Genomic DNA, 142,646 nt, shown 5'->3' with positions numbered 1-142,646 from the left:
CTGCTGCCTGACCCTGTCCTGTGCCTTGACCATGAGCTGGGGCTGCCTGCAGGGTGAGGTCCGAGAGGGGAGCTCCCGGGGCCCAGAGGAAGAGTGGGGACAGCCGAGACGAGCCCCTGTGGGCCTGGGGGAGGCTCGGGCCTGCCCGGTGGAGCTGGCGGTCTGGGGAGGGTGACTGGTGAGGACACAGAGCTTTGCAGCCCTGAGACTAGGCTGTGCAGCCCTCCCTGTTGGGCGCTTGGTCAAGATGGCATTTGGGCTGTCTCCCCCCCGCCCCCGGGATGAGAAGGGAGCAGAGCAGCTCAGGGTGGCTAAAAAAACCCAGGGGAGGCTGGACGGCCTCTTCCCTATCAACCTGCCCTGAGACCTGGGACCAGGTCTGCCACGGCCTCCTGAGTGTGCACATACCATGTGCCTTCCTCGGAGCCACTGTGACGCGGGTGCAGTGGTGCCCATTCTCCTGATGGGAAGACTGAGGCTCCAGAGGGGACGCGGCTTGGCCACACTGCAGCTGCGTTCTGTGGTAATGGAGGATCTGGTCTCAGCCCTGGGAGCTCTGGAGACCTGGCTCCTTCCTGGCTTGCACTGTCTCACCCTGCCGTGGAGGGCTGCGTGGTCGGTCTGGGCTCTCTTCCTCCCTCCCTGCTCCGCCACAGCCTCCCCCTACCCGTCTCCAACCCCCAGCAGCAGCAAGGGGACAAGCCTGGTGACACAGCTCCGATGTCTGCGAGGGTGTGGGGAGGAAGCAGCGTTTTCCCTCCACCCTCCTGCCTCTGCTTTCAGGGGTCGGGGAAGGGCCTGAGGCCTGGAGCCCCGGCGAGGGCGGGCGCGCAGATGGACCCGCGTTCAAGCAGAACTGGGGCAAGGCCAGGGGTAGAACGGGTTCCACCTGGGAAAGTATCGAATTCTAGTCCCAGAGCCGAGTGAGGCTGGCTGGGCCGGGCTGGGTGCTAAGGTGGGGGGTGTGTGGGAGGGAGGGGAACCCCCAGAAAAGCTTGTGGGGAGGCCTGGGGCAGGACCCACGGGGATTCTGGTAAGGAGGCACGTGTGCCAGGCCATGGGGAGGGAGCCCACCGACCGGAGCCCACTCGTCCTCCTGCCTCCTTGTGTGGAACGGCCCCCTCGTCCGCTCCCACAGCCCGTGTCACTTTGCCCGAGGGAGGAGTTCAGCCCAGAAGTTCTGGAGAATCAAGCCCACCTGTCCAGTGCAGAAGCTGACCTCGGCCCCGATTCGTTGCCCTTCAGACGGGACACCAGAGTCTGGGCGTATTTCCCCCGGCGGCCACCCTCCATGGGCTCCCACTCTGCCCTGACCTCCCCACCCCTCCTGCTGCCCCGGGATCCCCGCCCACCAAAATCACGTGTGCTCCTTTGTGTTCCTGCCAGGCCAGGGTCCACCTGGGGAATCCTCAGCGAGCCTGCGGGTTATTTGGCAAATGGTGGGGGAAACATTTAGAAAGGTAGCCAGGGCCCAGGTCGGGAGGCCCTGGGGGATGCTTGAAGGAGCTGGAGTGTTTCCTAGAGAAGTCAGGAGTCACGGAAAGGTTTGGATTTTAAAATATCACTCTGCTTGTTCACTGGGGCCGGGACAGACAAGGGAGCCCGTTGCTGAGCAGGGGGGATGGGTGAGAGGCTGGGGTGGCAGAGAGAGGAGTCCGGGTTTCTGCCCGGTGCCTGGGGGCTTGGTGGTGGTGGCAAACAGCCCTCCCAGGCTCCCTGGCAGCAGGGGTGGCCACTCCAAGGAGACAGGTCTGTCTGGGGAGATGCAAGAGGACGTTTACTGGAAACCTCTGGGGATGGTTTTGTCCTCCCTGCTAAGGGAAGGTATGTGAAGAGGAATGCCCTCCCTGGACCTCCTCCTGCTTCCTGACTTTGGACATTGTTCGAGAGGTTGGAGCAAGGGCAGCCATTTTGCAACAATGAGGTCCACGTGACACGAAATCATCAGGGGTCGCCTGGGGACTGTCGAACCACACCCGGCAACCAGTCACGGTAGACCCCTCGTTATGCCAGAAAAACGAGCCCCCTCTTTGGTTAAGTCACCATTCACTGTGCCTTCTATTACTTGCAGCCAAAGGCATTCCTAAATAGTACAGGATTTCATGCCAAGAGTGGAGCTGGAAATGATTTTCCAGCCCCTGACCAGCAGAGTCCACTGGGACAGCAGGAAGTAGGGATGTGGCCGTGTTGGAAATGCTGGCTCTGAGGTCCTGAGGGTCCTCCAGGAGGACACGCCAGTGCAGAGCCGAGGAGGGTGGCCCCTGGGAATGGCTGTGGGTCCCCATGGCTAAGGCCTTGGGAATGGGTGGCATTGTTCAGGGAGGGTGGGCAGGGGGAGGCTGGCAGGTGCCCAGAGAGCTCCGGGGAGGACCAGCCCTCGTGGGGCAGGTGGAAAAGGCTCAGGTTGTCCACGGTGATGGGGAAGCACAGTAATGAGGACAGGAATCAGTCCTCCACTGCCGGAGCAGCTGTTGGGCGTGAGTGACTGGGATTTACACGAATGGTCCCATTTACTCATCCTCACCCCACCTGCTGAGCTCAGTACTATTACTGTGCCTGTTCTACAGGTGAAAACACCAGGGCTCCGAAAAAGGGCCACGGGGAGTCAGTGCACTAAGAGAAGTCCCCAGGGGCACCCGGAGGGCCTCAGGAAGGAGGTGGTGCCACCGCAGTGGCTGCCGGGACTGGGCGGGAGTTTGCAGATCTGATGGGCTGGGCAGGAAGGGAGGCGCACAGGCTCTGGGAACAGCGCGAACAAGGGAAAGGATGGGACCCGGCTGACTCGCATGGCATGGAGACGTGGCAAATCAGGTGGGAGAGACGAGCCAGGGCCGCGGACGCCAGCCTGCGGAGTTTGGTGTTTTTTGGAGGAACCTGGAGGGAGGACGGCGTGACCGGGGCCGGCTCGACCTGAGGGCAGTGAGCACGGAGGATGCGGCTGCCCAGGAGGGGCTGGTGCAGCCACGCCCCCTTCCCAGATGTCTCTCTAGGCAGGCGGGGCAAGACCACAGTCAGAGCCCTTGGCCCGTGGCCACCGAAAACAACGTGTCCTCATTGTCATTGAGAAACTGCAGTTGGGTCTTTGGTCCGAGCCATTTCAGGACAGCAGGCTGCTGGCAGCCCAGGCGGGGTGGCCTGGGACCCCCCGCTGCCTGGCCCAGGCCAAGCCCCCATGGCTGTGGGCCCGAGCCTGGTTCTGGGGCGGTCGGGGGAGGCTCATGGGCCGGCGGGGCCAGGAGGGGTGAATCTGGACAGTGAGGCTACTCCCGTGAGCCCTGGTTGTTTAGTTGGCTGGGAGAAGGTGGGAGTGGGCTTCCTGGGGTGGCCCCAGGATAAGGGGCACGGGGAAGAAGGAGCCCCGGGTATGGATAATGCCAGGACTGGCGACGGACCCTTTCTTCAGTGGCTGGTGGAGCAGAAGCAGGGAGGCCTCCAGCCATGAAGTGGGGTGCCTGGGTCAGGGAGGGGGGCATGGGCTGGTCAGCAGGGTTCAAGCTCCCCCCCGCCCCCTGACCAGCCTACAGGCTGAGATTTTGGGCAAGTCCTCTCCCACCCATCCCTCATCTGTAAAATGGGTGCAGTGAGTCCTGTCCCGGGGCGGGGAGTGGTGCTGGGAGAATTAAACAAGAGATTCCTTCAAAGTCCTGGGCCTGTGGATTTCGCAAACAATTAAAATTTCAAAAAATCAACTTTAGTTCCTGTCATAGGGTGCCCGCTTGAGATCTGCCAAGTAAGAACACTGAAAACAGAAACAGAACAGCGGCTACTGTCTACTGTTACCGTCATCCCGCACGGGAAGCGGGATTTGGACACAGAAAGGGTTGGAGGCCAGGAAAGGGTGTCTCCGTCAGTAGACGCCGGCCGCTGGGTGCAGTGAGCTCTGGCCCGTCCGGAGTGCCGGCTCTGGCAGCCGGAGCAAACGTTCCCTCCTGGGCCCGGGGCTTAGTGGTGTTCTCCCAGGGGCTGGGGCTGGGTGCCCACCCCGTGTCCTCGCCTGGTGCTCCCAGCTCAGCGCTGGAGAACTTACATTTTCCAGACGGTGCGCTCTGACAGTGGGGCACCTCCCTCCGTGGGCTGAATCCCAGCTACTACCCCAGACTTGCCCGCTTGCCTCCTCTCCAGGCTCTCCCAATGCACTTGGCAAACAGGGCTCCCTTTGGGGGCAGATTCTGTCCACGTGGGGTGCCTAGTGATGCCTCGGTGTGCTGGGGCCTGGATAACCCCCCAAGGATGGGGCACCGAGGCTCAGAGAGCCAAAGGCCCTTGTCTGGGACCCCTGAAGCTGTGTGTGACATGGCCGGGGCCTCCACACCGTCGGCCAGGCCGGGATCCTGAGGCATATGAAGGGAACTCAGGGTTTAGGGTTTTTTCCCCAGAAGGATCAAAGCTGCAGACAGGGATGGGGCATCAGTCCTTTGCTTCATTCCAAGGTCATGGCCGGCAGGGTCTCCTGCAGGGAGGGAACGTGGACACCAGCCAGGCCTGAGTCTGAGCTTCACCGCCGCGGTCCCCAGCTCTGTGACTCGGCATAGGCCGCCCCCCTCCAAGCCTGTGGCACACCACTCGGGAGGAGCAGGAAGCCGGGGTCCCCTGGGAGCAACCTCTTTGGAGAGCCTCACTAGTGGCAGGAATGAAACTGGCCAGGAGCTGCCCAGCTCACCAACCCTGGGCAGTGACTTCACACCTCGATGACTTGGAGGGAGGAAATCCAGCCACTGGGAGCAGTGGGGCTGGACCGGGGTCCAGGGGTACCAGGAGACCCACCTTTGTGGCTGGTGTCATCTTGTATAGGCTAGGCTGGCATTCTGGGTCAGGGAAGTGACCAGGGTTTCAGCTGGAGGATGGGCAGGGGGCATGTGACCTTGGCTCCCAGGGGGCCTGGCTAGGGCCCCCCAGCTGATCATATGCATGCCTTCCCCAAATGTACAGGCATTTCCCCAGGGCCCTAGAGCAGGGCATCCTGGCCTGGACCAGCCGCTTGCAGATCCTAGACCCTGGCTGTGTACCCCAGAGAGGTCTGCTGCTTGAGGGCTTGTGAGCACAGATGGGGAAACCGAGGCATTCTGGATTCCTCGTACTCCCTGAGTGCCTTGTCTGGGTGCTGAGGACCCAGAGGTACATATGCCACAGCTCAGGCCCCCAGGGCTCCTGCTCTTGGAGCGAGACACAGACCCCAGACTCACAGTGTCCTTGAACGCTTGTCCGGGGGATGGGCAACCTGTTTCGGCCCCTACTCGTGGGTGCGGGTGTGCTGGATACCCAGAGGAGAGGCTCTCACGCAGCAGGCATGGGGGAGGAAGGCAGGGGTCAGCTCAGGAGGGAAAAGGCACAGACAGAGGCTGGAGTCCACTCACCCTTCGTTTCCCGAGCATCTGCTCCAGCCGATGGCTGCCAGCATGGGCTCCAGGGCTGGGGAGCTGAGAACTCCCCGGCAGGGTGTCCGCCGCAGCCTCGAGGCCCCAACAGGGGCAGAGGGGTTGGCTGGGCCCTGCTTTGGGGCCCGGTGCCGTGTTCCGTGGGGGTCACTCAGACACTGATGGGCAGGGAGTGGGCTTGGGATCACCCGTGGGAGGGAAGGTAGGACGCTGAGCTGGGAGGATGGTGATGCTTCTCACTGGCTGGTCCTGTGGCACAAGGAGCCGAAGTGCGGCATCGGCAGTAGCTTGGAATTCTGTGAAAATCTTACTTTGTCCCCTGGGGACAGCTCTGGTGGAGCCCTGAACTGCAGGGCCAGGAAGCATAGAGTCCCCAGATCTGTCGCTGGGAGCAACAGTAAACGTGGCCCCTCCCACTCCCCCCCTTCGTTCTGGGACCTGCATGTTCTACCCACTGGGGACACAAAACGATATAAAAGTCCTTGACTGAGTGTGTGCTGCATGGCGAGGACCGCGCCCCATCCTTGCAAGGCGCCGGCCTGAGTATCTGCTTCAACTCTGCCCCCGACAGGCCGTCCCATCCCTCTGTCCGGCCTCTGAGCGCCGCGATCGGCAGCATGAATGGCCGAGCCTACCGCCCTGGGCGCATTCCAGCACCGTCCTTTCTGCGAAGTGGTTCCTTGCTCTGACGTCACATCACGTGGAATCCCGTCGGTGGACTGACTACTCTGCCGGCTCTCCAATGCCGGTGCTCATGGAGCCCCGGGGCACGAAAAGGTATTCGTCTATTCCCGTCAAAATTCATCACCGCCTCTTCCAGGAGGGAAAATGTCCCGTGAAGCTGACTTGCTTCCAGGAGGCTGATGGCTTCCTGTAGGAATGCTTCCATCCTGGGGACTCCCCCTGGATCCTTCTGGTGGGCAGTGGGGGCGTTCAGCAATGGCGTTGGCTAGACCAGCCGTGGAAGGCGGGGCCCACCGGCCGGGCCACCTTCCCCTCTGCTGTCCCAGCTGTGACGTGCCCACGCCCCCACACCACTGATGCAGCAGGCCCGGGAGTTGTCAAAGGGCTTGTTTCTCCCCCTCTGGACGGAAGGGCCCTGGTGTGTTTGTGCGGTTTCATTTGCTTGGTGTTTTGCGGACCGATGTCTTGCTCTGGGGGCTGTCCCTCCAGGAATGCGATGGAGACTTGCGGCCAGAAGGGGACAGAGAAGAGAGAGAGGAGGGAGCCCGGGTTCAGGACCAGCAATGTGTCATCGTTCACTGTAGGTCACTACAGACTGTATTGGATCTTCTTTTCCTACAGGGCTGAGGAGAGCAATGGCTCTGTACCAAGTCCCCGAGGCCGTGTTCAACGAAGACCGTATTTGGCACAGTGCTCGCAACCGGGCCGACGACCTTGCTGAGCTAGTTCTGACCCACTGCCACCGTCCACGAGCCATCACCAGACTCTCCTGGGGGCAGACAGGGGAACCGAATGGCGCTACATCGGGGACCGCTGCTCCCACATCCTTGAGGCCTTTAAAGGTGGTTCACGTGTAACATTGTCCCGTGTGCGCTACTGGTTTTGGTTTACTTTCTTTGGCCCTGTGGGGCTTATACCAAGTACCAAATCAGTCTATTTGAATTATTCATCGAAGAACCAGGGAAATAACCACTGGACCATAGGGGAGGCCCACAGACCCGGGAGCCACACTTGGGTCTGGATGCCACTTACAACCCGGCCCCCATCGGCATCATCCCCCACCGGAGTCATTCAGTCCTTAGCATGTCCACGCGAATCGTGTGTCCAGCCTCCCGCACGACAGGGGATTCCCCTTTTCCCACGCAAGGACACTCCATCGATACCTTGCACTCCTCTGGGGACAAACGGGTGTCGTGACTTCTACTCTTACGGTGGCCCAAGGTCCTTCTTCCTGGAGGCTGGTTCCCCTTCTGTCAATGGATTCCTGGTGTGACACTGTTCCAGATTGGAAACCAAGCAAGGAATCATGGCTTTTCACTGGGGCAGGGCCTTCAGCATCCCGATCTCTCATTCTGGATTTTGTTTGCTTGTACAGGTGGAAATTTACCCTTAGAGGCTCTCCGGCTCACGCCCCCTGCGTTCCAGCAGCGAGATCGGCCGTTTCCAGAGCCCACTGGCTGCCACTCGGATTCCGATGCTCATTCCAGTAATTGTCCCCATCTGGCTTCCGATGGTTACTCACTGCCACCACGTCTCTGTGGTTTCAGGGCCTTGTGACCCTCTCTGGCATCAGTGACCCTGGTTCTGAAGCATCGCCTCCTACCATCAGCCCCGGCTTACGGACAACAGCCACCACGGAACTTCTCGACGGCGCTGGTGCGTTCCTTATTGCTTTGGTCAATGGCTAATCATCCAGGTCCTCCCATGGAGTGTGGTCATCTGGTGGGTGTTCTGGCCGTCCGTGTTCTATCCATCGTATTGCGTCTACACCTCCGGACCTTCGCTCGGTCCTCCCGCCATCTGCACAGTGACTCTGGCATCGCCACCTCCCTTAGCGGAGGCCATCCCTCCCCGCCCCGTGCTGCCGGGTGCTGCCTGGTCGCTGGGTTGGCCCCGTCCCCCATGCTCCTTGCCAGGCCGTGACGGGCTGCCTCCTGTAAATGCACTCCCGGAGGGACAAGCTCTCCCTGATCCAACCTGGTGTTCCACCCACGGGTCTGGGACTTTCAGACCCCAGTCCTGGGCTGGCCAGCTCCTCTGTCCCTTCCTCTTTCTCTCATGACCCTGGGTGCGTTATGTTGTGACCTAGCCTGAGTCATTGGCCTGGAAGGGAGATGGGGTGAATTTCGGGGGGGGGGGGGTGCCTGCTGTCCTGTAGTGAGGTTTCTGACATCTTCAAGGAAGTGGGGTCACTTGCCCTTTGTAGGAGCAAATGGACCACTTTGGCCAGCTTGGAAAGCTTAGGCGACTCCAGGGCTCAAGGCTTTGGGTACCCGGACTCAGAAGTCGCTACGCCATTTGTCAAGGTCTTCGTATTTTCCGGTCACAGCCTTGACCTTGTCAGAGCAGACCCGCCTGGACTGGAGCCTGTGTGTTCCCATCCCTAAGTCCCGGTGTCACGCCCTGTCGAGGGGGCCGTGCGGTTTCCCCACATGCAGGGTCATATCCCCACATGTATCGTGTATTATATCCCCCACACGTAGTGTTGCATTTCCCCCAAGCACTGGCCGAACTTTGCAGCAGCGTGCGGTTCCCTTCCCCCTACACCCGTGTCTCTGCATCTTCCTTGGGGGCCCGAGGTACCACACCCGCCACACGCGTCGGCGCCTGTGAACGTCTGGACCTCGCCATTCTCCAGACTTGACCTCCTGGCAACAGCCCTGGGTCCTTGAAGGCAGCCAGCCGGTGCGCGAGCCCACTCCCAGGTCCCCCTTTCAGATGAGAACCGAGGCTGTTTCCCGGGGCGCAGATGTGGAGGTGGAGGACAGTGCGTGGGGGTGCTCTGCACCAGTGACCGGGGACAGGAAGGACAGGAAGGCCACCAGGCGGAGGGAGCTGTTCTCTCTGGGGGGGCCTCAGAGGAGCTCCAAGGACGTCTGAGGCTGGAATGGCCGTCAGAGCTGTCTCAGGTTGGGGTGCACGGCTTGACCCTGTGTAGCCCCCATGGTGACGGGTTGTTGGATATGGGCCACCCTGGGGCGGGGGCACGGTCCTGGTGAGGGATCTTACTCAACTGAGCCACCTTCCAGAGGGCTGGCAGTAGGAACTGGCACTTGGGGCACGTCCAGAGGCTGGGGAAGACGTTCTCCTTCCCGCGGGGAAGGTGGGGGGCTCTTCATGGCGCTGATTCTTACCGTTCCCAGGGCCCTGTGGCCTCCCACTGGAGCTTCTCCACCAGTCAGCAAGCAAGGGACAGCAAGAGCAAGACAGATCGGGCGACTGCCGGGGGCCGGCTGGAAGGGGGGGTTCTCGCGTTGCATTGGCCAGAACTCAGCACAGTGCTTGGCTTTGGGTTGCCAGGGGGAAGGGAAATGGCTTGACGACAGCCCAGCTGGTCCCTGCCACCCCGCTCCGAGAAACGCAGGGCACGCAAACTTGAGCTCGCCAGCGTGAGGATGAACTGCTCAAGGGTGAGCCAGAGCTGAGGTCACGGGCCTCAAGGTGACCTCAGAACCGGGTCTTCCAGGACACCCTACCAGCCCTCCAGGCCCTTCCCAAGAACCTACCCCCTGCCCTGCTTGAGGGCTTAGGATCCAGAGGGACCTAAGGCCCATCCTTGCCTTCAGTAGGCTTCTAGTTTGGTGGGGAGGTCGCCTTTTGACCAGAGGAAGATCACAGCTGGGACATGGCCAGGTCCCTGCGGGAACCGTCTAAAGGAGAGCAGATTCTTCCCGGGGGGGCAGGGTGCAGGACAGGGAGACACACCAGGATGGGCATTCTGGGGGCTCCTGAGCCCGTGCTCTGCAGGTGGAGGGAACAGCCTAAGCAAAGGCTCAGAGGTAGGGAGATCATGGCAAGTTTGAAGGACTGCGAGGCTGGAGAAGGGACTCGGGGGAAGGGAGAGGGCTGGGAATACACTGCTGTGGATCCAGAAAGGACAGTCCCTGTCCCCCCCACCCCCATCTCCCCGGCTTGCCTCCCTTCATGCTGCCCTATGCCAGGCAGCCACAGAGTGGAAGCCCGGGCTGGGTCATTGCCAGCTTAAAGCCCTCCATAGCTCCCCACTGCTCTCCAGATGAAGTCCATACTCCTTCGTGTGGTGCAGAGGCCCCCTCTGGACTGGCCCCTGAGTGTCCCCCCAATGCACCTCTGCCCTGGGTGCCCATCTGCTCTTGTGCTCACCATTGCACGGGCTCTGTTGTAGCTTTGCTCACGGCCTGCTTCTGCTTCCATCCGGGGTCTTTAAGCCTCTGCTTTCGCCCCTGGGGATGCCCTTCCCCCACTTGTTTTCTGGTTAACTGCCACTTGGTCCTCAGGAGCTGCCTCCTCCAGGAAGCCTTCCCTGACCCCTTCCCTCCTTCAATCTTGCACCCTTTGCACAGCCCCTAGTTATCCCACGTAATTGCTGCTGTCGCCCATCAGGACTGTCTCCTGCTCCGGGTGGAGGCTCTTCTGGCAAGACGGCGGGCTGGGGTGTCCGGCCTGCAGCCCAGGGCTGTGCAGCCTGCAGCCTGAATGAGAGGGAAGCAAGGAGATGCCGCCCTTAAGCTCTGAAAAGACATTTTCCCAAGCAGCTGGTAAGGCCCCACCCGCTCCGGGGGATTTTCCAATCTGCTCCTGAAAGGCCCAGCTTGGAGCGTACTGGGATCATTCTGGGACACGGCAAGGCCCACTTCCCTGGCCCTGGCTATGAGCAGAGCCCATCCGAAGGTCCTTCCTCCTGCTTCTCCCTTTAGTGATCTGCAACAGGTGACGGGAGAGGGGGAGCAGAGACGGGCCTCCCGGAGCCCCTCTCCTTGGCAGCATCAGGCCACCACGGTACAAGACCTCGCCCCAGAATGCTTAGCATCTCTGTGTGGCCTAGAAATGAGTTCTGGCCTCTGTTGTTCGGAACCCGAGGACCTGCAGTGATGGTGGGGCAGGGTGGGGGGGGGGGTGCGGTCACTGCCTCTTAGAGGGCGGGTCCTGGGAGCCCGAGCTCGCCACGGTGCCCTTTTCTGTCTGGAGACCCGGGACCCACGTGCTGGTGGCCCAGGGTGCTCTGGCTTGGCTGCTGACAGCTGAGAGGCTCCCTCTTGTCCAGGAGCTGAAGGGGGGGAAGGCAAGAGAGGGCTGGGGCTGGGAGCAGGCGGGGGCCCAGGCTCGAGGGGACCGGGTCAGCTCTGGACACGGCCAGGCCAACACGAGGCTCATCTCTTGGGATTTCTAGAGGCTGAGCGGAAACTCTCTGCAAAAGGGACTTGTGGTTCCTGCTCCGCTTGGCACCGCCGAGGTCCTGTGGGAGCTGTTCTGCTCTCGGTAATTGGTGACAGGTTTGCTTCCAAAAGTCTGCCCAGAACCCCAAAGTGGGAGCCGGCAGAGGGCCAGCAGGAGCAGAGAATGTTCTTTTCAAACACATTTTTATAGAGGTATGTTTGGGTCTGCTCTTTGGACCCTGTGAGTTTCGAATTTGAAGGAGCCGACACAGGGCTGGGCGGCCCACCTTTGCCCCACAGGCCAAGAGAGGCCCTAGAGGGCAGAGGGACGTCCCGGCTCTGGAGAGCCGGTGTCCCGGGGGCAAATGACCGCAGGCTAATCGCAGACACTCCTTATCTGTGTAGAGAGCTGGCCCCTGGGCAGCCGTGGGCTGGGGCGGAGGGTGGAGGAGGCCGGCAGGACGGGGCACCCTTTGCGGAGGGCTTGGCCGCTGTCGGAAGGGACATGGTGGCCCAGCTCGGTCCCGGCTCTACCCCCACTGAGCTCAGCTGAACTCCCCTCTGCGCCGACGGCCGCCTCCCAGCCCGAGCTCCTGGCTCCCGTGGGACGAGTTGTCAACTTGGCGGAGAAGAGACAGAGGTGAGGCCTGTACTGTCCCCTTTATGTGGTGACAGGGTATGACCTGGGGAGAAAAGTCCCCCAGACAGTGGTTCCCTGAGCTTGTGGCTGCGGGAGACCGACTCCCGACCTCCTCACTGCTGGGGGATGGCACTGAGTCCCTGCCCCACGGGGCTTCGTTTTCCATAGGCTGGGCAGGTCAGACAGGCTGTTTGTTTTTAAAGAATTTATTTACTTATTTGAGAGAGAGAGAGAGAGAGCACGAGCAGGGGGAGGTGGGAGGGAGAAGTAGACTCCCTGCGGAACAGAGAGCCCGACGCGGGGCTCGATCCCAGGACCCTGAGATCATGACCTGAGCTGAGCCACGGAGCCCCCCAGGTACCCCTGGACGGGTTGCTCTTCTGAGCTCTGCCCCGTTCTGAAAAGTCATCACTCTCGCTGCCTCAGTGTCAACCCCCCCCCCCCCCCCGCAGAAGGGCAGGATTTAGGAGGCAGCTCCAGAAAGGAGGAGCGAGGGTTTTTTTGCAGCTCCCGGTAGCTCAGAGAGAACCACATTGAGAAATGGTGAAAAATGGGTGGGATGGTGTGTTTCCCGTCAGTGTGCTGAGCTGTGTACCCAAGATCCTCCCAGGCTGGGCCCGTCCACGGTCGTGAGCATCTTTCCCTGGTGGGGGGGTGGGGGGAGTCATCAGACAGGCCGATGTCCCTGGGGGTGGGGGTGGCCCAGACTGGTGCAGGTGGGCCCCTCCCCTGCTCCTGTTTGACTCCTGGGGTGTAATGTGTTCCAGAGCCTCGCTCCAGTGTGTTTTATGCCTTGCAGGGCCGGGCTGGGGTGAGGCGGGCTGGGCTCAGGCAGCAGGAGGTCCCGCGGGATCTTGCCCGACCGCACCTTCATAAACAGTCCCCGTGAGCATCCATGCCCAGCGCCTCTGGCCGGAGCGCCCACTCTCTGCTAAGGGCTTGGGGTGGATGATCTCGCTCCCTTCTCACGCCCACTCCTGAGTATTGTCACTGGTTTATGGAGGTGGAGCCTGGAGGGCTTTCGTAACTTGCCTGAGGTCACCCTGCCGGTGAGAGGTGAGGTGCCGTAGGCCCCAGACACCTGACACCAGGGACAACCCTGGGGTGCTCCTCCCATCTCCGTGTCAAAAGCAGGGTAGGCGGGTGGGCCCTAGGCTCTTAGAGATGCCCGGACAGACCCCTTCCGTGTATTTGGTGTCATGTGCATTAACAAAAAAGTTAACCCATCAAAGCTGCGACTTCACTGAGAATATTGCCGGGCGGGGGGGGGGGGGGGGGGCGGAAGCAAGTTTTAAAAATCAAGACTATTAAGGATTGCATTTAAGAGTGACGTTTGGTAAAAATCGGTCTGGATCAGAGTTTGGCAAAACAACAGCAACAAGAACGGACCCAGAGATCTGGAGGAACACCGAGCGCTGTGCCGGCCCCTGAGTCCTGCAGCCCAGGCTCTGTGGGCTCCACGGACCTCCCTAACCCCCCACCCCGGGTCCTACTCCCCCCAGCTGCCCACACCCCCTCCATCTCAGGGAAAGCTTCTGCAGAGCAGGACCCCCGCTGGAGCCCCTCTCCCGGATCCTCTGCAGTCTGACAGCCGCTCCGTCCTTGCCCAGCGGCCCCAGCGGCCAACCTGTAAGGGGGTGTGTGGCCGGCCTCGTGGGCAGCGCTGACACGGGTAGCCGCTCCCTCTCAGGCCTCCCGGAGCCGCCCGGCCCGGCTGCCCCTCGCCTCCCTGACTGCTTCTCCCCAGGCTCCTCTGAGGACCCCCTCCCCCACCCAGGCGCCCCTCAGACCCTCATCATGTGAACTCCTGACCCCCTTCTTTGCTGACCTTATGTCCTTTCTGGCATTTACTACTAACGTCAAGCTGGTAAGTTCCCTGCTTATGGCTCCACGCCACCTTCCAAAATCCTGGCCTGCCTGCCGGACCTCTCCCCTTGGACACCTCATAGGTGTCTCAGACTTTGGCCCCTGAGCTGGGACCTGGAGCACCCCCCTGTCTTCTGAGCAGGACTCTGTCACCCCAGCTGCTCAGGGTAAGTGTGGGTGTCCCCTGTCTCCTCTCCAGTGTGCCCTCCCTCCTCTGGGATGTGTCCTGGATCTAGCCACCCTCCTCGCTCTCTCTGCCACCGCCCTGGTCTGAGCCCCATCACCTCCCAGACTTCTGAGGCCAAATCACCTGCTGTAATCTGTGTGAAATTTTTGTGTGATGTTTGAAAGATGGAAAGACGCGAGTGGGATCAGATCACTGCCCTGCTTAGAACCCTCCTTTCCGCTGGCTCCCCACCCCTGGGATAAGAGCCAGGCTTCTCAGCATCTATAAGCCCCCTCTCCCCCACCCTGGGTTGGTCTCCTGATGCAGAACCACAGGGGGAGGCTGGCTCAGCAAACCTGTCTCCAGGTGCTTAACTTAGGGCAGGTGTTCCTCCTCTTCCGCTTCATAAGCCCATGGACGTGGTCTAGGTGCCCACAGCAGGTCCACGGTGTTGGCATCCCAGGCTCCTTCCGTCTTGTGGCTCTGCTGTCCTCACGGGTCCAAGATGGCTGCCTGAGCTCCTACCATCCCAGATGGAGGGGAGAGCACAACCAGGAAGTTGGACACAGTCCTCCTGCTTGTACCAATTGACCAGGCTTCCTTGTGTGGCCCCACCTGGCTGCCAAGGAGGCTGGAAACATTGTTTTTGTCTGGGCTGTGTGTGCCAGGCTACCTCTTGTGTTACTGTGGAAGAGGGGAGAGAGGACTGTGAGGATAGCTGGGACTCCTTCCCAGGAGAGGATGGCTTGCCCCTGATCCGAGGGATGTCCCTGTGCGTCAGTGCCCATGTCTAAAATGGGGTCACCTCTCTGCAGGGTGCTCGTGAGGAGTCAGTGAGATTGTCAACAGCACGTGCGCCGCACGCTGTCAGGGACCTTTCCAGCGAGGCCTCTCTCCTCCCTGCTCTGCTTCTGTCCCCTCCGATGTGGCATCCACAGTTTGGGACTTCAGGGACAGCATTTGAACCGGCACTTCGTAGGGGCCGACAAAGGTGGCCCTGCACGTCTCCCCCACTGCCTCTTGTTTGCCGAGGTTTTGGTTCGCGGGGGGCCTCGGGGGGCCTCGGGAGATGAGGCTGGCAGGGTAGGCACAGTTGGTGCGTGGCAAACCGAACCTGTCAATTCCAGAAGCTTTTGGCACATTGTTGAAGCGACTAGCTGACTTTGAGAAGTGTCTGCGTGTTTTTCCCCAAGTGCAGTTATTTTTGCCGCTGTGAAATGTTCTGAAATCTGACAGTTTTGTTTTGAGTCTTAGCCCGATGTGAAGACAGAAAGGAACACTGCCTCCCAGTTCTGTGGCACCCGCGTCTCAGGGTCCCCTGAGGACACCCCGATCCTGGCAGAGGTGGGCAAGGAGAAGCCAGGCGACCGAGGTCTCCCCAAGGGTGAGCACACAGGGTCAGGCCGGGGAGCCCCCAGGCCCACTCCGAGTAGGAGACCGAGGGCCGACTTGGCCAAAGTGGAAGCACCCACACTGCTGAGCGCCCACGGGGTTCACTCCTCAGACGTCGAAAGGGCACCTACTGTGTGCCAGGCCTTCACACACCAAACATTCACTAGGCACCTTCCACGTGGTGCAGAGACATTGGAGGGCTCTTGGCACGGGGCTGCCCATGTCCTCTTGCCATGCGTGGTGGCAAGGAGGTAGGTCAGGAGGCCACTGAAGGGACAGCGACCCTGGAGAAGGGACAGGGGCCTCAGATGTATCCGTGCTCCTCCATACCCCGCAGCCCAGCCGGGACCCTGCTGGGGTGCAGCCCAGGGTGAGAGGATCTTGGTGCCCCCAGGGGGCTGGACGTCACCAGCCTCTGTACTGCCCCCATGACCTGTCTGCAAAATCCTCCTCTTCCCAAGGTCACAGCTCTCACGGGCTGGGCCAGAGACCTCCCCTCCTCCCACCACAGGAAGTGGACCCCCTCTGGTGACCTTAAGCCACCTGTGTTGTCCCTGCCGTGGATGCCACGTGCTTTAGCCCCTCTCCTGTGGCCTCCACAGGCCCCTCCAGACATGTCTCATGGTCTCCCTCCCGTGCCTCCTGAGCTATGTGGCCTGCCCTCGGGTCTCCTGGGTGGGCCGTGTCCCACCTGCCTTCTGCTCGGAGTCCCGGGACTCGGAGCGCCGGGTCGGAAGGCAGGAGGGGACATCCCCGGAGCTGGCCGAGGGCCGGGCTTGACGTGCATCGCTCCGCCGAACTCTGACAGCCGCGGCAGGCCGCACGGATTGCCGTCCCCACGTCTAGAGACAACTGCACGGAGACACGGATGACCCCCCGAGGACACGTGGTGAGCGCAGCGTCTCCCGGATCCTCCCCTTCCCCCTGCCGAGGCCTGGGGACCCACGGCCGCCTTGTGTGTGACCCTGTGTCCAAGCCCTGCAGTGCGGCCAGGGAGAGACGAGAGAAGAGAGTCGGGTGCTTGGCCGTTCCCCTGGGAAGCCACACATGTGCCTTTGCTCACTCCCCATTAGTGGGAAGTTGGTCGCACAGTCGAAGGTCCGCGTGAAGCGTTCCTGCAGGCCGCAGCTTTGCCCCGGGCTTGAACTTAAAGGACTCCGTGCTCTGAGGGAAAGGAAGGGCAAATGCCCTTGGGGGCCACCAGCTGTCTAGGCCACAGCCCAGCCCTCGGGGCCACGTGATCGCCATGCAAACCCTCCGTCCTGTGCGCTGAGCACACTCAGCCCCTTGCAGAGGACACAGCCCTGAGATCCCCTCCAGGCACTGGGTCCGGCCGCATCCAGGACCCGTGTGGGACGCTCAGCAAGGCTGATAGGAGCCCTCCCGAGCAGGGAGCTGTGAACTACAGATGGAAGGCGCGAGTGGTCTGCCACCCCCTCGGCAGCCCGGGCCATGCAGGAGAAGTCAGACTGCTGTAACATCGTGCCTTCCACCGCGGGGCAGTCACGCGGGCAGGACCACGGCCGCACCCGGCGGGGCCAGCACAGCCATCACCCTGCCTTGGCCAGCCCTCTCGGCACCCCTGCATCTGTCCGCTCTGAACACCTTTTCGGCTGTCCTCCACCGTCCTGGCTCTGTCCTCTGGGAGCGCGCACCTGCCCCCCTGTCCTCCCTAGGCCCCACCCGAAGTAGGCATGTGCTCATCTTCATGTCCACATTCCTGGGGTGACCAGGGATTTCTTTGGGGGTAAGTTTCAAAACACAGCATGATTTTGAAAGCCTGGCTTGTGGTTTATTTGGGAATACAACTCCTTCTAACACTAGTAAATTTCTGGTCTATTGACAACTGGTTACTTCCGTGGTGCAGGAACCCCACCTAAAGATCTTGGGCAGCCCTGGCTTTTTATTCTTATAAGGTTGGTCTCTCCTGTCTCCAGACCTCTGTTCTCAGCCCATCTTGCTCATTCAGGAGCGACTGACTTGCTGTCTGTCGCCTGAATCCCAAGGGGCTTGGGCAGGGAGGTAATACCTTGTTCAGATCGCGGCCCTGAGGCTGGCCCTTGTGTCCTGCTGAGAACTCCTGAAACTGGCCTCTGCTTCCACTGGAGACCGTGGCTTCAAAGCCACCTGCTGACTCTCCCAGATCACTGCCCGAAGGCAGGGAGCAGCAGCCCCCATAAACCTACATTCTGAGTTTTTCAACCCAGTCCTAAAGTCCCGGGGTCATCAGGATGTGGTCTGCCTTCTAAGCATCCATGGGAGTGCTTTTATGAAAGATTTGATGAAGATTTCACCAGTCCAAGAGTCAACAGCTTTCTAGCTCACAAAATCTGTGTCTTGGACCATGAAGGCCAGACTGGGGAGGGTTAGCCCTGGGCGCAGCACCCAGCCCTTCTGTGCTCCCTAATCTATATCAGTGAGGATACTGTTAGGGCTTGCTGCTAGAAGAAGGATCCTTCCCCCGCACCAAGAGTGGCTTAAACATGATGGAAGTTTATTTCTTTCTCACATTATGGTCCAGACGCATGTGGTTCAGGATCATATGGACACAACAGGACGTCAGAAGCCTAGACGCTAGGGCACCTGTTGCTCTGTTGTCCTCAACAAGAAACTCTGACCTCATGGTCTCAGAAGGCTGCAGCAGCTCCCTCTATCCTGTCTGCATTCCGATCAGGGCCAAGCAGAGAAGAGGAAGCAGAGGACATGCTCTGCCCTTTCCTCCGAGGTCCAGGGCTTGGAATGTGCACACATTGATCTGCTCACAGCCAAGGGTGAGGTAGGATCTGAGGCTCGGGACGCCCAGTTGCTCACATGTGTGTGTTTGTGTGTGTGCATGTGTGCGTGTGAGCCGTTGCATTGCCCGGGTCAGTCTGCCCCTTTGTTCAGGGCTCTTTCCTCAGGCAGTTCCATGGGTGAGAGGTGGGTCTGGGGAGAGAAGTGAGATCCTCCGTTCCACCCGTGAACCACCTGCATGCTGAGCTGTGCCCCCACGCCACGGCAGGAACTGCTGACCCCCCTTGCACACTTGTGGCCATTTGCCTCGAGGCCCAGAGGCCCGCTACCTGAGCAGCGATGGGCCACAGTCCTGGCGCGGTCCCTGAGCAACGCCTTCCTGCCCGTCTGGCTCTGATGTGACCTGGTCTATGTATCCCTGCTTCCCACCTGCGACCTGGGGTTGGCACTTCTGTCTGGCTCCTTCTCACGTCGCTTTGGGCCATCAGGCAGGATCGGGAAGTGGGTCTGCTGCGAGTGGGGCTGCGGCAGGCGCAGTGCCCCGGGCTTGGCTGGGTAGAGGCCCTGAGGGGCTGTGCTCCTGTGATGAGGTTAAGGATGGTGAGATGGGGGGAAGGATGACCCCGGCGGACCCAGTGGGATCTCGAGGGTCCTTACAAAAGGGTCAGAGTCAGAGGAGAGGTGACATGACGGGGAAAGCTGAGGTAACGACGCACTTTGCAGACAGAGACAGGTGCGTGAGCGAGGAACGGGACTGCCTCTGGAAGTTGGACATGGCCGGGACATGGATGCCCCAGAGCCCCCAGAAGGAACCAGCCCTGACACTTGGATTTTAGCCCAGTGAGGCCACTTGGACACCTGACTTCCAGCACCAAATGATCATAAATTGGTGTTGTTTTGAGCCCTGAAGTTTATGGTGCTGTGGTCTCCTGGTATCAAAGTGCCAGGAGACTCCCCCGCCGGGGCGGTGGGGGGACTGCAGCCCAGCCTCCGTAGGCTGGAAGCAAACTCGCATGGAAAGTCCCAGAAGCGGAGTGTAGGCTGTTGGCTGGATGGGAAGCAGCCTCTCAGACCAGTCTGCGGGGCCAGGCAGGGGCTGCAGGGTGAGGCTGGCTGGGGCCCTGAGCACCGTGGCCCGGGTCTACACTTGTTTTGGAGCAAGAGACACTCAATGGGGGTGGGGCAGCCAGCGGGCAGGGACCTGGTGGGGCCTCTGGGCCGGGCAATGACTGGGTGTCGGAAGACAACAGGGAGACACAACCTCACATACCCCGAGTGCTTGTGGTCACAGTGTTGTGGAAAAATCTGGAAGCTGATGCTTGACAAGATGTACCATGGGTGCAAGGCGCAGAACCAATCTTGGGTCTGCGAACCCAGGGCTCCAAGCAGCAAGGGGAGACCAGAGGCAAAACCATGCAACTTGGACTGAAGAATGCTTTCAGAGACAGGCTCCGAGTCCCTGGCCGGTGCCCTCTGGTTTTCTTCCTTTGGGGGGCGGGGGGCAGTGGATGGGTCCGAGGTGCAAAACACATTGAAAACCAACCTGGGAACAGCTGCTGCGAATTTAAAATCCCGGATCCGCCAAGATGCACAACGGAAAACATGTGAAAGAGACCATGAAAGAGACACTTCCCAAATCCCGTGTTTTCTGTCTTGAGCGTTCGCCGAAACATGCCCGTTAGCGGGGGTGGGAGGCGGCGGGAGGGGGCCGGGAGCGCGCGGCGAAGGGCTTCTTGGAAGAGGACGTCCGCGCTCTTCTAAGACGCAGCTCTGCGAAGCCATGTGTGGACATGTGCGTCCAACTGCCCCGTGGATGGTCTCAGCCGGCAGGGAAGAGAGAAAAACAGCTTCTGAGTATTGGCAGAATGCGATCTGCAGACGCGGCGCGGACAGCGGCTCCTCCCTCCCTGCTGTTGTCCATGGAGGAAACGCGCATTTGACGCGGGGCCGGTTCTGCAGGCGCGAGGGGCCCCGAAGGACAGCCCCCACCCCCGCTGTCCCCGGCCCGGCCCCGGCCCTCTCCGGGGGCCCCAAGAGCCTCCGAGCTCCACCTCGAGCACCTCCTTTCAGCGCACCCTGCTCTTTCTGAATTTGGGGTCCCGGATCCCCCCTTCTAAGAGAAAGTGCTGAGCGCATGGGGGCGGGGGGAGCTGCAGGCTGGCTTGTGTCCAAGCGGCGGGTGTTGGGGGCGCCGAGGTCCCCAGTGCGGCAGGTGGGATGCGGGGGGGGGGGGGGGGTGGCGGGAAGCCTCAGGACCCGACTCGTCGAACCCCGGAAGGCCTGCTGAGGGCCCCGTGCCCAAGCCCGGGGCTTCGGGGTCGCGGACCGGCCCAGAGGTCAGGGCCGTGCAGGATGTGAGAGTCCGCTTGCTCCCTCTGGAGCGACTGGAAGGGTGAGAGCCTGGTCTCTCCGTGGGCAGAATGCCTAGGGATTAATTAGTTTAATTGGTCCCTGCTTTGGGCCAAATAGTCAGTGTCAAAAGAGAAAAGGAAAAGATACTTTCCCATTTGGGAAGACAAAAGCCGGCCCTGCTAATGGTGGACGGTGGTAATAACAACAGAAGGCCTTTGCTGGAGTTGACTTGAATGGCCTGGGAAGGCAGCTGGACCCTGGCGGGGAACCCCGGCGCATACCAAGCAGAGATGTGGGGCCTTGTGGGAAAGGACAGCCCACCCCGCGGAGCAGGCGGGTCCGGGAATGTGCGCTGGCTGCCGCATCATCCCAGCCTGGGCACGGCCGGCCATCCAGCCTCGTTCTCAGGGCCCTCGGCCCCTGCCCCGCAGGCCCCCAGCCTCATTTGCATAAGGAAACAGCACCCCCCCCCACCTCCCCCGCCAAGCTTGGGCCTTGGCTGCACCAGGCTGGGGCCCTGGCCTCCCATTTGCCTGCATTAATTGTCGTGGGGGCTGGGGAGCCCCGTAGGGAGGTGGACTTGAACCAGGTCCCGGGCTGTGGTTAAGATGCCAGAGGACACGTCCGGTGGGGGGGGGGCGGGGTGTTGGGACAGGGGAGGGCCTGGAGCCCAAAGCCAAAGTTTCAGCCAGCTGTGTGACCTTGGGCCAGTCACTTGGACACCCTGGGCTGGCGGGTCACTCCTCAGCTGTGTAGATGATGCCCACTCGCTGCATTGTTAGGGTGAGGAGGGTGGCAGCTCTGGGTCTCAGCCCCTGGGCCACGTCGGGGGTGAGGACGGTTTGCAGTCCCCGGTGGTGCGGGGACTCGTGTATGAATCCCCTGACACACGGCCAAGGCCTGAGGAGTGGCCCCCCTGTGGGCTTCCCGAATTAAGGAGGATTGACAGCCTAAAGGTCAGAAAAAGCGTTTGGGGAACAAAACCTAGTTACTCCCGAAATCAAACTGGATCTTTTCTGTTTCTATTCTACCAAGTCAAGTTAGAAAATATTTATCTTTGTTGTTTTATAAGCGGTGATCCGGGCCCGATGGAAAGGGGATGTTGGTCCGCAGAGCTCAGAGGGCAAAGGGTGGCCGAAGCCCGGCTTGCAGGCTCCTTGTGCCCAGCTGCCGTGGAGACACAGGGACCTGGAGCGGAGGCTGTGTGTGTGTTTGCTTGGTGCTTTTATTTTGTATTGTGGTAAAATATATTTATAATGACTTTCTAAATAATATTTAAGGGTACGGCTCGGGGTCCCTGAGTACATTCCCATTCTCATGCAACCCTCGCTGCCTTCTGTCCCCAGAACGTTTTCTTCTCCCCAAACTGGAGCTCGGCCCTCGGGAGACATGGACCTCCACCGCCCTCTCCAGCCCCTGGAGTCCCCCTTCCACTCTCTGTATGAATTCGACTTCTCTAGATAGCTTGTGTGCACGCGACCCTACAGTGTCTGTGTTTGTCTGACTGGTCTATCTCACTTAGCATCGTGTCCTCAAGGTCCAGCCATGTAGAAGATGTCAGAGTCCCCTTCCTTTTTAAGGCTAAAGAATAATCCAAGAGGACTTTGGTTTTATTCTGTGGACTGATGACAGTGGGGAATTGAAAGAGAGAAAAAGGTCTGACCCTGACCCAGAAGGGAGTGGCCAGGGCCTCTGCTCGAAGCAAGACAGGGTTCCTCGGGTGGGCCCTGCCAGAGGACTGAGGGAGACTTACCATATCAGGGATGGACTCAGTGCTCCTCTGGCTAGAACTGGGGCCACGAAAGTGGGGTACTGGCCCCGGGTGCAGAAGGTAAGGGACGTTGTTGGTCTCAGGGATCCAGAGAAATCACATTTTACTGTGGTATTATTGAAAACAAAAATAACACAAAAAATCTATGATGAGCAAAATGCCCAAATTTTAAATAAAGCTGAGATCGGTCTTGAGGGTTGTTTCTGTTTTGGCCTCCACTGTGGCTTGTCATAGCACGGATCTCGTCTCTATTCAAATTTTTATTTTTTTTATCATGGAGTTTTTGCCTTGGTGTTGTCTTAAGTTGTGGTGGGATATACATTATACTTGACCATTTTAACCACTTTTAGGTGTATAATTCAGGATACACTGTTGGACAACCAACACCATCCATCCATCCCCGGAACTTTCACATTTGACAAAACAGAAGCTCTGTCCCTATCAAACCCTAAATTCCCCATGGCCATCTCCTTAGCCCCGATGCCCCCGTTTCTACTTTCGACCAACATGGATTTGTGTCCTCCGGGGAACTCCGGTAAGAGGAGTCATACGATCTTTGTTCTCTTGTGACTGCCAATTTCGCTTAGCACAGTGTCCTTCGGGTTCATCCGTGTAATACCGGCTGTCAGAATTCCCTTCCTTTTAATGAGGGATAATACTTCCTGCACGCAGATGCCCCATCTCACGTATCCATTCATCTGCCGATTGAAGTTTGGGCTTGTTTCCACTTAGGGCTACTGTGAATAGTGCTGCTATGAACACTGGTGTGCAAGGTCGTTTTTTCCCCCCTCAATGATTTTGCATATGTACATAGAAGGGGAACTCGTGGGTTACATGGTAATTCTATGGCTAATATTTTGAGGAACCACCACAGTCTTCCACAAGGGCTGTGCCATATTGCATTTCCACCTGCAGTGCGTGAGGGTTCCAGTTTCTCTGCATCGTTGCCAACATTTGTTATTTTCCATTTTTATATGATGTTTTTATTCTTTTGATTCCGATGGGTGTGGAGTGGTATCATAGTGTGACTTCGCTTTGCATTTCGCTGCTGACCAATAACTTGGGGCATCTTTTCATGTGCTGGTGGCCATTTCTGTAACTTCTTTGGAGCAGTGCCTGTTCAAGTCCTTTGCCCATTTTTGAATTGGGCTGCTTATTGTTTTGCGGTTGTGTTGTATTTACGTTACTTTTGACTTTAAACATTGCACTAAATGTGGCTCGTCTTTATCATGGAGTTTTTCATGCCTCCTTCACTTTTGCCTCACAGGTGAGGACCTCCTTTGCTCACCTTAATCCCAGTCCTGTGTCTTTCAGGGAGGAAAATTCCTAGATAAGCCCCTTGGAGGGGAGGGTGACTCTCAACATGGGGGATAGCAGGCAAGGAAGGGAGTGTGGGGTCCTGGCAGGAAAGAGGGGTGAGGCCCGAGGAAGATCTGATGTCCGGTGTCCTCATCGCTGTGACATAGCAGCTCTTCCCTCCTAACCTTCAGTAGAGCCTGAGCTCAGATGTGGGCCTTCCACAGGTGGTTTCTTATGGCAAGGAAGGACAAAGAGCTGAATTCCATATTTGGGCCAACACCCGGGAGAGGTACAGGAACAGCTGCAAATGTGAGACAGAGAATGGGGACACAGAGGTGACCAGGAGAAGTCAAGGGCTCAGCAACGCCAGCATCTCAGGGAGGCACTTGGATATGTGCCAACAGATCTAGCTCTTCTGGGGCGGGAGATCCCAAAGGCAACGCAAATATATCTTTTTACTCGCTGGGCTTTTCCATGCCTGTGTGGCCATGGTGTGTCCCCAGCAGCCAGAGAAGATGGGTCTGCTTGAGAGGCCTCCTCCCCAAGCTAACTGCTCCTCTCTTCCAAAGGACTCACGTTTTTTCCTGCATCCAGGGCAGCGCGTGGTGTATCCGTCACCACAGCTGTGCCCAAAGGCGGTGGCAATGCTGTCTTAATTCTCTAAGTAACTGAGATTCTCACCAGACTCCACCGCATACCACAGGACCATTAACACTCAGCTCTAACCATTTGTTTAGGCTCCCGGACAGCATTCTAAGGAGTGTGGTTACCCAGGTCGCTAATAACACATCGGTTGACCCTTCCACTCAAAGACGGAAAAACACTTTCCAGGAGGCCCAGCCGAAATACCACATCCCAATTTGAGCAGCACTGTAGTCTACAAATCCAACAAGTATGACAAATCCCAAGGAGGATAAATACAAAGAGAACCACACCAAGACACATCATGCTGAATTTTCTGAAACCAGAGTTAGAGAGAAAAATCCCAAAAGCAACCAGAGAAGAATGAGACACACAGAAAGAACCATATAAAAATGTTTTCTTTTTGGAAATAATGCAAGCCAGTAGTCAATGAGGTGACATCTTTAAAATAATGAAAGAAATTGAATCTAGAATTCTACACGCTGCAAAAATATCTTAAAAAATGAAGGCAAAATGAAGAGTTTTAAAGACACAAGCAGACTGATGCTGCAAGAAATGTTAAAAGAAGTTCTTTTTTAAAAAAAATTTATTTGATATATATATATATGTAGAGAGAGAGAGAGAGCGTGTGAGCATGAACATGAGCAGGGGGAGGGGCAGTGAGAGAGGGGGATCAGGCTCCCCACTGAGCAGAGATCCCAATGTGGGGCTCAATCCCAGGATCCTGGGATCATGACCTGAGCCAAAGGCATGCTTAATCAACTGAGTCACCCAGGCACCCCAGAAATTTCTTCAAGTAGAAAGAAAATGACTTCAGGTGGAAAGTTGGATTTACTAAAAATGGTGAAGTATTGGAAATGGAAAAAATGTAAATAAATGTAAAAAAAATTTTTTTTTAAACAAAGCCCACTTTAAGAGTGATTATTTGCAATCATATTTGTGGCACTCTGGTGGTTCATAAATGTTATTTAAAAATTAAAATTTGATTAAATGTACTTAAATTATAGGTGTCATATATATTCATTTCATCCAAATACAAATAGAAACTTGGGGTGCCTGGGTGGTTCAGTCATTAAGCCTCTGCCTTCAGCTCAGGTCATCATCCCAGGGTCTTGGAATCAAGCTCTGTGCTTCGTGCCCTGCTCAGCGGGGAGCCTGCTTCTCCCTCTCCCACTCCCCCTACTTGTGTTCCGTCTCTCGATGTCTCTCTGTCAAATAAATAAATAAAATCTTAAAAACAAAAACAAAAAACCAAATAGAAACTTAATAATAATATTAAACCTTTCTAATTTGTTCCCCAAAGGAAATAATGTTTGATATATATCCTTCTACATATTTCATATATTAAACATAAACATATAACAATATATGGAGTATAAATTGCTATTGTACGTGAAATGCTTCACATTATTCCACCATATGCATAAAATATTTTTTCTCAAATTTTAATTTCCTTAAGAGACACTTGACTGCTTAAAACAAAATATCAGCAAGGTACTGTGGCTCTTATTTCATACTGAAAGGTATAATCTATGACAACCATAGCACAATGAACGGGAGAGATGAGATGGAAGAACGCTGTTGTAAGATACTTGTGTCATGTCTGACATGGTATAACATTTGAAACCAGACTGTGAGAAGTTACGTATGCATATTTTAAATCCCAGAGCAACTCCTAAAAATTGGAATAAAGAGATATAGTTTATTGGATATTACTGGGGAAAATGGAATAAAAGAACCACAATAAATCCCAAAGAAGGCAGAAGAAAGGGAACAAGGAACAAAGAACAGGTGGGACAAATAGAAAAACAGAACTATGTTAGAATTAAAGCCAGTGATGCTAATAATTATATTAAATGTGAAGGTCTAAATAGTCCAATAAAAGGCCGAGGGTGTGACATTGGATAAAAAAGCAAGGCCCAACTCTTTGTTGCCTTTATTTTTGTGTATTTTAAATACACAAAAGCCAATTGTGTGTATATATAGTACACGTATGAATATATATATGAATATATATGTGAATATATATATGAACGAGTATGAATATATATGAATGAATATATATGAATGAATTCATACATATGAATATATATGCACATATATATTAGCAAAGAACAGTTGGTAATCAAAATAAAAACATACTTCACTACAAATGAATCATATAATCAAAAGGCAAAAGGATGGGAGCATACTGAAAAGCCAATGGAGCCCATCTGAAAGAGCTTCCAATGGCCAAAGCTAGAACAATTTGAGTAAGAGAATAAATGATGGTAATAAATGGGAGAAAGGGAACAACACCCCCTTATAGAATTCCAATTAGTAAATGTCAAAGGATTGAGGGAGACAGAAAAACCATCATAGAATTCCACGGAAATAATGGAGGCAAGATACTCAAATGGACATTAAAATTACCAGGCAAAAGTTTAAGAAGAAGCAGAGCATTTGCTTAGTCTCAAAGTGTCTCCCATCCCAAAGCTATTAATGAAAAGAAAAATCGTATAATACCATGCAGGAATCTGGCAGACACCATCTTCCCCAAATGATTATGAATTCCCTGATATAATGCACATCACCCCAGTGGTGTTTTTCTCAGTAATACCTAAACTCAAATAATTATGTGAAAATGTTAGACAAAGCCAGATTGAGGGATAGTTTACAAAACACCTGACCGTTACTCTTCAAAAGTGTCAAGTCATGAAAGACAGGAATACTGAACAACTGTCACAGACTGTAGGAGACTAAGGAGATGTTCCAACGAAACATGATGTGGGATCTTAGAGTCAAAAAGAATCCTAGTGGAAAAACTGGCAAACTCTGAATAAAGTCTACAGTTTAGTTAATAGTATTATACCCATGTTAATTTCCTGGTTTTCATAATTGCACCATGATTTAGGTATTAACATTAAGGGAAGCTGAGTGAAGGTTACATGATAACTCCTTGTACTCTTTTAGCAACTCTTCTGATATTTTAAAATGACCTCAAAATAAAAAGATTAAAAAATAATACCATTTACAATAGTATAAAATATGTGAAATGCCTAGGGATTTATTTCCTGAAATATATACAAGACCTGCATCCTAAAATCTACAAAGCAATACTGAAAGAAATTAAAGATGGCATAAAGAAATAAAGAGATATACCATGTTCATGGATCCAAAGACTTAATACTATTAGATGTTAGTCCTGTCCTCAGTGATCTGTAGATTCAACATAATCCCAATTGTAATTACAACCTGTCTTTTTGTAGAAATTAACAAGGTGATACTAAAACTTGAATGGAAATGCAAAGGACTAGAATAGCCAAAGCAATTTTCAAAAAAGAACAAAATGGGAGGATTCATACTATTGAATTTTAAGACCTATTATAAAGCAATAGTAGGGATTAATATAAGGATAGATATCAGTTCAATGGAACAGAATAAAGAACCCAGAAATGGATCCATGTATAGAGGAACAATTAATTTTTCTTCTTCTTCTTTTTTTTTTTAAAGATTTTATTTATTTATTTGATAGAGGGAGATCACAAGTAGGCAGAGAGGCAGGCAGAGAGAGAGTCGGGGGGAAGCAAGCTCCCTGCTGAGCAGAGAGCCTGGTGCAGGGCTTGATCCCAGGACTCTGATATCATGACCTGCGCTGAAAGCAGAGATTTAACCCACTGAGACACCCAGGTGCCCCGAACAATTGATTTTTTTTAAATAAAATTTTTTAAAAAATAAATATTGTTGCAACAACTGGATATCTGTATGTAAAAACATAAACCTCAACCCCTACCTCACATCAGACACAAAAATTAACTTGAAAGAGAACACAGACCTAAACATAAAGGCCAACACTATGAAACTTCTAGAAAATACAGAAAAAATATTTGTGACCTTGGGGTAGGTGGAGGTTTCCTAATAAGACCCCAATGACCAAAACATAAAAGTAAAACTTGTCAACAAGGGGTAATCAAAATGGATAAAATCTGCATTTCAAAGGCCCTGTTAAAATGAATGGACAAACCACAGCCTGAGAGAACATGGTTGCAATACACGACACCCATATGGTAAAGGACTCTATCAGGAAACATAAGGACATTTTTGCAACTCTATGGTAAGGCAAACAGTGCAACATTGGACAAAACTTTGGACAGCTGCTCCACAGAAGAGAATGTGCAAATGATGAATCCATCAGCTGTCTCCTCTGCCTGGAGTACACCCCCTCATCCCTGTTTCACTAAGTATGCCTTCCATTTCATGAATTCTGTTTTCAGCTACACCTAATTTTTGCTCTTTTACCAAAAATTGACGTTTCAATACTATTAATAAGATTTTCATAGCCAGTTGTTTTGGTTCTTTTTCAAGTTTATTTGGTCTTTCTTGATAGTATTTTGCTAATTGCCCATAGTTTGATTTTTCGATTTCCTTTCTTACAACACTAAGAAAAAAAAGTTTATTTAAGTTTCCTACTCAGTGATTGCATTTATTTGATGAACTTGGGGGTTCTATTTTGGGACTGGGATTGCCTTTTTGATGGCTCTATATTTGTGGAAATCCTATGAGGCCAGATGGAGGGGGATTTCAGTTTCCTTCCTCCAGAAGCTGGATCTTACCAGAAATATCTTTAAATTGATTTTATAGCTTGGGGTTTTCTGGGTCACAAAGATGGTGTAAATCCAACCCCCAAACTCTTGTGAAGTAAGGACTGTGGATATGAATTCTTGGAGGAGATTAGTTTTCTAGATAGAGATGAACAGGTAGAGATGAACAAGTTACCTTGTTATGTTTCTTTCTCCCTTGCTTGCTATCTCTTTTTGCCAGCTGTGTTAGTCAGGGTAGCCTACATTCTGTTTCAGGAGCAAACAGACCCTCTCACTGGTATAACCCAACAAAGGCTTATTTCTTGAAGCTCTTGGAAAGTCTGCAGGGAATCTGAGCATCTCTCCAGGCAACTGTCCACCCTGGATGGAGCCAGTCAGTGGTCCAGGTTTCATCAGTTGCAACACAGCTGTGCCATCTGTGTGTATGGCTTCCACAGGCACCTGGCGGCTGGGGTGGGAGATAGCTCTGCAGAGTCTGGCACTGGCTGTTGATGGCTTTAGTCTAGAAGTGCCTCACATCTCTTCTCAGCATGCTTTGGCCAGAACCAGTCCCAAGAACAGGCTAATTGGAAGGGGTCGGAAACCCATTCGTCTGTGCCTAGAGGAAGGGGAACGTTGAACTGGGGGGCGCTAGAAGTCATCAGTCCTCCAGCAGGTGGAATTCACCTAGATGCCCATTCCGTGCAGCGGGAGCCCTCTGAGCCAGCCTGGCTCATGCCCAAGGCCCTCTCCTGTACCCGAGCACCTTCCCTGCGAGGATGCTGGGACTGCCCGATGCCCTGAGGTTGCTTCGGTGTCAGGATCAGCTCGTCACTCTCCTTTTCCGATCCTCTGGGTTTGGGCCTCCTTTACTTCTGTGAGCTCAGATGCTTATTGCAAATGATGTTCATTGCATTGTTTAAAGTTTATTTATTTATCTGACAGACAGAGATCACAAGTAAGCAGGGAGGCAGGCAGAGAAAGAGGAGGAAGCAGGCTCCCCACTGAGCTGAGAGCCCGATGTGGGTCTCGATCCCAGGACCCCCAAGGCAGAGGCTTTAACCCACTGAGCCACACAAGCACCCCTGTTCATTGCATTTTATGGAGCATTCTTAGGCGTTTCATTTCAGGAGGTAAGTGTTCTTATTATTATCCACACTTTATAGGTGGGGAAACACGCAGAAAGTCTCAGGAACCTGCCCAAGGACACACATCCGTGGTCCTGGAGCCTTCCTTCTCAGCCAGGCCTGTCTGATCCCACAGCTAGCTCCTCCCCTGGCTGTCCTCGGGGCAGAGAGGGTTGGTGTCTGGCAAGGGGACCCGGCACATGGTTCCCAGGGGGAGGCAACCTTTGACCTGGTCTGCAAGGATGGGAGGTCAGGGTGTGAGGGGACCCAGAGACCCATGTTGGCTGCTCCATAAATATTTGCTGAATGAATGAATATGTAAAGAGCCAGCTAGAGGAAAGAGAATGAATAATTGCTGTTGGTAAAGTGTGAGTAAGTTCCTTGCAATGGCTTGTGTTTGACCCACAGTTTTCTACCTGCTCTTGCCCAATTTCCCAAGCTAAACAAATCGGGAAGCACTTGTGGGAATGCCAAGGAGCGAGTCTCCCTTGTGGGCTCAGCCGTGGCAGTTAAGCTAAAAGGACGAGCCTGTCTGAGCTCTCAGCAGCAGCGGCACAGAAGACCTAGCTGGGAGGTCAGCCCTGGCACCCACGCCGAGATGGTCATAGGGGTAGCACGAGTTCCCAGGCTGTCCCGCCAGCTCATCCGGGAGGAGCAAAAGCAAACAGGGAAATTCTGGGTTGAGCCTAGACTTCGGTCAGAGCTCTTCATAAACACCCTCTCTGGCCTGGAAGAAGGATGAGATCCAGAAAGGCCCCCGCCCCCCAGAGGCAACCACCCAGGGAAACCTAGCTTGTCGGCCTCGGCTGGTGTGTGGGGTGCCGCACAGCACTCAGAGCAAGACGGCTCTCCAGTACTTCTAATTTCAGGTAACGAGACAGCTGGCGGAACAAAATCAAGAGGTCTTGATTTTATTGTGGGCAGACTCTAGTTGAGGCTGTCTCGGGAACGCTTAGAAGCTGGAAATGCTGCGGTCCGCTCAGATGACTGGGATGTTTCAGAGAGGCAGCCAGTCCCTATCGATCTCCTCCTGGGGGCCAAGATCGAGTGAGGGCTTTCACACCCATTAACTCGGGCAGTCCTCATAAAAGCCTGCAAAGCAGGCATCATTATCCCTGGTTCTCACGGGACGGATCGAAGATGCGGTGGTTAAGGAAGTCACTCTGGGTCACTGAGCTGCGAAGTGCGGCCTGGGGACCCCGCTTCTCCATTACGTTTGCCAGATACCGTGCAAGCGTGCGTCTCAGCACCATTCTCGGGGGCTCACGAACATCTGTTCGATTTTGCCGACCACAGAAAAATGTTGAAATATTTGTGAGTTTATAAAAAAATTTAATTTTACTTTATTTTAAAGATTTTATTTATTTATTTGACAGACAGAGATCACAAGTAGGCAGAGAGGCAGGCAGAGAGAGAGGAGGAAGCAGGCTCCCTGCGGAGCAGAGAGCCCGATGCGGGACTCGATCCCAGGACCCTGAGATCATGACCTGAGCCGAAGGCAGAGGCTTAACCCACTGAGCCACCCAGGCGCTCCCCCACAAAATTTTAAATGTAGATATTATTATGGTGTGACCGTGATCGTCATGACGCAGCTCCGAGGGTTTGTAACGTGGCCTGGCCCCTCTGGAGGTCAGTTTCTCGGGAGGCGTGCTCTGATGCTTGTTACTATAGGGCTGTGGACGGCTCTGGTGCACCTGATACCAAACACAGCTCTAGCAGAAGGGTGCCCCCTTCCCAGCCCTGCACATGACAGAACATTGCCGTTCTCATTCCTGCCCTGGAGTTGGGGGCGGTTGGGGGGGGTCCCACGCAGGCTCCTAAAGATGGGGACTACCGAGCAGTAACGAATCTGCCTTTCCGCTTCTCACAATTCACAATTCAGTCACATTGTGGCCTTTGTTTTTTTTAAATAAACATTTAATTTTGAAAAATTTTTTAAAAGATTTATTTGAGAGAGAGAGTGTGCGTGTGCAGGAGTGGGGGGAGGGACAGAGAGAGAGAGAATCCTTGAGATGACTGCTCGCTGAACACAGAGCCCAACACGGGGCTCGATACCAGGACCCTGAGATCGGGATCTGAACCGAAATCAAGAGTTGGGCGCTCAACCGACTGAGCCACCTAGGCACCCCAATGTTTAGTTTTAGAATAATTTCATATTTATAGAGAAGTTGCAAAGACAGTACAGAGTTCCCATACACCCTTCACCCAGTTTCCCCCCAGGTCACCGTGGGACGTGTGCCAATACCAAGAAGCTGACATTGGTTCATGACCAACTTGACTCCAGACTTGAAGGAGCTGTGTCCGCAGTCTTCCCACCGGAAGACTCCCACCGGGAGCATCTGAGCTGGAGAACGCACTGACCGGGGTCCTCTTGTCTCCCCATGCTCCTCTGGGCCATGTCACGTTGTCTTGATACCTGCTCTGGGCCAAGTCGAGGGTCCTAGAGGTGAGCGGGGAAAGCTTCGGCCGTGGGCAGCTCGTGGTCCAGGGAGTGAGGTGGATGTGGGCAAAATCTTGCATCATGGTGAGAAGCTCACGGGACGACATGGCCTGACCGGGTGATCCTGGACACAGGCAGCTGTGCCTGGGAAAACCAGGGAAGGCGGGCCTGGAATGCTCTGGAACTGCTTTGAAAGGAGTGGGGCTTGATTGAAAAGCTAGCTTGAATAATAACATCGAGCACTGTATTTTGATGGGATAATTGTTTTATATTTATAAAGATTCTTAATTATCTTCAGCGAATGCATTTAGCTCACTTGGTAATTGAATTAAGGGAAATGTCCTTTCAAGCATTGTGAGTCGTTGCTGTAATAAAAGAAAAAGGATAACTTTAAAGCACTTCCCTGCATGACCTAGAAAAACTCCTTATTACCGAAAGCTGAGTAATTCCACTGGCTCTAATAGGACAGGTATCCTAGAGCGGCCGAATTAAAATGGCAAGAGACAACGGAAATTTCCTTCCTTTGGGGACCCCCAGATGACACCCCTTTAGAGCCGGCCCTCCCCTGCTGGGGCCCCGGACGTGCTGCTCTTCTGTGCCTGGGTCACCATTGCACAGTACTGTGATCATCCCTGGGTCTGTCTCCCACCGCTTTCCCGCCCACGTGGGTGTCTCCAGAGCTCGGGCTGCTCCTTGCCCACTTAGGTATCACAGAAAAGAAGCACATGCGACCCTCCCAAATTGAGTTCTTTCACAGCCATGAAGGTTTCTTCCGAAAGCACCTTCTCCACAGTTTATCTTTGGTGGACATTTTTTTTTTTTTTAGCTTTACTGCAACAACATTAAGGCAACAGGGGCCTTGGCTGGGGGTCCCACCCCATCAGGGAGACCATGCCTTGATGGCCTGAGTCCCTGGGCTTTGCAGGCAGCTCAGCCATGGGAGTTGGAGGCAGGCGGGGCCCCCAGAGAATCCCGGGCAGATTGGCCGTGAACTTGGAAGAAAATCAGTGCTCATCCTGGAGTTGGCTGAATCCTATACTTGTCTTGAGTTGCGTGGCTGGCCTTCTGCTGGTGGGGAGGTCCCGCCTCACCTCGCTGTTGCCTGTCTGTGGAGCAGCCCCTGCCTCTAGTTGGACTTCTTATGGTTACCCACGTGGTGGGGCGGCCGGAATGGGGTGGCTCCCTGGTTCTGTGATGCACGGGTTCAACAAGCAATTACTGAGCGCCCACTATGCCCAGACACTGGGCCGGGCTCTGCTGATATGGCAGGGAGCCAGCCAGACAGGGCACTGAGTGCCCGGAGTCTACAGTCCAGCGTGGGCATTGGCATGGAACGGTAAACGAAAGAAGAAACAGGATAACTACAGACTGATAAGCGTTATCCACCAAGGCAATAAATCGGGGGTGTGAGGGAGGCGCTGGCGGGGCCTGAAGGGGTTGCCTGCCCTCCGGATGCCTGCCACACACCTGAGCCCGCGGGGACCGGGGGAGCCCTGCGCCCACTCCCTTACCAGCCTCTCTCACAGCCGATGGCCACTCCTCGCCACACTCGACTTGTGTCCTCCCTCTTCTGACTCCCCGTCACCTTCTCATGCCAATGCCATCGTGCATGGGAACATCTGTCCTGCTGCCAACTGCCCCATCCTCTCTCACCTCCTAGTTCGGATGCTCCAACAGAGACCCCGCTTGTCCACCTACCACTGACTGTCCCAGGTGGGGCCACTCCGGTGGAATCAGCTGACGTGGATGCAGAGTGAGTGACCTGGGACACAGGTGCTCAGGAGCAGGGGTAGGGGGGAGGCGTGAAGGGCACAGCCGGGGGTCTCCCATAGTGCAGAGAGGCATGGGGCCTGGGATGGAGTCCCGCTCTATCCCATATCACAACTTAACATCTCCGTGTCTCCACCCCACCCATGAACGTGGGCTCGTGCCCCATGGAGGGACGCTGTCCTCTGCTGTGCCCTGCTCTGATCACCCTACGAGGTGTCCTGGGCCCGTCAGAGGCAGGAAACTCGGAGTGATTTTGTAACTTACATAACGATGGACGGCTGTAAGGGCTGCTTTGCTGCCCGCAGTGATGGTTTCAAAGGGCAGCTCTGGGCGGGAGCTCGTTATCCATTTTTATAGAATTCCACATCCTTTCTGAATCTCGGGATTACAAAACAGCCACGGAGAAATCATGCACCCCATTAACAACGAGACTTTTATGTATTTACAATTCAGCTTAAATTTTTACCAAGAGAGGTTTTCAAAATGTAACATGTGTTAGTCACCGCGTGAATTGCGAAACCAAGGGAATATCTCCAAAGTGCCGGCCTTGACAATGTAATCTGGCAAGGCTCGGGGACGAGTGAAAATAACGCTTCTCAGCATCGTGTCTCAAAGGGTAGGAGGGATCTGGAGCCTGCCCCGAGCCCACAGGTAGCAGGTTTGCATGAGCGGGCTGGGGGCTGGGAAGACCAGGGCGGTGGGGGAAGAGGGCGTGTCTGGGGAGTCCGGGGGCCTCGTGTGAGTTCTGCTACTCACTGGCCAGGTGACCTTGGGTGTTTTCCAGACCCTTCTGTGCCGGGAGAGGTGCCCAGGTGGTACCGCAGGGATGGAAAGGTCCCACTCCACCCCACTGGTTCCCAGGTGATGTGAAACCCAGAGGCACCAGTGCCTGTCCCCATGCTGAAATCCCAGGCAGCCCCAAGGGCTGCTCCATGGGGGGCGCGGGATCCGGGAGGCTGGAGGGAGGCGGTGCCCCAGCTGTACGGCTAGCTTGGTTTCTAAACACAACAAGCCTGTGCCTCCCTGCTGAGCCACGAGCCTGCAGGTGGCTTGATGAACACGTGGTTTCTGGATGTGACATGAAAGTTAGCATTTGCGCTCTTTGTCTGGGCTCCCTGGGTTTGTTTTTCCAGCGCTTACAGTCCTGAAATATTCCCGATTGTGTTTGTGTTGAGGCATGACACGTGGAGGCAGGGGGCTGCTCTACCAGGATCTGCTGGGCCCTGCCGGCACCATCCTTCTGCAGGCGCCGCGGCCGGGATCCTGAGCCAGCCGCCTGCACAGGCAGCTGGGGCACCTGCGCCGAGCCTCCCGGCCGCGGGCACCCGTTGATGGTGCCAAGTGCGTCACGCCTTCTACCTGGAACGCTCCTGTCTGTCGGGGACGTCAGCTCTCAGGGGAAGGCACGTGAAGGATTTCTGACCCTCAATGCCCCCAGGGAGTGAAGACTGGGATTATCCCCATCGCACAGACGACGAAACAGAGGCTGGGGAGAGGCTTGCTTGCCCAGGTCACGCAGGCAGTGCAGACACAGCCGGGGTCAGAAGTGGTCACTGGGTCTATTCCGAGCACTCGTCTTCCCTGTGCCCCTGTGCCCCTCTGCCAGTGCTTCAGCACGACCCGGGACTGCCTGGAGTGTCCCGGACAGCGCCTGCGAGGGCCCGGGGTGTGCGCCCCCCTGGGCTCCACCTGGGTCTCCCTTTGGCCTGGATTATACACCACCTAACCAGAACACCCTGCTCCCCGGTGCTGCTTTATGAATGGCTGGCGTCTCGCTTGCCTCTCACGACTGTGACCCCAGGAGGACAGGGGCCCCGTCCCGGCTAGCCACGCAGTCGGCTCTCTGTCTTGCCCGTCGACCCGTGACTTGTTATTCCCTGAGGCCGGGCTCCACGTGTCTGGCCACAGGAGGCCAGGTCTCCCCCTTCCCTGCCCCCCGCCCCCTAGGTCCTCGGCTGGCCAGCATTTCAAATGATATTGTTTCATATTAAATTATTTTAAATTCCACGGACCCTGGTTTCACAATTGAATAATTCGATCTTGTTTACAAATGGAATTTTTACTTTTTGACGGTTTCTAGCTTTGCTGGGCTGGACGGTCAGCGAAAGCGTGTCCTTCCGTGCCCTCCTGTGCACCCCTGCTGCCTGCCCCGGGGGCGACGTGGGGTCTGGGAGCTGTCCTGGGGGCTATGGATGGAGCTGTCCCTTCACTGCATGTGGGGGACAGAATGTGGGGGACTCTCGTCTTCCCCTGGCCTCTCCCAACCTCCGGCTTCCGCCATGAGAAAATCCACAAATAACAGGATTGGAGGGGGCCTTGGATTCCTGTGGTTCCAACACCCCATTTTAGAGGCTAGGAAACTGAGGCGTGAGATGCCGGGCCCTGTGGCTCTCGGGTCCCGGCCCCAGGTCTTCCGATGCCCTCGTCCAGGGGCTGCTCTAAACGTTGCTCTTGCTCCAGCGAGATCCCTGTCAGTGGGCCTGACTGCTCTGGGCTACAGAGACGCAGACGTGAAGAGACAAGAGCTGTGACCTCTGGAGGCTCATCATGTCTGGAGGACGAGGCCATGACTCAGTGGCCACAGGAGGGGGCAAAGGGCCCTGAAGGGCCAGGTGATGGCAGGCGGAGCACAGGGAACGGTGTCTGCAAAGCCACAGACGCGGCGGAGCTTGGAGGTTGTGGCCCAACCCGCAGTCAAGGCAGGTGATTAGAGCCAGCGTGTGACTCTCTCAACCAGTGAGCTAAATTTCAGCCTGCCCCAACAGGTCCCCTTGTTGCCCTGGAGGCTGCCTCCTTACCCAACGGGGCCACCTTCACTGGAAACAGGTTTGCAGCCTCTCTTCTGGAACCTTCTCTAGGCCGGTCACAGTGCAGGAGCAGATGGGCTTCATTGTTTTGTGGTCACTCGAATGGTGACCGGGGTTGGCCCCAGCAGCAGCCCCGCTGGGCTTGGCTCAGAACAGCGTCTGGCTGTTTCCACAAGTCGCCGGCTCTCTGAGGTCACAGCCAAACCTGCTAAGGAGGCCACACAGTGGGTTGTCTCCACAGGCCGCCTGAAGGGGCCCAAGGCGGGCATCCCGGCCAACTCCGGGCCGCAGAGGGCTGCCTCGGGAGAGGCTCAGGGAAAGCGGGCTGATAGCGTCCCAGGCGACTTCCCAGCCCAGGGACTCGCTCTACAGAATATCCCGGGAGCCCAAAGCTGGGCTCGCCTGAAGGGGTGAGCACCTGGCTGCTGGCTGTGGCTCCTGTCCCCCCCCCCCCCCGGGATCCCTGAGATCTCCCTCAGTGCTGGAGACCACTCCCGGTCCCCGTCTCTCTGCCGCATCACTGCGGCCAGTGTGGTCCCCGCATTGCCTTGCAAGGCTGTCCCCGAGGGGGTGACTGGGGCAGATGGGAAATTACCCAGACTGCAGGGATCTCTGGGCTGGCAGGTGGGACGCTGGGTGCCGGGAGTGTGAATCCAGCCACGCTGAAAATGCATACGCAGCATGGGCCGGAGTCGGCGCTTCTGGGAACTGGACTTCCTGGTGGCCTCGGGGCCGGAAACGGGGACGGAGGGTGAGCCCGTGGACCTAAAGGCTCCTGAGTGAGAGGGAGGTGCCCCTGTCCATGCGTGCTGGGACGGACTGATCTCTCGAATAAACACGGCAAGGAAAGCAAGATGCTAAACAAAGTCTGATCCTTTTTAAGGTAAGAAAGGGGGAAAAGACAGATGGGGGCGTTGCTAGGGGCGAATTCGGGGAGTCCTGTCCCCCTGTCGTGAGCTCTCCCCCAGGTGCTTGAGGGCCTGTAACTCACCAGGTCCTTAGAGGACCCAGGAGACGGGTCTATTGGCAGAGGGGTCGACCCCCTCTGCTGATGAGGACACTGAGGTCTGGGGAGGGGAGGGCCCTGCCGGGGGGTGTGGGGGTGCAGGCCGCGAGCCCCCATCTGCTGGGCTGCTGGAGGTCAGGCCTCGGGCCGGGGGCTGTGGGTTTCCACTGTTCACCTTTTCCGTGCCCTCCAGGGCTCCTCTCTGGCTGCAAGTGTGCCTTTATTTTAGAAAACTTCAGGCCTCTGGGTGGGGGGGTGGGGGGGGTGGGGGGTGGGGGGGGCATAACAGCCTTCCATTCCTTGACTGCGTTTTTCTGTATTAAAGAGAGACCCATGGTCATGCCATTTTAAAAACTCACCCCCCAAGAGAATACTGGGACCCTAGGAAGAAAACCGAAGAAACTAGGATTCCAGAAAGTGAACCCTCAGGGGTCTCGTGGGGGGGTGCTCTGGTGCTTGCTTCCAGGTCAGCTGTAGTTCCTGCGGTTTCCAGAACATGGGAGGCAGAAGACCCTGGACAATTTCTGGTCCAAGTCCTCATTACACGGGGACCACGTGAGGCCAGGAGAGGGGCTGCCTTGCTCCTGGTGTCTCCCAGGCCCCTGCAGGGCCTGCCCTGATGCCCTTCCAAAGCTGGAAGGGAGGACACCACTCGTTTCTCCATCATAGCTGCTCCACAACGCAGTCGAAGTGGCCAAGGACCTCTAGTTAGCTCCAGACGGAATCCAAAGACCACCCGGGACCAAACTGCCTCCTGTCGGCCTGGGCCCCCAAAGTCTGCCTCCCTGCTGTGACCCTGTCCCCCATCCCGCACACTCGCGACCTGGCAGTCGCTGTCGTGCCACTCGCGGGGCTGCTGAGAGGGCAACGTTGCCACTGGTGACCGCGGGTCCCTCTGTGACCTGCCGCAGGAAAGCCACTTTGGGTGCTCATGAGGGCCAACTTCCATGGGCGACGGTGGTGGGGCAGGCATCCAGCTCTGCTCTTGTCCGAGGACCCCCAGGCCTCAGTTTCCCCTTCTGTAGAACAATGGGGGTGGCCTAGAGGACCTCAGGCCTTTAAGATGATCTTTTTCCTGGCCTTGCTCCTGCTTCAGGTTGGAGGAAGGACAGACCAATGGGTCTTGGGATCCTGGTCCTATCTCCATGGAGACCCGCTCACCCGATCTCTAGCCAGTCTCCTTGTGGTCACCTGGGAAACGGTGGGCTCCAGCCCCAGGCCTCCTACTGGTTGGTGACCTTGAAACTCGGTAATGGAAGGTCCTCCTAAAGACCAAGGGCCTCATTTTACAGAAAGGAAGTAGACCCTGAAGGGCTGTGAAGGCAGCAGGGTCTGGCCAGCAGCCCCCTAAGACCTGGCTTGCACCCCGTATCCCTCCATCACAAGGCAGACCCCTCACCCCCAGAGGCTGGACTTAGACCAGCAATTCTGCCTCATGCCCACCACAGGCTTCCTTCATTCTTGACGTCTGTCCACTTGCAGAGGTCCTCTTCTCTCCTCCGTGGGCCCCAAACTCCACCCTTATTTCCCGGAACCGGGGCTCGTAGCCGCCGCCATACAAGGGAGGCCGCACATGCAGGGCCTGGGGCGCTAGAGCCCCCAGAGGAGCTTAGATGGCCCTGGAAGTTGTGCATCGTCCGGCGCTTCCTTCCACTGCCACAGTGGGCTGGGCCCGGTGGCGCAGGGTCTAGAGCGTGGACGTGGTCTTGGCCATCTGTGCTTGAGACCTGGTCTCTGGCCTCGCCTGGCGCACATATGTGACCCTCCTGGGGACCGAGTGTGGACAGGGTCTTGTGTGCACACCTGGTACGAGTCAGACATGCCTTCTGTGCAACTCGGTCCCTGCAGGTGGCCAGAGCTGGCAGCGGGCACAGGTGTGGACTGCTAGCATAGAAACTCCCCTCCGGCTGGCTTCAGGGGAAATGACTGGTTCTTGTGATCAAGGAGTCCAGCGTTCAGCGGGACCCCCCGGCTCGCATGATGTCAGGCCCGTGTCCGTTCTTCTGTACTCGGTGTCCGTCCAGCCTCCCGTCCCTGTGCGGTGGGAGGTGGCAAGGTGACTCCAAGGGTCATTCTGCCGTTCGGCAATCTCAGCGCCCCTTCAGAGCCCTGATTTGGTCCACCCCCACCCTGGTGTCCCGAGTGGACAACCATGGTGTGCAGAGGGACGGCGCGGGCCGCTGGGCCGGGCACAGCGCATGTATCCCGCTAGGAGCCCTGCTGGCCCAGCCCGCCCGAACTCTAAGGACCACAGCGGGGAAGGAAAAGCCTGGATTCTGGGGCCAACAGAACCACAGATGTCTACTGCGCGGTGCAAACCAGCACCAGGACAGGGAGGCCACACACAGTGGGGACAGGAAGATGGGCTGGCGGCTTCTCTCTCTGGGGCTCCCCTCTACTCCACGCTCCTGCCCTTTTCCCACAGGCCTTCAGTTTCCCCTTGAACCCTGGCTCTCCTGGCACCATCACTGCCCTGGTTTGACGCGACAGAGACAGGCCGGGCCTGTCGTGGAATCCCCATGCTGTCTTCACACCCAATGGCCCCTCAAGGTATATGGGGCCTTCTTTCTTTAGAGAGCATAGGGGTTGCGTCAGGTTGAATCATGACCTCTCCTCCCCCAAGAAATTCACGTTCATCCGAAACCTCAGAACATGACCTTATTTGGACATCGGGTCTTTGCAGATGTGATCAGTTGAGATCATACAGGCCTTAAACCCATCAATGGGCTCTAAGCCATCACTGGCATGGCGGTTGCCTTGCGAGAAAGAAGCCAAGACAGATCCTCCCCTGAAGACTTCAGAGGAAGTACAGCCGCACAGACGCCCTGGTCTCAGACTCACGGCCTCCAGAAACATGACAGACTGTCTATTGTGTTAAAGCCGCCCAGCTCCCCGTCATTCATTCTGGGAGCACTCGGAGATGAGCACAGGTGTCCAGAATGATCTGGAGCTGGATGGGGCCACAGGCCATGTGTCTGGGCTGCAGGGGTGGTCCTGGGGATGGGGCCCTCAGACCGGGACACCTCGGCATTCAGCATCCATCTCTCCCCGGTGCTGCTGAGACGTCCGCTCCCCTTCTCAAGGATGTGGGACCCTTTATCCCACCGTCTGGAGCCCAGGTTGCCTTCATCATGTCTGTTCCCCAGCCCTGGTCTCATCCTGCCCCTGGAGCACCGGGGCCTCGCTCCACTGTGGGCTGATGGAGGGCCAACAAGCCCCCTGGGGTGGGGCAGAGGCATAGAGGGGGGCCGGGGAAACCTATGATTTACTACACGGAGATGTCACCTGTGCATCGGTGGGATCTCGTGTCCTCAGGCCCGGCGCAGGCCGATTCAGCAACTGTGCTTAGTTCAAATTCTTAAAAGACTCTGATGGCGGGAGCTGGGCTGGAGCCGGAGCTCTGATCTGAGAGCGTGGCCTGGAAGGCTTCCTTGCTTGGTATAGACTGTGCCCCCTGGGCTGGAGGAGGCGTGCGTTCTTCAGACGAGTGTGGTGAGGCAGAAGCACGATGGTGCCCACACACAGCGAATGCTCAGCTCAGACTGGTGTGCCGAGCTTGGTGCCCAGACTGGTGTGTGAATCACACCTTTCGTGACAGTTGGGCCACCGCTCACCATGTTAACAGGCCAGAGCAGAAGCCGAGAGCCCTCCCACCCCCGTCTAACCATACTTATCAACTGGCTGTGTGACCTTGTGCCAGTCCTTTCCCTCTCTGAGTTACTATGGTCATAAGGGGCCTGGCTAGATGCCCTTAGAAGAATTTCCTCCTTTTACGGTTCCGTGACTTTATCAGACTCCGAGTCAGGGGTGCTCTGAACTAAAGTTTGGGGGTGCACTCTCGGTATCTTGCTTGGAGTTGTAGTTTAGCAAGCTCCAGGCAAGGTGACCGGGCTCACAGGACCCCGCTTCCCCTGGGCACCTGCCGCCATCAGGCGTCCTTTTGGTTTGGGGTTTTTGTCCCACTAAGAATATGAATATGACTACACACCAAAGCAAATACTTCGGAGGTTTATGCTGGCGGAAAACCTCAGGGAAAACGTGTTGCTGGAGGCACTGGGGGAAGGGCAGCGACCAAGGTGACAGGTTGGCAGCAAGGGAAAAAAAATACATCCAAAGTCCAGCGGGCGGGGGGACGGAGAGCAAGAGGGCAGCACGAGGTGGGCAGGGCACCTGTGAGGGCCAAGCCGGCCAGCAGGAGGCTAGAAGGGCAGGCTCCCCACTCCTCGGAGGAACCTGCTCACCGCTGCGTGCATCGCCTGTCCGCCTCGCAAGGCCGGCTCTTTCGTCTCGGATGGCCTGGGGCCCGGGGCCTGTGGAGCTCGGAGCATTTTCTAGAATGCTTCGACACACCAGGAAGAGCTGTCCAGCGGACGCGGTGGGCGGATGGCAGCACTCACAGACGCTGAAGGTGAGCCCCACACCTGAGCCGGCCGTTGGTGGGAGGAGGGTCGGGGAGAACAGCAGACGCCCGTGTCTCTGGCACCTGCTTTCCAGGGGAAACAGCCTCCCGGGCCCCAGGGTCAGGACAAGCCTCAGAAGGCATCCGGTGCTGGGCAGCTCACTCCTGGGTGGGGACGGTTCTCCTCATGGGACCACAGGTGTGTGTGCGCGTGTGCACCCGTGTGTCTATGCGTGGGGATGGGGGTGCAGGAGCCTCCCCACATTGTGGTTCAAAGAAGCCTGGAGCGTGAGTCCTGCTAGAGCTGTGGTCGTTCCTCTGGCACTCTGGGGCTCCGCCGGTGCGGGCAGATGGGTGGTGAAGGCCACTAGAAAGCGGTGGCAGGGGTGTCCACTGCTCTGAGTCCCCCACCCCCCCACCCCGGAAAGGCCCGAGAGGAAGGAAAATGGCCAGAACAGCTGGATCGTGCAAGAGCAACTTCAAAGAGATATAAAGCTGTCAGAGGAACAAAACAAGTAAAAGGGAAGATCCTTACAAGGGAAAATGGATCCAGAAGGACAGACGGCAGAAGCCACATGGGGCTGGCTGAGCCACAGAGCCGTCCTGAGTCTGGGTGGCCCTGACCTTGCTGTGGCCCTGAGAGGCGGGCCGGCTGGGGTGTCGGGGGAGGGGCCCTGCAGCCCCGCTGGGCTCGGAGGCAAGGAGTGAAGGTGGGATGTCCTGGGCAGCAGGGCCAGAGAGACCCCATCGTTCCTTCTTCCTTTTCATTTCCTCTGCCACTTGCCTCCTGCTGCAGTTGACCAACTCCTTCCTGCTCCCGTGTCCTGGACCTGGTCCTGGATCTGGCCTCTGGGTGCACAGGTCCCAGAACATTCCTCCAGAGCATTGCTGGCACCTTCCTCCACGGCCACCACCTGCTCCCAGACACGGTCCATCCTGGCTGCCTCCCCTGCCCTGCCCGGCCATCTCCCGCTAGAATGCCGGCTCCTCGGGCAGGGACCTGGGTGTCTGCAGTGGTGCCCACAGGACGCCTCCGTCCATAACTGGGGGACACAGAGGTTCGGCACCCTGCGACGTCCCCCTTCAGCACCATCGGAGACTCATAAAGCCTGAAAAAACTTGGGGGAACCGGCCTTCCCCCAGTTTCCATATTTCCCCAAAATTCTATTGCCTCCTTCAAGAGGGAGTTAGCCGTCTATTTCCTAATGTTTATTTACTGATCATAGGCAGGCTGGAGCAGTTAAAGATAATTCGCCCACCGAAATGCACATGGCAAGTCTGTGTGTGTGTGTGGGTGCGCACGTGTGGGCACATGTGTTCATGCATACTTGCATACATGTGTGCCTGTGTGCAGAGGACACAGGGCAGCCATCCTGGTCCCATGTGCATGACTTCGTCACTGAAGCAGTGCGTGAGCCTGGTGAGGGGGGCGGGACGACTGTGGTTCTGCCTCCAAGGGGCGCACTCAAAGGAAAATGAAGTCAGCCGTCTCAGGGCTGAGAAGGGGAAGGCAGGCCAGGGAAATCTTTCCCCTGTGGCTTGGAGGAGCTCCTTGTCCCTTCCCCAAGGAGCACCACCCCTCCCAGCCCCAGGCCAGGAGCCATCTCCCGTGGGCGGCTGGGGAGAGAGCGTGAAGCAGGAGTCCTCTCTGTCCGGCCCCAGGGAGGACGCCGGGTGTGGACCCAGGGGCTGTGCATTGGGCGGGATGGGACAATATTCCAAGGCCGGGAGAGCTGGCCTAACCCCAGCTTTGCCCTTAGTAATTGCGCGGACCCCTCTGGGCCCCCAGTACTTGGTCTGCAACACGAGGCGAGGAGCAGCCCCGTGTCCCAGGGCGTGCTCCGGGTCGGTTGGGGAGGGTGCTGCAGCTCCCGGCGGACAGCTGGCCGTCCACGGGTGTGCGGTACAGCACCCGGTGTTCCGTCAGGGCAGCAGCGCTTGATCCAGGCTCAGGGGAGGCTGAGCGGGACGGAACCCTGCAGTGGGAACCCAGGAGGAGGTGACCCAGAGGGAAGCCAGGAGCGGAGCGGGCAGGGGGAGAATCCCGCTGGGAGGCAGGCAGCCGGGGGCTGGCATTCTGGGCAGGACCAGAGGTGCAGATGAGAGGCAGAGGAACGACAGGGACAGGTGCTTGGGCACTTGGAGTCCAGCCCTCATTTCACGCCTGATCTCATCTGAACCTCCCTGTGACCCTAGGAGGTGGGCGCTGTCACTCTCACCCCAAGAGAAAGAAACTCAACGGGGGGGAGTGATTTCTCTAGTGGCACAGCTCTAGGAATCCCTGCGAGATGGTCTGACTCCAGGGCTGGTCTAGGGGACGCAAAGCTGGCAGGCGGGGACCGATGGTGCCCCCGGACTGAGTCCCAGGCTCCTGCAGCCCACACAGCCTCAGCTCTGTGGAAACTGAGCTGCAACCCCCAGGGCCACAGGATCGGTTCAGCAGGTGGCCGCCGTCACTGAGAAGACGCGAAACAGGGTAACAAATACTGGGGCTCACGATGCATGGAGGGAGATGTGTTCTTGGGTGAAAACATTCCATTAGACGGGTGTACAAAGGTCACTGCTTATTTTATACGTAGCCATTCTGTGTGCCCTGGCTTGAGACGCACAATGTATTTCTTACCCTGGCCACGGTCAGCCAGCTTTGAAAGCCGCTGCTTTCAGCCTTTCTCTGTTCTGCAGGGGCCTCCGGGCCTTTGTTCTCCGAACAAGAATACCAGTGCCGGGCACAGGACAGGAGCCAGGACGTGCTGGAGGGTTTCCGCTCCGTGCCCCCACGCGCACACCAATGGGGCTGGCTCAGCCAGGTGGCGGCACCGCCGTGTGGGGTCCGAGAGGTCGGGGTGTTGCGATTTGACTGTGATCCCACGGGGTTCCTCACCTGCAGGCCAGGGGTGCTCAGCAGGTCCCCAAAGCGAGGCCCAGGCTGGCCTGTTCTGAGAGGCATAGAACCCCATGCGGTTATGGGGAGCTGGCGGCGTGAGGGCCCTTCCTGTCCCTGAGCCAGTGTTGCTGGCTGAGGAGAGTGTCTTGGGGAGCAGAGGGATGTCGGGGCATGACACTGGGAGGGGCCAAGAAATGCCGGGCGGGGCTGGGAGGCCTGTCAGGGGAAGCTGTCTGAGCTCCCTCCTGCCAGCCACAGGCCCCAGGAGGAAGGCTTTGGGGGTTATCAGATTTGTTTTCCAATCGGGGACTAACTCTGGCTGGAGTGTGGGGCTGCCCCCACCCCCACCTGTTGGGCTTCCTCCAGATGGTCCCGCCCCTACCACAGAGCCCCACAAACGGGGCACAAAGCCTGGGGTTTTCACATGTACCCTCCCTACCTTGCCGGGCATTCTTTTTCCCCTTCCCCTTCCCCTTCCCCCAAGCTCTCACACTGACTTCTTTTGTCTAACATGGCCGTGTCCTTTTTAAGGTCTGCAAGGCCAGAGGCCAGCTGTCTACTTTTCTAAATATCACTGAGCGTTCTGGATGTTCAAAATATGGGAGTTGGCTGTTTTGCCCCTTGGAGAGCGTCAGGGGCCCACTCCCATGGGGAAAGCTGGGAAGATTCTCGGACCAACTTTGCAGGGGCCTCTTCGTGGCAGTGAAGCGTTCGTTCCCCTCCTGGGAATGGGCCTCTGGTTTGGGCAATTCGAGACACCTTGAAACGGTCAGTCGTACCAAACAGGCACAAACCAAACTGGCATCCCAGCAGAGGCCTCGTCCCTCTCCTGCCCTGGCTGGGTTTCCCGTCGGCCGTACGGGTGGACTCAAGTGCTACGAAAGGGACGTTAGTTTTCCCAGGGAAACAGAACCAAACAAAGATGGAAACAAACAAACAAAAAAAACCCCAAACGCTCTCACACACCCCTAAACCCAACTACGTAGTCGGGCCTGAGGTTGGACGCCCTGTCGCCTTTGTGGGATGCAAACAAAGATGTCCCCTAGATGGCCCGCCCTTCAGACTATGGGCTGCCCATGGGACAAAGAAGCCTGGGCCTGGGGGCTTCTCTGATCCTAAGTTTTGCTCCAGACTTTGGTTCCTTTTGGCTTTGTGTGTGAAACAAAGGGGTCCCGGTCATGTCACTGAGCCGGCCAGCACGGAGTGTTTAAAGGAGAGAAAATATTGTAAAATGGAGAGGGTCCTCCAGATGGGACCACAACGGGGCCGGGCAGGTGTGGGTCTGGGTTGCACAGTCCAGGGCCCCTCCCCCACTGCAGGTGCATAGGGGACCTGTCTGGCTCAAGACAACATCACCCGTGTCATAACTGTAAGGGGCCGAGCTGTGTCTGCAGAGGTGTCCCCATGTACCTAGAGCCTCGCTTCACAACAAGCCGTTCTCGTTCAGCGGCATTGCCCCCTCAGAGTGCAGCCAGTTTCCCAGTGTCAACAAAACCGTATGACCCCCTCTCCTGTCCAGTTTAAAGGTTATTCCTAAAAAGCGGCAGCTGACGTATTTCTGATTTTTTTGAGACTCAAAAAATTATTTACCAGGAACACACAAATTGTTTGTTTTACTCTATGCTGCTTGCTCATTGACACGAGATCACTGGAAAAGAGCAAATGGAAGATGAGCTTAAAAAACTGTTTTGTTTCACCTTTTTTTTTTTTTTTTTTTTTTTTTACAGCCATTGGGGTTACTGACATTAGAACATTTGCCGTTTCAAACAAACGCAAGGTCACTCAGTTTGTACAGACTGGTTAAATAGTACCGTTTTGTACAAAACAAAAACAGATATTCCTTTGGTTAAAAAAAATTGATGACTTTTCCTGCGCCACGGTTATGTCAAGTGGAAGACGGTTCTAATTTTATCTGTGTTCAATAGGCAGATTAAAGCAAATCACGAGGCTGATGCTGTTTACAATTCTCTGAGCAGCTGAAGAAAATCACCTTGAATCTAGCATTTTCTGAGCCCACTAAAACAGCCAGGTCCCTCAGACCATCTGGGAAGGAATGAATCCCATCCATGTGTTAGTTTAATATGAAATTGTTTTATTTTGACTCTATTTTCCTTCAGGCTATTAGGGAGGAAAAGAAAAAAAATAGGAGAGCAGGAGAAAGACAGGCTTTGGTTCCTCACCATTTTCTCTGCGGGCTCTCCTTGGTTTCTCGGCTTTGGCTTTTTCAATGCTTTACTTCTTTGGGTTAAAAAAGGTACAAAATGTATATTGTAAGTATAAAAAATGATATATTTTGAACGTGACAAAATTTTAGATCCACAATACACTCTGGCAAAAATATTATTAAAAAATACCGTTTGCTTTCACTCCGCTTAAACTGAAATGTCATTCTTTTTTTCATATTTTCTGATCTGTTCAGTCTGACATTTGTTGGATATGAGAAAGTTCTGTAGACTATTCCAGAAAATACTGGAAAAAAAGTAAACGACCGATATGTAAAATTTCCACGGAAGCACGCCTGCTTGGTTAACGGTAGTTTTCAAGGCTGGGTCGCGCGGGGCTGTCGGAGGGCAGCGCGGCGGGGGCGCCGGCGGCGGCCTTCCCCTCGCTCCGCGCGCAGCCCTGCGCGCCCTCCCGCCGTCCCGGCCCCGCGCGGCCTTGCAGTCGGCCAGCATCTTCCCTCTCTGCGGCGCACCGAGGCCGCGGGGAGAGCCCTGGGGGGCCGGAAGAGGGTGCGCGGCCTGCGGCGTGGGTCCGGCCGCGTCCCACCTGCTCCGCCCGGCCCCGCGCTCCCCGCGCCGCCGCCGCCCGAGCGCACGGCCAGGGCCACCTGGCGGACCGTCCGAGCTCACTCCTCCGCAGGCTTCCATTCGGCTTTTATCTGCCTCCCCCGCCCTAACTGGTTCCAGATTTGCCACTTCGGAGGCGCGGGGACTCAGCGGGGCCGCGCTCTCGGCCGCCCGGGGACTCCAGAGCAATGAGCCCGCGGGGACGCATGCATGGTCGGGCCCCTGGGGGGACAGGGCCACGGGCGGGGAGCGGGCCGTGGGGCCGGGGCTCGGGAGTCTGACTCCGCCGCCACCGCACTGGCCTGGCCTCCGCGCAGGGCGCACCGGAGCTGTCTGTCGCCCCCCCCACCCCCGCCCCGGAGCACAGCCTCCGTCCGCCCGGTCAGGCAGGCTTGGGGAGAGGTCCCAGGGCCTCTGGGCGCCCTCGAAAGCGGGCGCGGCGGGCAGCGCAGTGCACACACCGGCTCCCAGGCCCTGCGCCCCGGCAGCCACGACGCCCAGCCCTCCCGGAAGGGCAAGACCACCCACGCCGCCGCCGACGTGGGAACCCGGTTGTCGTGAGGCCTGGGGCGCGGCGGGTGGGGGGCTCGGCCTGGCCCCCGCAGCACCACCATCTTGAGTCACTGTCCAAAGTGGGGAGAGCCCAAGCCGAACTGCTCCGAGCCTGCCGGGCCCCCAGCGCCCCGCGCCCCCAGGCCTGCCTCTGCGGCTGGGCCCAGCAGGCGCCGGGCACCGGAGGGGGAGGGCCCCAAGGGCCCAGGGCGCTGTTCCAAAGGCCAGAAAATGGAAACTGTGCGAAAAGAATCCCCAAATCCGGCCGGGCCCCAAGCCCACCAGCTTACATAAAGCCCCAGGAGCCCGCCCGCGGCCTCCCCGCCTCGGGGTGAACAATCGGCGGGCGCCTGGCCAGGCTGCCCTGGGACTGGCACCACCACCGGCCCCCTGACCACGGGCCCGGTGTGACCCCAGGGAGGGGGCAGGGGTCTCGGCCTCTTCCCACCATCTGCCCCGAGAAACATTTAACTGGCCTTTAATCACATTAGCAGCCGGCCCCAATTAGGGCCGCAGGAGGGGGAGGCAGGAGGAAACCGCCGCCGTGTCACTCGAGGATAAAGATCCTTTCATGCCCCAGGCCTGGCCGTGGGCAACGCGGCGGGCGCCATCCCCAGCCTTTGATTGCCGGCGCCTGGGCCTCGCCGACGCCGCCATCGCTGCCCCCAGCCCCCAACGTGCCTTCGCCCTCGGGTGACCGCGTGGGCGCGCAGGGCAGCGTCCGAGGCCGGGCCCACGCCCGCGCGCCCACGCCCGCGCGCCCACGCCCGCCGAAGCCTGGCCCCGCGCGGCCAGCGCCTGCGCACGGGAGCGCCCGAGGGGGCGGCGGGGGCTCGCGCAGGGCCCCCGGGACACCAGCGCCCGGGGGCCGGGACCCTGGTAAGGCCGCCGCCCACGGAGCGGTTCGGAGGGAGGGTGACCCACGCCGCGGGCGGCCTGGGCAGGTCACCTGTGCTCTCGTGGGCCCCCATCCCGAGAGGGGCGAGTCAGCCCCGTGGCGGCAACGTCCTCTCGGGCTCGGAGTGAGGCGCGGAGGGCCCTGCAGGCCAAGCCCAGGCCCAGGCCCAGGCTGGGCGCTGCGGTGGTGGGGCTGCCGGGGGTCCTCGGCCGGGCGTCCGACCCCAGGAGCGAGGGGACCGCGGGCCTGGGGCAGCGGGGCCGGCCTGGGCCTCCGGTGCGCCCTGTCGAGGGGTGAGGGGCGAGGGGCGCCGGCGCGCTGTGCTTACCTTGCTCGGGCGCCGGGCCCGCGCTCCCCGCGCCCGGGCGCCCGGAGGGTCGGAGCGGGGCGCGCTCTGGACGGGCCGGGGTCGTGCGAGGACAGCGGCCGCCCGCGCCTCCGGAATGCTGATGCCGCCGGCCGCGACGCCCGGGGGGCCCGCCTGGGACCCCCGCCCCATGGCGGCAGCTGCAGCCCGGAGCCGCGTGACCCCGGCCCCGACCTCCCGCGCTCGGCTGTTTGTCCGCACACAAAGGAGAACACTCATATTTTTCTTTCCCGGGCGCAGACTTCACACCCGCCCCATCTCCCCTCCCCCAAGTCACCCCCCACCCCACACACGCCTGGCTGAGAACCGCTTGCTCTGCGCACACCCCCTTGGTCTGCCCTGTTGAATTCCATAGTTGTATTCGAGGATGTCAGCGCAGCTTAGAAAGTTTCATAGAAAGTCAGAGAGCAATTAGAGAGGCCCTTTTGTTGGAGTTTCGTTGGTGCCATGGAGTCTTAAAGGAGCGCCTGAAGCGCCGAACACAATCCCATTAAGCCGCCCAAACTCCCACAGTCCTCAATGGGGTCTCAATGCTCCGACAGACTTTGGCCGGCTCGCACCGGAGCCCCTGCAAGCCGCACTCCCACCGGGGCGCGCCGGTGTCCCGGCTGCGGGGCGGCCGCTGGAGCGCGAGGCGCTGGCCGCGGGGCCCACGGGGGAGCGCTTTGGTGCACTGACCCAGCACTGCGGGGTCTTGGCGCTTGGGGAGTCCCGTCCGGTGGCTAGAAAGGAGAGCTCGGTTTCAGTCAACTTTTTACCTCCCTCCGCTTTAAAAATCGATGGGCTAAACGTTTGGAAGACGGGTGGGAGGAATCGCACGTTGCTGAGAAAAAGGCCACATATGACCAAAGTTTCAGCTTAATTGAATTTTAGTGCCAAATTATAACTCACTGAGTAACTGCGCTGGGGTGGAGGGCGTGGAGAAGGGAGTGAATGGGGGAAGGCGATTCTAATGGAAATCCGGCCGTCCAGAAACACCGCTGTGCGGGCCACCCTCCTCGAGGAGCGACAATTGCAGCCTAATTCCAAAGGAGTGAGGTTATCAGACTGCGGGCTTTTATGTGGGAAAATGGGATTGGCCCCACTTCGATTTGTGGTTTGGGGTTGATATTCTTGTGCGTTATTTAATGTAGAGGGCAACTCTTCCATAGAGCATGGCTTTCCCTTTGTTGGAGAGTGACTTCTCTTCTTGCCAATAAAAATTAATCTCTTCCTTTAGAAGTCAAAAAGGAAAGAAAGCAGGTGTTTTAAAGGAACAAAGCATTTTCTTTCTTTTTTTTTTTTTTGTAAAAAAAATAAGTAGTTGGTTGTCAAAGCAAAGTGCCAGTTTTAGAACAATTAGGATTTTGCTCCTGGTGTGTATCACAGATGTTCATTTTGTTAGATAGAAGTTCGTCCGTACCTGGTGGTTCCTGGAATGGTTTTAGGAAAGGAAAATAAGTGATCGGCTCATAATTAAAGATTATAATTTTGATGGTAATGAAATGAGCATGGGTTATAGGGGAAGTGGGCCGTGTACAAAATCCATAAGGGAGTAATTAAAAATGCATGTGCAAAATTGAATGTTTATTTTTTGAGTAGTTTGTATTAGTCATCAATGATTTGGAAAATTTTCTCAAATCCGCCCCGCTTTTCTCTCATTTCTTTTCCTTTCTGGCCTTGTGGTTGCCAGTCACTGGGCCTCTGACCTCTTGTTCTGTGCACACACCATACTTGCAGCCAGTCCACACCGTCTGGCAGGAAAGGACAGACAGTGGGCTTCAGGACCTGCAAATCCCAGCCTCAGACACTTCCAGCCTTAGCTTTACAGTCTTCTGCCTTAGCCACATTGGTTTCTTCACTGACTCTTTCTCTCTTGACTCTAGATTTCCCTCCTACCTTCTGCCTCCCTAAAATACCTTGCACCTTCCTCCACCTGTCCGACCACACCTGTCAGACCCCATTGCCTCCTCATCGTCTCTTGGACCCATGTGGGCCTGGCCCTCATCGGGCTCCTGGGGAACCATCTCTACCACCGGGTTCTCACGGAGGGCCTGATGACACCATCTGTCTTTCATTTTTCTCATATTGTAGCTTGGCTTTGGGAATGTTTCTAGTTGAGAAGAAAACAATGAAGACCCCTTGAGAGCAGGTATCACTTTACACATGTCTTGGGGCTCTGTCAGCGGCCAGCGCCCAGAAAGTAGGCCATCCATCTGTCAATCGGGTGTCGATTTATAAATCAGAATCACATTTCAGCAAGCAGAGAGGAGAAAAAAAAAAACAGTGACAAATGCTCCTGTCCACCAAAGGCACCAGGAGAAGCTGACATGTTTCTCCGTCGAATTCACAGGACCTGTCGCTGGACTTTTTCAAACCGACATAAAACGATTTCGATTAAATGGAATCTTAAATTGTTTAAAAAATGTGGATGACTCAGTTGGACTGCAGTAGAAAGTGAGGGGAAAAAAAAAAACCAAAAGCAAATGCAGAAATCCAAACAGTTCAGTCTGCTTTGGATATCCTTGATTTGCCCAAGAAAAGGAGCAGATTCCTGAGAAACAGGCTCAGAAAGTCTCAAAGTGCTGTCACGTCTTGGCGAAGGCCCGTGACCCTGAGGCGTCTGGGGGGTGGACAGGACCCTCTAGCACCTTCTGGAGGGCCACCTCCGATGCTTCCCACTGGCACCCTGGTGGTGGGCCGGCTCTGCAGAGGAGGAAAAAGTTCCACTCTGGTCAGCAGCGCACACTGAAAGTCACAAGACAAAAACAATGGGAACAAATCCACTTGGGAGATTCTTCAGGGAACAAAGAGATTAGCAATTTGTGGTGGAGCAGAAAGAGGTGAGAAGCAGTGCCCTCGGGAATTTGAAGGAGGAAGAGTTAGCATTTCGGTTCCGTGCAAATGTGTTAACAACCCATCCACAAGAAAGGTGTCATTTCTGGCCACTAGATCAAGTTCCCCGAAGCAGATGGATGCGCATTTGGACAAGGGTCCTGCCTCGGCAGGGGCCAGCCCCGGAGTCCTGATCTTCAGTGGAGAACCCGGACTCTGTTGCGGAGGGTCCGATTCTCAGCTCATCCTTGTGAGCACCGGGAGAATCATCTGAAGAAGAAACAGGTGTGTATGCACAACGGACGGTTGCGTCTGGAGGGCTGACCAGGTCAAGATGTGCACAGGGCGTGACTTTCCAACTGTTTTGAAGACCCAAAGAGCTTCCTCCCTGAGGAACAGTGTTAACAAGTGGGTGGTTGGGTGAAGTGCCTCCCATCCCTGAAGTCCTCTGACTTTCTTCTTCTCCTTCTTCTTCTTCTTCTTCTTTTTTTTTTTTTTTAAAGATTTTTTATTTATTTATTTGACACAGAGAGAGAGATCACAAGCAGGCAGAGAGGCAGAGAGAGAGGGGCAGCAGGCTCCCTGCTGAGCAGAGAGCCTGATGCGGGGCTCGATCCCAGGACCCTGGGACCTTGACCTGAGCCGGAGGCAGAGACTTTAACCCACTGAGCCACCCAGGCGCCCCTCCCCAGTTCCTTTAAGCAAAAAAAAAAAGGCATGAGTTCCAAGGTCCTTTACACCCCTCTCCCATCGGTCAGTTTGAATCGTAGGTTGCTCTTCAGTGTTGTTTCAGGAACGCCTACCTATCTTCAGACATGTCAGAAAAAAATGGACTAAGGACCTTGCTTTAGCGTAATAAGAGCTCCCGGTACTGACACCCGAGGCTACTTCCATGTCCTGCCCTAGGTGAGGGCTGGACACAGTGACAGGGACAGCAGTTGACGGCTGATGGCGGCATTTCACCCCTCACCCTGCCGGGAAAGTCTCCCACGCTTAAAAAAGCCGTAAGTGCCTTCATTGGCCTCTGACCTTTTGAATAAAAATAAACTGCTCATGACTAATAGAACCTGAGGTCCTCAGATGTCCTTAAAACGATGACAGTCAGCCCCCAGCACGTGGGTGGATTCCTGCAGGGGCTGGAGGGTTGGGTTTGGTCACCTGCACCGTCCCGTCCAGTGTGACCCGGTGAGTTCGTGGGGCCCGCATTCGGGCTGATAATAAACATCCACCACTCTAAGCGATAGGACCGTTTCCGCGCAGAAATCGCGAGCGTTCCCATTTAAGTGGGAATGTGGTGTCTGTTTCAATTAGCACTTGCTTATTTCCTAGGAAAGGTCGCGAGCTGTTTGTGAGTCTGAGTTTTTTCTACGGCCCCTACAAGCAAATGCAGGGCACAGGGGTGGTGCGCGCTCAGGAAGGATCAGAATGCTTTGGTCAATTGTAGGCTGCGTTGGACACGAGCCTGCGACCTATAGGAAGGCGCTTCTGGAGGTAGTGTCGGTCGCGGGACCTAGGCCCACCACACCGGTGTTCTTTTTTGTACAGACTCTTCAGGGGTCCATCTGGTGCTCAAAGCAGAGCGGCCGGGTTTTAGTAATGCATGCCTTTGGGATTCTGTATTAATGCTTATAGAGGGGGAAGGGGCATTGAGGGCCAATGTCCCCCGTGTCTGACACGACTGGGAGGGCACGGAAGGGAATGGCCAGCAGCTCTTAGGAGACAGCCTGCAAGGGGCCACTGTGGTGTTTATTCTGGAGCTGCCCAAAGTAGCAGGTGTCCCTCAGCACGGTGGCTGAGGCAGTGGGGTTCTGCCTGTCCCCCTCCACGGACCCGACACGCGGAAGGGAGAGGCCCGACCACAGGGAGGTGAACTTCAGCGGCCGGGGAGACCAAGGCCATGCCTGCTCCAAGGGGAACGTCCCTCTGAGGTTCCACTTAACATTTCTCATGCCTGTTCCTCCTCCCCAACTCCCGAGACCTCAGGGTGTTTACACGGCTTATGTGGGAAGGATCGACTTCATTTCGTGGGATTAGATGAAGGGAAGCAGGTGAAAGTATAGGCTGGGGGAAAGAGAGCCAGGGTCGCGGTGGCTTGCAGGGACAGGGACGGTAGATCGGACTCTGTGTAGGGCGCGTTTGCTCAGACACTGCCCTGAAGATGAAGAAATCGTCTCGGCCCCTTCTGACCCAAGGCCCACTGAGGGCCTTGGGGTGGCGGGGACAGGGGTGGGGGAGCGGTGTTGTGTCAAGTGCGTCAGTGCAGGAGTGTTTAGGGGGCAAGGAGGGGCCCAACAAGATGTCCTTGGGAGGCAGAGGCTGAGCTGAGTCTTATGGGGTAAGCTGGCCTTGACGGAGGGAAGAGGACGGCGCTGGGTGAGGAGCAGGAGAGGGTCGTCCAGGGAAAAGCAACAAACAGCCCGAGGAGGGGTGTGGCAGGGACTTCGGGGTGCCCTCTCCATTGTGAGACATCAGCTCTTCATCCCGGTTTCTCCATGACGCATCAGTGGGGCGATCGCTTGCCCAACGGCGTGATCGGTCCCATGCCATGCTGTGTTGCAGCAAGTTCAGCGTCAAGGTCCGTAGACTTGAACAGGCACCTGCGAAAGAGAAGCACCGACGGACAATTTCGTAACGTTCTCTTACGCAGGGATGCTTGAAGGATCTCTGTATTAGTTTTGTCTTTGATTCATGTATTCAGTGAACAGTTACTGGGCATCTCACAGGTGCAAAGCACTGGCCAAGACACCGGGGTACACGGCCTCTGCCCTTGCCGGGCTTACCACCAGCTGGGGAAGACGGTCAGCAAGGGCAGTGTGTCCCCCAGGAGGCTTCTGAGTGCCTGCTGTTTCAGCAGCTCCAAAGAAAAAGAGCCTCCAGCAGACATCACTGGGAACCCTGCTGTGTGCCAGGCATACTGGGAGGTGCCGGGGAGTGCATGAGGTTGTCCCCATTTTCACGGAGTTCAGGGCCTGGTAGGGAAAGATGGTCAAGGTTGTTGGAGTCAGTGGTAGATGTCTCCGGGGGGTGGGGTGCAGGGTGTCCTGCCGGGGGTGGTCGGTGCTATGCCTGGAGGAGGGAAGGCAGCCAAACCGCCGGTCTCTCTGGGGTCCGGTAACCCTTAGTTGGGGTTGGGGAGAGGGTGGGATGGCGGCGGAGGGGGAGCAGTGGACCAGGTGGCTGGGGCCGTGGAGTTCCGTGCTTCTCGATGACAAGAGTCAGGAAGCTCGAAGGCATCCCCTCAAAGATGTTCTACTGAATTCAATGCATATTTTATATGAAATGTTCCCCAACATTAGGTATAATTTGACATCTCTTAAAGAAAAATCTGATTTCCCAAACGTCACCTGGGTAGCTGTTTCCATGTCAGATTAGCTTCCTGTTGAATAAAGATTTCGAGTGTGGAATGCCAAGAACGGGTAGGGACACAGGTCCTTTTCCTGGACACCAGCGACCCTGGCTGCCGATTAGAAATGCAACTGGATTTTCCCCAAAGGCCAGCAGTCAGCCCCTATCCCCTAGACAGTGACGAAGGAAGACTTCCCCACCTGCTGGCCCCATGAGCGGTGTGATGGGCGGGTAGGCCTGGTTGGCTGCTGCTGAAGGTGGGTTTCTGCAAGTTTCCTCTTTTCCCCCCACTTTTGCTCTGGGACTGTGGGTATGATAGGGGCCGAGCAGCCGGTCAGCAAGCTGGGACCCCCGATGGGCCTCATTCTCAGGCCGAGAGAGCTGCCCCACCCCCGAAACCGATTTCTGGGCTGAGCCAAATACATTTTTCTATTCTTTTTAAAATAAAAGAGCAACCAGTTAGAAATTAGTTGTTCAATTCAACTGTTTTTTTTTTCCTCTCTTTTTTTTAACCTTAAATTTTTTTTTTTTTTAATGTGATAGAATTTTTTCCTTCTGGGCAAATTCTTAGGATTTAATTGCACTTAAAACTGTGGAGCCTGTCAGAGTAAATTGCAGATCGTAGAGTCTTCCCCAGCGAAAGCAGTCCTTGTGATCGTCACCGCCCGCAGACTTCTCAGATAAAGTTGTGGGAAGGACAATTTAAGTCTGCAGCGTGGTGAACCACACCTCAAATCAGTATTCAGCACAAAGCTCATCACGCTCAGAGACAAACACCGAAGTCAGCAGCCATGATGTGTGAGGAACCAAGCTGTGATTTTTAAAGCGATTCCAAAATTCTCCTCCTGAAAGGCAAGGAGAGATGTCTACCGCACCGGTTTGAAGTTAATCTGTAATTTTTCTTTTTTTTTAAGAAAAAAGACAAAGCAGTCTTATGGCATCTTAAAAATAGTAAAGCAGAAGCAACATTACCAGCGCCGCATCTGCTCCGGGCTCGGTCGGCTCCTGCTCGTTCCTGGGAGCAAATGGGACCGCCACAGGGCACGCGTCACCACAGCCTCCCTTCGGCCGGGAGGCCAAAGCCCAAGGGTCCTCTCCCTCCCCCGAAATACTCCCTTCCTCCATCTTTCTTTCTGAACATGGAGTTTTAAGACTTTGTTTATTTTTAAGAATTTTTGGTTCCAGAGTTGTTAACACACAGTGTTCCTATGCGTCTTCCGTCCGCAGTGTTTGAGAAGTGAGCTTCTGGTGCGGAACCCAGCGGAGCTTTCTGGAACTCCGACTCTGAGTAGATAAAAGTAGATAAAAGATAAGATCAGAACTCGACTCTGATCTCTGGCGTCAAGGGACGGCCCCTTCCCCCACACTCTTTATTCTTTCTCCCAGGGCCAGCACTCCCGTGGACCCATAGTAAGCCTCAGCCCAACCACTACTGAGTCTATAAAGGATAGGAAGTCATTTATCTATTGTCTGGAATCCTTTTCAAGGAAACTGCACTATGTCTATCAATCACTAAGATATACTTTATCTGTATTTTTTATGTAGGTCCCTATAGATCAGGACGGACTGGGAAGAAAGCTCCTTCTTCAGGGAAAGTTCGCACCTGCTTCCACCCTTCGGCCCTGCGGAGAAGGTGAGTTACATAACAGACGCCGAGCTCTTGGACCCTCTGCTCAGTGAGAGCGGGAGAGGAACAGAGCAGCGGAGGCCAAGGCCTTGGGTCTGGCCTCGGGCTTCAGCTCGGTGCTGTGAGGTGCGGGTCCCTTGTCACGTACACCTGCGTCCCCTCGTCTGCAGCAGATGTGGGCGTGGGTGTCTTCGGCTATCTCCCATAAGGACTCACCTGATAACCCGGGAAGGCCCCCCCGCACCGTGCCTGACGCTCAGCGCAGTGTGCGGTGATGTAATCGGTCTGTAAAGGAGAAGACGGGCTTTTCCAAAAACAAGATCAGAAAAACTAAGGTCTCTGGATCCTGGCATCCTTTTCTCTGATGCCACCTTAACAGCATTAGCCTGTTTCCTGTGAATGCGATTAGGTAGGTTCTCAGTGTCCGAGTCCTGAAGGGACTGAAGCATTCGTCGCTCCCAGACGTTATTAGGTGACTAGCGTGTGTGTGTACGTCTGTATGTGCACTTTGTACACCTTGTAGGCTGTCGGGGCACAGCAGCAGGGCTGTTACGGGCCTCACCTCCCTAGAGCTAACTCGAGCTAGGAATTGACCGTGAACACGGCCCCCGAAATGAGAACACGAGCCTGTGAGTGTGTGGTTCTCTGTTGGGTTGCAGATCGTGGCTACTGCTGAGGGAGAGCTTGGGAAACGGGGGCCTCAGAGGCTCCTTGGCGCCACTGGGGACCTGAGAGGAAGGCTCCTTTCTTCCTCCTCCCGATGAAAAGGAACAGCCAGGGTCCTAGACCTGGCCAGTTCCCTAGGCATACCTGGAAGGCGGGTGCTCAGGCCGGGCTGGTCCCTTGCAGAGGGAGGCATGAGCAAGGTCTGGGGGAAGGGCCCAGAGATGACCTTGTACCTCTCTGGGTCGGCCCAGGGCCTTGGGCAAGCCTCAGAAGCTTCCAGAGCCTCATCTTCTTTCTGTTGTGTGAAGACTCGCTAATGTCACCCAGATTTGCTGCGGGAGCTTGCTCTCCCCAGTCCGGGCGGAGTGTGTGATCAGTTCCACTCGGTGTGGTCAGAGCCCATCCCCAGCTAAGAAAGAGCCAGTTGCTTTCTGGGACAGTTTGCTTTTATAAACGCTGCAGGCAGGAACCGCAGTAGAATGTCTGACGGGAGTCAGTGGTCCCGGGAGCCCATGCAGCTCGTCCAGTCCTGCCTTGCACGGATCTGGTTTCCTTGCATGCTCTTTTCCATGGAGAGCTCTTCCCACCTCGCGGTTCTCCTTGGGTCAGAGAGAAGAGGAGGCCTGCTTAGAGTGTGAATTGTTGTCAGAGACCCTTCTAACCCACGGCAAGAGTGTGGGAAAATGAAATCCAGATGACTCCCTACCCAGTTCAGTCTGAATAACCAAGCTAGATGGTGTCCTAAATGTCAAGGGGCTTTGTTTCCTGAGCCCAGAATGGGCCCAGTGTTAGAGTATCTTATACCTAATAGTTACAAAGTGCGTATACAATATGCAACACTCCTATACTGTTAATTACCCTCAGAGTGTAAAGTTAGGTTCAAAGCTGTCCACCCAAAACCTTCCTGATGACATAGTTAAGGTGGTTTGTAAAAAATATTCAGGATTAGGTCCACGAACATAAACCAGTTTGTACCGAACATTGTTAGCGGGGCACCTGGGTGGCTCAGCCGCCTACGCATCTGCCTTCTGCTCAGGGTCCTGGGGTTGAGCCCCTGCTCGGCAGGGAGCCTGCTTCTCCCTCTCCCACTGCCTGCTGCTCACTCCGCTCATGCTCTCTCTCTCTCTGTCAAACGAATAAGTAAAATCTTTAAAACAAAACAAACAAAAAACCAACATTGTTAGCGATCCGTTGTTTGATCTCCTCCGAGTATAAAGCTGGTTTGTTGTGTGTAGACCAAGTCTCCCTGTGAGTCTTGTTTATAAAAGACAGCGTTCTGGGTCAAAGTTCCGAGTACAGGTCGTATAATGCATTATTATAAAATGCTTCATTGCAATGGTTTATAGATTTCTTCCTCCCGAAGAGAACCTCAGCTCCAGCCCTCTGCGGTGCTGTAAATGTCTTCAGTTACGTTGTCCTGAGGCCAAAGGGATTAAGGAGCAAACATCTTAGTCAACGGCTGCCTGTGCCCGCTGCTGCTCTGTGGGTTTCGCCCGCAGACTCACTTATTCCCACTGTCCGTCCGGCGGGCTGGGTGCTCTTAGCACATCCGTCTCCCCGGGGAGGGAACCGCTGCCTGGGGAGGCGGGATGCCTCACCCCAGATCAGGCCTCAGGAGACTGCAGCTCTGTTTCTCCGCATTAGAGGAGTCTGGGAGTCCTTCCTTTGTGCTCCAGACCACCTAAGGATAAACACCAGTTGGGCGTGGGTTAGAGCCACTGGCCGGATTTCACCAGGGCAGGCTTTCTAACTCGAAATAGACTTGAAATAGACGTCTACAGCAGGCGGTTGCCCCGGATTTAGGGAGCCCCCCCCCCCATCAGACATCAGCCGTGCTCGCTCATCAGAGCATGTCCCCGAACCAAATCTGTCCTTTGAAAATTTAAGAAAGAGCTAATGTTATCAATATGGACTCTACACACAAAGCAGACTGTTAACTAATAGTTCACAGGGCAGAGCTAAAAAGGCAATTGGATTTTATTTAGGATTTCTAAACTTCTGAATTTGAGCCTAGTTGACACGCAACGTTCCCTTAGTTTCCGGCGTCCAGCACAGCGACGGGACGACCGTGTACGTCATGCTGTGCTCACCGCACGCGTAGCTGCCGTACCCATCTGCCTACCGATGGACCCCTGGGCTGCTTCCAGAGTTTGACTACCATAAATGATGCCACAATAAACACAGGGTTGCATATATCTGTTCAAATAGGGTTTTCATTTTCTCTGGATAAATACCCGGTAGTGCAATTACTGGATCGTCTGGTGTTTCTGATTTTGATTTCTTGAGGAAGCTCTGTCCTTTTCCCCACAGTGGCTGTAAACTATGACAAAGAAGGCAGGAACCTACGGTGGGGAGAGGATGAGTGTCTTTAAGAAACGCCTGTCTGCCTCCTTGTGACCTCTGCCATATAAATGGATAAAATCTTTAAAAAGAGAGAGAGACGGTGCTGGGAGAACTGGACAGCTATAAGCAGAAGAATGCGACTGGACTGCTTTCTCACACCACACACCAAAGCAAACTCCAAATGGATTGAAGACCAGTGAGAGACCGGAAACCATGAAATTCATAGAAGAGAGGACAGGCAGTAATCTCTCTGACATGGGCCATAGCCACATTTTTCTAGCTATGTCTATAACAATAAAAAAAATCTTACTACAATTTTAATTTAATTTATTTTTTTAAAAGATTATTTATTTGAGAGAGAAAGTGAGCATAATAGGGGAGAAGGTCAGACAGAGAAGCAGACCCCCTGGGGAACCGGGAGCCCGATGCAGGACTCTATCCCCAGACTCCAGGATCATGACCTGAGCCGAAGGCACTCGTCCAACCAACTGAGCCACCCTGGCGCCCCACAAATTTAATTTAAAAAATCAGTCTGGGTCTCACGCGTGTCTCACGGGCCAGGTGGCGAGGCTTCTTTCAGAAGCTCCTGGGCCGGTCTGGCCGGAGAGGGAGCCACGTGAGGAGAGGACAAAGCATTCTGGGAGGACTCCAAGAGACTTAAAAACATAAACGTGATCTACTAGAGGCATGAAAAGTGAGTGTTTTCAAAAAACAGCCTCTGTTCCTGAAGAATACCAGTCGTTTCAGAGTAACCATGACACACCAGTGAGGGGAGTGCTGGGGAAGGGGAGTGACGCCGTGTGGCTCAGTCAGTGATGACCGCACACTTTCGAAACTGGAATGGCTCCCGAGGCTCCGTTGCACAACCCGGGACCCAGGTAGAGCAGCAGCCGGCTCGGTGAGCAGCGGGGCGCCGCGTCGCTGGCGTTCGCGTCTGTCAGCACATTCGATTTATGGGGTGAGTGAATCACGGACCATCAGATGTCCTTGAAGGGACCCTGCCCCCCTTCCTCTGCACTGGAGAAGCCCAGGAGCCGGGGAGGCCGGAGGGTGGAGACTCAGGGCTGTTCAGAGCCTGGGTCGGTCTCATCAGGGGATCCAACGTGTCTGTGCTCATTTCAAAGCAGAAGAAACACACTTTTAGAGGAAGAAGAGAAACCCAGCTCTAATCCTGCCCACTGGAGCCCATGGCATAACTTCCAGATGGTGATATTCAGATTTTTTTGATATTCCTCCAGCTAGGAATATGAAATACATATGAGAAAAAAAAAAAAAACTTATGCCCTGGAAGAAATGATAAACACATTCTAGCTACTGACAGTCTCTGGTCTGTACTTAACAAAACGATCACCTTGAGGTGAGTGTCACGCGGCCGGCTGGGGGTGATGTTGGAGTACACGCTTCGTCTGGTCACTCGTGGGTCTGTGATTTCATCTGCCTGTTCGCTCAGGGTCCCTGGAGCCCCAGACGAGGTCTGGGCAGGTACAGATGCTCAGAAATATCCATGGCTTCGTGGTCGGGAGGGGTAACGCTAGAGTGGAAGACTTGCATAGAGAAATGCCTTTTGGGCAGTCTTTTAAGATACATCGTTGAGAACTTCATAGTTGCGTTTGCTGGTGCAATCTTCTCGAACCTTTCCCTAGGTTCCTAAATAACTGAGGACAAGTCAGGGAGACCCAGGGAGGGACAAACAAGAGCGAGACAGGACGACGGAGGAATCCGGCAGCACTGAAGACCGCCGGAGCCCAAAAACAGACCGGAAAGTGGGCTTTGCCGAGACCGCAAACGGCATTTGTATTTCAGAACTCATTGTTGACAGTTAATTTTGGGAGGGAAGAAGGATTTTCCTTTACTTCTGTATGCAAGATGGTTCTCCATCACGAACTGTTTTAACAACTCAAGAGTTTGTTTGGCACAAATTGGCTGAAAACTCCAAGGGAAAAAAAAAAAAAAAAGCCAAGTCCTCTTAAGGGTGTCAGCCCCAGACTACATGGAGTCAGTTTGAAATATCTTAGTTTTAAGAAGGTGGCAGAATTACATAATTATTTTCACAACTCATAAGAAATTAAAATACCTCTTCCAAATGTGAAGTTGTGAGATAACACAAGCCACAAATCCTAGACTCGGGGAGTGTGTGCATCTTTTCCTCTCCCACACAGAAACCCACATCAGAATGTCTGGGCTGAGAACACATGGCGGAGCATCCCTCGCGTCCCTTGGAGCGGCACACGGGAGGAGGCCTCGGGAGCGGCTCCCCCAGCATCGACCCCGAGGGGTCGGGGTGGCCGCCACAGGGCAGGTGAGCAGGTGGCCGCCGCCGGGTGCTGGGGACCCCAGAGGCACCTTCTCTGCCACCCGCAGCAAATCTGCACGAGGTGAGGAACCGCCGAGAAGGTCCTAAGACCACGGTGCGGCCAGACAGGAGGAACCTGGGGATTGTGGCAAAGTGGTCACATGAGCCCCAGGCAGCCTGTAGCTCTGGATGGGAGACCCCGCACATTCCTCCTGTCCGTGGCTATCTTGGAAAAGCACAGCATTTCCTTGAAGCAGACTTCTCTGGAAAGCCGGCGAGCATTACCTGGGACAGACCCAAGGGCGTTGCTTTGATGTATAGATCAAGCACCTCGCCCTCCGTCCGTCCGTTTTAAGGGCCTGCCCTGCCTCACACCCTGTAGCAGGCCCTGAGGGTCCCCAAGCTGAGCAGCCGGGTTCCTGCCCACGAAGCATTCATCCCTCGTAGGACAGTCGAGTCGCGTAAACCGGGTCGGGCACGGTGCCTGGTGCCAAGGAGCAGAGGAGAGGAAATGCAGGTAGGGTGGGCACCCTGAGACAGGAGGGGGTGAGCCCGGGGTGGGACTGGGCACGAGCTCGGGGCTCCAGGAAGCATCTTGAGCAGAGATGAGCACATCTGAGCGGGGGGCAGTGATCGAGGGTTCAAGGGCGTGGAGACGGAGGAGACCTGAGAGCCGGGAGGGGGGAGTTTGGGTTCTGTGCTGAGGAGCTGGCTGGCTTCAGGGAGGGACAAGGACCCAGGATGCCTCCCAGGCTACCCTCTGGGAGCCACAGGTGCGTGGCAGCTCAAGGTGGGCCCCCTGCCGGGGAGGGACGGGTGGGTGCTTGGGAGAAAGTTTGCAGACCAGGCGCGTCAAGGCATCGGCACGTGGGTGGGACGTGCGTCTGTGGAGCCCTCTCGGCTGGGCGGGCTGCTGGCCACCGCCAAAGCGGTTTGTTGGAAGCGGAAGCCTCACTGTCTTGGGCCGAGAGGGTCAGGGTGGGAGCACAGATTGTCGAGGACAGAGCTGTGACTGACTCATCTCGGGCCCGCTGAAGTGTGCAGAATTGGGGTCCGATCGATCCATTTTAGCTGGAAACACTTTGCCTCTAGTTCTGGAGCCCGTCATCAGCGGCGCTCGCTCACCGGCCTCACTCAGTGTTTTGTCGAAGGCCATCAGCTCGACCTCAGAAACAGACTTAGGAACGTGACCAGGAAGGAGCAAGGGATGCGCCCCGGGTCTGTCCGGGTTGTGTCTTCTCCCCTTTCCTGGAGGAGTCCTATCTCGGAGTTGCACGCTAGCCGTCTAGGACACTAAATTCAAGAAAGGACTCCCGCTGCGCCCGGCCACGTACCTGCTTCCACGGACACGTGTGGACGGTGTGCGGCTGCCGCCCTTGGGTGACTCTGGGTCTAGTCACTTTGCTTAAGGAGGTGGCCTTTGGACACTTCCTGAAGAAGTGATGCCCTCGGAGCGGTCGGGAGCAGAGAAGCGTCGGCGACACTGTGTTTGGAAGCCCTGTAGGGGACCAGGGGACTAAGCGGAGCCTGTGACGGGACCACCATGGAGAGGAGCCCCAGAGCGCTGGCCCTAGTGCCTCCCAGCCCCGGAGGGCCCGTTCGCCTTGCCAGTGACTGACAGCGAAAGGGTTAAAATAACAAATAAATGACTTTATTTAGACTTGAGCATTTCTGGCATTTTTTCTAGACCCCCCCAGCCCCCCCGCAGTATTTGAAGTGACAGCTTTTGTTTGCTCACACTTGTCTGTCTTTTAAATTTCTCATATCAGCGGTGAAAGCTATTTCTTTTTCCTGTAACATCTTGAGCTTGGTATCCAATGAAGGGAGAAATGGCTCCGGCATTACTTGAAATTATAATATTATACCTAATTTTGGGGGGAAGAAAAATGAGAGTAATTTAGATCTCAAGGCGCTGAAGATTTTTTTTTGCAGACGGGTCATTTGCAACATTGCTGCTGATTAATCAGCCGTAAAAGTGGTTTTCCTGTGGGGGAGGCGCCATCGTTTCTTGGTATTCTGTAGAAACGCTGATTTTGAGGCCCATCCAGGCAAGGGAAGGACGGCGGTCATCCTCCATTTTGAGAGGATGGTCTGGCTTTGATGGAGCTCTGGCTGGGGGCGGGGGGGCAGCAGGCTGGCTTGCAGCGTCTCTCAGCAGGATGATTCGGGATAATTCGTTCTCGTGGCTGATGAGAAATCTTAACTGACATCTCTGGGGGGCTTGGGGGGAAGGGGGAAATCAGCCTCCCGGGCAGGGTAGGGGGGCCGATCCCCGGATCCTTGCATTTTCCAGCGAGGGGGGCGCTGAGGCTTCTGAAACTCTTCTGTGTGTATCATGAAAACACAGCCCGGCCTCTGAGGGAGGACACAGAGGAGCCACAGTCCGTGGGATCCTGTAATGTGGGCTGCAGTGTAAACAGGGGTGCAGTTGAACCGAGAGCGGCTCTGGCAAAGCCTGGGAGTGATTAAGCACCCCCTCCAGCAAGGTAAAGGCCGGGACCCAAGTGTAGGAGTGCAGAAAAGGAGCAAAACCATTGTTGGGGGTTATACGCCCCCCCCCACTTTTAAAATGTAAATAAATAAAGAATTCTGGCAAGACAGAACCCTCTTGGATCTCGTTGCTGACCTAAGGAGAAGAAAACAAAGGATACAGGCATTGTTGGTTGCGTGTTTTAAATTGCTGAGGTCAGAACAAAATTTAGATTATTCTGCTTCAGCAGCGCGCAAGCCACGTTCCTGGGAATTGAGGGTACTTGTTGGGGGAGGGGGAGAAGGGCTCCGGGGCCCACTCAGTCTCAGAAACCTGGCACGAATTTCGCTCCCTGGGAATCATGAGTGCCTCTTAGCCGGGTAGGAGAATGTCATTTTTTTCCTTTGCTTCGCCAGTGCTTGTCCTGGGTGACCATGGAACCCTTCCCAGGGGTCACCTGCTAAGGTCCAAGGGAAGTAGGTGAAAATGAGAAGAAATGAGAAATAAGCGTGGGAGACCCTGTGTACTGCCCCCCATGAAGGGAAGGCCGCCCGTGACCACCCTCTCCGTCCTCTGGGCTCTGCGTCGCTGGAAGTGGGTGCTGTGTGTATGTGTCCAGGTCTAGGGACAGACGGCACACTCTTCCTGTCCCATCTCCGTGTTCGCAAAGCGTCTGGCATGAGGAGGGGATCCCCTTGCTGCCTGTTGAAAGCTTGTCCCGTGGTGGGTCACCGAAGGACCGAGGCCTAAGTAGGACCCGCTGGTGGCAATGACGGTAGGAATAAGAGCTTAAGAAGCAGGGAGGCAGTGGAAATAAAGACACCGGGTCGGCCCAACTCCAGGGCTCCCGGCTTCCTGCATTCCGTTTTCTGGGGTGAGTGGGGCCAGCGGCGGTGGGGGTGGGGGGGACGCGGATACCTTCCCTAGCGTCTTGATCTGTATTTACATTCACGAGAATAAAAGCTTAAAGAGAACTTCTTGTTGTAAAATTCGGGAGAGGAATAATGGGGCAAGCTAAGGCCCAGAGCAGACGCAAATTAAGTTCATGGTGAGGCTGAGTGGGTGCACGGGGTTTTCACAAAGGGCTCCGCACAGGCCCTGGAGGAGAAGCCCTGAGCCCTTGAGTCTGCACTCCCACGAGCGATCAGAACGGGTGACGATCCCCCGAAAGGAGACTTGGGGCTGTCACCAAGAGGGAGGCGCTGGACAGGGTGGGGCCTTGGGGCTGTCACCAAGAGGGAGGCGCTGGACAGGGTGGGGCCCCGCAGCTCAGCGCCGGGGCGGGGGGGGGGGGGGGGGGGGGGGCGTGGCTTGGCTGCCCCGGCCCTGGCTCCCCGACCAGCAGCCCCATTCTTCCTTACGTGATCTTGAACCAGAGATTGGGTTTATTTTTAAATATTTAAAAATACTTGTTTTCAAATTTCATTAACCTTAAAAATTACAGACATAGGACATGTTCAAAATAAAATAAAATTTAAATAAATAAAATAAATAAAAATAAAATAAATAAATAAAATATAAAATATAAATAAATATAAATAAATAAATAAAATAAAATAAAAATTCTAACGTGAGCAAAAGCTCCCCCATCAGTAGGCCACTTGGGGACCGTGCCCACTCGCACGTGTTCTTACAAGCATGGGGCGGGGTACTGAGGGTGTGGACAGCAGTGATGGGGGAGGCGGTGCCTGCAGGAGGTTGAGGACCCCACCTCCAGGAAGGCCTCCAGGGAGCCTCGCCTCCTGCGTTCACACCTTGCCTCAGCGCCCACCCCAGCGAACAGGGCCGACCTGGCTGGCTGGTAGAGTCGCACCGAAATGCAGACGGGTGATTTTCGAGACTGGCTCATAAAAGACGTGGCCGCTTCCAAGGTGTTCTCCCTTTCTGCTGCACGAGAAGCCAGCTGCTATGTTGTGAGGATGCTCAGGCAGCCTTCTAGAAAGGCCCACGTGGTGAGGGACACAGGCCTCCTGTCACCAGCTGGCATCCACCTGCCAACGATACCGACTCTGAGACTACCTGACCCCGGCTGAGACCTCAGATGACGGCTGCCCCGTCCGGCCTCCGGAGGGCAACCCGATGAGAGACCCTCCACCAGAACCACGCAGCCCAGTGCTCCCGACTCCCGACTTCCCGAAGCTCTGAGACAGGAAGGGTGTTGTGTTAAGCTGCTACAGTCCAGGGTGACTTGTTAGGTAGCGACGGGTGTCTAAGGCCAGACGGAGAGGTGGGGAGGCGGACGAGAGGCAGAGGCTGGGCCGGCGCACCGTGTCATGCATGAGGGGAGTTCCTTCCCATACAGTTTTATAGAAACGCATATAAAGAAACTAGGAAGACGAGTCACAGACTCGTAGGAATGTCTGTGTTGTAGTGTGAATTGCCGAGGGACAGATGTCAGTCACGGAGTGACGTGTGCAGAATGATTCCGTGTTGTAGAAAACAAGCAATACATAAGGCCTCGTGTGTTTGTGGAAGCAGGGGCAAGGGCGTGGTGGGTTTCTTCAGGGCTCTGACGTTGAGGGGCGTGGAGGAAGTGATCGTGGCGGCCCTTGGGCTGTCGTTTCACTGGTTCACATACGCTTAAGTTATTCCTGTAATTTGAGTATATGTAAATAATATATAGTTTTTTTTAAGATTTTATTTATTTATCTGACACAGATCACAAGTAGGCAGGCAGAGAGAGAGGGAAAAGCAGGCTCCCTGCTGAGCAGAGAGCCCGATGCGGGGCTCGATCCCAGGACCCTGAGATCATGACCTGACCCGAAGGCAGAGGCTTAACCCACTGAGCCACCCAGGCGCCCCAACATATAGTTTTTTTAAATCAAAAGAAGGAAGTGGGTGAAAATGAGAAGAAATAAGGAGTAAGTGTAACGGCGTACAGAGGCCTTCGGTGCAGGTCCTTGTCCGTGCCGCAGGCCCGCTTGCCGGCCCACGCCGGTGGCCTGGTGAAGCCGAGGGACCTAGCTCAGACTCACGTTTTCAAATGCGTAATTTAAAATATAAAGGCTTACAAAGGAAACCCGTTCTATTGAAATAAAGTTACACCATGTTAAGAGGCAGACTTGCGATGTAGTCATGTGCGTGCCTTTATTTTAAATAAGATCTGGTGGTAAACGTAGCAACTACCGTAATTTCAAAGCGGTGACGAGCGTCGGTGGTGTTTCGAGACGCCTCCAACCCCGCGGATGCAGTCAGAGGACGTCCGCGGTTTCTCTCGATGACAAGGTCGCCAGAACTGTTGACGCTGGGGAGACCTCCGCCTGCCTTCCTAGTGGGAGGGGGTGTACTCCTGTCTGTTAGAGAGCGGCGGACTTGAAGCCGGAACTTCTTCCCACTCACGCTCACAGTCGGCTTGCAGGAGACGGTAGTTGCAAATAGGTCAAAGTGCTGTTGCCTCATCCGGGAGTGGCGGTTGATAAAATGGGAGTTCAGACGTTCCTGGGTAGGAGGGTCATAGGACCGCAGACCCAGAGATGCTAGGTTTGTCACTGGGGTAGGGCCCAGCCTGATGCCCTCGGATGCTGAGCGAGGGGGTGGCCAGCTGGGCCCAGGAGGACCAAGGGCTGCAGCCACTGTTCATAGCCCCCTGGTGCAGCCCAGCACTGGCTCCCCTTTCTTTCCTTCCTTCCTCCTTGCTTGCTTGCTTTCTAGAATCTTGGAAAAGTCAGCACAGTTGAAAAAAAAAGCACGTGGACCTTATTGTTTCATATTAGATAGGACCCGAGTCTCCTACCTCCAGCTCATAACGAAGTAGCTCCTTCCCCCAGTTTTGTTTTGTTTTGTTTTGTTTTTCCCCTAATGTGTTCTTCAGGAACCCACAGAACGAGTGTTTTCCAGATTACGGCTTGGCAGCCTGACCTCCTATAGTAATGATACCAAACACTCTCACAGCTGCCTTCGCTGCTTTCAATTTTTTATTATTTTTTATTTTTCTGCTTTCATTCATGATTCCCATTTTATTCGCTTGCAGCCTTCTTTGGCAGCTGTTCTCTGGAGGTAATACTCTGAGCTACTTTCTGGTCACTGCTGGCTGTCTTGAATTTGTCACCGTTTGCCTATTTCTAAAACTACAGGACTTGTTTGGGAGCCTAAGGACTTGGACAAACACACCAACAAGGGCCCTTCGCGTTGATCCCTTCCCTCCTGGGGCCCCACGAGGGGCCTCACCGTCTGTGAAGGTAAATCACGGAACTTGCCAGGAAGTCTAACAAATTGGAAAGATCCAAAGACCCAGAGCCAAAGGTCAGGGCCTTTCCAGACTGTTAGTCGGATAGTCTCATAACCAGCCAATCGCTTAATCATTCATAAAACATTTATGGAGCACCTCTTACTTGTGAGTGACTTTGCTAAGCGTTACAGGCAGCGTTTTTCAAGCTGTGTGTCATACACATCACTCGGTTAGTGATTACTTTAGGGAGTCGTGACCAACTTTTTTTTTTTTTTTCGGTTTTATTGAAATTCTAGTTAGTTAACATATAGCGTATTAAACGTTTCCGAGGTACAATTTAGTGACTCATCAGTTGCATACAATACCCAGTGCCCATTCTATCACGTGTCCTCCTTAATGCCCGTCACCCAGCTACCCCTCCCCCTCCCCCCAGCAGCCGTGCTTGTTTCCTAGAGTTCAGTGTCTCTTATAGTTTGTCTCCCTCTGTGTTTTTATCTTAGTGACCCACATTTTAAATCTGAAATAGAAAACAGGAGAAGTAAAGGTGGACATTTTTTTCTCGAAATGTACTTCTGAGATGCACGCACACCCACACGTGTGTCTTCTACGTTACAACGTAGAATATACAACAGTATGGCACATTAATGTCTTATTTTGGGTCATTCTCAAAAAATTGGAACGTCCTAGCTGTAGGGGATATTTAGCAAACATTGAAGATTAGAGGGCTCCCGTCCTTGAAGTCATGGTCGAGTGGAGCTATAAACACACGAGCTGTGTCTACATGAAAGCTAAGAGCACAGGCAGCTGCATGACTCTGTTTAATGGGGGCACACCTGCCCTGGGTGTGCCTGAGACCAGCCTCAGAGCTGGTCTTCCCTGGAGGCAAGGGAGGATCTCTCCAATCCCAGGGTTGGGGGTGGGGGGCTTTGGACTGCCTGTAGGGAGGGGCATTATCTCTCAGATGCACGTCTCCTGTGTGGCAGATGGAGGAGACCCTCCAGAGAAGGGGGCAGCCGGGAGCACCCAACACGCACAGCTCGGAAATGGGTCCACTGACCTGGTAAAGGAATCGGGTGGGTCACCAGCAGCGTCCTCTGTAGGGAGCTCAGATTTCCTAACAAAGGGTCCAGCTCTCTGGGAGGATGAAATGAGGCTTTCATTTCCAGTGAAATAAATTTCACTGGAAGATCCAAGGATTTGGAATATATTATTGGGGGAGGGGCGGGGGCAGAAGCGTGCTCCCTACCTCTTCTTAAATGCTTACATGCTGCCAGCTCCCCAACAGGCCGGATGTGAAACCGGGCCACGCGAATGTTACCTTTTATGTGCAGTCTGGCAAGAAAGCCTATTTGTCGTCTGTTGCCCGATAGGATTTTAGACTTAGTTCCTAGAACAGGTTGTGCCCTCGTTCAGCCAAACGAGGAGGCTGTCTCTTGGTACTTTCCGGTGGCGTTGTAGAGGGCTGTCCCTGGGCCTCTGGTTGGCTGCCCCACATCCTTGGCCAGTGGGTGTTGTCAGAACATTGAGGTTACTCTGGCTCATGAACTTACCTTTGTTAAATATTTGCAGGCTCCATGCGTTTGAAGTCGTTTTGCCTCTCTAGGACCTATGGGGAGGCAGCGGCATTCCAGGGAAGGGTTCTCCTAAAAAGGTAATGTGAACAGAGATGACTTTTGGCGTTGGAGAAGCTGGAGAGGAGCGCTCCCAAATGAAAACATCCTGATTCTCTGCAGGCCCAGCCTCTGCCACCCTGGGCAGACCGAAGACACCGAGACTCTGTGCCTCCGGACTTCAATGTCTGTCGGTTTTCACTGTGATTTGTACCCACTCTTGCTGTGTGCAGTGTAACCCATGGTTGTGAGGAAAGCGTATCAGCAAAAGCAAGGCCAGCCTAGGAGAGTCTGAGTCTGGACAGTCTGTCCTCTTGGTGGAGTTCAGAGTCGTGCTGTGCAGAGCTCCTGTCCCAAACTCCCGGGCCAAACTGGTAGATCCCATCACTTGGGTCATGCATTGTGTCCATGGACAAGAGTCTCTGGTGTCCGTGGTGCTGGTGTCTTGCCTTCTCTAATGTGGGGACACCGCCAGCTGAATGTCACGGTCAAGAGTATGTAGTGCCTGGTGTGGCAGAAGTTGTCATTTGTCTCATTACTCACTTGGTCGGTTATCTGATTAATTTTTCAGCCGTCTGATAATGAAGACTGCTTGCAGGAAAATTTACTGCAGGCTATCAGTGCTCTGGTTCATCAATTTCTAGAAAAAAACAAAACAAGGGTAATTACAACGTCCTCATTTTATTTTACTTCTTCACGACTGTGTAAGTCGTGTCTAGCGAGGAACACTGTCCGTCGCAGGCACACACAGTCCTGTTACTTGGCAGCTGGAGAGGAGACCGTTGTCATCAGCCCGCAGAGGGGAAGCTCTCTTGAGTAAAGAGGGGACTTGTCGTCATTTGTTTGCAGGAGAAACCAAGACAGGGCATGTGCTCTTGGAGAGGGGCGAGGGGCGGAATGGACAAAATACTGTTCACAGCGGTGCTTCTCAAGCCGGCCCGACCTGACGTCCCTTTTTATAACATGTATTTTGCAATGCTTTGTGACTGATTACGAAATATGGCTACAAACACCCCATCTGTGTATGTATTCCTTTTGCAGTGGGCTGTGGCCGCGCCTCTCATGGCGAAGCGGGGTCTGTTTTCCACCTCCGTCAACCCGGCCAGCCCTGTGACGAGCTGCGGCCAGCAAACCGCGGCGGAGGGGACGTGCGGGTCCAGAGCCAAGGTCTCGGAAGGCTTTGCCGCTCCTACCTTCTCCCTCTTGGGGGCAGATCACCACGCGAGGAAGCCTCAACTCGGGCCCTGGAGAGGCCACGTGCAGGGCGCCTCGCTGGCGGGCAGCCCTAGCGGGTCACCAGGCCCGTGGCCGTCCGGGGCGGTGTCCCGGGAGGATCAGCCGGGTCAGCCCAAAGGCAGAGCCACTGGGCCGCAGGCCGCGGCTGAGCCCGACCCAGACTGCTGCCCACAGAGCTGGGAGCAAAGGAATAATGACCGCCTGAGGCCCCCACGGTGCGCGGCTTGTGCTGCGGCAGCGCGGCTGCACGACCCTTCCCTGTCTCCGAAATTCGCTCTGCAACGGGTTTCAGGTTACGGAAACGACCGCGTCCGCAAGGGGGAAGCTGCGGCCTTAGCTGTGGTGTAGAAGGGAAGAGGCGGAAAGTCAGGAACCGCGTCGTGCGAGGCCGGAGCCCGAGTGCGCGCAGACCCCGAGGACGGACCGCACCGGGGGTCGCGGGAACGCGCAGGCCTCAGGTGCGCGCTGCGTGGGCGGGGTCGGGGTCGTCGTGGGCGGGGTCGAGTCGTTGTGGGTGGGCGGGGGTCGGGTCGTCGTGGGCGGGGTCGGGGTCGGGAGGGGGTCGTCGTGAGCGGAGTCGGGGGTCGGGGTGGGGGGGGTCATCGTGGGCGGGGGGTCGGGGCCGGCAGGGGGGTCCTCGTGGGCGGGGGTCGGGGTCAGGAGGGGGTCGTCGTGGGTGGGGTCGGGGGTCAGGGGCGGGAGGGGGTCGTCGTGGGCCGGCAGGGGGTCGTGGTGGGCGGAGTCGGGGGTCGGGGTGGGGGGGGGTCATCGTGGGCGGGGGGTCGGGGCTGGCAAGGGGGGGTCCTCGTGGGCGGGGGTCAGGGCCGGCAGGGGGTCGTCATGGGCGGGGTCGGGGGTCGTGGGCGGGGTCGGGGCCGGGAGGCGCCCTCGGAAGTGATGCGCTTTTCTGAAATGGCGACCAGGTCTGGGCTGCGTCCGGAAAACAAAAATACAATATTTCAGCTCAGCTGACGTAGCAGTCCGAGTCCCAGAGACTTAATTTTATGTTAAAACTGTACCCCAACTGCCCTTCCGTGTTTTTGCTTTAATGGAGGCCGATGCTAGACTCCAGATAATCAATCAATCAAAAGCCGAAAGAATTCATCACCAGTGAACCCGCACCATGAGGTCTACAGGGCGTCCTTGGGACAGAAGGACGCGAGGCGGGGGAGAAATACGGACTGTATGCGGGAATGAGGGGCTCTGGAAATGGAACTACGTGGGCAGATGTGTAAGCGATACACATATACACACATAATTTTTATTATATGTTACATATATTCTCATTTATTTAAAATGTATTTATTAACATATTTTTATTATTTTTAATTAATAGGTATTATTTAGATCTCTTTGAAAGACAGGTGAGCGCTTAAAGAAATAAGAATGTAGCATGAGGTTTATAAAGAGTGTGAAAGTGTAAAAGCAAAATGCTTGACCACAGTAGCATAAAAGTCAGTGGGAAACACGAGGCACAGTATTTTAAGGTTTGTATCCTATATGCAGAGTGATAAAATATCTTTTAAAGGCCGACTGTGAGAAAGTAGAAATGTATACTATATATCCCAAAGCCACCCCTGAAATAGCAAAACAAAGACATATTGCTCAGAAGCTAACAAAAAAAGATAAAATAGAATCATAAAAAGTATACCATCAATTCAGAAGAGAAAAAAGAACAGATGGAATGAACAAGAGACAACGAGTTTATAGATTTAAGCGTAACCATACCAATAATCATGTTAAATGTAAATGTAAAATACCCTGATTAAAAGAAATCGCTAGAAGATGAAAAAAGCAATACTCTACGCTGCCTACAAAAATAAAACAAATGCACCTTAACTACAAAAGCACAAAGAGAGGAGAAAAGATTTACTGTGATAATAATAATCAAAAGAAAACCGGAGTGGCCATATTAATTTCAGACAAAGAAGATATCAGAGTAAAGGGATAAAGAAGGTCCTCTTGTAAGACTGTTGAAGTCAATTCAACAAAAGGACGTCTTAACAAGTTATGCACCTAATAAAAGAACTTCACAACCAATAAAGCAAGATTGGATAGACCTGCGAGGAGAAATGGAAAATATCCACAATTATGGTTAGGGATTTTAATACCCCCTCTTCATAATTGATAAGACTTGAACAACTTGACCTAATTGACATTTGTCGAATACTCCATCTCGCAACAGAAGAATGCACGTTCTTCGAATCGGACATGACCTGTTTACCAAAATAGATCATATTCTGGGCCGTAAAACAAGTCTCAATAAATTAAAGAGGTTTTAGATTATATGAAGAGTATTCTCTGACCACAATGGAATCAAATTAGAATTCAACAATGGAAGGATATTGGGACAATCCCCAAATACTTAAAACTTAGGAACATACTGGTAAATAACCCAGGGGTTAAAGAAGAAATCAGAAGAGAGCTTAGTGTTGCGAACTGAATTAAAACTAAAATACTACGCATCAGAATTTGTGGGACCATCCTGGTGGAGAACTCCAGGAGATGAGTTGCATGAAACTCCCATGTTAGAAAACAAAATTGACCTCAAATCAGTGACCTCAGGCTCCATCCTAAGATGCCTGAAGAAGGACAAAGTAAACCTAAATTAAATAGAAGAAAGGGAAAAAAAAAGATCAGAGTAGAAATCCATTAAAAAAAACCAAAACAAACCCAAAGGACAACAGAGAAAATCACTGAATCCAAAAACTGATTCTTTTTTTTTTCTTGCTTTAAAGGTTTTATTTATTTATTTGACAGAGACACACAGCAAGAGAGGGAACACAAGCAGGGGGAGTGGGAGAGGGAGAAGCAGGCTTCCTACCGAGCAGGGATGTGGGGCTCGATCCCAGGACCCTGGGATCATGACCTGAGCCAAAGGCAGACGCTTAATGAACCACCCAAGCGCCCCCCCAAAAGCTGATTCTTTAATAGACCAGTAACACTGACAAACCTCTATACGGACTGAAGAGACGAAAAAAGAGAAGCAACAAACAACCAGCATCAGGAATGAGTGAGATGATATCACTGTGGATTATACGTTATTTAAAACGAAGAAACACTGAAGCGCCTGAGTGGCTCAGTGAAGTGTCTTGCCTTCAGGCCTGGTCATGATCCCAGGGTCCTGGGATCCAGCCCTGAGTTGGAATCTCTGCTCAGCTGGGAGCCTGCTTCTCCCTCTGCCTCTGTCTGCCACTCCCCTTGTTTGTGGCCTTTCTGTCAAATAAGTAAACAAAATCTTTAAAATAAGGGAATACTATGAAACACTTTATGCCAGCAAATTTGCAACTTGATGAACAAACACTTTGAAAGACACCATTGCTCGCTCCTTACAAATGAAGTAACCTAAAGAACCCTGTATCTATCAGAAACATTGAGTTTGTGGTCAAATGACTTTTCACAAAGAAAATGTCAAGCTTAAATGACTCTACTGGTCAGTTCTACCAAACATTTAAAGAGGAAATCATACCAATTTTATACAAACATTAAAAAAAATTAAACGATTGAAAATTTGTTTAAAAGCAAGACAAAGACATTACAAAAAAGAATTCTAGAGCAATGTCCTTTATGACCCTAGATGCAAAAATTTTAAACACGATTTTAGCAAAGCATTCAAATAATACATAAAAAGGATTATGCATCATGATCGTGTATGGTTTATCTCAGGAATGCACTGTTGATTAAATATTGGAAAGTGAATCGATACAATGTATCTTATTAAACAACAACAAAAAAGCCCACATGGTCCTTCAAATAGAGGATCTCCTCTTCTCCCATCAAAAAGCGTTGAACACAATCCAGTATCTGTTTCTAATACATACTACTGACAAACAGGAATTGAAAGGATTTCCACAACGTTTTATACGGTATCTGTAAAAAAAACCTTCAGCTCACATCAAAGCCTGCTTTTCCTCTAAGATCAGGAGGAACAGGACCAGGGCATGTTCTCTCACCACTTTGGTTCTTGTACTGGCAGTTTAGCCAGGACAATCAGGAAAGAAAAAGCAATAAAAGGCAGTTAGTTTGAAAGCAAAGTGAAACTGACCTTATTCCCAAGTGATGAGATTATCTATAATAGAAATCTGATGGAATCGACAACAAAATTGTCAGAACGGCTAAGTTAGCCTAACAAGGTTGTAGGACGCAAAATCAATGAACAAATAGTATTTCTCTATATTAATGAGGAAAAGCCATAAAAGTTTAAAGATATCTTTCATAACAGCATCAAAAGTATGAAATATGTTAAGGGTAAGTTTACCAAATAATGTGTGGGTTCTGAACACTGAAACCTACCGAAGTTGATGATAAAAATCAAGGGAGACCTAAACGCATGGGAAGACATCCTCTGTCTACACATTAGAAGAGTATTCTGGTCACTCGTGAATTCTCCCACATTCGCTGTATGGCTTGAATGCAATCCCAGTTAGAAATCCCAGTCCCAAGGCCCTTTTGTAGTGCTTGACAAATGGATCCTAAAATTCCCTTGGAAATGGAAAGGACTGGGAATAGCCAAAAAAACTTTGAAAAATGAAGATTAGCATTTTAAAATTTCAAGACATCATAAAATAACAGTAATCAAGGCAGTGAGGTACTGGCTTGAAAAATGCACGAGTGGAACAGGACAAAGCTTAGATGTAAATCTACACGTCTGCGAACAGCTACACGGGGGTTCAAGGCAGGTTCGTGGGGAAAGCATAATCTTGCGGACAGTTGGTCTGCAACTGTCCGTGGGGCTTTGACCCAAGCATGTACAGAGCATTAACCCAAGTGGATCCTCGTCCTTATCACAAAACTGAATTTCTAGAACTTGTAGGAGAAAAGAAGAAGAAAACTTTGTTGAGATTGGATTAGATGAAGATTTCTTTGATACAACAATAAAAACATGATCCACAAAAGAAGAGATTGGTAAATCAGACTTGATCAATACTAAAGCCTGCTCTTCAAAAAACATTCCTAGGAGAATGAGCCGGCTGGAAGAAATACTTGCAAATTGTGTATCTGATAAAAGATGTGTCCAGATTATATGAAGAATTTTAAAGGCTCAGCGATAAGAAAATAAGTAATCTAACTAAAAATTCAGCAAACCGTGCGAACAGATGGCAAATAGAGGCATAGGAAGATTCTCAACATCATTAGTCGTTAGGGTACTATAAATGAAAAACAATGAGTGGCCACTACACACCCATTTAAATGGATACATTAAAGAAACTGATCATAGCAAGTGTTGGCAAGAATGAAGGGCATTCAAGACTCTCATCCCCTGCAAGTAGGATGGTAGGATGAGGAAGCCACTTTGCAAAGAAAATGGCCACTCTGTTCCACCCTAGAGAAATGACAGACTCATGGACCTATGTCTACCCAAAGACTCGTATGCAGATGTTCGTAGAAGCTTTATTTGTTAATTGCCAATATCTAGAAATAGCCCAAATGTCATCCGTAGGTGAATGGATCAACTGTAGCATATCCATATGGTGGAATCAATCAGTCGATCATTAATAAAAAGAAATTATTAACATTTGCTAGGTATGGATGCAGTTCAGGTTCATTGCACTGAGCGAAAGAAGCCAGGCAGAGTGTGTACAGTACGATTTCATTCACATGGAGCTCTGGAAAACTGAAAGTAATCTACGGTGACAGAAAGCCGGTTAGTAGCTGCCTAGGGATGGTGGGGAGGGGCGTGGCACAGAGGAGCATGAGGAAGTCCTGGGGGTGGGTGGTGATGAATCATTTTATTGTCTTGATTGCGGTAATGGTTTCAGTGGTTTATATGCGTAGAAACTCACCAGCTTGTATACTTCAAATATATGCAGTTTTTTTTTGTATTTTCTTTGTATATCAATAAGGTTATTAAATATTCAAATAGCATCTCCCAAACAAAATTGTTTGTAAAATTGTTAGCAAAATGGTTCCCCCCGCCGAGTTTTTCTCAGTGCCCCTAAAACTCTCACGGGGATCGCTGGTTGCAAGGATAGACATCATTGCTGAGCTTTACTTGTTTGTCCTTTACCCATGTCATATTGGTGGGATCCTAAGAGACACTTTCCCCGAGTTTGAGTTTGCTCTCCATCCTGGGACGAGCAAGATTATTGTTAAAACCTCAAACAATATCATTGTCCTTGCTGTTGGTTTACCCCCGAATTAAAGATGATAGTTAAGGCTATTCCTTTGTTTTCCTTATGCCAGTGAAAAACCAGCCCATCAGTTAAGGGGTTTAGTTTTCTTGTCCATGAATTTTTACCATCTCTGTCGACTCATCGACTTTCTAGTCCATTTTAGCGTGGCAGACAGCGAGGACCTCCGTCTCAGCTCTGTTCTGCTTAACACCATGAGCTCTTCAAGGCTAGAGTGACAGCTTGCCTTTGTGTTCCCAGTGTCGAGCTTAACCAACGCTGAAATAAACTGTTACTCTAGCATGTTAATACTGTACTATATTATTTGCTAATGATTTTGTGTACTTACTCTCTTCTCTTTTTATTCTTGCCTCTAGCACAGACTTAACACAGGAAGTGACTAGTGCTTATAGATCAAATGATTTTACAGGGAGCATAGATAATCCATTAACAGCCAATGAGTAGCCTGAGAACTTTCTTCCATATGTCAGGACCCACTTCTTAAATATGAATGCCTTCATCATGTGCTTGGCTGGACAGAACCATTTCCTCTTATAAAAAAAGAAAATGGAAAAGGTAATGTCTACCAGGCCTGTGTACACCAGTTACTTCATTCCCCAAACATCTGTTGTTGGTATTGGCTGTGGTAGGCCATGTTTTAAATAATACTAATTAATTCACCTACAACGGCATCCCACTAACAGGTACTCCTCGGTATGTGGTTTATGAGTCCTGAGCACTCTGTGTTTACATAGTTGTTTTTACTATAGAATCTGAATCACGAAGATTAGCTGGACTTAGGTTTATTCACCAAATTCAGAAATACTAGAATCAGAGAGAACTGAGATAGTTTTAGGAAATGTAAAAAGAACAGCTGTGTGTAACCTGTTATTTTTACGCCCAAGAGATGACTGATGTGTCCTAAAAACACGAGCTCTCAGGGGGCTTAGATGAATTTGCAAATGGCCCACCCAGACCTCGGTATTAGGGAAGTTCAAGAATGTTCGAGATCATGTCCTGCTCTCTTGCAGAACGATGCCTGGGAAGACAGTGAAGCTACTGGAGTCCAGCGCTGGGCTGGAGAGATCTTGGGCTTATATAATGGCTCCATTATCAAGTAAACAAAATTTCCCAACTCCTGATTATACACAAAAGTCAAGCTTATTGCAGGAAAGTGGGAAAATGCTGAAAAACATAAAGAAATAGAAAAGACTCATTCTTGTTACTCAGTGATGATTGCTGTCTATGCTCTTTCTATTAGGTGTACTCCGATTTTTCTACTATTTTATTATGAGAAGTTTCGAGTGGATAACAGAAATTTTCAGTGAATACGCATACGTCCACACCTAGATTTTGCCATCCACATTTTGCTATATGTGCCTTATCATATATTTACCCATCTGTCCATCCCTCTATCCCTCCATCAGTCCGTCTTATTTTACTAATGCTTTCAGCAATTCAGCATGCATATATAGAGCTCATTCTATTTTTCCTTTTTAAAAATTTTTAAAAGATTTTATTTATTTATTTGAGAGAGAGACAGAGGCAGAGAGTGCACAAGCCCGGAGCCCGAGGCAGGGCTCCATCCCAGGACCTGGAGATCATGACCTGAGCTGAAGTCAGACGCTTGGTCATCTGTACCATGCAGGCTCCTCCTGTTTTTCCTGTTGATGTAAAATGCCCAGTCTTAAGTCTTCACTCCCTGAGTGTGTTGGGTATACAGTAAGGTGACCCCTAATGCTACTCACCCGGCATTCAACCCCTGTCAACTTGCTTGTAACCAATAGCTTATGGCAAAGAGGTGAACCTGTCCCTCCTGTGACTATGTTGTATGATTTTTGGGTCCGTCACACTGGTAGACTAGAGCGGGACTTTGTGTGGGCTTCATGAAGTGGGAGCCCATATTGGGGGAACTCACATCACAAGGAGCTGTGGGTGGCATCTAGGGTCTGAGAGTGGTCTCCAGCAAGAACCAACAAAAAGTCTGGGCCCTCAGCCATACAGCAAGGGCATAATTCTTGAAACAACTATGAGAGTGAACTTAGGAGAGAATTCTTCTCCAGCTGATCCTCCAGATGAGAACGTGGTCTTGCAGGGCCTGAACAGAGGACCTAGCTGAGTCAGGTCCAGGCTTCTGAGCTACAGAAACTATGAGGTAATGAATGTGTGTGGTTTTAAGTCGCTAAGTCCATCGGCATCTATTATGCAGCAATAAAGATCTCATACAGGTTTTGGTTACCTGGAAGTGGGGGGCTGTTGTGAAGAATACCTAAAAATGGGGAGCGGTTTTGGAGCTCACCAGTGGCTAGAGAAGCATGATAGAGAAAGCCTACATCTTCCCGAAAAAGCTGTTACTAATAGAAACCTGGACTTTTAAGGGGGCTGCCGGTGAGGCTCATAGGAAGTGAGAAATGTGCATTTGGAAACTGGAGGAAGGGAGTCTTTTTCAGGTCATGGCCGGAAGTTAAGTGACCTTGCTTCCGGTGGTGACGTGGAAAGTAGGACTTGTAGGTCGTGAATTTGGTTATAGAGCTCCTGAAATGCCAAGCCAAGTGTTGAAGGCATCCCCTGGTTTCTTCCGGCTGCTTACAAGAAAATGTGGGTGGAAAGAGGATTGATGGGGGAACTGTCAAACAGAAAGGAAGCAACAGTGGGAGATTTTGAATATTCTACACCTCTCCAGATGACCACAGGTGCTCAAATCTGGACGGCGTGGTCTACAGAAAAATCTGAGGGTCTGACAGTACAGCCTCTTGCTGAAACCCCCCAAATCACAAGGTCAGATTATTCAGTCCAAGAGACTTTCAGAGGGCATGCCTCACAGATCCTCTCAGTCAAGCCAGAAGACCTCTGGAAGGTGTGAGTACATGGACCAACACTCCCACCCCACCCCCCCGCCAACATCTCTCTCTCTCAAGCAGACAGGACCACAGTCTCTTCATGTGAGCTTGCTGGAATGAGGGGCCATGTTGCAGAATCCCACACAACAGGGGACCCAGGGCACCTGGGAACTGTGGAGGGGCTGTAGGATGTAAGGCAGTCTCCAGGTGATAGGCAGAGAGCTGAAGATAACATCAGCCTAAGAGCTACCGGGATGCGAATTCTGACAACAACCTGAATGAGCGTGGAAGCAGGTTCTTCCCCGGACAGCCTTCACATGAGAACATACCCCGGCTGTCCCCTCGATTACAGCTCCGAGAGACCCCAAGAAGAATATCCAGTTCAGTTGTGTGTGAACTTCCAACTAACAAAAACTATGAGATAATAAATGTGTGTGGTTTCAAGCCTCAGAGTTTGTGGTAACTTGTTATGCAACGCTAGAAAACAAATACACTGAGTTTTGACAAATTCATACTCTGCAATCCAAGCTTCTGCCCAGAGAGAGAACATTAGCATCACCCTAGAAAGTTTCCTGCTGCTGCTTCCCACTCAGTCTCCACCCTCAAACCCCGAGAGGCAGAAACTCTTCTGACATTTTTTTACACTATGGATTAATTTCTCCTGTTCTACAATTTCATATAAACAGAATCATACTGCATGTATTCTTCTGTTGTTTGGCTTTTTGCACGTAGCATAATTTTTGCAGTTTACCCATGTTTTTGTGTCTATCAGTAGTTTTGTTGTTGTTATTGTGGGATGTTATTCTGTGACACGAACATACCACAATTTGTCCATTTTTTGGCTGATGGTTGTAGGGATAGTTTCCAGTTTTAGGCCGTTACGAATCAACCTGCTGTAAACATTTTTTTGCATAAGTCTTCTTGTGAAGGAATATATATTTTTTTCCTAAAATATATATATTTTACAAATATGTGTATTTGTAAAATATATATATATTTAAAGATTTTATTTATTTATTTGACAGACAGAGATCACAAGTAGGCAGAGAGGCAGGCAGAGAGAGGGGGAAGCAGGCTCCCCGCTGAGCAGAGCCCGATGCAGGGCTCGATCCCAGGACCCTGAGATCTTGACCTGAGCCGAAGGCAGAGGCTTAACCCACTGAGCCACCCAGGCGCCCAAATATATATATTTTTATTTCCTTAGGTAAACACCCATTCTGGGATTGGTAAGTTGTAGGATATGTGTATGACTAATTTATAGAAAACTTACAGGTTTGTTTCCAAAGTGGCTGTATTATTATAGATTCTCCCCAATAATATACGAGAGTTCTAGTTGCATTGCCTTCTCGTCAACATTTGGTGTTTTCATCTTTTAAAATTTCAGCTGTTTTAATGGATACGTAGTAGTATGTCATTGTGATTTTAACTTAGATTTTCCTGATTTTTAATGATATTGAGTACTTTTTCTTGTGCTTATTGGACTTTTGCGTATCTTTTTTTTGAAAATCTCTTTTTAAAACCTTTGCCTCCTGCTCCCTTTTTGAGGAGAGGTGTTGTTTTGCTTTTATTATAATTGTTGAATTGGAGGGGTTCTTTATATAACCTGTATACCAGTCCTATTTCAGATGTTTGTTTTACAAGTATTTTCTTGCCTAATAATTTTCCTTATGATGTTTTTTTTTCCATTTTATTTTACATTTTATTTTATTTCTTTTCAGTGTTCCAGCATTCATTGTTTACACACCACACCCAGTGCTCCACGCAATACGTGCCCTCCACAATACCCACCACTAGGCTCCCCCAACCTCCCACCCCTCTCCCCTCCAAAACCCTCAGTTTGTTTCTCAGAGTCCACAGTCTCTCATGGTTCATCTCCCCCTCTGATTTCCCCCAACTCCCTCCTCCTCTCCATCTCCCAATGTCCTCGGTGTTATTCCTTATGCTCCACAAATACATGAAACCATATGATAACTGACTCTCTCTGCTTGACTTATTTCACGCAGCATAATCTCTTCCAGTTCCGTCCATGTTGATACAAAAGTTGGGTATTCATCCTTTCTGGTGGAGGCATCATAATCTATAGTGTATATGGACCACATCTTTCTTATCCATTCGTCCGTTGAAGGGCATCTTGGTTTTTTCCACAGTTTGGTGACTGTGGCCATTGCTGCTTTGAACATTGGGGTACAGATGGCCCTTCTTTTCACTACATCTGTATCTTTGAGGCAAATACCCAGTAGTGCAATTACAGGGTCATAAGGAAGCTCTATTTCTAATTTCTGAAGGAATCTCCACACTGTTTTCCAAAGTGGCTGCTCCAACTTGCATTCCCACCAACAGTGTAAGAGGGTTCCCCTTTCTCCACATCCTCTCCAACACATGTTGTCTACTGTCTTGTTAATTTTGGCCATTCTAACTGGTGTCAGGTAGTATCTCAATGTTGTTTTGATTTGAATCTCCCATGGCTAATGATGATGAACATTTTTTTTGATGTCGTTTGATAAACAAACATTTGATTTCATTAACTCTGATTTTACTTCTATGGTTATTGCTTTATGTGACTTGTTGAACCTTTATCTGTCCTTAAGTCATGAAGATATTCTTCTGTTTTTCTATGCCAATACCACAGTTTTTGGATTACTATAGCTTTTTAGTGAGTTTTGAAATCAGGTCGTTTAAGCCCTCCAGTTTTGTTATTTTTTTTTCAAGGTTGTTTTGTATATTCAAGGCCACTGATCACCAATAGAACTTTCTGCAGTGATAACAATATTTTATACCTGCACTGTTTATGGAGATAACCACTAGCCATATGTGAGTATTTAGCCCTTGAAATGTGGTTAGAACAGAATTTTTTATTGTATTTAATTTTAATCAGTCTAGATAGAAATTTAAGTAGGTGCATATGGCTAGCGGCCGCCACAATGTGCAGTGCAGTTATTGGCCTTTTAAATATCCATATACATTTTAGAATAAACCTGCCAGTTTCTATAGAAAAAAGCCATTAGCATTATAATTGGGATCATGCTGAATCTAGGGATCAGTTTGGGCAGAACTGGCATTTCAGCAATGGTTAGTCTTTTGTTCTATTATCATGCTATATTTTCCCATTTATGTATACCTTCTTTAATTTCTCTCAAAATGTTTTCGGTGTACCAGTCTTGCACATAGCTCGTTACATTTACCCTGAAAGAGCCCAGATGTCCACCTTCAACAGATGGATAGAGAAGATGTGGTAGATTGATAGATAGATATAGGTGATGGAGTATTACGCAGCCATCAAAAAGAACGAAATCTTGCCGTTTGCAATGAAGTGGATGGAAGTAGGGGGCATTATTCTAAGTGAAATAAGTCAATCAGAGAAAGACAAATACCATATGTGGAATTTAAGAAGCAAAACAGACGAATGGGGAAGGGAAAGAAAAATAAAATAAGATGAAAACAGAGAGAGAGGCAAACCATAAGGGATTTCTAACTGCAAGGAACAAACTAAGGGTTGCTGGAGGGAAGTGGGTGGGAGGATGGGGTACTTGGGTGAACAGCATTAAGGAAGGCACTTGATCTAATGAACACTGAGTGTCATATGCAACTGATGAATCACTAAATTCGACCCTGAGACTAATAATACACTCTATGTTAATTATTTTGGATTTAAATAAAAAAATAAATTAACCCTGAAGTATTTTATGTTTTTTTGATGGTATTATACATGGAATTATTTTTAAGACTTTTTCCAATTGTTAGCTGCAGTTAACTTTTGTATATTTACCTTTTATCCTTCAACATTACTAAATTCACTCTGAGTTCGAGTAGCAGTTTTGTTGATGCTTTTGGATTTTCTGTGTAAACAATCATGTCGTCTGAAAATAGAGTTTTACTTCTTCCTTTCCAATCTGGATGATATTTATTTATTTCATTCTTTATTTATTTTTATTGGCTCATTGTACTGGCTAGAACCTTCAGTGAGTTGCTGAGTCAGAATGGGGAGAACAGACATTCTTGCCTTGTTCCCAGCCTTAGTGGGACAAATTTTACTCTTTCATCATTAAATATGATATTGGTGTATATATGATCTTATTTCTAGTTTTTATCACGAGCTCGTTTTGAGTTTTGTCAACTGCCTCTTACGCATTTGCTGAAATACTCATATGGTTTATCTCCTTTAGTCTGTTAACGTTACAAGTTACATTGACTGATGTTTCAATGTTGATAAAACCTTTAATTTCCAGGATGACTGCTGCTTGGTCACGATGTATTCTTTTTATATTTTCCTGTATTCTGTTTACTAATATTTTGTGAAGGATTCTTGCATCTGTGCTGATGAGGGATATTGTCCATATTTCTGTTTTGTATTGTCTCTGTCAGGCTTTGATTTTAAGGTTTCGGTAGCTTCATAAAATTAGCTGGGGAGTGTTTCCTCCTCCTCTATTTTAATTTTTTTATTTTTAAAAGATTTTATTTATTTATTTGAGAGAGAAGGAGAGGGAGAGAGAGAGAGAGAGCATACGAGAAGGGGGAGGACAGAAGTAGGGGGAGGAGCAGAACTCTGGGATCATGGCCTGAGTGGAAGGCAGACACAAGCTACTGAACCACCCAGGCGCCCCTCCTTCTCTATTTTTAGAAAAAGCGTGTATGTGGTTGGTGCTATTTTTTCTTCAGATGTTGTGACTAGTGAAGAAGCTATCTGGGTCTGCAGTTTTCCTTGTGGGTATGTGTTTGATAAAGAAACGAATTTCTTTTGTAATTGAATGACAGTCGAGACACTCTGTTATAAAGCACTTGTCCATTTCATCTACATTGTCATATTTGTTAGTGGTGGAATAGTCTCTAATATCTGTAGGATGTGTAGTAATGTCCCTGTGTCATTCTTTATACTGTTAATTTGTTCCTCCTCTCTTTATTTTCTTGATCAGAATATCTACATATCCATCATATTTATCCAAGAACAGCTTTGCGTTACATGATTTTTTTTTTTGTTTGCTTTTTGTTTTGTTTGCATTGATTTCTGCTCTCATGTTTTCTGTTTCCCTCTGTGTACTTACTTTTGGTTTTCTTTGCTTCTTTTCCTAGTGTCTTAAGTTGGAACTTTGGATCATTGGTTTTCGATCTCTCTTCTTTTCAAATGTAAGTATTTTAAGCTTGATTGCTAAGCACTGCCCTAGATCACTTCCACAAATTCTAATGTGTATTTCTATCATCATTTTATAATTTCCTTTGTGCTTTATTGCTTGGCTCATGGCATTACTTAGCAATGTTATTATTTAACTTTCAAATATTTAGGATTTTCTAGATATTTTATTGTTTTTTATTTCTAATTCTGTTGTGGTCAGAGATCATAGTCTGTTCGATTTTAGTGTGACTTGTTTTATGTTTTGATGAATGTATCCTGTGCATTTGAAAAGAAAGTATAGGGGCGCCTGGGTGGCTCAGTGGGTTAAAGCCTCTGCCTTCAGCTCAGGTCATGGTCCCAGGGTCCTGGGATCGAGCCCCACATCGGGCTCTCTGCCTGGCGGGGAGCCTGCTTCCTCCTCTCTCTCTGCCTGCCTCTCTGCCTACTTGTGATCTCTGTCTGTCAAATAAATAAATGAAGTCTTTAAAAAAAAAAAAAAGAAAGTATATTCCCTAGGTTTCGGGTGTGGCCTTTTACAAATATCAGGTGGGTCACCGTGGGTGGTAGAATCGTTAGATCGTCTGAATCTTCACCATTTCCGTTTGTTTGTTTCATTGCTTTGTGTTTTTGTTTTTTTTTTTTAGATTTTATTTATGTATTTGACAGAGATCACAAGTAGGCAGAGAGGCAGGCAGAGAGAGAGGAGGAAGCAGCCTCTCCGCGGAGCAGAGAGCCCGATGCGGGGCTCAATCCCAGACCCTGGCATCATGACCTGAGACGAAAGCAGAGGCTTTAACCCACTGAGCCACCCAGGCACCCCTCATTGCTTTGTTAATAGTTGAGTGAGGGGTGTTAAAATCTCCAGCTGCGATGTTGGGATTGTATATTTCTTTTTAATTCTGTCAGTATTTGCACTCGAGGACCTGCTGTTAGACGCAAACACTTCATGGTTGTTGTGTTGCTATGGTCAAAGTTTCATCATTGTCTGCGAAATGTTCCTTTTCTATCTGTTCATGTGCCACTCTTGAAGTCTATTTGCTCTGATTCATAAGATGAATTTAAAACTAAAGCAAGAACAAAGAAAATGATACTCAACTACATGTCTTTCATAAGAGGGGGCACTTTAAGATATAAAGATACAGATCTGTTGAAAATAAATGAGTGTAAAAATATGTATCATGAAAACGGTAAGCAAAAGGCTGGCAGGACTATAATAATATCAGATAGAATAGACTTTTTTTGGATTTAAAAAAATTTTTTTAAATTAACATATAATGTATTATTAGCCCCAGGGGTACAGGTCTGTGAATCGTCGGGCTTACACACTTCATAGCACTCACCATAGCACATACCCTTCCCAATGTCCATAACCCCACCACCCTCTCCCTACCTCCCTCCCCCTGGCAACCCTCAGTTTGTTTTGTGAGATTAAGAGTCTCTTATGGTCTGTCTCCCTCCCGATCCCGTCTTGTTTCATTTTTCTTTTTCTACCCCCCAAACCTCTCATGTTGCTTCTCAACTTCCTCATATCAGGGAGATCATATGATAATTGTCTTTCTCTGACGGACTTATTTCACTCAGCCTAGTACTCTCTAGTTACATCCATGTCATTGCATTGATTTTGGTTTTTTGATGGCTGCATAGGGTTCCATTGTGTATATATACCACATCTTCTTTATCCATTCATCTGTGGATGGACATCTAGGTTCTTTCCATAATTTGGCTATTGTGGACATTGCTGCTATAAACATTCGGGTGCACGTGCCCCTTCGGATCACTACATTTGTATCTTTAGGGTAAATACCCAGTAGTGCGATTGCTGGGTCGTAGGATAGCTCTGTTTTCAACTTTTTGAGGAATCTCCCTGCTGTTTTCCAGAGTGGCTGCACCAGCTTGCATTCCCACCAACGGTGTAGGAGGGTTCCCCTTTTCTGCATCCTTGCCAGCATCTGTAGAATAGACTTTTTAAAATAAGATCTTTAGTCAGTGACCATTTAAAATTGTTTTTAAAGATTTATTTATTTTTTGGGGGGGGGGTAGGAGCAGAGGGAGAGGGAGAATCCTAGGCTGACTCACTGTTGAGTTCAGAGTCTGATGTGGGGCTCAATCCCATTACCCATGAGATCATGACCTAAGCTGAAATCAGAAGTCAGTTGTCCAACTGACTGAGCCACCCAGGCCCCCTAGTCAGTGAACACTTAATGTATTTTCTTGTATAGTTGGATTAATGTTTACCATTTTTATTATGTTTTCTATTCATCCCACATATTTTTTGTCCATCTTTGCATTTTTTTTTTAGTGGTTTCTCTAAGCATTACACTATGCATCCTTCACTTGTCATGGTCTCCTTAGTGTCAATATTGTAGCTCCTGTAAAAGGTAAAAACCTCCCAGTTGCATAAGTTCATTTACACCTCCCTTCCTCTTATGTTATAGTTGTTATACGTGGTACATCCACATTCTAAATCCGTCCAGACAATGCTATAATTTTTCAGTGAGATCATTTTAAGTATTTTTAAACACATAGAGAAAATAGTTTTTTATAGTTATCTCGATATTTCACATAGTTACCATTTTCCCCAGAATATCTGAATTTCCGTGTAGCCGTAGCACCATTTCCCTTCAGAATGAAGAACTTCATCTAATATTTCTTAGTGCAGGTCTGTTGTCAGCAATTCTCAACAATCTTTGATCTGAGATCGTTTTCATTTTGTCTGGATTCTTAAAGGACATAGTCACTGGGTATAGAATTCTGATTGAGCAGTTTTTAATTTGTTTTTTTAATTTAGGATTTCAAAGGTGTCATTATATTGTATTCTGGCCTGTCGTGGTTAACTGGAGGTCACTTGAATTGTTGTTCTTCCGGAGGTGATATTTAACTTTTCTCTGCTAGTTTTCATAATTTTTTCTATCTTTGATTTGGAACTATTGCCTACGGGTGCCTGAGCGTGGTTTTCTTTGTAGTATTTCTGCCTGAGGGTCTCTGACGTCCTCATCTGTAAATGTGTCTCTTTTATCAAGTGTGGGATGTTTTTGACCATTTTTTCAAACATTTTTTACACCACTCTTTTGTCGTCTTCATTTCACCAATTATGATAGACTCGTTAGTACGGTCCCACAGATTCCTGGGACTCGATTAACTTTTTCTAGTGTTTTTCTTTATATTTCTCAAATTGGATGATTTCTGTTGGCATGTCTCCAAGCTCACTGACGTTCCTCTCTCACGTCCGTTGCAGTGTTAAAAATATACAATGAACATTTTATTTCATATGTTGTATTTTGATGCTTTAGAAATTTCCATTTATTATTTTTTATAGTTTCTATTTGTCTGCTGGCATTTCCTCTCTTTTTGTGCACAGAGAACATATTTATGTCCTTGTTTTTAAATCCTTGTCTTATAATTTTGACATTTAGATCATTTTAGAATTGGTCTCTGTGTATTATTGTTTTCTCTCTTGAGGATAGGTCACATTTTTTTTTCTTCTGTGTTGCATAATTTTGGAATAATCATGGACATTGTGAATGCCATCTGGATTCTGTTATATTTCTCTGAAGAAGGTTGATTTTTTTTTTTTTTTTTTGAAAAGGCAGCCTATTAACTTGATTGGATTGAAACTGCCAACTCTTTCTCTTGGAATAGCTAAAAGCTTAGTTGAGCCCTTCATCCTTTGCTTAGCTGCTCTGAACCTGCCTGTCACATACACGGTTCAGGTGTCACCTAGAGAATTTGGAATGCCTCATCTCTGGTTCTCCCTCTCTCAGAATTACCCCTCACTCTCCAGTGACCCTGGTTTGCCCTCAAGGCGACAGAGCAGAAGTCTGCCCTTTTGTTCTTCGGGCCAGAAAATTGGTTGGTTTTCTTTCAGGGATTTAGTCACTTCTGTGGTGACAAGTTTGAGTTGCCCTCAGGCTGAAAACTGTAAAAATGGGGATGCCATCTTGTGCCATTTTTTTTTCTTCTGAATGTTGACTTCCTTTAGAGTAGGCCTACCTTCTGTTCATCCTCCAGTAAACAAAAGTCTTGTTTTATATTCTTATTCAGAGTTGGTAGTTGTTATCTGTGGGAAAGTGGGGTCTAGGGAAAGTTTACTTGGCCGCACTCAGAGGAAAAAGTCCTCCTTCCCACATCTACTGAAGGCAAATGCATTTTAGTTTTAGACAACCTACATGACATATGTATGTGTTTTTCCTAAGGACAGAGCCTTCGCTCCAAATAAGTCAAGGTCACAGTAAATGAGGATTCAAGATGACATCAGTTCAATTTGTCTAATCCCTGGCCCGCTTTTAATTTTATAAGAAAGATACTAAGTACAAATTTTGTTTAAAGACTTACAAAATGTTCTACTGCTGAGTAAATATTGAATGAATAGATATTATAATGTTATAGGAATCTTACAGATCATAAAATCATCTTCAAAATATGGCTTTTAATATCCACATACAGTCATATATAGTATATAACTATATATATTTATATATGACATATATATGTATATATATGTGCAAATATTCGTCATATGTGCAAATACACGTCATAGACGTATTTTGTTTCCCTATTTTTTGCCTCTATCAGTTACTATTCCAAAAAGCATCTTTGCGCGTAAATGTTTGATGACATGACTGATTATAGAGGAAAGCTTTTCACCGCTTCTCTCTTCTTAATTGATTGGCTGGATTGGTTAGAGTTTTCCACGTGTTCTGCAGAGCTGACCGCACAGGAAACATTCACCTTTTCCCTGTTTGGGATGGGTGCTTCCCAAGAGCTCATAACGTTGATTCCCAAACCCCTTGATGCCAGTCGTTGCTGTGATTTAGTTGATTAGAAGACTAACCTATGAAATAGAAGCAGGGAAAGGAAGGACGTGGCTGCTTCTACAAAAACTATGAAAATGAACTTGAGTGCTTTGGGGAGGACCCTGGGAAGCGAAGTCATGAATCTGCTACCAAATAAGGTTATGGGCAAGGGCCCATCGTCAATTCGAGGGAAAATATGTAAACTATAGAAAGCACCTGTTTTCATACTGGTAGCCAACCATCTTTCTGTTTGTGCCCCACCTCACAACTAATTCACAACGAAGACTGTGAATTATGTGGGTGTGCTTTGTGCCAGAAAGGTATCACAGGGTTCTTATCAGGGATCAAAACTCTGAGAAAGGCCTTGCCCTTCCTCGTAAGGCTGATGAATGAATCCACAGTGTACAACTTATAACAAAACCTTTACAGTGTGTTTTTGCCATTATTTATGATTTCTCCATTTAACTGACTTTTGAATGAACTGACCGGACTGTCCAGTTGCTGATGCCAAAAGTGCGAGAAAAGCAAACTTTGGTTGTATTTCCTCAGGACAGATTTTTCGAACTGTAACTACTTTGTCTTTTTTAGATTATACACGTCACCTAGTTGCCCATTAGAGAGACGGTATGGATGGACATTCCCACATGGGACTGGTTCTTCTTCAGTCTACAGTTTCCGTCCAGTGATGTCTTCTCCCCAGTGCTGTCAGCAGTCACATGGTGGTCTCGAGTGCCTGTGGCCTGAAAAGCCTTGAAAAAATGTCCCAAGACTGTCCTTTAAACTATAATAAAACAGAATGTGATTCTTCCCTTATTAATACCAGATTTTTGCGACTCCCAACCTCAAAAAGCCATAAAAGCTTTGGGATTGTGTGCCAAACAGACCCAAAATTCCATCTCTCACTTCATAATATTCCGACGATCACAATTTTTTTTTCTTTTTGATGCTAGAAGTTTCACAGCAATCAGTTTATTAAACCCTTCCTTTTACAAATTGGGCCCTGGAACGGGTGACAGGGAAAGTGAGTAAAGCTCTGTGATAGCTGGGCTGAGCCCAGAGCTCAAGGCTCCGGAGTCCCCGGCTAATCCGGCTCTCTCATGGGTCTCGCTTTGCTTCTTTCTGATTGGGAAGGGCAGCGATGCGAAACTTCGCCGCGGGGAATTCCGTATTATCAAGGGGGCGGCGTGCAGAGTGTTATCCGATTATGTCTGTAATACGAGCTAGCATTTACTGAATGCTTACAGTGCCAGATTCCATTTTAAGTGCTTTAGTGGGATCAAATCATTTTATGATCCCACTTAAACTTCATAATGACTCTCTGAGGCCCCATTTTATAGATAAGGAAACTGAGCGCAGAGCAGTGCCCGGAGTTTTACGGCTAGGAAGTGGTGGAGTCAGGATTTTGATTGCCTGCCGTCTGGTTCCGGAGCCTGGCCTTCTCCCCTTCCTGCTAAATCGCCTCAACAACATCAGGAGAATGAGAAGGAAGCGACATTTTTCAGATATTTAGCCTGGTCTTTTAAGATGTTTTACACACCTAAAAAGATTGATCTGGGGCGCCTGGGCAGCTCCGTTGGTTAATCATCCGACTGTCGATTTCAGCTCAGATCGTGATCTCGGGGTCGTGAGATCGAGTCCTGCGCCAGGTTCTCTGCCCAGCGTGGACTCTGCTTGTCCCCATCCCTCTGTTCCTCCCCCTCCCTTTTCTCTCTCAGAAATACAAAAACACAATCTTTGGAAGGCAAGATTAATATTCACGGTCCCATTTTGAATTTGAACAAGTAAATATCAGGTAAATTACATGACTTGGCCAAGGGCACCATTCGGAGTAGCAAAGCCAGAAACCAACCCAAGAGTTGACAGACCCTGAAGCCCATTACAGAGGCTGGTGCGTTGGTGCAGAGTTTCTGATTTAATTGGGCCGGGGGACCATTTGGGCGGGGGGATTTGCCGCGGATTGCAGGGTATTCTCATAAGCAAGTGAGGATGCTGCCCCCCACCACGGAAGATGCAGGAGTTTTGGTCATACCATCCGATTTCATTCTTTGTCCAGATCACATCACTCAAAAACATGTTTCAACAGTGCATTAATTTCCCAGGCCTGCCGTAACAAATGACCACAAATCGGGTGGCTTGAAACAGGAAGAACTTATTCCCTTTTGGTTCCAGAGGCCAGAAGTCTGAAGTTGAAGTGTTGGTAGGCCATGCTCCCTCTGGGGCTCCCAGGAAGAACCCCTCCCTGCCTCTTACCAGCTTCTGGTGGTGGCAGCGATCCTTGTTGTCCCTTCGTTTGTAGACACGTCCCTCCAACCTCTGCCTCCTTCCCTCCACAGTCACACGGCCCTTTCCCCTCTGTGTGTCTGTGTTTCCGTGTCTCCTTGAGAAAGAAGAGAAAATATGTCCATTGGTCTCTGGCCCTGGTTCCTGGCACAGACCTTCTAAAACCGTTGAGATTTCCCAAGTGATAAGAGCCCTAGGAGCATCTTCTGTTCTTGTACTTGGTCTTTGACTCTCCCCTGACCTAGGGCTCCTAGAACCCTTGGAATTTCCTGAGTGATAGAAGTGTGTTTTGTTCTAACGAGGTGAGGCTTGGGGGGCTCCTGCATGGGGGCTGGTTCCCCAGCCTGGAAGCTCTCCAAAACCCATATTGTTGGGATCTTCATGGAGGCCGCCTCACGTGGGCACAAACACGCACACACAGCGGGAAGATGACACACCTCAGCTCCATGGGGACGGAGGTGCCCGCCCTCAGGACCCTCCCAGACCTTGCCTTACTTGCCCCTGGATGTTCCCCTGTGTCCTTTATCCCAGGCTTCACTGTGTCATCAGGTGGTAAGCGTAACAGTTTCCCCGAGTTCTGAGAACTGGCATAGCTGAGTCAAATCCAAGGAGAGGGTCCAAGCAGCCTCTGACTTGTAGCCAAGTCAACCTGAAGTGACGGGTAACCTGGAGAACCAGTCCTTTCGCCTGGCATCCGGAGTGCGGGGACACTTATGCGGGACCGAGCCCTTCACCTGCGGTGTCCGCGCTCTGTCCAGTTAGTGGCCCAACTGAATTGTGGCACACCTCGCTGGTGCCTCACAGAGTTGCCTGGTGTGGGAAAACCCTGCACACTCCGTGTCAGGAGCCCTGTGAGTGTGATAGTAGTGTGAGGGGCCCAAGAGCTACTCAGGAGACCTGAGCTCTCCCTACTCACTTCTCCACTTACAAGGACCCAGTCAAGTCCAACAGGACCTCATTGTAAATAATCACATCTGCAGAAACCCTACTTCCAATCAGGTCCTGTTCTGAGGTTCCCGATGGATGGGCGTGGATTTGGAGTGTGTGTGTGTGTGTGTGTGTGTGTGTGTGTCGGGGGAACATTATTCAACCCAGGACCAACAGAAAATGAATCAATGCCACGTTCTTAAGAAAACGTAAATCTCTATGGAAAATGAAGTTCTATGGCTTTTGGATCTGATTTTTTTCAAAGATATTTTTTAATGTCTTAAATGTAACACACCCTCCCCCCCCCCCCCCCAGAAAAAGCACCCAGCCATAGTAGGTGTATCACTAAATTAGAGAAAGATCTGTACAGGCTGACGCCCTTTTTGTCCCTGGGTCCCTGTAGCAGGCTCAGGAGCAGGGGGATGCCATAAGTCTCGATTTATTTGTCCAGTTGTGTGTGTATATGTCCGGAAGTTTCTGGAAAAGTTTGGTTGTTCCCAGTGGACTCTTCCTTCTCCTGTAGGCTGACAGAAGAAAGGGACAGCACTTTGTAAGGGCGTCAAGGAGCTCCCCAGCATCTCTTCAAATACGGTTCAAATACGGTTATGACCCCAAGCAACCAAAAGTTGGAGTTTGGTTCTGGGACTGCTATTTGAATCAAACATTTCCTTTCCTTTTCTATAATGAAACGTGGATAACCACTAGAAGGTACTGTCATTGAATCTGATTCTGCAAGGACATTTGCAGGTCCAATGGTCTATTGCTGTCTCCCGCCCTGCCCCCCCCACCCCGCCGCCACCTTGAAAATAATACTTTCTACCAAACTCCACTGTTCCCTTATTCTCACAGTCTGCTGAGAAGACCAGCTACTCAGTTCCTTCTGCTTCGAGCTGATGTTGCTGGTCAGACTCTACGACATTTGGACAAAATCACAGTCTTCGTCTGAGAAATAACGGAAAGGAGCTGATTGTAAGAAGAGGTGAATTTCCCTTTGAGGTTCCCACGGAGATCCCCCTGGCCCGCTGGCATCGTGAGCACACCCACAGCTTCTTCCTGGTCCTGATTATTTGTGATGCTTCTCTTGACGCTGGGCAGGCCATGTAGACAGACGTGACTCATGGATGGGTAATTTACCCAGGATAAACAGAATAATTGGTGCAGAATCTGTGGCCGTAGTTTCCCCACCACCCCATGAGACTTTATAAAGCCTCAATAGCAACATTAAGGCAATTTCTTAAATAATAAATCTCCATTTCCACTTGGAGAAGAGTCCTGGCTTCTGTGTCTCAAGTCAGCCTTCCTTAAAAAGGTTACACTTGGCTCTAACTTGTATTTAGCCACGTCCTTGGGCAACAATTGAAGGAGAGTCCACAATTTATTCTTCAGGCACGGAATCAAATCCTTAAAGGCTGCTGGGCGACATTATGGCTACAAGTCGTCTGCTGTGTGATACTGGGGAGGGTGGGGTGGGCTTGGTTTCTGCCCTTTCCCACTGCTCCCCGAGAATGGACTCATGGATCTCCGCCCCGGGACCCTGGGGACACCTGGGGACACCTGGGGTCAAGGGTGCAGGTCTCTTGATATCACACAGCCCTGCATTGTTAGGAGTGACCATAAATACCTAGCAAGCCACAATTTATTCTGGAGTTTCAATCGCTTACTCATTTAGAAATGACGTCATGTCATAGTTGTGGAGCATTTCCCCTTCTGTGCCTCTGAGAAGTCACGAAACAAACACCCATTCATCGCATGGAGAAATAATTAGCCAATGCAATAGGTAATAAAAAAAAAAACACAGAAAAATATATTTGTGTAGCTTTTCATTCAGTGAGTTCATTAGAGATCTGTGTCCAAGAGCCGGGGAAATGAAATCGCTTCCTGTGTCTAAAGTAGGACTTCCCGGAGTCTTCAGGGCCTCAAGCAAGTACCGAGTTCCCCGCCCATGGACCGGCACACACATGCACACACAGTGCTTGGAAGACGGATGCTGACACCAAGTGGATTGGAATTCGGCTGATTCCAGCCAGCTCGAGGTCATTGCTGGTCAGTGGAGTCGGTGAGCGCTAACATTCCGGTGTCCTCAAACAGGGTTTTGACGAAGCCCTAGGATGACCCTCAGAGGTGGTCCCTCGGACACCTGCAGGACACCCCAACCCGTGAGCCCGAAGCAGTCAGACCCGGCAGCCGTCCCGGGCTTGACCTTGGAGGACTCGGATGCTCTGAGAACACGGAGGCTGGACCGGAATACCGATCTGCCCGAAAGTCTGGCTCTTTCTCATTGACTGTGAAAAGTAACGGCCTGTGGGGGCTGGGTGTCACACAGTTTAACCGTGGCCCGTGAGCCCGTTGACGGCTTTTAAAAACACTTTGCTCATCAGAGTGAAGGGCAGTACCTCGTGCAGCTGGTGATGTAGCCGGGGGCGGTGGCTTCAGGGCGGACACTGGCCCATCTTCTGCTCTTCCTCGGTGCACCTGGCTCCGGGGGAGTTTGAAGAAATACTTATTTACCAAATAAGCTGCGACTTATTTGTCTGCAACTCACAGAACGGGGCAGGGGCTCGGTGAGCACCTGTGCCCGCCTGTTACCTGCCCGGTCCCATCCTCCACGGTGGATCAGTTGGGCCAGGGGCCCAATCGGTGGGCAGGCTTTGAAGCCCAGGCCCTCCCACTGGGCCCTGCCCTCGGGGATAGGGCTGTGAGCATGAAGAGGGCTGCCCGCTTCCCAGGTAAACCTGTCCCCAAGAGGGGGATCCGTCACTTTGGTAGGACTGGCCTTTCTACCCTCGGTTTTAGTGACATCGCGGGATGTCTTCATCCAGCGGCCCGGGTGGCTTACACAATTAATTTGGATTGACTTGTGAAAAAAAGATGAATTTTGGAGGAAGGAGGCATGTCCTAACATCAAAGGAAGCCTAGTGGCGTGGCTGTGTGGGGAGTCGTGAGGGTGTGAAGAGCGATTGTTGTGTGATGCTTTCCCTGGGGGCAGCCTGGAACTATGGGAGGACCGGGGCGGGGGAGGGGGGGGAGCTTCAGGCCTGAGTTTGGACCCTCGTCCTCTGCCTGCTTGTTACGTGGACTGTCTGCGTACCTGGCAGAGCCTGGAGGACTGAATGAAGCGTGCAGACGTGTGGGGTTCTGGGCATGTGCCCCATAAATGGTGACCTTTATCTCCGTTCTACCAGCAAACCGCCACCTGCCCTCGCGCCTGTCCTTACTAAGGCCAAATCGTTTTGTGCAGATTGTGGAAAGCATCTCTTGCACACGCAACCAAGTGGATAAGCATTCAGCCAACTGAACAAAGAAGAAACAGACCTACAGACACAAATGCTCACAGACTGTCCGCCCAAACAGGAAAGGGGCAGTCTCCCCAGGCCACCCCGGCCCCCCTCAACTTTCTGACCAGCGCGCCAGCCCCACAGGGAGCACAGGGCCCCAGACGGACGGTTAAGTGGATTTAAATGGAAGCAGGTCTGAAGGAAGACGGCATTCCCTTTTAAAGACTTACGAAAACATTGGCAGTAAAGGAGGCCAGAAATCAAAGTTTCTAACGAGAGGACGGAGGAGCCCATCCACTTCATGAACAGAGGTGGAGAGGCAGGAAGAGAAACTCCACCCAGAGTCATTCTGACCCCGCCATTGAGTCACCGGGCTCTCGCAGCTCCACATCCTGCCTCCTGCGGAATTTCTAAAGTTGCCACTCCATGGAAATGTTCGTTCTGCCACTGAGCAGAAGATCCGTCCTCTGGGGGCCCGAGTGGGCCAGGGCCTCTCTGTCTCTGCGGCTCTGTGGAGGCTCCAGGCCAGAAGGCTGTTGGCACACGTGTCAGGAGCAGGACTCAGAGCCCAGAAATCAGCCTCTCTTTGAGCAGAATGGGTGCTGCTGCTGTCCTCAGAGTCAGGGACCTCATTTGTCACTCCTGACGGGTCTGTGGGGTGCCTGTCACAGCCTGTCCCTATGTGAGCGTCATGGCTCTACTCTCGCGGGATGGACACATAGCAGGGAAAGGAAGGACACAATGGAGAGCAGTTGGCTCTTTCTTTGGGAAGGCTCTGTTCTTGGTGTTGTTTCTTAGATGGACTCAGGTCCTCTCCCTCGGGTCCTGGGACCCTCAAGGGGCCCCTCGAGTACCGGGTGGGCATGGGCAGGCCACTCTGGAACCTCATTCTGGAGCCAGTGTTAGTCGCTGGAGGCTGAGCACCTCGGAGACAGGGACCGGGTTTCAGGCACCAGGCCTGGCCCTGAGTAGAAGCTCAGTCATGGTTCCTGACTGAATGCTAGAGGAATCTGGCCTTTCATTTCAAGGGGTGAGGAAAATGACCTTCTAGAAACTTCTGAGGAGTCTGAGAAGCAAAGGCAAGCCAGTTTCTCACCATATTCTTTTCTTGCCTTGTCCATGTTTATGGCTGTGGCTTTTATGGCCATGCCAAGAGTGGCCTCTGGAGGTTGGCGGAGGCCCTGGTGCCCTGGCCAGCTCCGTGTTGTTGAGCAAAGTGTGGCTTCTTGAGCCTCCCATGAGTTCCCGGCGCATCAGCCATTCCACGGATCCTGGCTCGTGGCTCCCCTAGCCGATCCCATCTTCCGATTCTGCTCTCTTTAGCAGGTCAACAAAGAGAGGGCAGGTGATGGGGCCAGCTGTCCCTGCAGCAGACCGCCTGCTGGGTGGGGGTCATCCCGGGATCCCCCACCTGAGGATGACAAAGCATTTTGGAAGCGGATTGGCCTCTCAGTGAGACGCAGGAGAGATCACGACATAGACAAGTGGATTGGCGCCGGCTGTTCAGCAACTGGCCGGTGGGAAGATGCATGTCAGGGGCTCCGTGTTCCGGAGCTTCCGCGCACTGTGCGCTCTAGAGAAGGGAGGGGACCGGACAGCGCGGTTCCCTAGCCCAAGGCAGCCTTGTCTGACTGTCGTTCCATGACCCCTGACGAATGGATATATTCGTTACACCAAAGGCTGGAAGGAACAACGAAATGGGATACATATTTGAGGAAATATGCACACAAGCCCGTTTATTTTTCTTATCTGATTTTTTTCTCTGCTGCAACATGAGCACTGTTGAGCGCTTGGCAGCCGCCTTTCCATACTTGAGTTGTTTGTCATTTCTGGGGCTGCGGATGCTGTTATGATCTCCCTTTTGGGAGGAGTTTACAGGCACATGTTGACCCAGCTGAATGGGAACAGCGAGCAGCAGGATCTCACGGACTAGGGCCGTTGCAGACCAGGGGCTCTTCTCGACGCCGCAGGCCCGAGCGGCTCCCCGCCTTGCCGGGCAGGCCGTTTGACGCGTCCCGACTCCAGTTTGGAAAACCCAGATCCCCTCGTGGCCTGGCCTTGAGATAAACCCGCTCTCCTTTCAACACTCCCTGGGAGCGGTAGGCAGTTGGCGCTTTGTTGCTGGCGATTGGGAAGGCGCGCTCCGAGCCGCTGTTGCTAGGGGAGGCCTGGTTTCCCAGAGACCAGCTCAGGCCCGACGGGGAGGCTGCTGGCAGACAGCCCGCAGGGGACCGAGGGGAGACTCAGATGGGAGGCAGGCCTGGCGGCAGCCGCACCCCACCCCACCCTGCCCTGCCTCCCCCTCCTTTCCCAAGCCCCCTCTGGCCTCTCTCCCCTGAAAGACCTAGCCCGTGTCTCATTCCCACAGACCCACGTGTGCACGAACTCACCCTGTTTTCTGGACATTTCCAAGTGCCAGACACTGGGAGTTAGGAGACGAATGGGCGGTGGGCTCTGCCGTCCAGGAGCTCAGAGTCCTGTGGACAAGGCAGGCCCTGTGAACGGTGAACCTCAACCCGGCCCTCACCCCCCTGTGTGGCTGAGGCCACTGTGGTCACCATGGATGCTGCTGACACCTCACCCGTGTCCCTCTTTTTACCTGACAGTGCTCTGTGGTCACGGGAGCTAATACCCCCGGGAAGACGTTCAACCATTGAAGTCTGGGTGTTGCTGGGACAGTTCCTGAAATGGGTAGTGACAGTAAAACGGCTGTTCTGTGTATGTTACCGTGACTCAGCCTGGAGCCCAGGAGAGGGAGAAGGGCAAGAGCTCCTGGGGGAGGCTGGGCCCAGGGGTCCTGGCCCACAGCCCCGCATGACCTCTGCGGTCCCCGCTCCTCCCCTCCCCGGCGACAGAGCGGTCAGCCTGCCCCCAGTGTGGCGCGGCACCTCTAAGTGTCGCACAGAGTGTTTCTGTCCTTCGCGGCTTCCTGATGCTTCCCTTCCTCCCTCTGCTAGTGGTTCCTGCGCGCACCTCTCCGACCTGAGCTGCCCGCTGGGTGGGTGACTGCCCACGGCCATGTCCCGGGTGTCCCCCAGGCCTCTAAGCCCCGGTACGGCCAGGGACCTCCTCCGCTGGTGAGGGAAGGGCAGGTCCCGAGTTTGAACAGAGCATTCCGCGGACAGCGCCGCAGCACCGGACGGTTCACCAGCGGGTCACAACCCTCCCCTTCCTCCACATCCCTGTGTGTACCTCAGTCCCCGCAGGCCTCTTGGGCCCCTTGCATGGGCAGCCCGTTGCTCGCAGCTGCTCTTGTAAGACCATCAGCATGATCGCTGGTGTCCCGCGCTGGCTTTTCCTGAACTTTCCCCTACTCTTTTTGCCTAAATGCCTTGTTTTCAGGAAATCTATGTTGTAAGACTAGAGTCGGCAAACGATGGTCCGGGGACCAAGTCCCTCCTACAGCCTGTTCTTGTAAATAAAGTTTTATTGGCACAGAGCCCAGCCCATTCATGGCCGCATCCCTGGCAGCTCTGAGCTTCCAAGGCAGAGCCCAGTAGTTGCGACAGGGGTCACGTGACCTGCGAGGCCCAAAATATTTACTATCTGACCCTTCGCAGAAAACTTTGCCAACATCCTGTTGTAAGAGATGCTTGAATGAAATTCTTTAATTCTTTAAGGATTGGGGCACAGAATTAAGTTTTTGTTTTTCTGTTTTTTTTAACTACAACATGTTAGAAGAAAGAAAACGGATCTGCTCTACTGTGCTGTTACAGACATGAAGTGGCCTCATGGGCTATCGTCTCCTGGAGCAGTTACTGGTATTTCAGTGATTGCTGGTCGTCTAGGTCCTAAGGAAGGACCTAGAAGGAGGCAGGGAAGTACTCTGTCAGGTTTCTCCCGACCTAACAGCGGGGATATAGGCTGTGAAGAAATCACATCAAAAGCCCTTTGGGGATGTTATCTGCAGCCCTAACGGTTTGTGTGCGTACATTTTGAGGGATGGATCTTTTTGTTTGGAAATTCTTGCTAAATTCGGACATAGAGGTATAATGAGTTATACAGTTTGGGCCTTGTCCTTCTTTCATTCTACCTGAAATGACATCATGGGTCTGGAGCGTTACAAGGAACGAAGGAAACACATCTTTAGGGGCACTTAACTCCTATGGGGCGTTTGGGGTCGGGGTGGAGGACTCGAAGAGAGCCTGTCCGCTCCCCGTATTACGTGTTGAAAATCTCACGTGATTTCAGATCCACTAGACCAGGTTTGCGCAGCTGCAACACTGTGGACATCTGGGGAGAATTCCGGGTTGTAGGGGCTTTCCTGTGTACTGTAGGACTCCCAGCAGCATCTCTGGCCTCGTCTGTCAGATGCCAGGCGTCAACAACCCCTCTCCCCACCTGTTCCAGTCTTGACAACCCATACTGTCTCCAGACACGGCCACGTGTCCCCTAGGTGGCCGCGGCACTCCCCGTCCTGTCGGGAACCACAGAATTCACGCAGGGAGGAGGGTGGCTGCTGCTTCCAGGGGGAGGGGGAGAGGCTTTTGCAGGTGCCTCTGAGGGAGGAGCCAGGGCCCCTCGGCTCTGATGGCTCTGGACTTGATGCCTCGGAGCCCTGAGGTCTAGCCGGTGCTCATAACCACCCTGAGCAGGTGAGCCCGGCTCCTTCCCCAGCTGGGGGCCCCTCTAAAGCCCTTGGGACAGAATGAGCATCTCTTCTGTTCAAAACCAGTGCGCTCCAGTATTTTTCCCGGAGAGGCGTGTATCCTTCATGGCACGCGCACACGCGTGTCTCAGATCATGGATCTTTTAGGTCGGAGGTTCTTTGACAGGGAAGAGGTTGGTCTGGGGTAAAAATTCCGCCAACTTCAGGGCACAGAGTTCGACCAGACAGGCAGGAGCTGAAGGGCCGGGTCTCCTGACACTGCCGAGAAACTGACAATTAACAGGCCTCTCGGCAACATTGTCCCCCTCCGAGGGCCATTCCGATGGGACTCTGTCATCGAAACCACAGCTCTTCTCCTTGTGAAAAAGAAAGAAATCGGTCCCACCTCGCCATCAACAGAGTCGTGGTTTTGACGAATCTCTATAATCAGCAGCTAATGTGTCTGAGGAGTATGCCATTATGAAAGAGCGTGCTTTTCTCTTTCTATTTGCCTGTGATTATGTAAATTCCAGATATAGGGTGAAGGGAAGGGAAGCTGTGGGAGCCAGCGGGGAGGTGCAGAGAAGGGCCTTCTGCTAACGAAGGGAGCCAGCTTTCACCCCCTGTGGAAGGAATGTACTTTCTGCAGATTGGCTGAAACGTTGGATGGTTGAAATACAATGTGTTGGAAAGAGCGCAGAGAAGGGAGCGCTCTCCTTCCTGCTTTCTGATTTGGGGCATCCCTGGGGGTTCTCCTGAGCCCCCCCCATGGGTCTCCGTCCCCACCATGATCCACGGCAGGGGCGTTCCTGGAGATCTCAGCCTCTGCTCTCTCCCGGCCTCAATGGGTCACCCCCAGAAGGAGAAGATGGCCCCGAGCTGCTGTCGCCAAGGCTACTGTCCCGCGTGCCTGGAGGGTGAGCCCCAGAGCTGGGCTCCTCCCGCTCCAGCCAGGGCACCCACGGTCTGCCTCTTGACTTTCCCCATGTGGCCGTCACAGGAGGAACATTGGCAGGGCATGTGGCTATGTTGTGTGTGCAAATTGCTGTTCTTCCCACGGGTGTCTCCTAGACCCAGAGCTCTGAGACGGTTCTCTTGCAGTGACGAAATCGCTGGGTTCTGGAGGACTCTACGCTCTCGCAGCACCGCGGTGTCCAGTCTGTGGTCAGGACAGGTGAGCTCCAGACATGTGAGCCTTGGGTCTTGGCTCTGTTACTCTGGCCGTGTAGGCAAACTACTTCACACCCCTGTGTTTCCTTTGGCTTCATGGTGACACGGAAATCATCACCCTATTTCATGGGAGGGTCGTCGAGGGGCGGGAAAGACCTCCCTAAACGCTGTCCATGTTACTGTGGCAGGTCCCGGGGCCAGGGGCCTCGAGCCCCACTGAAGGGATTCCAGTCTCACGCGTCTTACTACTGGCCAATTCAAGGTCAACAACAGCACCAAGATCATACTGAAGAGTGATTGACAGCAGGACTTCATGCAAGGTCGTGCAGGCACTTGATTGTAAAGGACTGTTTTCTGCAGACCAGCCATGGCTCCCAGTGCCTGACCTGGATGTCTTGCTTTGCAACCAAGAACAGCCTCTGTGTTACAGATGAGGAAGCGGAGACCGGCACAGAGAGGGTGGTGTTTGCTCGGCGTCACACAGTACTTGGTGCGACGGCAGAGCGGATTCCACAGGTGGGCCATCTGGCGTGGGAGCCGCCCCGTCCCCCCAGCGTGTCAGCCACAGTGGGCTTGCGTTGTTAAGCCCCGGGTGTGCAAAAATGCTGATTTCTCCAATTTTCCCTAACTCCTGTCTATGTGGAGCCACTCTTCTATGCAGTGACAGAAAAGTCTGGGTCTAGTTGCATCAGAGCGGGGGACACATCCATTTTAGAACCAAATATCCCGGCTCAGCTTTGAAATCTCTGGGGCTAGGCGACTTTTTCTCCCCTTCCCTTTGCCTAGTGCTGTACGCACCCGTCCTGGAGGTAGAGAGCTCTTGTATTATGCCATTCTATGTCATGAGATGTAGACACACCCTCGTGTCTTGAGGGGGAAAAAAGCCCCCACGCTTCCCTTCATTTGTTTACTGGGCAGTTTCCACCGGTCTCTGAAGTCGCTGAAGGACCAGATCATTCCTAGAACCTGGAAGGGGAGGTCCTGTGAATTCACTCTTGGCTTGGGCGTGTTTGAGTGCAGAGCTCGGCTGGCTGACTCTCCCAGCTGCTAGAAAACACTTCATGGAAACAAATATTTGGTATTTGGTGGAACATAACATTTCACCAAAGACGGCTCGAGCTCTGAAGACAGTTTTCTTTGCTACGGCTGCAAACCGCATTTCCCTAAACCAAATTACAGCGAAGGTAAACCAAAGAAGTCCCACTTTTCATTGCACCCTTGACTTCAGGGTATAATTTTGACATTGAGAGGAGCTTTAGAGTGTTTGGGAAAAAATTTTTTTCTGATTACGCAAAACAGCATAGGCACAGAGGGAAATCTATAAAAACCTGGACCAACGACGAGAGAAATCAGGCCACCGAATCGCACCCCCGAAGCTAGAAGTTGCTCGAGGCTGGTGCGTGTGGCAGTGCGTTTTCTCTTCCGTGGCGGTTTCAGAGCTGCTCCGCCGCAGGATGGTTCGAGTCTCTGCCCACTGATCAGAGCAGTCCCTCTGCAACAGGCCGTCATCTGCTAAGTGGACAGAGGGTGTCCGTCGGCTGTTTGTGGCGATGCACGGGGCCGGGAAAGGCAGCGGCAGAGTTCTCACCAACCCCAGGGGGCAGGGAGGCCCGATTCTGGAGTTCGCTCTTGCACGCGCCGGAGGCATTCAGGGACATGGCCCAGGAATCAGAGTGCTGAGAATTACTCACATTATCTTTAAGATTCTGCCTCGCGCTGCTCTGCAATTAGGAGGAGCGTTCCCGAAGCCGGTCTCGGTTGGGAGAAAGCTGGATGGCAAAGCAACAAGATAATTAGGCACAATTGAATTAGCTAAAGACTAAGTGTCAGCCTCGGCCACAGCCCTCCGCGTTTCGTGATATCCAGCTCTGGAAGGTCTTCGTTTTTGTTTCATTAAATCGTTTTTAAGCAGCACCCAAAACACCAAGAAGACGGCGAGAGAGTGAGCATAAGTGAGGTCCGTGTATACTCCGTGAGCTCTAGCTGGAAAATATTTCATTGCATTAACCCCGTTCAGACAGCACTCAAGTGAGACTGTTACCTGACGCACAGTTCACACCCAGCCATTCCAGCACGCGTGCGCCGCGGCCCTTGTGGCGGGTTCTCTCTCTCTCACTTTTGCGTCTGACTTGGTGGGTGTGGAAAACACGAGGAGAAGAGATTTTCTGCAAAGAGTGGAAGTCTACCTCCGAGGGTGTCTCATGCCACTTTCCAGCGGAGACACGAGCTGGACTGGGACGAACGTCGGGGGCTGTAACCCGTGTGCACCGATACGCCACGTGCACACGTGCCCGGCTGAGAGGCGGGGGTGGGGGGAAAACCCCCCACTCTGTCCCATTCGCCGGGCTCTGGGCTCTCACACTGCTTCTGCCCGAGGGGGAGGAGTGTTTGGGTCTTGGTGGCACAAGTCAAGGACTTCGCCGGCTCATTGACCCCTGTGTCTGGGAGCCACGGCCACCCAGAGAGGACACTTTACTAGTTCCCGTGCAGGTGCTTTAAGGGCTAACCGTGGCCACGGGTACCGGCGTGGTTCCATCCACTTCACGTTTGCTGAGCGCCTTCTTGAGCAGCCCAGTGGGCCCGCAGGGCCTTTCGGGGGTGTTTAGTCAAAATGGGATCCCGTGTTCTGACCTTCCTACTCACCTCCCCCCACCTCTTCCCTTCCCTCCGTTCCTTCCTCCCTTCCTCCCCGCCCTCCGCCCCACAAAGAAGACATTCATCAAGGTCTTCTTTGTACCAGGTCCCGTGCTGGTTGTTGGGGATACAGAGTCAGCTCTTCGGGTTCTGCAAAGCCAGCTGAGGCGGAAAGGGGGTTCTCATTGAGGCCACGGCTGTATTTGGCAGTAGGCTCAGTAGACCAAGAAACCAGTGCTTTTTGCGAGTTGATGGTGAATCAGAAGCTGTGGGGGAAGACGGACATCGTCCCGACCTGTCTTCCTTTGCGTCTCCAGAGTTGCCTGGCAAGAGATTTCTGGCTCCCCTGTACCGTTGCTTTGACCTTTATGTATCTTTCATTAGTTTTTGATGTACTGTTCCATGATTTGTCCTGTATAGCGACCAATATAACATAATAAAAATGTATTTTCTCTTCTTAAAAGAACATATCTTCTGATGACTTTAATTTTTCAATATGCATCCCTTCGTGTACTGTTTGGCAGGATGGCGGCCCTGCCTTTGAGGTCGGGCTGACAGATTCAGCAGAAAAACAAACAAAATGAAAATAATAACACCTCCCCCCAAGGATGCCTGGTAAAATTTGAATGTGAGATAAGCCGTCAATATTTTTTTCTTTTAGTATAACGAGGCCCTGTATAATATTTGAGACATGCTCATTCTAAAAATCTTTGTTTTTGTTTATCCGCTATTTAAATTGAACTGAGTATCTGGCACCTCTTCTCCGAGGGGCTCAGGAGACATGACTTAAAGCCAGGTGTGAGTTAAATACTTAGGTTTTATGCCACAGTCCTTCAAAAAAAAAAAAAAAAAAGAGAGAGAGAGAGGCTAAAATACACAATATCGAAACTTCTAAAATTACAAGTGGTAAGTGCAAGAGCTGCAGAGTTTCTGTGGCAGAACGGAGAGGACACAGGCCCTGAGCTTGGATAGACGCAGGTCCCATTTCAGGCTCTGAGCCACCTGTCACCTGACGGGGTGTCTGGGCGCTCGTGCATGCATGCTCGCTGGGCGCACAGTAGGATGGCCTTTCTCCGCCTGCTCTTCGTGGGCTGTGCCCAGTGGAATGGGGGTGACCCCGGTCACTTCCAGGGGGCGGCAGGAAGGGCCAGGACACCCCAGCTCTGTCTCTGCCACGATGACCTGCCGTGCTCCGGGTTCGGATGGCGCCCTGGTCTCCTGTGGCGCTCTGGAGGACGGATGACTGTCCGCTCAGAGAAGCGCTCCCAGGCCGCCGGCAAATGTGTGTCCCGATAAGTCGCCGAGACTGGGGATTGTTCTGCGCAGCACGATCACGCCTCTCCTGGCCAGTACACGGTGTCTGGGGACCCCGGACGAGCCCCCCACTTTCCATCGCACTTGATGTCCATATTTGAAAAGATGCGGATAATATAGCTCATCTCTTTCTACACAAACTTTGCATGTGGAAGTAATTTCAGACTCTCAAGAAGTTGCAAAAATGACCCGGTGTAGGCTGAGGCCCCAGGAAACAGCACTTACCAGCCCTCCTGGGAAACCTGGGTCTGGTCACCTGAGGCACGAAGGTTCCCAAAGGGCTGCAAGTTGGTTCTCAGCGACGCCCACGTGGTCGTCGTCCCGGGGAGGCGGGGGCCCTCGGGGTCTGGCCTGGCCCTGCCATCCCCCGAGGCCTGGTGGAGAAGCATGAGCTGCCGGTGAACCACAGGCTGACAGTTAAACTTTCTTCTTTCCTCAGGGAACCGGTCCAAAGGGTTATGTAAGTTTTCTCTCTTACACACATTCAAAAAAACACGTTAAAACAATACAAAATGTCTACTGTAACCGCATGAGAGCTGAAAAAGCAGGCAGGAGCCCTTCTTTCCATTTATCACACGCCCTCCACGGGCCAGGCTCTTGGGTGGAGTCTTTTCCGAAAATTTTGTCCTGAGTCTGGGGCTGCTGATGGCAAGTCAGCCCATGGGTGCATTTGTGGCCGAGTGGGACTTTCGGCCTCCCCTCTGAGTAAGAGGAGCTGTGAAGATAGGGATGGCTGAGCAGGGTCCCAGCGAGGGCAAGGACAGAGAGGGCCGGGACACTTCCTATTTTCATCGGTACCGACCTCCAGGGAAAACCTCCTCTCACCACACGTTTATGAAGCATCTGTCCATCTGTAACTCTGCAGACTGTAAAACAAAAGGTCGGGGGGTGCTTTCCTTTCCAAGCTGCCTTCCACTTCAGGAGCTCCGTGTTCGCCGGTCCTTGGTGTTTGGGAAAACCCTCCCCATCTCCTCCCACCAAACCAGGTCTCTAACCTCGTACCAAGCCTTGTCAGGAATTGGTTGCCTGCAAAGAGGCCCTTAGGGAGGAATCTGGCTCTCTTAGGGCCTGATTACCTTTTCAGCCTGATCTCACCAGCATTTAAATCATTTCAGTATTTAAGGTTTTTGTTATTTAAAGAGAAGTCCAGACCCTTGAACAAGAAAGATGGAGTGAAACGGAGACAAAAATCATTTTTCCTGGGAGCCGCGTGTTTAACGTGACGAGTGGAGTCCCTTATGATATTGGTGTACCTTTTAGCGACATTTTGGTGCCTGCCATGGATGGATTTTTTGGTCCCCAGGCTCGTGCTGGCTCAGGTTCCCACGGCGCAGACCATAGCCTGCTTCTTGGACTAATTTCCATGTATTATATAATTTTTTTTTCTGGATACACTTATTTAATGCCATGTCTCGATTCAGAGCTTGGTCTCTGAAGCTGCCAACGATTGCTTGTTCTGCTCCTGGATTCGTTTCAAGTTGCTCAGAGCAGGAATTTCTGAAGCTGCGAGAGGATTCTGACACAGGTAGCGGGGAGCAAGGATGGAACCAGCGGGGACCGGAAGCAAACCGTCTCTGGGAAACCAGTCTGGTATTTAATGCAATCCACCTAGTGATCTGTTGGGCTGGGGCGTCGGCAGAGACGAGCTGGTGGAGGGTGGAGTGGTTCCGTCTTGGCCTTGTACGCTTGGATGTGCTTGCCCAGCCCCTCCCCCACCCGATCCTGGCACGTTTTCACGGCAGCCCCCCACATGCCGAATGGCATTTTCTTCCTGTCTTAGTCAGCTCGGGCTGCTATAACAAAATACCATAGACCTTGGGGGGGGGGGGGAAGCACATTTATTTCGGGAGGCTAGGAAGTCCGAGATCAAGGTGCTGGCAGGTTTGATGTCCAGTGAGTTTTCCTCCTGGCTGGCAGACGGCTGCCTTCCTGCTCCGTCCTCACATGATGGAGGGAGAGAGCTCCCGTCTTTTCATCTCCTTTAGAAGGATGCCCATCCCATCGTGGGGACTGCGCCATCATGACCGCTTCTAAACCTCATCATCTCGCCACGGGCCCGCCCTCCACGTACCATCACAAGGGGGATTAGGGCTTCAACATATGGATCGGGGTGGGGTGGGGCTCACATTCAGTTCGTCGGATTTCCCCCTCTCCTCCACGTTCCCTGAGCATTGACTCGATGCCTGCCCGGAGGCGGAGGCTCCACACGTTGGGAGGACTTGACCCCTGCCCCCCCGAGACACTCGTTCTCACACTCGAGGAGGGGCAGACGGTAAGCTAATGCTGGTGCGTCGGGGCGGCGAGGGCTGAGCTGGAAGTGTGTGCTGACGGCTGGTGGTCCATCTCGGAGGCATGGAGTGAACTCTCGGGCTCTCTAGAAAGCTGAGAAGTGAAGGGGGGTGGGGCTCAGCGACACCGTAGTGGTGTGCGGGTGCACAGTAGCACAGTAGCAGGCTTGGTTTTTTCTTCATACTATGTTCTGTATGTGTAGGAGTTCTATCTTAGGATGAGTGCCTCGGCGTGTTGGGCTGCTAGAGAGGGGACCAGGTCCTTGCTGCTAGGCAAGGAGGTTGGCGAGGCATTGCCGAAGATGAACAGGACACGCAGTCCCCCCCCCCCCCCCCCCCCCCCCCGCCACCGGAGAAGGCTCTGGTAGATCCAGCCTCTGGCTAGCTTTTCAGGAGAGACGCACTCCTTGACTGTAGCGCAGACAACTTGGGTGGCCATTCAGATCCATCCGGGCCCATTCTGTTATGCGAACATCTTTACGTATTTCCAATACCCAGGATGCTTATGCTCGCACGTGTTACGTGGAAGGAAAAGATACTTCTGTCTTGTTTTAGCCGCTGTTATCCTGGGGTGTTGTTGGAGCAGCTGACCTCATATCCCAAATAATCTCTCAGCTGGTTGGCACCGCCCTTCACAGCCAGCCTTTTCCTGGGGTCCTCTCTGAAACTTCTATCCATCTCCATCAAATCAGACTCCTCTGGTTGGCCACGTACCTCCCTGCCCCTCTAACCATTCGCTGTCAGTCAAGCTTACAAGGCCCAGCTCAGACCACGTCTTCTTTCAGGAGGGAAATTCCAGCGGTGTGATTTGGCCAGTTACCTGGCCTGTCCAAGCTTGAGTTTTCCCATCATGTAACGTGAATGACAATAGTGTGGTATTTTAGGCGCTGGGTGAGTTATCTGGCAGGTATTCACACATTGCATTTCATCCCTATAGCAGCTCCATAGGGTGGGTCTTCTTTTTACGCCCATTTCACAGATGAGGTCACTGAAGCATGGAGAGGGAAAGGAGAAAATAGCTATACTAAGGTGTGGAGAGAAAAAAAGAGGTGAGGAATAAAAAAGCACAAGACATTAGAGAAATAGCAAAAATGCCTAATAGTCGCGTAATTTTCATCTGAGAAGGAGAAGAAGGGATGGGGGAACAGCAATATTTGAAGTTACAGCAGTTACACACTCGTCAAAAAGGGATGAAAGATATCACACTGCGGATGCAAGAATGACGGGAATGCCACAAAAGACACACACAAGGAAGGCTCCGTTGAAGCAAGTCAAAGTGCTGAGAAACAATGCCGGAGAGAAAAGTCCGGGGAAGGGGGAGGTGCAAAGCACGTTCCCTTCAAAGGAGCAACACCATGATTTAACAATTTCGTAAGATTTTTTTTTTTTTAAGATGTTATTTATTTATTTGACAGACAGAGATCACAAGCAGGCAGCGAGGCAGGCAGAGAGAGAGAGGAAGGGAAGCAGGCTCCCCGCGGAGCAGAGAGCCCGATGCGGGGCTCGATCCCAGGACCCTGGGATCATGACCTGAGCCAAAGGCAGCTCTTAACAACGGAGTCACCCAGGTGCCCCTGATAATTTAGAAAGATTTGATAACAGAGTTACTCTCAGAATTAAATATGGAGGTGGGCTTCCTTGTAGATGATAAAATGCTACATGCCTATTTACATTGTGCAATTATACAAAATAATACATAATACTGCAATAATCCCTGTTTCTTTCCCAAAGTCTGATGCACATCCTGTACTGCTTTAAAGATTTTGACTTCTGACTTTTACCTCTGACTATGAGGGAGTCACGTGTCTGAATTTAGATAAAATATGTGCAACTACTTTTTCCAACGGTAGCCATCCGTAAATACGGGACTGCAGTCCTAGGAGAAGGGGAGCACATGGAATGAACCCAGTGATCGCCCTCCCTTTCTCTGCAGAGGGGATATGGAGGGTGTAGAGAGGGAGAACCTTAATGGTATGGTACCATTTACAGTCTCCCAGATGGTACCCAGGTGATCTTACTAAGTTGAGGGAGAGAAACTTGATCTGGGGGAGGTAGATAGAATCGAGGAGGAAGAGACCAGAGAGGAAGGAGTTACACAGAGAAGGACCTCCAGAAATAGTACCGGCGTTCCTTGAGTATTTGGCTAACTGCTGTTCTGCGCTTACATAAGGCTAAGTGCCATGAGGCTGGGCTTAGAACGGCTTCCAGAAAAAGGACAATTACTAGGCAGCTGTAAGATGAAAAGTCCCCAGATCTTACACAGGATCAGGAATGATCCAAGATCCTATCAGCCAGAGGAAAGAGACCTCATTGGATAGAAGTGCCATTTCATAAGGAACCAGGAGGGTCTTGCTATTGGAACAAAGCTAAACTAGTCTGTGACCAAAGGGATATCGTACACCACCTTAAAATGCTTCAAAACAAGTCTCAAAAGGACCAAGGTGATTGGAAAGTAACTTAACTGGCTGCTGTTCTTTATAGGAAGACAGCAAAATCCAACGCATGAGAACATGGAATTCACAGTTCGAGCATCTCATCAAAATTGACTACATGTGCCAACAGGCAGGGAAATGTGGCCCATAATCAGAAGAAAAGTCAGGCAATAGAAGCAGATCTAGAAGTGACAAAGATGATGGCGTTAGTATAAAAGGACACCGAAACAACCATTATAAACGTGGGCAATACGTGTCAGGATGTGAAAGGAAATGTGAATGTAGTGGCAAGAAAAAGGAAGACATATATATACACACACATGTATATATACCAAATGAAAGTTCCAGATATGGGAAATGCAATATTGGGGATAAAAATTTCACCAGATAGAATTAAGAGGAGATTTAACATGACAGGGGGAAAAAGATCAGTATGTTTGAATTTGTAGCAACAGAAGCCATCCCAGATAAGGACTGGAAGAGAAACAGAGTGTCAGTGACCTGTGGGAAGGTATCAGCTGGTTTAGCATCTACATAGTTAAATTCCTAGGAGGAGGAGAGAAGGGAGAAGAAAAACATTTGAGGTAATAATGGTTAAAAATTGTCAGCTTTGATTAAAACTATAAACCCATTAGATGCAAAGATCTTTACAAACCCAGCCAGGAAAAACACACACACACACAAACTCACACACACAAACATCATAATCAAACTACTAAAACATCTTAGGGCACCTGGGTGGCTCAGTGGGTTAAAGCCTTTGCTTTCGGCTCAGGTCACAATCCCAGGATCCTGGGATCGATCCCCGCATCCAGCTCCCTGCTCAGTGGGGAGCCTGCCTCTCCCTCTGCCTCTGTCTCTCTGTGTCTCTGTCTTTCATGAATAAGTAAAGTCTTAAAAGAAAACATCCTAAAAGCAGTTGAAGAATTAGGACACTTTACATATCAAGGAACAACGTAACAATATTCAAGACTTCTTATCAAAAATTATGCAAGCTAGGGACAATGGAACAGCATCTTTAAAGTGATGAAAGAAATGCCAGCAAAATACCGTTAACTCAGAACTGCACATCCAAAGAAAGTAAATCTCAAAAATGAACATGAAGATGCACCTCTGCAGAAAAACAAAACTTGTGTGAGTTTGCTGTAAGCAGACCTGCTGCATAAGAAATGTTGAAAGAAGTTCTTCAAGCAGGACGGTGATACTACGTAGAAACTTAGAGACCAAGCAGTGCGGAATGGTGGGAGTGGCAATTTGTGAGAAGGTATAAAAATTTTCTTTCAGCTTTTTAATTTCTTGATGCACTACTTAATTACTTAGCTAGTTGCTGTGAGTCACCCATGAGGCCACCTGAATTGGAATTTTTGTGGTAAGTATGTTATTACAAATCTAACTCAGTGATACACATAGAGCTATGCAGTTGTCTGTTTCTTTTTAAGTCAGTTTTGATTATTTGCGTGTTCCAAAAATGCATCCACTTCATCCAGGTTGTAGAATATTCGGCCTAAACTTGTTAATTGTGTTGTTATCTTTTTTAAAAAAAAGATTTTATTTATTTGTTTGACAGAGAGAGATACAGTGAGAGAGGGAACATAAGCAGGGGGAGTGGGAGAAGGAGAAGTAGGCTTCCCGCTGAGCAGGGAGCCTGATGTGGGGCTGGATCCCAGGACCCTGGAATCATGACCCGAACCGGAGGCAGATGCTTAACGACTGCGCCACCCAGGCGCCCCTTGTCAAATGTTTATTAATTGTATTGATCTTTTCAAAGAACTGGCTTTTGGTTACATGGATTTCCTATTGTTGTTGTTTTTTTATTGCTATTTCATTTATTTCTGCTTTCTGTTTTCTTCTTTCTACTTACTTTGGTTTTCGTTTGCTTTTTCCCCTCTAGCTCAAAGTGCTGATTGATTTAACTCCTTTCCTCTTCTCTAATGTGAATATTTAAAGTGGGAATGTCCCTGGGTCAGTGCTTCACTGTACTTCAGGCTTAGGCTTTATAACGTGTTGTGGTTAATAGTTTCACTTGGTTCTAAATATTTTTTAATTGCCCCTGTGGATTTTTTTTTTTTTTTTTGGTCCTCTAGGTTACTTAAAACTGTGGATTATATTTAAAATTCTGACATTTTGGAGATTTTAAAGATTTCTTTCTGTTATTGATGTATAATGTAATCTCATTTAGGTCAGAAAATATGTTCTGTATGTTTTCCTTCCTTTTTTTTATTGAATGAGTTTAGCTTTATGACGCTGGATACGGTCTGTCATGCCAAATGTTGTGTGTACCTCATGAGAATATGTTTCCACAGATTTGGGGTAGAGTGTTCTATAAAATTAGGTCAAGTCATGTCAAGTTGGTCAATAGTGCTCTTCACATCTTCTCTATCCCTATTAATTTTCTGTATACTCTTTCCGTCAATCCTGAGAAAAGAATGTTGAAATATTCAACAAGTTATCAATCTCTTTCTCTTCCCAATACTTTCAAGTTTTGCTTCATTTCTGTTAAAGTGTTGTTAAGTTTTGAATAAGGATAATGATGTTGGAAGACTTAAGCTGGCGGACCTTAGGACTTAAGAGAGAGCTACCAGAATCAGGGTAGCAGAGTAGTGTACGAGGACGGACACACAGGTCAACAGAACAGAATAGAGAAACGGCCCAGGCACAAGCAGCCAACTGAGTTTTGATAAAATATCAATGTTCAATGGGGAACGGGATGACTTTTCAGCAAGTGGTGCTCAAACAGCTGATATCCACATGGGAAAATATGAAACTCAATCTTGTCCCATGGCATACTAAAAAAGGTTAACTCCAGGTGGAGGACAGACTTACCCCTAAAATCTGAAAGAATAAAACTTCTAGAAGAAAACATTGGAAAAATCTTTTTACCTCAGAGTAGACAAAGTTTTCTTTGATAGGACACAAATCACAAATCAATAACCTTGTGTGTCATCCATACTCAAAAAAATGATAGAAATTAATTTGGGGGGGGCGCCTGGATGGCTCAGTGGGTTAAAGCCTCTGCCTTTGGCTCAGGTCATGATCCCAGGGTCCTGGGATTGAGTCCCGCATCGGGCTCTCTGCTCAGCAGCGAGCCTGCTTCCTCTTCTCTCTGCCTGCCTCTCTGCCTACTTGTGATCTCTGTCTGTCAAATAAATAAATAAAATCTTAAAAACAAAAAAAGAAATTAATTTGGACTTCATCCGAAGCATGAACTTTCTCCTTAGGGTACACTATAAGGAAAATGAAAAGGTAAGACCAAGAGAAAATATTTATCTTACATCTCTTATAAAACCCTCTATCTAGAATATATAAAGAACTTTAAAAACTGAATAATATGGAGGCAAATACCATTAATGTTGGAGAAGCTTATTTGGAATTTAAAATGGGCTTCTTTTGTTGTATTTAAGTTACATTTTTAACCCCCACAGTGGATGCAGATATTTCTTTTGATAGTTCTACTTTCACACTAGATGGAGTCCTGGGGGCTTGATTTATCCACATGCCTGAAACAACCATAAAACTACAAAATAAAAGCAAGATAAGAGATGTACAACAATAGTTTTCAAGGCACTGGGTGCCAGGCAACAGAGGACACGGATCCCTAAAAATGGGAAACAATCAAGGGAAGCCTAGGATTGCTCCAGCTTACTTATGCTTTGACTGTGGCACAAGGAAAGGGAACCCAAATGGAGCCTGGTTGGCTTGCTGTGTTGAGGACAAAGATCTGAAAGTCTGGGAAGACAACGTGGTTGAGGTTAGAAGGTCAGAATAGTGGAGTGCATGGAACCACACAGAGTGAATCCAGAGAGCTGTAGAAGTACATTCGTGGGATTCTCAGGAAGGTCTTGCCACACAAGTGGAGAATAATTAGACTGAGCAATGATCTAGGCCCACCTAAAAAGTCACAGAAACCATTTCTGAAAAATCAATTTTTTCCAAGTCATTTGCTGTCCTCCTTAAGTGATGTGAAGAAAACCCCCAAATATTTATAGAAACAAAAGCAATCCAGCGTCCAACAAGGTAAAATGCACAATGTCTTGTATCTAATCACAAATTACCACACATGCCAAGAAGCAGGAATATATGACCCAAAATGAAGAGAATCATCAATCAGGCAAAATTGACCTGCAACTGACACAGATGTTGCATTTAGCAGACAAAGGCGCCGTTCGACATGGTCAATATTACTGTATTCCGTATGTTAAAAAAAAAAGTTAGGTAGAGACATGGTACATACAGAAATGATCAAATTCAATTTGTAGAGACAGATATTGTGCCACATGAGATGAAAAATCTGCTAGATTAGATTAGCGGGAGATTAGACACTGCAGAAAAAAAGATTAAGGAACTTGAAGACATAACAATAGAAATGATCCAAAAGAAAGTACTCAGAGAAAAAAGAATTAAAAAAACAGAGCCTCAGTAATCTGTGGGAAAACTTCGAGTGGCCATATATGAGTGGAATGGAGTGAGAATCCCTGAAAATGGGGGAAGGAGAGGGGTCAGAGGACCCATACCCAGAAATAATGGCCAAATTTCTAAATTCTGTGAAAACTGTTAACCTACAGATCCAAGAAGCTCAATGAGCCTTAAAAACAAGAAAATAGGGGCGCCTGGGTGGCTCAGTGGATTAAGCCGCTGCCTTCAGCTCAGGTCATGATCTCAGGGTCCTGGGATCAAGCCCCGCATCAGGCTCTCTGCTCAGCGGGAAGCCTGCTTCCCCCTCTCTCTCTGCCTGCCTCTCTGCCTACTTGTGATCTCTCTCCCTGTCAAATAAATAAATATAAAATCTTAAAAAAAAACAACAACAAGAAAATATGATGAAAACCACATCACAATCAAGGTACTTCATAATCCAGTTAGTCAAAACCAACAGGAGAATATTACAAGGAACCCAAGAAGAAAGACACATTGTATATGAAGGATGACAGCATGCTTCTCACTGGGAATGAGAAGAGCAGCATCTTTAAAGTACAGAAAGACAGTGTTCTCGACCTAGCATCCTCTACGTGGAGAAAACATTTTTCAAATGTGAGGGAGATTTCAGACATACAAAATCCGGAAGAATTTATCATCAGCAGGAAATGTACGAGAAAGTCCTCTAAGAAGAAGGAAAATGATACAGACTGAATGAGGGGGCCACGCAGGGAAGGGGGAAGAGCCCCAGAAAAGCAAACCACGCCAGTAAAAACGGAAGTGATTTTCTTGCTATTTCCATCTCTTTAGGAGATCGCTGGCTCTTTGAACAAAAATTGTCACAATGTGTTTTCGGGTTTCTGACAGTGTGTAAGTTCAACGTATGGAAGAGTCGCATCAAGATTAGGCTGGGAGAAATGGAAGTAATGTTCTTCTGTGTGAAATGGCATAATACTGCTTGAAGGTGATAATATGATATGAAAAACGTGTATACTGCATCCCCCAAACAACCATTAAAAGAGCAAAGACACGGAGCGAAGCAGCCAGGAAGTGAGGATCAAGTGGAATTCTTTGTATGAATCTCCATAAAAGACCGATCGAATGTAAAATGATCAATGTAATGTACGCTTGTTGCCTGGGGCTGTTGTTGCAAGGGGAGAAGATCGGTTAATGGAAAGTGGGTCTAGGAAGCTCTTCAGGGTGATAGAAATGGTCTACACCTGGTTACCTGAGTGTGTACTCTTGTCCGAACTCGTTTGGAGACCTAGAGGGAGTCCATGTTCTTGTACATAATCGATGCCTTTAATCCCCAAAGTGTATCATAGAGCTTTTTCATGTCATCATCCTGGCCATCACTGTCCCCACCACCGTCACCACCATCAGCACCATCACCACATGACACTGACCGGAGTAACACCTATTCAATACTCATTATGTGCCAGGAACGCTGTTAATTGATTCGTGTGTGTTGGGTCTTTTCAGTTGTCATTGTATAACCGCACGGGTCATGTGCTTTTATTATCCTCAATTTACTGATGAAGAAACGTGGGTGTACGGAATTTCAAGCCTGGATTTAATTTCTGGCAGTCCAACTCAAGAGGCCAGTTGAAGAATATCCCGACGGGTTTGTCTTCCCCCTTCTCCACATGAACGACAGCTACGTTTCCACCGGAAAGTGGGTCATATGGCTGGAACCATTATAGAAATGCAAATTTCCCTGCTTGTCATTGTAATTCTCCCCTAACCTGGCAGCTGCAGAGCTCTTCTGGTTTGTACTCGACTAAGGATTGTTTCTCCGCGGAAGAACGGTGATAAATGAAAGACACAGGGACCGTCCCAAAGTCCTTCATGGAGCCTGTACCACCCAAGTGCAAGCGAGGGTTTAGCTGACGTGGTCCTGGGCCCCCGGGAGAAAAGCATGAAGGGTTATCTCTGAAATGAGGGGGAAGATCAGTGTTTTCTTTAGTCAGTCAAAAGCACTTAGGGACTGTATATACAATAAGATCTCAGTTAAGCAGAAACATCTTAAGTACAAACACACATAAACTCAGAGTTCCATATCCACAGGAAGAAAGGACTGGAAAGAAAGGCACCAATTGATAAAGCTGTTATTTTTATGAGTGGGGATTGTGTGTGCCTTATACCCCTTTCTTCTTTGTGCTTATCTGTGTTTTTTCATATTTTCTCTAGAATCATGTGTTGCTTGTGTGACCAGAAAAGCATGGAGTTTTTAAAGAGACGGAAAGTGCTTTCAAAATGAAGAACCCAAGCACTGTGCAGACGGGCTCCCAGCCCCGAGATACGGGGCTTACAGGGGATGGAGCTCCCCAGTGCGCAGAGCTGTGGAATGGCTGTCACGGTCTTTCCAAAGCCGCGGCTGGACACTGGCCCGGGGCGGGTGGGCTGGACTTGTTGTCTTGTTATGGCTGGTGGGGCTCCGTGGTCTTCTTTTTTTTTTTTTTAAAGATTTTATTTATTTATTTGACAGACAGAGATCACAAGTAGGCAGAGAGGCAGGCAGAGAGAGAGAGTGGGGGAAGCAGGCTCCCTGCTGAGCAGAGAGCCCGATGCGGGACTCGGTCCCAGGATCCTGAGATCATGACCGGAGCCGAAGGCAGCGGCTTAACCCACTGAGCCACCCAGGTGCCCTCCGTGGTCTTCTGATAGGACTCTTCAGGAGTCGGGGACTACATACTTAGAGAAATCACGGCTTTCCCCATAAAACGAAAGGGCCGGCTACATGCAGGCTAGACGTTTTACCCGTCACTGGCCATGGGAAGCCCCAGGAGGCCGATGTGAGGACACCGTCCAGCGGCTGTAGCACTTGCTGTTGTGTAGTCTCTGTTCATTTCCTCTTCCGTTCTGCTCTTTTGGCTTCTGGTTATTAAATGAGAAGGTATTTGTCCTTCATGTAATTTCCCTGTTCCTCCCACTGCTTGCCGCTTTGTCCTCTGGAGAGCTCACTAAATGTATGAAGCAGGGGGGTGTCTGGGGGGCTCAGTCGTAAAGCGTCTGCCTTCGGCTCACATTATGGTCCCAGGGTCCTGGGATCGAGCCCTGCATTGCGCTCTCCACTCGGCAGGAAGCCTGCGTCTCCCTCTCCCATTCTTGCTTGTGATCCTTCTCTCGCTGCGTCTCTCTCTGTCAAACAAATAAAATCTTTAAATACATATGTATATCTATGAAGCAGAGTGCAGGGAAGGCGCAGACCAACGGCCGAGACCCTTTGTATCCCGGCTCCGCCACGCTTCTATCCTCGACCGTGAACACTTCTGTAAACTCTCTGTGCCTTGGTTTCTTTTCAATTAATTTTTTTCTTTATTAAAATACAAAAATCACACAAAAGATCATGTATGCCATGTATTTAGGTTATAAAGCGGAATGATAAACAACCCGTGAAACCAAAAATGTGCATCTCTCTGTTCTTTCCCTGCCTCTCCCAGAGATAAGCTACTACCTTAAATCCGTTTCTTAAACTCTTACTTAAGAAAAAAGATCTCACGTGTGTCTTTATGCCTGACTGTATATTGTTTCACTTTATTGGGCTCAGACTCAGAACGTTCTGTTGCAGTGTGTAGCCTTAGTTCCTTTATCTTTGTTGCTACATCATATTCCATTGTGGGGTGTTTGGGTTTGTTTCTTTTATGAGTATACCCCGGAGTGGCAGAGTGGCGTGGCTGACTGATTAAATATGTTATTGTTCAACTTTGCAAATAATGCCACATTGTTTCCCAAAGTGTTTGTGCCCATTCACACTGTGTTCGTCTGTGTACCCTCTAACATTGGGTGTAGTCAGACCTAATTGTTTGCAACAAAGAGCAAAATAATAGCTTATTGATGACTTTAATTGGTGTTTTCCTGATTACTAAAGAGATTAATCCAACCTTCATATATGTATTTGAATTTGTGCTTCTTTTGTAGAACGCCTATTTATGTATTTTTTAAATTTAATTTATTCCCTTTTGTTTTTCATTTAAAAAAATTTTTTTAAAGTATTTATTTATTTGAGAGAGGGAGAGAGAGCCCAGAGGGAGAGGGGAGGGAGAGGCAGACTCCTTGCTGAGCAGAAAGCCTGCCTGATGCGCGGCTGGATCCCAGGACCCTGAGATCACAACCTGAGTCGATGGCAGGCGCTTAATGAACTGAGCCCCCCGGTGCCCTGATTTATCCCCCTTTGATTTGGAGTTCCTTATATATTTTGAGCACTAATTACTTATTTTTTGTATGTGTTTCAAACATTATATCCCAGTTTGTAGCTTCTCTGTTTTGTGGTGGGTTTTGGCGAACCTATTATTGAGTTAACTTAAAATGTGCTAATATTTTATATTATGTTTAACACATTTTGGTGTCTTAATATTTTCCTACACCAAGATAAAAATATATTGTCTTATATGTTCTGCTAAATTTTTTTGTTTTGTTTTCACATTTGAAACTTTAATTCATTTAGAACTGACTTTTATTAATGGTTTGAGATAGCAATCTAATTTTACCTTCCTCCATATAAATAACTATTGAAACCAGAGCCATTTGCTAAATAGTCCCTCCTCTCTTCTCCGATCTTCAGAGTGACCTCTTGTCATATGTTAAAGTTCCACATGTGTGTGGATTTACTGTGAGGCTTTCTATTCTGTTCCCGTGGCCATTTTGTCAGTCATCTCAGCAATATCCCACTATCTTATTTGCCTGAACGTTACGAATAAACCTTCATATTAGGATACATCTCTAACTTATTCTTCTTTAGGAGTGCCTTAAATATTCTTGACCCTTTGCCTTCCCATAAATATTTTATAATCCATTTGCCAATCCATTAAAAAAAACAGTTATAATTTTAAAAACTCCTTTTTTTTGGGTAATTTGAGCTGTAGCTCTCCTTTTGGGAGAGATTGCTCTCTCTGTGATACTGAGTACTATCCATGAACATGGGCTACCTCTCCATTTACTTGGGCATTCTTTAATGCATTTTTAATAGAGTTCAATGACTCTAGAGTTCACTGAAGCTTAAAGCAAACAGACCTTACCCATTTCTAACTAGATTTGTTTCTGGATACTGTTGATTTTGGTTGCTACCATAAGAGGTGTTCTTCTTTTTACTAACTGACTGCAAGTATTTGCTGATGGTGTATAGAAATGCAATGTATATTCATATGTAGCCAGCCCCTTGCTCAACTTATTAGTCTAATAATATTTACATAGATTCTTTTGAGATTTCACGTAACATTTGTCTCATTTTCTTTATTTTAAAATAGATATAATAATTCACCTCTGATGAGTTATAAGGGAGTTATACATGTAAAATGCTGAGTAGTATGAACCATACATATTGTCATTATAATTATTATTTTAAAGTAATTGCTTTATTTATTTATTTGATGAAAGTTTTACACACCATTACAAAAACTAAAGCAATACAGAGAAATATGAATAGGAAACCTATTCATAGGTATAGCAAATCCCCCATGGCCCACAAACAAGTAGGGCTAACACTTGGTGAACATCACGCCAAGCTTCTCTATAGGAATAAATAGAAAAATAGGTGAACATATAGATTGACAAGATGATATTATTCCCATAAAAGTAACATCATATTTTGCATGATTAAAAATACAGAATTTTAATTTTACTTGAGCTTAAGAAAAGTAGTATGATGGAATAGCTGAACCATGGATGAACTCCCTCACCACGAGAGATAGCGGTCTTTGAAGACCCTCCTTAGGTTACTGAGAAATATTCTACAAATCACTGAGCAGTCCTGAGGTCTTAAGGTTTCATGGCAGGTCTCGACTCCCCACCTACACGGGATGAGTGAGTGGTTCTGTCCCGCCCCTGCACTGCCCCTTTCTCCACAGGGTTTTGTTGCTGGTGTGAGTTCTTCAAGAACAGATAGAGGCACGAAAGGTGTAGGGGGAGTAACACCTGCAGAAGGAAAGGGCATGTGCAGCTGTCAGTGTCTGGGGCTGACCTTGCAAACCTCCTACTGGTCCTGAGGAGCCCCAGGGCAAGGGTTCCCTTTAGAGCCCCCTTCCATTCTGTTTTTCCCGTGTGATAGGGCAGCTCGGTCCAGCCTTTCTATGTGCATGATGTGTTGTGTGTGAAAGCGTCGTTTTCCCATTTACTGGGGGCAACTTGGTCTTCCTCTTTCTGAGCTGTACTTTGAAGACGGCATGTCACTGGTGGGCAGACTCCCCGTGGTCTGCGGGAGGGAACAGTTAGCAAAGGGGTGTCTGCTGAGGCCGAGAGCCCCAGCTCTGACATCGTTGAGTGTTATGTCCCAGGGCCCAGTTAGGCCCTCTGAGGGCACGCTTCTCCCTCCCACGGGCATCATGTTGCTGTTCCAATGGAGCGCGGTGCCCTGGTAGGGTTTCTGGATAAACTACAAGATGCCCAGTTAAATATGAATTTCAGATTAACAACTGATAATAGTTGAGGATAAGTATATCCCAAAGAGGACATCTTGGTACATGTTTATGTGCTAAATCTGGCAGCCTGGAAAAGGCATTTTCCCTCTGCTGAGCTCCCTCTGGAACACGCAGGGACTTCTGCTCTTGAAGTTGAACTTCACTTTTGCCAGTCTGCCCACGCCCTCTGCCCCTTGTGGAGCTTTGTGAGAATTCTCAGTGTGAATTTCTTTCCTCAGAAGATCTTCTGGGGGCTGAGGGTGTGGTTAGGAATTGTGCATCTTTGTGCCAAACCGGGACCTCCTGCTTCTCGCTTCGCTGTCATTTTTGGTGCGTTTAGGGGTCATTGGTGATGCATTTTGTCTTATGACTTTTTTCTCTTTTCACTCTGTTGGATATCAGAGAAGGGTGTGTCTGTGACTCTTTTTCATTCTGCGGTCTTCATCTGGAAGCATGCCATTTATCGATCTGTCTGTCCGTCTGTCCATCCATCCTTTTACTTTTTACTGAAGTGTAGTGGACACACAATGTTACATCAGTTTTAGCTGCACCACACGGTGGTTTGGTGGTGCTCACCACAGGCATAGCTCCCATCTGTCACCCTGCAGCGCTATGACAGTACCACTGACTATGTTCCCTATGTGGTGCCTTTTGTCCCCTTGACTTACTCATTCTGTAACCCGGAGCCGATTTCTCCCACGCTCCTTCACCCATTTTGCCCATCCCCCCACCCCCTCCCTCTGACAGCCACCAGTCTCTCTGTATTCACGGGTCTGCTTCCGCTTTGTTGGTTCATCTCTCTTGTTTTTTAGATCTCACATACGAGTGAAATCACACCATGTTTGTCTGACTTACTTCACTGAGCATGACACCCTCTAGGTCCACCCATGTTGTGGCAAATGGCGGATCTCGTCTGTTTGATGGCTCAGTAATATTCCGTTGTACATAGGTACTGCCTCTCCTTTATCCATTCACCCATCGGAGGACCCCCGGATGGCCTCCAGATCTTGGCTTCTGTAGACAACGCTGCGGTAAACACAGGAGTGCTTGTGTCTTTCAAATCAGTGTTTTTGTGTTCTTTGGGCAAATACCCAGGAGTGGAATTACCGGATCATGTGGTGTTTCTATTTTTAACTTTTTAAGGACCCTCCATAGTATCCCCCCAGTGGCCGCAGCAGTTTTTGTTCCCACCAACAGTGGAATTTGTGCACTTTAATTGTGGGTTTATCGATCGAATACTCAGTGAGTGCCAGCCGGGCATTCCGCCACCGAGACGGGAGAGACGAGGCAGGGATTCTTGGTCACTGTGACAAGACCGTCACAGATGCTGCGGAGGGTGCTTGCATTTTACACTTTCTCTTGGGTTCTCCACCTGGGTTCTTATCTCCCTGTTAGACTGACAGTTCCTTCGGGACAGGGATGGGGGGCGTGGAGCCCCTCTATCCTCGCCGGGAGGGGTCAGAGATGTGTGATGCACAGATGGCCGCAGGAAAGCAGGTCATGCAGAGCTGCCGGAGCTGAGGAAGAGGAGGGGACTCCGGGCTAGAAGAGCTGGGGGGACAAGGACATTGGAGCCCTGGTTCCTCCAGCTGCCCGTGCAGGCTGGGCATACAAGGATGGAGCCGCTTGCTGGTGGAACGTGCTGGAATGAACCACCTCCTGAACTGTAGATCTAGAAACAAACTATCAATGCAAAGATGGGAAACATTTAGCAGGCAGTGGCGGGGCTTAGGGATCAGTGAGACCCTTAATTCAGGGCAATTAGTTATCAGGGATGGGGGGCGAGACAAAGCAAGCCTGTTGGGTCACAGGGGTTTGATGGGGACACGGGAGGCCAGGGAGGAGATGCTGGCCCCATGTTTCCTGGGTTGGAAGGAGATTGCCCAAGGAGGGGGTTAGGGAGGGAGGCCACGGGCATTCCAGCAGCAGAAGGGGGCAAAGGCACAGAGTGTGGAGGGCAGAGGCTAGTCCCAGAGCTGTCGTGGGGCCCCCCGAGGGAGCAGGGGAGATAGGTGAGGCTCCAGGCAGAGGGGACCTGCACACCGTGCTAAGGGCTGGACCGCAGTCCGTGGGGGGTCCCCGACAGGCTGGAGCAGGGCTAGCGGGATCCCCCGGCCGCCTCCCTCAAAGAGTGTGAACAGATTTGCCTGAAATCCCGGGCTTGCGCCATCCTCCCGCTAATGACCAGACGTGCAGGGAAGCAGGAGGTGCTGCACCCCCGGAGTGGAGTTCCCAAGCAGTGGGAACAGCTATCACCCCATGTGCTTTTGGAGGTTGAACAGGGAGGAGGAGGGCGGTCAGCTGTTTCTGGAACATCTTATCCACTTATCTTGGCCACACTGTCTGTGACCTTTCTGCTTCGGTGACTCAGTGGGTATGAGCGGCTTGTCTGTTTTCAGGCATTCACGTCACCCTTTCTGTTCTGGGTAACCCCAGAATCATCCAGAAATCATAACTCTTCCCCTCTACTTCCAGCTAACTGGAAACACATTTCCAGAATCCTCTCTTTGTATATACAGAAGGCGGCACGGTCTTCTCCAAAGATTGCTCCACGTAGCGTGCTCGTGAGCCTTACCCCCTCCGCTGGGTGAGGTCTACCCCAAGAAGCCACGTGGGGACACATCAAGGTCTGTCACACGGGGGTCTAAGGGAGTGAAATTGTTGAATGATTTGGGACGTGTTTGGGGCAGGTGTCTACACCAGGTTGACAAGCATTCCGTGTGGACCTTCTGCTCTGGACACTGTGCCGAGACAGTGCCCAGTCAGGACACAGAGGGGAGAGCCCCTCACGTGTCCCTGTGTCCACGGTGGGGGGCCGGCACACTTTCTCTGTAAGGCCCAGCTAGATGGTACACATCTCTGGCTCTGCGGCTCTCAGTCACCTCGGGCTGCTGTAACAGATGACTGCAGACTGGGTAGCTTATAAACACCAGAGTTTGCTCATAGCTCTGGAGGCTCGAAGTCTGAGATCAAGGTCCTGGCAGATTCAGTGTCTGGTAAGAACCCGCTTTCTGGTTCGTAGGTGGCCGTCTTTTCGCCGGTCCTTGTATGGCAGAAGGGGTAAAGAAGCCTTCTGGGGTTTCTTTTATAAGGACAGCAATCCCAATCACGAGGGTTCTGCCCTCCCAAGGGCCCCACCATCCAAATACCATTCACTCTGGGTGTTAGGATTTCAGTGTGTGAATTCGGGTGAGGGCACAAACAATCAGATCAAGGCGCTGTCACCAATGAACATTTCAACAGCACCGATGCAGTATTAAAACAGCCATAGGCTATATGTCCAGAAATGGGTGTGACAGTGTGTCAATAAAACTTTATTTACAAAACCAGGCATCAGGTTGGATTTGGTCCTTGGGCCGTAGGCTGTCAGGTCTTATTCTCTGGAGAAGTTAGATCTGTGAGATTTTGGTGATCAGGCTGAGTCACCGGGAAGACACAACTTGCCAACCTGGGATGGATTCTTCGTCGATGAGCACGTCTTCCGAAGGGCTACTCGGGGCAGTCCGAGAGGTGTGTCTGTGATGGCCTGGGACGGCTGGTGGGCGGGGGTGGTTTGTATGGACTGGTGGGGGGCGCCTTGCAGGACCAGGAGCTATGACTTCCTTTTCTTTCTCACACTCACAACCGGTGGCCTCTGAAGTGAGACAGAACAGCTCCTACCCGGGAATTTCTGGTCCAACTTTTCCCCAGGTCCATCGGGGCAGAGAAGCCGAGAAGCGTATTTGCAGGGATGTGGTGGGTCAGGCTGCAGTTGTGGGGTCACTCACACTCGGCACTCGGACACAGATGTCTGGGCCCCTAGGAGTCCAGGCGTGGCTTCCCTGTTGGTCTGAATTCCGGAAACTCTCCTGTGTCACTTTCTCTTCTCCTTATTATGGACGTTACGGCATTTTTTTCCCCAAGTAGTTCCTTAGAGCCTGGTGCTATGCTGGGGACCTCATTTCTATCTCAAATCAGAACGAGAGCTGGGCTAGCCAGCAGCAGCCAGTGAGAGCCGGGGGAATGGATCAAGCGAGGAGGCAGTGCTCTGTCCATCAAACAGCCGTTTAAATGATGGGGCTCCCACCCAGATCCCAGAGGGGAGCCCTTGGGCCTGGGTTTCCGACACGAGAGATCCTAGCTCTGAGCTCGCCTTGCCTTCTTGTCTGGGTTCCTCATCTAGATCCCCAGATGAGGATGGGCGGGGCTGGTCAGGCAGAGGGTGAGCTGCTGCCTGGACACGGCTCACAGGTCCGTCCAGAAAGTCCTGGACCCCTCACAAGTCATCCCTGTGCCTGTGGACGTCATGCAGGAGCTCGGGGCTGAGCCTGTGGGGCCTGTGTACCAGCCCCACGCGGGGGTGGGTGAGCACCCGCTTCATGTCCTCGGCCAAGTTCTCTCGTTCTGCTCTAGCCAGACTGTGGCCATCCTGTGGCCCGGACCCAGATCGGGTCTCCTTTCCCCCAGTATCCTTAGGGCCTAGCCCTGCAGCTGGCACATAGTAGGCCTTCAGAGAACATCGGATGGATGATCGAACAGGTGAGTGGCTTGAAAATAACTTCCGTGTAGCCTCGTCAGTGCTGTGGTCAGAACAGCTCTGTGCTGTGACAGTGTGGATGTTACCTCTCTTACACACCAGGGAAAGGGGGCCTTTGTCATGGGCCTGGCCCAAGGCAGGACAGGGGCGTGGGTCGCTCGTGCTGGGCACACTTCCCCACCGGGCGCTCTCCGGGCCTTGTGCGTGTGTCATTCCCTTCCCTCTCACAAGAACTGTAGGGAGGGTGGTCTCGCCCTGTGCCCATTTCACAGATGAAGAAACCAGGGCCACTCCTTGGAGTTGATGCCCAGATCAGAGCCCAGATTAAACCCCACACCTGCTGGCCTTTCAGCCGAGTGCTCCCTTCCGCCCTCCACCGGGCAGGGACGGGGCGCTGGGCCTCACCGGGGTTGGCCTTTGGGGTGAGGTTTGAAGCAAGTTCTAGGTACGTTCTGTCCCCAGATCCCGCAGGAGCGGCCATCCTGCTCAGGGCGGCTGTAGGACGCCCGTGTGGTTCTGGACAGAGAGGAGCGGAGGAGGGCGCGGGAGGGAGAAGCGGCGATGTGCTCAGTGGCCCCTCCTGCTCCTTCGGGAGAATGAGCACTGGGCTCGGGGTTGAGGACGCGTTGGGAGGAGGGATGACCGGCTCTGCAGCCAGAGCGCCTGGCCTTGGACCCTCACTGCTTTTATGGCCTCGAGCTCGTTATGTCAGCTCTTGGGGGCTCTGGTTACAGGCTCGTGGGTTAGGACTAGAGACCCCTGTGCTGCGGGGCAGTCGCCAGGACTGGAGGGCATGGTGAGTGCCCAAAGATTGGTGGCAGGGTCATTGCTATGTTACCCTGCGGCCTTTGGGGGCGTGAACAGATGTCCCGGTGGCAGCATGGAACCCAGAGCTTGTCAGAGGAACGAATGATCAGCCTCGAGTGAGACAGTGAGCCCGACGCCATTGATTGCCCCCGTGCTCTCTGTGAGGCTGACCCGGGGGCCAGGCCAAGTGCGGGCGGGCAGGTGGGTCATGGTTGAACTTGTTTGTTGACGAAGGGAGCGTTATCCCTGAGCGCCCACTCCATGCCCCGTTTCCGTCCGTTCTTCCTCCAGCTCCGGAGGCAGGTGCCGTCATTTCCATGTCACAGGTTTGCACTCGGGTTCCCCCAAACCAAAGGGATGCACGTGCTCTTGCCTCAGGGGCTTGCACCCCCCCATAGCCCACCCTGGGGTTCCCCCCAGCGTGCTCCGAAATGAGGTGCCAGACGCACTCAGGGGTTTTCATCGGCTGGCGTTTCTTTTTCTTTCTTTCTCAGTTGTCATTTTGCATCAGGGTAAAAAAATGAGAAGAATTTAATTCATCATTAAGAGATGAGAAGGAAGAATGCAGAGAAGGGCTACGGCCAAGGAACAGCATGAAACCGGAAGGTGACGCAGACAGAGTCCACCGGGCTGGGCCGCAGAGGGAGGCTGGCCGTCCCAGGCCCTGCCTTGGCCGCCTCGGGATCTTGTCCACAGGCAGTACCCGCCCTGTGCCCCAGCGGGGCAGGGAGGAGGCGGTGGGCAGGCCCGTGTGGGCTCTCATCCCAGTCCCGGTCCTTACCAGCCGTGAACCGCCTCGAGGGGTGAGCACAGCTCCGCTGTCCCAGCTCCGAATCGGGGTCCCGGCGCCCTCGTGGGGAAGACCGAGCCAGGTCCCTGGAGCCAGCAGGGCCCGCGTGTGCAGCCCGTTTATGAAGGAAGGGGGTCGGGCTGGAGGCATCCCCTCGGCCTGCCCAGTTCTACGATTCATGTCCCGTCCATTCCCAGGTCGTGAGCCATTCCCAGGCTCGGGGTGGGGGTGGGAGGCCAGGAAAGGGACGTGGAACGCCAAGTGCGTTCTGAAAGCGGCAGCCCCAGAGGACGTCGTGCTGTGCATGCCGCCTGCTCATCGCTCTCTGTGCCGGACTGGGCGCACGGGCTCCTGCGTCTGCTCCCCGTGTCCAGGAGCTCCTGGGGGGTGGGAGCCTCTCTGTGCATCTCAGAGCCCCATGCTGAGCCCGAGCTCCTGGGCTCATGCCCGAGAGCTCAGAGCCGTGGCTGGCTGGGGCCACCCCGCGGCAGCCGGGACGTAAACTGCCCCGTGGAGGCCAGCACAGAAGACTGATGTTCCTGAGCGACGTTTGAGAAGCTCCGCGCGTTCTGCACAGTCCCCAGGGCAGAGCACGGCACGGACCCCATGCCCCGCGGGAACAGAGTGACCCCTCCACACTCCCGAGCTCAGACATGGACGCCGGGGCTGGTTCTGCGATGCTCTGTCGTCTGCCGATCCCCACCACCTCCTGGCCTGGTTCGTGATTCTTTATGTCGCTCTTGCAACTTGTAAGAAGTTCATGCAACTTCTACCTGGTCTCCGAGACGTGATCATCTTCCCAAACGGAGACGGTGGCCGCACGATACTCTATCTGCCCATCCCCCTCTTGATCCAGGCCCCACACCACGCAGCTTTGTGGGTGACCCCGTGGACGGGTCGGAGTGACTCCCGCCTGCGGGGGGCTGCGCTGCTCCCAGACTCCAAAGAAGCCCCAGAGCCTCTGCACCTCTCCCTTGGCCGTGGGAAACGTTGGATGCCCGGCTTGCTCTTCGACGAGAGCACGGCCTTTCTCGACCTGCCTACACTGCTGGGCCCCAGGAACTGCAGCATTTTTCCAAAATTTTTCTTATTGTGCTAAAATACCCATGACCTAAAATTCACCATCAGTCCAGTAGCCCTGAACACTTCACACGGCTGTGCAGCCCTCATCACCATCCCTTTCCAGAACTTTCCATCTTCCCAGGCTGGAACCATCTCCATTGCCGCCTGGAGACCCCCGTTCCACTCTGTCTCTCTGAGTCTGACTCCCTCCAGGAAGCGCACGCAGGGGACTGTACAAGATCTGTGTTTTCATCTGCTCCCTGGGCTCCCAGCTACGAGAGACACCGGTGGGCCCCATGTCACCCAGAGACCTTGCTGGGGTCATCAGCGGGCTCTTCTGGCTCTGGAAGTCCGCTGCATTTCCGTCTCCTTCAGTTTTCTGGTCGTGAGCAGGGCTGGGACCTAAGCGAGAGGTGTTCTTGGGGACGTCCCCATCTTGAGAGACGTGTGTCTCTGTCCCACCGGGCATCCGTGGCCTCCGTAAGGAGGGTGCTGTCAGGGTGGGAAGCACAGGTCCCCAGGTCCCGGCCTTCTGCACGGGAACAGAGTTCCCCGAGGCTCTGGTAGGTTGGGGCTGTGTTTGCAGGAAGTCTCCTTGTTTGTGCCACGTGCATCGTTTCTCCTGGCGGAGACTTTCCCCAGTGAAGGCCAGAGTCATTCTGGGACAGCTGGCCCCTGGGCCCTGCTGAGGAGCCTGGACACAGCCCTCTGCTCCAAGGAGCAATATTCCTGGCCAGACATGAAAGGAAAGATTATAACCGCCCATTTTCTGCAGGCAGCTTATCCCGAGTAAGTGGGAATCCAGCAAAATCCACATTTCCGGCCCTTCCTGCTCGTCTCATCCCACCCACCACCTCATGGCAACAGGGTCCGACAAGCCCTGGGGGCTCAGGGGCCCACCGAGCCCGTGCCATGCACCCCCGGGCTGGGCTGGATCCCCTGGGCCGCCCGTCCCCGTTCTGTGGAAGCAGTGGCCAGGTTGGAGGGGGGCAGAGGTCCCTGCCCACGGCGGCCGGGCCTCGAGTGACCGAGCTTGGGCTGCCGTGGGCGCGGCCCGTCGGCAGCACACAGGTCCCGTCCTCCCTGCTATTTGTCTCCCGCGGGCCGCGGGGTTGGGCTTCGCCTGAACATGCTGTTCTCTGCAGCATCGGGACGGAGTTGTGTAATCCTGTGGCCGCGTGTGGTGTGTGGGACTCTGAGCGTGTGGGCTTCTGTGGGGTCAGGCCAGGTTAAACCGAGGCCCAAGCCCGTGGCGTGGGACGGGAGCGGCCGGCGGCAGCCCCTCAGCCTTGGGTGAGCCGGAGCGGGAAGCGCCCGTAACGATGCCAAGACCCCGGCTTGATTTACGGAGGGCGGAGCCTTCGGCTGTGCCCCTGATGCAGCCCGTTCGGACTCCTGCTGGTCAGGCTGCCGGGCCTGTGCGGCAAACACGCCCTATTCTGAGTCTAGCATTTCCGTAGGGGTGGTGGGGGCCGATGATTTACGGCATCTCTTCCCTCGGGGCCCTGGCCGATGCCTCCGGAGATGACATGAAAACATCCAGACGGGTGAGAAGGCCTCCACAAGGCGGCCCCGGCCCCACTCGCCTGAAACAGAGGGTCAGGCCATGCCCGCCAGCCTGGGGAGGGGAGATTCTGGGATCCGACAAAACCATTGTGCCGTTAGTGTAGGACTTCGGCACACCGGGGCCTCGCCAGCCAGCATGCTAAGAGCAGTTCTGAAACATAAGTGGTTCAGGGGGCAGGGCGGTTTGGCACGCGGGGGCCACACCGGGGCTCCCCCTGGCCTCGCCATGTGCGCGCAGCAACTCACCGATAATAGCCCGAGAACACTGGCTTTCCACGCACGTAAACAAAAGGCAAGGCTCCTTCGACCCGGGAGCCAGCAAGGGCGGCAAGCTCAGCTCACACCCTAACCCCGGGCTGAGCCTCAGCGACGAGGGGCCCTCGCTTGTCCAGTCCTAGCATGGTGCACGGGGAAGGACAAGTCAGTGAGTGAGACGCGCACTCCCTAGAGAGCCTTGCGACCTTGAACCTGGCCTGGCCAAGGGTGGTGCCAACCCTTGTGGGAGCAAGGAGGGGGGCCCTCCCATGGAGAAGGGACTCTTGGGGGGTTGAAGGATGACGGGATGAGGACGGTGGTGGTGAGGACAGATGTAGGGGGCAGAAGGAGCTGTGTCTTCCAAGCCTGGAAGCAGAGTGGGGTGCTCGAGGGGACTAGTCGGTGGGGACCCTGACTGGTCAGCGAGCCAGCCCACTGCCCCCTTACCGACAGCTTCCGAAGGCACACGGATGGCCGGTGACCACGAGCCTTGTCCCTGAGGTAGCGGAGGAAACAGTGCCCTGATCCGTTCGGCAGGTGCCTCTGTGTATTCGATACTGACTCCACGCTGAGCCCTGACCCCAGGTCAGGCCAGGGGATGCTGAGAAAGCGTTTGAGAGGGACTGCTCAGGCGTTGGGGTGCGGGAGGTCTTGGAGGGCTGGAGGAAGAGGTTTTGCTGTCCTCCTGATGGGAAAGTGCGGGGGGGACTAAGGATGCCCACACCCTCTGGTGATGAAAAGGGGCAGGGGGACTCTGGGTGACAGGAGCAGAGGGAGCTGGCCTGGTGGCTGGGGGGAGGGGGCTGCGGTGGGCGGGCTAGGCTGGGGAGGGGAAGGCAGGTGCAGATGCTGCTACTCTGGGGCTTAGGGACCATTCATGGACGGGCCATGGTGCCGATGAGCTGTAGGGCATGCAGCGCACCTCCTTGGTTTCGTGTCCCCCGGCCATGTGGAGGGCTAGCTGCACGGTTTCAGGCTTCAGAGGGGAGTGGACAAGCGCAGCTGAGCAGAACAAATGGTTAGGCTTTTACGAGTCCTTTCTGTGCGTGCAAGCACATTGCCATCGGGGCAGGGAGAGGAGACTGTCAGGGCCGCTGGGAGAGGTCAGGGCGCCCTGCTGGTGAGGACAGACTTCGTTAGCCCAAAGGTCGAAGCCCTGTTTAGAAATGCGTTTCGAATGCATTAGGAGGTTCGGGCGGGAGGGCCAGCTGAGGTTGATCTGGGAGAAGTTCCTGGGGAACACAGGGCCAGAGAGACTTGGGGAGTGAAGAAGGCTTGGGGCAGAACCAGCATGCAGAGAGCGGGGTGCCTCGGGACCACGTGGGCCAGCAGGTGGAACGCCGTCCCCTCTGTGTCCCTGGGCCAGCGGTTCGTGGCCCAGGAGTCCCATCTGAGGGGCCATGGGAACACCTGGAGGGGCAGGTGGGCAGGAAGGCGTGGTCCTGGGCGCGGCCCTGACCGAGCTGGACCTGAGCTTACCTGGCTTCAGTCTGGTCTGACCATATGGGTTGTCGGGATTCCAGTTCCTGAGTGTCTGGCTGGGGCTCGAGGGCGGCAGAAGGGAGACTGTCCACAGACCACCCACGCTGTGGGGACGGAGTGGAGGCACAGGTGTAACAGACCGCAAGTCTGGGGGACTCAGAAGCTCTGACAGCATGGCTGGTCCGACACCCCCTTTTGTAGAGGAAGAGGATGAGCCTCGGGAAGGAACATCACGGCTCTGTCTCATGTTCTTCCCGACTTGGCATGAGTGGTGCGAGGTTTCCAGGAGCGTCGTCTTTCAGGGGGCACGTGGGAGCCCTCTGGCGCCGATTGCTCAGAGGCCAGTAGGCCCCCCTGGATGATGGCAGCAGGGCCGCCCTACCGGTTAGACGTCTGCCCAGCATCTTCCTCGCTGGCTACTGTTAGAACCTTGATCTCGGACTCCCCCAGCATGGTGCTCCTGTCCTCCCAGCCGCTGACCTGCGTGGCCGGGGACCCTGGGGCACTTGCCCCCACCGTTGCTGTGTCCTGCGTCGGGCTGCAAATGTCACGGGCCCCAGAGATGCAGCCATGAGCCGTGACCTACTCCCCAGGCCCCCAAGTGACTTCTGACCTTAATCCACCTCAGCGGTAAGATTTATTAATTACCGCGCTCGAGACAGCTTTGTGCCAAGAAGTTCAAAGCGTCTTCCAGTCTTAACCCGTTCCTCCCATGAGCATCCCGGGGACAGCCGAGGGTCAGGCCGGCCTGTGATGACCGCCCTGCCTCTGTGGGCTACCGCGTGCACGTCCGGAGGAGGCTGGGCTGACCCTGGCGGCAGGGCTTGGCCTCAGAGCCCTGCTGAGTCAACGGCAGGCCTGGAAAAGCAGCCGCGTTTCCCGGCCTGGGCCTGGGGCCATGTTGCCAGTGTAGGCTTCCTTCCTTACAAAACAGCCATTGTCCACGGCTCCAAAGACGCACCCCACCCCCCCGCCAAGTAAGTGGTTGTCACCATCTACGTGCCAAAAGCACCAGGGCGGTGTGCGCTGAGCTCGGGAGAGAGGCTCTTGGTCATCAGGGGCCCTCCAAGAGCATCATCCGAGCATCTGACCGGAGGCTGCCCTCCCCCACAAGAGGGCAGGGCCCCGGGGTGGCCTGGCCACCTGTGCGGGGAGCGCCACAGCTGGGTGGCCCCCAGGGGCTACCTACCAGGGCAGGGCTTCTCCCCGGGGTGCTCGGGAGGGGGCCCGCCATCCAAGGCAGCTGGACGAGGAAGAAACAAGATGTTCTTTCCCCCGGCCTGTGTCGCCCCTGTGGCTCTCAAGGTTCTACATTGTTTTTCGTGTTCAGCCTCGTTTTCATCCAAAACCTTGGTAAAGCTGGAGAAGACTCTTAAACCTTTTTTTTTTTTTTTCGTAAACAAGTGTGCTTTTCTGGCCAGATGTTTCTTTTTTCCTGGTCCTTACGGGGCTGTGCCATTGAGCTGTCCGGCTGAAACTGAATAAATCTTTGTTTTACGGCTTCTTTGGTCCTTTACAACTAAGGACCTCAGGAAGGAGTCAGATCTTTTAATCCTTCTGGTCTTAGCCTTGAATGACCTCGCAAATGCACCGTGAGCTCCAAATCTTAGAGATATTTTTGTTGCTGGCCTGAGGGCACATGACCCACGTCCGGGACCCTAATATTGGATGAGTTCATCGTGCCTGGAATGTCATAACCGGGCATCGCGTGCCCCAGCAGGTGCCGGGAAGATTAGAAAGCATTTGTGTTTTCACCGACGACGGGTGCGTCTCGCACCTTAGCGGCGACAGAGAGAACACTCGCCTGTCTCCAGCCCCGGTTCAAGCTGAGCCCGTCGTGGAGGGAGGCTCAGCACGTCCCGGCCCCTCGAGGCTCCCCATAGGACGACACGGCAGTAGGTGAAATCTTGAGGGATGGTGAAATGCTTTCATGGTTCCAGAAGAGCGGGCTCAGGTCAGCTATTTTTACTTCTCAAAGGACACTGGCAGAAGGACAGCCTTGTAAATTCTGTTGTGAGCCATGCAGCTGCGGCCAGGCGCCGAGCACTCCAAGTGCAGGAGAGAGCAGGGAAGCGATCCGGGCCTGTGTTTTGGGCAGGTTTTCATCTGGGAGGAGAAAACATTGTTGCTCAATCTTGGAAGTTGGGTTTTAGACCCCGGCGGCCCATCAGACCACAGGGCTGGCTTGGGCCTGGCTGCGGGTGAGGCAGCAGGGCGGGGCAGTGCCCACGGAGGGCCCGAGCCCCTCTGCTTGTGGGACCGCCCCGGCAGCCCCTCTCTGCCCCCGCCCTGGGCCACAGCACCGCATGGACGTCTCCCTAGAAGGGTCGGCAACACTTACCCCCGCCTCTTTCCTTCTCCCTGCAAATACACGGTGCTTTCCCCTGTCCGCCTCCTGTGTACGTGATGCTCCTGCCCTCCCTGTAACCTACCCCTGCCCCATGTCCCCTCTCCACTCCTTCCTGTCCTTCCACATTGAAGCCGCTGTCAAGTCCGACTACCTCCGGGGCGTCTCCATCACAGCCTCCTGCTGGTGCGTTCCCGCTCGGAGCTCTCTCGGAACAGCATCCCTGTCCGATCTGTGGATGGCCTTTCCTGACGTCAGCCCCAGCCGTGGCGGTCCACGCCCATCAGTGGCTCCCTATTACCACGGACTTGGTGCAGGCACCTCCCGCATGGCTTCAGGCCCTTCGCACGCACTAAACTCCTCTTTCTGGACACCGAGTCTGCTTCATGTGGCCGCACCGGACGGGGGCTCCTGCTCCTGCTGTCCCCACCCCTGTCTCCACCCCCTTTTGTTTCTTCCACCTGGAGGGGACCCCCACTCCGACCCTCCAGAGCTGCTGAGAGAGAGAGGAGGCGGCTCTGGACACGGCGGGGTGGGGGGGGGGGGGGGAGAAAGTGATGCCTGTTCAGTTCCGAAACAAGAAACAGAGTCCCAAGGAAAACCAAGGAAGGTATTTTGATGGGGTCCCTCTAAGGCATCCGTGCGGGAGGCCGGAACACGGCAGCCCTGAGTGGCAAACCTCTTCTATTGTACTAAGTGCCTTGCAAAGAGGATGCCCCCACCTCCTGTCCGAGCCTTGCCCTCTGCACTCCCTCACCCCACCGCCGAGACCAGAGGCCAGCCCTCTTGGCTGAGGCTCCCCACCCAGCAGGCTCCCAACAGCCGCGCGTGGGAGAGAGGCCCCGTTAGTCCCCGCAGCCTCCAGCGGCCTGCCGGCCGACCACGGACACATCAGGGAGCCCAGCCCAGAAAGCACAGCCGGCCCGCACGGTGATGAGCTGAGCTGTTTCAGGCCACTCCGTGTTGACGTGGTTTGTTAAAGAGCAAAGCTCGTGGTGCAGGACCACCGATGGCCCGAAGCAGAGCGTGTGCTCACGGTCCGCGCTGTGTTCCGGGGGTCCTCCGGGGTGGGCCCAGGCCTTTATTTTATTTTATTTTATTTTATTTTATTTTATTTTATTTTTAACAGCAAAGTACAAGTAACATGGACGTTACCATTTTAACTGATTTCAAATGTACAGTTCAGTGGCATTAAGCACGTTCACGACGTACAGCAGTCACGCTTGGTTCCAGACCTTCGTCCTCGAGGGAGAGCCACGCTCATGAAACACTGCCCGCCATCAGCTGCGCTCGCTGCCAGCCCCGGCCACTGCTAACCCACTTCCCATCCCCATGCATCTGCCCGTTCCTCCTTTCACATAAACGGAATCACACAACGTGGGCTTGAGCAACTGGCTGCTTTTTACGTAACAGAACGAGCTCAGGGTTCATCCGCATGGTGGTGTGAACCAGTAATTTATTCCTTTTCGTGGCTAAAGGCTGTGGTTCCCTTGCAGGCTGTCCGGCTCTGTCCCCTCATTGATCACGAGCTCAGGGATGGTCCTGAGGCGCTGGGGACCGCTCAAGGTGTTTTGCCTCTTTCCCTCCCCCGGGCACCTGCAGAGCTTGGGCTCGATCTTATCTGCATTCGACACCCGCGGCATCTGAGGAACACAGATGTTCGCCACCCAGTCAGAGTCCTCCAGCCGGCCGGGCGGCCCAGAGGTTGTAACTGAAGGAGTTTTGTTCCTGCGCTGGGGAAGAGGTTTCCAGTGAGTGGAGGACATTGGGTGACGGGATACCAGTCATGCTCGGCTTCCCACCATTCGGGACAATCTCCACTAAACTCTCTAAAATCCATTATGCCTTAGCAGCAATACAGGTGTATTATTTAAGATGTTGGTATTTTTTTTATGATGATAAAACTACTACACTATGATCCGACGAGGACTACTAGGTATTTACCCAAAGAATACAAAACTTCAAAGGGAAACACGCACCCCTCTGTTTCCTGCAGCATTATCTGCAACAGCCAAACTAGGGAAGCAGCCCAGGTGTCCATCAGCTGATGAACGGTTAGGGTAGACACACACAATGGACTCAGCCATCAAGAAGAACGAAATCCTGCCATTTGCAATGACATGGATGGAGCCAGAGAGTATAGGGCTAAGCAAAATAATTCAGTCAGAGAAAGACCAGTACCATATAATTTCAGTCTTGTGTGGCACTGAAGAAACAAAATAAATGAGCAAAGGGAAAAAATAAGAGACAAACCAAGAAAGAGGCTCTTCAATCTAGAGAACACACGGAGGGTCACCAGAGGGAGGTGGGTGCGGGGCAGGGGAAATAGGTCACGGGGATGAAGGAGGACACCTGTCGTGATGAGCGCGGGGTCACGCACGGAAGTGCTGAATCACGGTACTGCACACCTGAAACTAATATTATGCCGTAGGTTCACTAACTGGAATTTAAAACAAAGAACAAAAACATAGTCCCTACTCGTAAGAAATTCAGACAAATCAAGTGTGAAGAAGGTCAGACCTACTGCTACAAAGAGAAGCGGCGGAGGAGGTGGCAGGGGACCCCGAAGGGGCAAGTCTCTCACGACGTAATTGGAAGGGGTGATGGGATGGCGTAGTGTCCAGAGATCAGTTGTGAATATTACTTGATAAAAAAAACAAAAACAAAAACAAACCCATGACTTAAAAAATCGACAAGTCCACTCTGATGTCCATGCATCAAAACAGCCCTGTAAGAGTTGCAGGGTTGAGGCGGACACACTGATGGCCCCCAGCAGGGAAGGAAGACCGTGAGAGTGAGAGCTGCCCTCCAGCTTCGGCACAGCTCCGGAAGAGGAAAGGGAGGCAAATGTTACTTTTCAGTTTCCAGGTGCCAGGCACCTTGCTTGAGGCTTTTATAGGGAGCGTCCCATGAGGCCTCCCCAGCCATCTCTGAGGTGGGTATTTCCGGTTGCAGTAGGGAGGTGAGTTTCGTGTTAAGATGCTCTCCATCGTCACGGAGCCTGGGACTGCACCCAGTTTCCCGAAGCTCTAACCCTAGCTGTTCCTGCAGCTTTTCCGCCTTCTCCCCAGGTGAACACCTTGTTGGCTGGGGCACAAGGCTGCCTACAGATTGGTCCTCATCCCGCATGAGAAGTGGAAAAACACAGCTCAAAGATCGGGTCCTGCTCATGGTCCCCACAGTAGCTTTACTTGATGTTCCGTGAACGTCAGCATCTTGTTGTCACTGTCTGAGGTTCAGTGGTTTTTAAAATGATGTCCAGTCTTCAGCCCCATGAAATGCCTTCCTTGACCGGCCCTTGTCTGATTCCTATTGAGTTAATTATATGTGCACATACTGTAGCACAGATAGATAAAGGAAGCAAGGCATGGAGGCAAGCGTGCATGGTAATGAGTCAGGGGAAATGCTGGTGCACGGACAGAGGTGTTGACTGGTTCTTAGAGACACCAGACCTGAATTCCAGCACCCAAAGCAGAGAGAAGATGGTGCATTCACAGGACAGTCAAGCTGCTTTCCCTGTTTGTTTCCCTTCGGCCCTGGGGATTCTCCTCCATGCCACTGGATGGAAAATCTGGAGTATATCCAGGGCTACGAGGTCATGGTTCCACTGACCTATCAGGAATCCTGGTCTACGGCCATACCACCCTGAACGCGCCTGATCTCGTCTGATCTTGGAAGCTAAGCAGGGTCGGGCCTGGTTAGTACTTGGATGGGAGGAATCCCAGCAGGCCATTTGGCAGAAGGATACATGTGTGGTTGTAGAGTTGGACAGGGTTGGGGAGAGGTTGAAACTCTTGTTCCGTGTCATAGGAAATAGGGATTTCTGCAAAGACATAGTAGTTCACAGAGCACCAAGGAAGGGAGACGATCCTAGAGGCCATGGGGAAAGGCCATTTATGTGGGGATGAGGTAGGCACAGAAAGAACAGTCACAGAGCCCCACGGAGGTGCATGTGGCTTTGGTTAGCCATTGGTGTGTCCATCAACTATGGGTGCACTGGATTTCCTCGAAACTGGATGATACACATGCACGTTTTCTGTCTTTCTTTCCATCTTTTCTTTCTTATCTAAGTCATACTGTTGTGGAGCCGATGGAATTTCTGACCCAACATATTGTCATGAATTAAGAAAGAAAACATGGGAGAATTGCCTCTATAAAATATGAGCTTAAAGTAGAGATGCATCCCACAGAAGTCATGGCAAGAGTAAAGGAAATGAGACGTGAACTTGGAGAACTCAGGAAAATGTGCAACAGACAAGTACGGCCATTACCAGATATGAAGGGCACAGGAAGCAGACACTGCCAAAGCTGACAATGCAGAAAGGTATGTGGACGACAGGACTGAGGAGAGAGTGGACAACACAAAATGGAAGCAAATAAGGCATTTAAAAGGATTTGAGTATGGGAAGGCGTAAAGAAACATCTCAAATATTTGTACCTAATGAGACTGAAGAACAAAGAGCTAAGATTATGAGAGAAAAAGAATTAAAAAATTATAATTATAACCTAAGAAACATTTTTAGAAATAAAAGGAAGACCTGAGTCTACACGTTGAAAGGAAATATTGTGTCCCAAGGGAGATATATACAGTGGTAAACACAAAGGCATTCCTGATAAGAGGTGCTAAATTTCAAAGACAACACAGGAATTGAGGAAAGGTGATCAGGTTAGGTGAGAAACCTCGAAGGGGAAAGGCGTCCATGGGGGATGCTCAGAAAGTCATCTTATACCTAGCCAAACTGTCACGTGAGTAGAGAGGTAATAGATGCTACTGAGTGGATAAGGACTCAGGCGATATGGTTCACGTAAGCCTTTCTTGAAGAAGCTACTGGAGCTGAAACATTAGCTAACCAAGGGAAGAGAGAAAAGACTTGGCTCTGGGCGTGGAACCACTTAACTCTAGGGTTAAGTCATAAGAAGGTGATGAAAATATTCCAGCAGAGAGAGAAAGTGAGCATGTGGGAGAGAAGCAGGGAATGTCTGGAACAGCAGCCTTCAGGGGATGTGGAGAGACAGTTCCGGAACACAGGTGGACTCACCTTCAGGTTGGGGCATGAAAAGTTCATCACTAGAAGCAAGGGTGAAGACTGAGTGCGTGGGTGTGGTGCTGGCATGTGGTGGAGGCGAGCCTGGCCGCGTGGAAGATTTCTTCTGGCTGCTTCTGCTTGCCCGGTCTGCTAGGCTGGAGGGAGAAGGCAGAGGGGCCGCTGTTGGAGGAGCGAGCGGAAGGCACGAGAGAGCCTTTTCCAGTTGTGGTGTCTCATTCATTGTTTCCCAAATTATATCTTTCATTTCTAGAAGTCCTTTGGGTTCTTTTTAAGCTCTGCATGGTCATTCCTCCCCCAAGCCCTTGTTTGCTTCTCTTTAGGAATGGGTCCTTGTTTCCTTCACACATGTCCTATGTATCTCTCCTGTACTCTCTTTCTACAGATTCTGGTGGCCACAGGCCTCAGGGTCTACGTCACGCTGTCTTTCCCACTGACTGCCTGACATTCCTTCAGGGTGACCACCTCCCCTCTTTGCCTTTGGCCTCCAGCTGTTCTGGGTTCTGTTGACGCATGTTCCTTTTTTACTGGGGCGGGAGTATGGGTGTTATGAATGGGCATTGGGCTTTAGAGATTCCACTCACTTCCTGTGAGTCCCGCAATGCATCAAAAAAAGGTTTCTCTCATCTTCTTGTGTAGATCCAGGGTCCGGCTCTTTCCTGGAGTCGTAAAGAGGTGAAAGAAGAAAGCCAGCTTTCACTTTATACCCTGGGAACCTCGTACCATAGTGATGTAGTACCCAGGAAGGTAAATAGGCAGAACACTCTGTTCAAAAGGACAGATGTAAGCAATTGTGCGCCGTCGATCCACAGAACACCGAGTCGTGCGTCTGGGCCCCTGCGCTAGGCAGGCTGTGTGGGGTATTGGAACCCACACCTTCTCCTCCCGGTTGCACCACAGTGCTTACAGTACGCCTGGCTACTCTGTGTCTGGGCTTTCGCTTGCCCTGTTGCCTTTTCCTGAAACAGGCCTTTCCTTGTTGGGCTTCATCCAGGGTAACCCACTTCCTAAAATCTCGGCTTAGCCCATCTCTTCCAGGAGGTTTTCCTGACCACCCCCATCCCCTCTTTGCCTCTTACTTCATCTCTGTTCTCCTAGGTCTCCTCCACTACCTGTGGGCTCCCCGGGGGCCAGGCTGGGACTCTCTCATTTCCTTTACCTTCAGCTGGTGTCGGACCCCACAAAGGGCAGACCCACATCTTTTGGGGAGGAATGAATTGGAGCACCCCGAGGACTTCTGGTTCCTTTCCAGTCTTGCCCACCTCAGATACTCTCTGGCATTTATGAAACAATTGCCTGCAAAAGCAAAGAACTGACTCCGGAGAGGCGTGTGTTCTGGAACTCACCCGGCCCAGGGAGTCCGGCTTCCTGGCATCCAGAAGGGCGTTGGCAGGTTCTGTAAGCCAGATCCCCACGAGGGTTCCTCTGGCGATGCTGATCTGGGGACTGATGGGAATGTGGGGGAGAGAAAGGAATGCTCATGTAGGAGGGACTTGTGGTTACTGGGGGCAGGGTCAGATGGGGCTGCATTCAGCCTTTCTGGAACCTACCGAGGGACTCCATCCAAAAGGGGAGATACTGCGTGAGTCAGCTCAGTTCTGGTCAAAAGCTTGGACCCATTGACATGGACTTTTATCCTGTTTGGCATCTCAGGGAGCAAACAAAGGATTATTACAATTGTATCTGCCCGTCCTTGTAGATGATCCTTACTGCAAAGGCTGGGTGTGGCCTAACCTTTTCTGTTCCATCTCCTTATGGTGTCCTTGGAGGCCAGACGTGACCATGGCTACCCCACAAGACCCCCATTCCCTCCTGAGCTGGAAGGAGGAAGGAAGATATATTGGGGCTCATTTGGAGATACTTGTTCACTGCTCTGTTCCCCTTTACTGAGCTGCCCGAGAGGTGGTGTCTGGAGGAGACGGAGGGCCATGCTTGCAGGTTTCTGGACCTTTACCCTCAGCTGTGTCTGTGTCATCCAGAAGGAAGCC

At 52.1% G+C, this 142,646-nt stretch overlaps 1 long non-coding RNA gene across 1 annotated transcript; it reads left to right on the top strand.

The window, feature by feature from the left end:
- Window positions 1–41,947: 41,947 nt before the first annotated feature.
- LOC123944783 lies at window positions 41,948–91,888 on the top strand. Its single transcript, XR_006818846.1, has 4 exons — window positions 41,948–42,172; window positions 57,358–57,445; window positions 86,243–86,296; window positions 91,664–91,888. It is a non-coding gene; the product is annotated as an uncharacterized LOC123944783 (long non-coding RNA).
- Window positions 91,889–142,646: the final 50,758 nt, after the last annotated feature.

The sequence above is a fragment of the Meles meles genome, chromosome 6 (assembly GCF_922984935.1).
Source record: "Meles meles chromosome 6, mMelMel3.1 paternal haplotype, whole genome shotgun sequence".
Classification (NCBI taxonomy): domain Eukaryota; kingdom Metazoa; phylum Chordata; class Mammalia; order Carnivora; family Mustelidae; genus Meles; species Meles meles.
Note: the sequence above shows the minus strand (reverse complement) of the source record. Positions and strands in the feature narration are given on the sequence as shown.